The sequence below is a fragment of the Amphibalanus amphitrite genome, unplaced genomic scaffold (genome assembly GCF_019059575.1).
Source record: "Amphibalanus amphitrite isolate SeventyFive unplaced genomic scaffold, NRLGWU_Aamphi_draft 001451F_arrow, whole genome shotgun sequence".
Lineage (NCBI taxonomy): Eukaryota > Metazoa > Arthropoda > Thecostraca > Balanomorpha > Balanidae > Amphibalanus > Amphibalanus amphitrite.
The window spans coordinates 2,297-145,127 of NW_024882944.1; the positions used below are offsets into that span (position 1 = coordinate 2,297).

The 142,831-nt window shown below is 47.6% G+C and overlaps 7 protein-coding genes, 2 long non-coding RNA genes and 1 pseudogene across 18 annotated transcripts; 7 read left to right on the forward strand and 3 right to left on the reverse strand.

Moving 5' to 3' along the window:
• Positions 1 to 3,375: 3,375 nt before the first annotated feature.
• On the forward strand, positions 3,376 to 41,550 carry LOC122373154 (the record flags this gene model as incomplete). Its single annotated transcript, XM_043350975.1, has 26 exons — positions 3,376 to 3,559; positions 4,462 to 5,409; positions 19,202 to 19,387; positions 23,158 to 23,247; positions 23,861 to 24,028; positions 26,122 to 26,313; positions 27,093 to 27,224; positions 27,691 to 27,814; positions 28,184 to 28,302; positions 28,594 to 28,683; positions 29,159 to 29,265; positions 29,638 to 29,733; positions 30,300 to 30,474; positions 30,893 to 31,039; positions 31,403 to 31,593; positions 32,081 to 32,164; positions 32,543 to 32,655; positions 34,250 to 34,412; positions 34,792 to 34,906; positions 35,268 to 35,351; positions 35,763 to 35,886; positions 36,193 to 36,290; positions 37,520 to 37,666; positions 39,146 to 39,237; positions 39,585 to 39,704; positions 40,070 to 41,550. Coding segments are annotated over 26 exons (4,320 nt in total), but the record flags the coding sequence as incomplete, so codon positions are not given.
• Positions 41,551 to 52,257: 10,707 nt separating this feature from the next.
• On the forward strand, positions 52,258 to 59,088 carry LOC122373164. 3 transcript variants are annotated; one of them, XM_043350990.1, is made up of 2 exons: positions 52,258 to 52,281; positions 55,785 to 59,088. In XM_043350990.1, the coding sequence occupies exon 2, from the start codon at positions 55,891 to 55,893 to the stop codon at positions 57,358 to 57,360; it is 1,470 nt and encodes a 489-aa protein (XP_043206925.1). In that variant the 5' UTR covers positions 52,258 to 52,281; positions 55,785 to 55,890; the 3' UTR covers positions 57,361 to 59,088. The 3 variants fall into 3 exon arrangements, 1 of the variants encoding a protein (XP_043206925.1); XR_006254988.1 differs by lacking the exon at positions 52,258 to 52,281 and adding an exon at positions 52,304 to 52,354; XR_006254987.1 differs by lacking the exon at positions 52,258 to 52,281 and adding an exon at positions 52,324 to 52,485.
• Positions 59,089 to 60,346: 1,258 nt separating this feature from the next.
• LOC122373163 (protein rolling stone-like) lies at positions 60,347 to 79,187 on the forward strand. Its single transcript, XM_043350989.1, has 5 exons — positions 60,347 to 60,584; positions 74,469 to 74,629; positions 75,029 to 75,248; positions 77,075 to 77,197; positions 77,731 to 79,187. The coding sequence occupies exons 2-5, from the start codon at positions 74,552 to 74,554 to the stop codon at positions 78,336 to 78,338; spliced, it is 1,029 nt and encodes a 342-aa protein (XP_043206924.1). The 5' UTR covers positions 60,347 to 60,584; positions 74,469 to 74,551; the 3' UTR covers positions 78,339 to 79,187.
• On the forward strand, positions 68,031 to 68,896 carry LOC122373161 (early nodulin-like protein 2). The gene is made up of 2 exons (XM_043350987.1): positions 68,031 to 68,404; positions 68,599 to 68,896. Exons 1-2 carry the CDS (start codon positions 68,031 to 68,033, stop codon positions 68,894 to 68,896), a joined length of 672 nt encoding a protein of 223 aa, XP_043206922.1.
• A 929-nt stretch (positions 79,188 to 80,116) lies between the features above and the next one.
• On the forward strand, positions 80,117 to 85,082 carry LOC122373153 (protein rolling stone-like). The gene is made up of 5 exons (XM_043350974.1): positions 80,117 to 80,152; positions 80,703 to 80,818; positions 81,153 to 81,375; positions 81,874 to 81,996; positions 83,218 to 85,082. The coding sequence occupies exons 2-5, from the start codon at positions 80,741 to 80,743 to the stop codon at positions 83,859 to 83,861; spliced, it is 1,068 nt and encodes a 355-aa protein (XP_043206909.1). The 5' UTR covers positions 80,117 to 80,152; positions 80,703 to 80,740; the 3' UTR covers positions 83,862 to 85,082.
• An 8,642-nt stretch (positions 85,083 to 93,724) lies between these two features.
• Positions 93,725 to 95,800, reverse strand: LOC122373162. The gene is made up of 2 exons (XR_006254986.1): positions 95,512 to 95,800; positions 93,725 to 95,310 (listed from the first exon to the last, which is right to left on the reverse strand). It is a non-coding gene; the product is annotated as an uncharacterized LOC122373162 (long non-coding RNA).
• Positions 95,801 to 97,194: 1,394 nt separating this feature from the next.
• Positions 97,195 to 105,333, reverse strand: LOC122373158 (hydroxyacyl-coenzyme A dehydrogenase, mitochondrial-like). The gene is made up of 8 exons (XM_043350977.1): positions 105,090 to 105,333; positions 101,684 to 101,800; positions 101,012 to 101,170; positions 99,784 to 99,921; positions 99,216 to 99,378; positions 98,586 to 98,702; positions 97,949 to 98,097; positions 97,195 to 97,513 (listed from the first exon to the last, which is right to left on the reverse strand). The coding sequence occupies exons 1-7, from the start codon at positions 105,231 to 105,233 to the stop codon at positions 97,976 to 97,978; spliced, it is 960 nt and encodes a 319-aa protein (XP_043206912.1). The 5' UTR covers positions 105,234 to 105,333; the 3' UTR covers positions 97,195 to 97,513; positions 97,949 to 97,975.
• Positions 105,334 to 105,658: 325 nt separating this feature from the next.
• Positions 105,659 to 116,809, forward strand: LOC122373159 (protein lin-54 homolog). 8 transcript variants are annotated; one of them, XM_043350979.1, is made up of 12 exons: positions 105,659 to 105,817; positions 107,923 to 108,074; positions 108,705 to 108,907; positions 110,765 to 110,917; positions 111,320 to 111,403; positions 111,771 to 111,878; positions 112,122 to 112,415; positions 112,931 to 113,034; positions 113,248 to 113,482; positions 113,820 to 113,907; positions 114,562 to 114,849; positions 115,378 to 116,809. In XM_043350979.1, the coding sequence occupies exons 2-12, from the start codon at positions 107,948 to 107,950 to the stop codon at positions 115,410 to 115,412; spliced, it is 1,719 nt and encodes a 572-aa protein (XP_043206914.1). In that variant the 5' UTR covers positions 105,659 to 105,817; positions 107,923 to 107,947; the 3' UTR covers positions 115,413 to 116,809. The 8 variants fall into 8 exon arrangements, with proteins under 8 accessions (XP_043206914.1, XP_043206920.1, XP_043206919.1 ...); XM_043350985.1 differs by having other exon boundaries at positions 111,774 to 111,878; XM_043350984.1 differs by having other exon boundaries at positions 110,768 to 110,917.
• Positions 112,167 to 118,604, reverse strand: LOC122373160. Its single transcript, XR_006254985.1, has 3 exons — positions 118,288 to 118,604; positions 112,863 to 113,007; positions 112,167 to 112,272 (listed from the first exon to the last, which is right to left on the reverse strand). It is a non-coding gene; the product is annotated as an uncharacterized LOC122373160 (long non-coding RNA).
• A 7,095-nt stretch (positions 118,605 to 125,699) lies between these two features.
• The window catches only part of LOC122373155, a 28,113-nt pseudogene continuing 10,981 nt past the window's right edge, over positions 125,700 to 142,831 (forward strand).

Below are 142,831 nucleotides of genomic sequence, written 5' to 3' on the forward strand. Positions count from 1 at the left end.
CCGACCTCAGGCGGATTTCTGGACTGATATTCAACGGACACGGGTGAATATTTCACGGAGAGCTGGAAATATATGATAGGATAAGAGTAGAGGGCATACATATTTGAAAAATAGTGAAACAATCGGCATCGCAGTTATTGTCGATGATCCTTGGCAAAAACGAATTGTTCCTGAAAAGGTAAGCTAGGATTAGCTCCTCATTGCACAGGGATCATCATTACATGCTTTATTTACAAAGCAGCAAAGCAAAAGGACGTGCATTGTGCAATGTACATTACATATATTTTGCACACACTACATTTTACACTCAGAGGCTTCTGAGTGTAAAATGTACAATGTGCATGCATACGTCGCAAAACAATCAACACACTCAAAGAAACAAAGATTACCTGCACTTCACGGAATTGGAAAGTTCACTACGATTCAACACCGAACATTAACAACTTCCTTCTGGCCAAACAGTTTCATTTTCTGTCGGGCACCTCTTCCCTGGACAAACAGATTCTGTTGTTGCCGGTCCAGCGGCCGGTCCACTGGGGAAAACTTGCACAATTCCATACCTTGCCAGAAGCCGGCCTCACGTCCACTGGGGCCCATTAGTGCCTGATGTGAAACGTGCTGCTAGCAGCAAATCCAATAAACCGTTGAGCCACGTGACTGGGAATTTCAGCCCGGCACACGCTGAAGCCTCCTCAGGCTGGAGTTCTTCGCTCCAACGCACGTTTCAACTAGCAGAAGTGGACTGTTAGGTGTGCAATTTGCGCCGTTGCGAGACGGAGAGACATTTTTATTACGGTTGATCGTGAATGCAGCGGGTAAAAAGAACACCGGATTGAAGGTATCCGATCCGGTTTAGTTATTGCCGCGTGGTGATCGAAAAGAACTCGTGATTAAAGGTCAACGGGTGTAGGTATTGGTGTCAAACCGGGTATAGATCGCGCTGTAAAATCTCAGAAATATAGCCGGACACGTCATCCCATCTGTTAAACACTGTATTGGGCCTTAGCCGCTGTCAGCCTGGGGATGGGCTCTGATGAATTGGTGGATAGCCAACTGCTGACACATTGACACTGTCTGGAGATATATCGGATTGAGGTGATGTAGCGAAAAGTTCAGCGATTTTTTCCAACATGACAACTAATATGGACATTGGACAAGCTTATGATAACACACGTGTCGTATGATGGATTGAACTTCTTTGTTTATTTCTTTTCCAAAATGACTTCAAGCTGTGTTAGGCATTGCTGCTAATTTTTCTACGAACCAAGAACACCAATCAGTGGTGGGCAGGTTTTAAACATCAGACTTTCTCGGCCACTGAAGATTTGCCACTACATTCTTAGGCTCTCTGACGCCAATTTATTCGTTCGTTTCTTCTGGCTGACAAATATACTAAAAAATATGAGTTAGACCACGACGCCATAGCCACCGTCATAGTTCGTCCGTACGAAATGCTGCTATATTAAGACACCATCTCGATGCTTTCGGCTATGACTGTGCCCGGTGACGTTTTTACGGTCCGTTCCACCGACTTCACACTGCCTCAACATGTCTGCTAAGGAAACTAGTTGATGATGGGGCGACGAGGTGTCCAGCGTTCATTCATGAAGTATCGCAGTCTTGACTATTGCATAACGCATTGATATGGTGAGGACACCATTTAATTGTTATCACACTGTTCTTCTCTTGCTAAGTTCATTTGCGAACACCGGACTAAAGGAGTTCGTTACACTTTATGCGGATGAGCGAGTAACGAAAGTCATAATTTGTGCTTACCGAGAGGTATGTCTCAATATTGCCCTTGCGATTGCCTTTTTATACCATTGTGTGACTGTCTAACACCAAAATAGCTCAATTTCCCGAAAAGAAGACGCGAAAGGAATTGAAAATTCGCTCACGGGAAAACACCTATCCTGGCTTTTGTGCTCTCCGTGATATCGCGTTGGCATTCAGCTCCATTTTCTCGCTTATATCGCCGCATCGGCAGGCTATTTCGTCCCCTGGCCACCTCGCCGGACAGAATGGTAGTTGGATCGATGGTCTCCGAAGTGGAAGCGAACCGACTGAGAGAGACGGGCCACACGCTGTATTCAGCGGCGAATGCATACAGCGAGCTGAGAGGCGCCCACACGGCAAAATCACGTGGCGGAGTCTCTTTGAGAGCTCCGGGCAGCCTCTCAAATTGAGACGCGCCGAGTCGTTTTGAGATGTGTGCTCGAGATGTGTAGAGGCTCGTAGAAGCCTGTTGGGGTCTTGTTGAGTGCGGAGGATCGTTGAATGCAATGTGGGTAAATAGCCAGCCGGGCTACTTGAAGCAGAGTGCATATTGGGTTTTGGTGGGCACCGCATAAGGGTACCTATGCTGATGATGTTTTCGTATTTTTGGAGTAGCTAGTAAAAGTGGCGCGGGGTGGACACTGGACAATCGGGACGTTAGGAACGGAAAAAATTATATAGTTACGCACTGCAGCTTTGACATTTAACTACCGAGTTACCGAGTCTTTCCAGAATGGTGCACATGTCTGCGTCGTCGAGTCATAAAACTTATCAAGGCATTGCCACTATTGAAAATGTATAGTGATTTATTCAGCCATAAGAAAGTGATTGATATGTGTGCACTCTCATAAATGAGGCTCGGATATAACCAATTGTACGTAGATGCACGCTGTTTGGTTATTTCAATATGGGGTCGATCACTGTCGAAATATATTGAGCTATCTCTTTATTTGATACTCAGAATAGCAATGCTGGCAATCAACTACAAGTGCATCAAACGAGAGAAAATGCTCAGAATGTGATATTTTCAATTGGAACTGTGTCGTGAGGTACACACTTGATAAGAATTGTGGATGCTTTGCTATTTGCATACCAAAGGGAATGAAGAACCAAAGAAAATGCAGTTATTTACATTCAGGAGCGAATCAGTATTCCGTTCATCCTTCTCATTAGTAACTTCTTTTTACAACTCCTCGTCCAGCCTTAATGTATTTTCTCTAAGGTCTTCTTATCAGACTTAATGAGGATAATGCGATGCTCTAGCTGCTATTCGCAAATTGCAGCATCACATCACATTTACAAGAAGCATTGTTTGTGTTTGTGATGTTTGGCGATGATCAATGCAATGCAAAAAGCCTTGCTTTGTATAGGGCTTATAAAGCATGTCGGCTTTACTTAAGCTATATCAGACAACTTCATATTCCTAACGCAGTTTAGGCTTTCTTATATACATGCATATTATATTTAACATTCAAAATATACCACATTCTTGTCTTATCGTGGATTTTAGAAATAGCAACATACACACCAAATAGCGTATCGATCAGTGCAGTCATTTTTTATTATCCATCTATCGCCTGTTCTACCGTTTGTTTTTAGGGCGAAACGTCCACCAGCCGGGGGCACCTATCGGAGCTGCTGACAGAACTGTCCACCGGACCCGTCGGACCTCTGGTGGCGACCTCTGCCGACCTCGTCCGGGGTCACGTGACCGCCTGGCTCCACCAATCACCGAGCGAGGCGCAGATAAAACCAATCATCGTCACTGGCGCCCCGGGCTATGGTACGTCCGTGAAGCTATGTGGGATTTGAGAAGTTGGCGGAGAATCACAGGTTTTAAGAGCTTAAGTAATTTTAGCCCAGTGAGTGAGCCGTGCTTTTGGAAGTTTGTAATGAGAGACAGTGGATAATAAATTGGCTGAGCTTGGATTTTAGAAAGATTCGAGAATGTAATTGGCTGGTTTGGGATAAATCAATGCCATTAACGGGAAAGGGCCACCTTTAACATGGGGATTGAAACTGAGATAGCCATCTTGTAGCCCGTGTCCGAAAACCAGTCTGTCTACCTCCTTACGGCCGATTTCGGCCTCCATTCGTAGTTATCGGCAATTTTAAAAGAAAATACGCCAGGAATGCGTTCTTATCCGACAATACAGCCACCCGCAGCGAGGCTTTGGTTTTTTACCAATCAGCTCCAACCAGCTCAGCTTTAACCAATCAGCTTATCTGACACAATCCGACGAGTCTGTCTTCTGAACGCTGATTGGCTTGAGTGTGACGTCATCGCTATGCCATCATACAGTAGGTGCCGTAGAGAGTATCAACATAGTACCAATATGTTAAATAGTTTTAAATACTTTTTCGCGAATTGTGCACTTCTGGCACCAGTTTTAAAAAGAAAATGAAAAATAATAATGTCAAAATGAAAAACAACGACATCTTCATATTTCACGAAGGTGGCCCTTTTCCTTTAAGCATAGGTTACTATATCATGCCTACTTTCTTACCGATCGGTACGTTGTCGTACCTACGTCTGGGTTCTTTTTGACGTTTTCGATACATTGAATTTTGCGCTATTTCACCGTTTCGGTAAATCTCATTCCCAGTCATACTATCTCACTAAGATGTATTTACTCAGTCTATTTTACCACAAACGCTAGCCCACTAATCCCCGTGTGTTCCCAGGTAAGACGTGGGTTCTGGGCCGCGTGGCTCAGCAGCTCTCTCCCTCGCCGGTGGTGGTGTACCGATTCAGACCCAACGACGGCCTTCTGCAGCGACGTCAGCTAGTCCAGTCACTCGTGAAGGACGTCAAAGGCAGGCTGAGAAGCACAGCCGTCACGCACGGGGTGGCCGCTGGGACCTCTCCGAAGACGGCGGCAGCGGCTGCAGCGGCGGTGGCGGCGGCTACGGCTGCTGCAGGCGGCTGCAGTGCGGATGCGGTCCTGGAAGCTGAAGCGGGAAGGAGAGACAGCAGGCTGGTGGTGCTGCTGGACGATGTGGATGTCCTCCTGTCCCCCGGCGGTCAGGACTCGGAGATGGACATGTTTGAACTGGATGGTGGTGATCAGAAGGTGGACCTAGTGGGTGATGATTGGATGGCTGAACTGTCTCACCCAGGTGTGCTACTGATTGTGACAGCCACTGCACTCGATCACCTAACAGGCGATAGGTGGCGAGAGGAGGGAGACGCAAACGTGATCTCTCTTTCTCCTTGGTCAAAGGAGGAAGTCGAACTGGTTCTCGATTCCACCTTGAAAGCGAAAGGTCGAACTCTCACACCTCAACAGCGAGAGGCCGTTCTAGCGCGGTGTTTAGCTAACCCCACCCCTCTATTCGTGAGTCAAACAGTGAGCTCTGCTGTGCGGCTATACTCGTGGGACGCGGCAGACTCTTTGCCACAAAGCCTCGAGGAATTCTACGCGAAGGCGTTTGACTCTCTAGAGAGACGTTTTGGCACCGACGCGGTGGCTGCACTGTGTCGATACGTCAGCATTTCACAGCTCGGTCTGACGGAGACGGAGCTGTGTGACCTCTTGACGTCGTCCGATATTGCGATGCCCGGAGCGACGTCCCCGCAACTGGCTGGACACTGGCAACCCAGGGACTGGATCACGCTGAAAAACGCACTCAGTAAGTACTTCAACGAGCTTGTCCGCTATTAGTATCTGTGACCTGTTGAGTGCATGCTTAGTGGTGTTGGGACTTGGAGGTGGGTGGGTAGCTTTGCTGTTTATTGAGACCATCTTGTGGCTGGGTTATCTGTCAATAGCTTATCAAGATGCTTTTTATGTGACAGGATAATGCTGTTCCTTTTATGTTTTTAACTGACGACCGACCTTTCGCGATTCTATGTAGAGGATTTTTTATTCCATATTTACAGAGGTTCGTAGAGACTTCCGCTTATGACGCGTGCTCATTTGAAGATTTGTCGATGTGAGACTTTCAGCGATTCAAAGAAGGACTGAATTTCACAATTTTAATGATGTCATAATATGAAAGCATCGATGGACACATCCAGCGTTATGGGTATGTGTCTGACCATTGTGCTGACCATTGTGGACCATTTTTATACCGCCGTAAGAAATATCGGGGGTCATTGGTCAGGACTCAGGTACCTATTCAATTTGGCCTGACTCTTTATCATATTTGTGTCACTTTACATCCCCGCTACTGGCATAAATGATTCACGTCTCTCATCAGTTTTTTTTTTTTTGTCTGGGGTGCCCATTTTCAGCCAATCCAATTTGAATCCTCCCCCCTCAAAAAAAAACTTTCCACGAAGAACAGTGGTCTGGCGTCTAAAAGATCACAATGAAAAAGTAGCCCATCCCGTTGAAACACGAATCCCCACTACTACTCCCGTTTCAATCAGCGCTCTGTCCTCGCCAAAGTGCGGACTGTTATCGACTGGGCCCCCGAGCCGAGGTTTCCCGTGACATTTAGCACGTGACAGCGCGCCCGTCGGACGGCGACTGTTATGAATGACGGTAATTGTGGCGGCCGGGGAGTGCCGGGCCATGTGTGGGTGGGATGACATGGGAGAAATTGAAAGAATTCTCACTGGGGTAGCTGGGAATGAGTTCATTGAAATGTGTACCAGAAGGTAAACTCTAAACCGAAATGGCCGTGCTTCATTTAAAATGGCGATATCACATGTGTGGGATTAAACGACATAAGCATGAAATAAAATATCGCATTTAGAAATAGCACTACGTTCTGGTTCCAAAGGGCATCAGTTACAGCTACATATCTTGTCAACTTCTTTTTTTTTTTTGCTATACCATCACATCACTATCGCTATCACCCACCTCCACAAGCACGCACACAATGACGTACGCATCTCATACTCAAGTATATACGGGTTGACATTCTATCCGGCATTTCTGGTCGTTCTCCCAGCGTTGCATTAGTGAGCCTGTTTACACTTACATCACGCCGTGTGCCCCCAGTGATGGAGAGGCTTGCCACGACCCAATGGGTCCCGTTTACCGGTGCATTATCTTATGTACTTATGTGTTACCGTCAGGGGCGGATCCAAAGGGGGGGGTCACATGGGTCATGGCCCCCCCCCTTGAGGCCCGGGGGCCCAAAAACCTGCCAGGGGCACCACCGGCCTATCAGGGGTATCACAGTCCTGACAGGGGCACCACAGGACCGCCAGGGGCACCACAGGCCTAGCAGGGACACCACGGGCCTGGTGCCCCTGGGCCCTGACAGGACTGTAACGCCCCTGACAAGCCTGAAGTGTCCCCGGCAGGCACGTGGTGCCCCTGACAGGCCTGAGGCGCCCCTGCAAGGCCGGTGGTGCCCCTGGCAGGCCTGTGGTGTCCATGGCAGGCCTGTGGTGCCCTTGCTAGGCTTCTGGTGCCCCTGACAGGCTTGTAATGCCCCTGGAAGGACTGTGGTGCCCCTGGGCCCTGACAAGCCTGAGGTGCCCCTGACAGGCCAGTGGTGCCCTTGCTAGGCCTGTGGTGCCCCTGGCAGGCCTCTGGTGCCCCTGACAGGCTTGCGGTGCCCTTGGAAGGACTGTGGTGTCCCTGGGCCCTGACAAGCCTGAGGTGCCCCTGACAGGCCCGTGGTGCCCTTGTTAGGCCTGTGGTGCCCCTGGCAGGCCTCTGGTGCCCTTGCTAGGCCGCTGGTGCCCCTGGCAGGCCTCTGGTGCCCTTGCTAGGCCGCTGGTACCCCTGCGCCCGGAGAGGACTGGTGCCCCTGAAAAGTCTGAAGGGCCCCTCGGCAGGCCCGTGGTGCCCCTGACAGGCCCAAGGTGCCCCTGCGAGGCCGGTGGTGCCCCTGGCAGACCTCTGGTGCCCCTGGCAGGTCTGTGGTGCCCCTGGCAGGTCTGTGGCGCCCCTGGCAGACCTGTGTTGACTGGTGCCCCTGCTAGGTCGCTGGTGCCCCTCACAGACCTGTGGTGCCCCTGGGCCTTGACAAGCCTGAGATGCCTGGCTATGACAGGCTCGTGGTGCCCCTGATAGACCAGTGGTGCCCTTGCTAGGCCTGTAGTGCCCCTGGCAGGCCTCTGGTGCCCCTGCTACCCCTGCGCCCGGAGAGGACTATGGTGCCCCTGAAAAGCCTGAAGTGCCTCTCGATAGGCACGTGGTGCCCCTGGGCCCTGACAGGCCCAAGTTACCCCTGCGAGGTCGGTGGTGCTCCTGGCAGGCCTCTGGTGCCCCTGGCAGGTCTGTGGTGTCCCTGGCAGGCCTGTGTTGACTGGTGCCCCTGCTAGGCCGCTGGTGCCCCTCACAGACCTTCGGTGCCCCTGGAAGGACTGTGGTGCCCCTGCCCCTAGGGGTGCTCATGGGCCCAACAGGCCCGTTGTGCCCCTGACAGGCCTGTCGTGTATACTTGCTAGACCTGTGGTGCCCCTGCTTCCTGGCAGGCCTGTGGTGCCCCTGGCGGGCCTGTGGCGCCCCTACAAGGCCGTAGGTGCCCCTGACAGGTTTGTGGTGTCCCTGGAAGGACTTTGGTGCCCCTGACAAGCCTGAAGTGTCAAGGACAGACCCTTTAGACGCCAGGGTCAAGTTCGTCGGACTGACAACGATTTGCTTACCTGATAACGTTCCTGGTAAGTACTCACTACTCAGCGTCCACAACATACACAAAGCACCTTCATATATACTTGCTTACAATTGGTAAATGTGGTTGTGGCTAAGAGTTAAGATACTGACTAAAAATAAAAAAAAAACTGAAAATGGGGGCACCACCAAAATGAAGTGGACGAAATCCGTTGAGTTTTTAATTTTGGGTATAGGTAGGGGCACCACTTCGATTCATGACCCTCCCCTTGGAGTTTTCCTGGATCCGCCCCTGGTTACCGTTACCACGCCACGCACGAACGGTGTTTGGGTACAGGGAATGGCGGAGTTGGGATGATGGGATGCGAGGTCTCAGGACTGAAGCTCAAATGTTTTGGCTCAAGGAGTCCATGCATTCTAGTTACGGTCAAACTTGTCAATAACATATCGGGTTAAACAGATAGGCGGCGTGAATATGGCAGTCATATTCCGCTGGAGTAATCACAGTGTCGCTGTCGTAACCAGCCTGGTATTCATTGTTTCCTGTCTTTCTTATTTTTAGTGAATTAGTACAGGGTGTTCGCAAAAATATGTCATGATTTCGTTTCGCCATTATCGCCAGCTCAAATAAGCAAGGATCAAATGTCTTGCTGAAATGTGTTGCCCGGATCTTCAAGTTTTGTTATACACATGTATCAGTGCCTCATGTCAAACCGGGCGCACCCCACACGCTGTTTTCAATATGAACCCCTTTTCGGCGGATGCACGTATCACCTAGAGATTACACATAAGGGTTCATTCGCACGCACGTGTTATAAGTGAACACGGACGGCCTTTGCAATCACTATCATCAGCCGAGAAAGATTCTTGGCTGTCTTCCTGTAGTCCTTGGACTTCAGATATCCCACAGGTAACGGCCGATGGGGCCGACAGCAAGTGAATGGGTCGACCAGGGGGTAAGGGTCCTCCTGCTCAAGAAACGGGCCCTAGCATTTCGTTTAGGCACCGGAGTGCAATTTTCGAAGTGTGGACTTGAACCCATCCTACCCGTGCGCATGTCTGCAGCGTTTTGACCATTGTCTTGCCCCGAGTTGCCCCACATTTCTCGCTTAAACTTCTAGAGCACTCCCACGCAGCAGTTTTCAGCGGCAATGTTGGTGTTTCAATTTGAAGTCTTAAGAAGAAGGCCTCGCGGCACCATGAGCGTCTATCGCAAATCAAGCAATGACCTTCGGACTGTGGAGCTGGTGTTCTTACCTAGCCTTTGAGGGTGGCATATCTACCCAAACCGTTTGTTCTGGCCGTCGGCGCCTCCATGAAGGTGGATGTGTGCTTCACTGGTTGACCGGGCGTGGCCGGTGAGCGGTGCTCAGAAATGATTTGGGTTTTTATCCTCGAAGCAAAGTAAATTCTTAGCCCTTTTCTACCCTAAATAGCACCTATTGATTCCTGACCTTGTAGGGTATAATACCCATGTCATTATCAATAATATAATGAGACATGTTGGACCGCACCCCGCATCTTGCGCGAGCTCGCAGATGGTCAGGGAAGGCATCTCGTTGACCAAATGGCTGATCTCTTTGTAGTTTAAATGACTATAAATAATTCTTTTTCTCGGACTTTCAAGGGTTCATTCGATTTCTAACGATCACTTTGGTAGTAAGTTGCATGTGCAGTAAAAAAATCGCCTTACAAGGGGTGCAGCGGAGGCATCAAAGCATGCACCGAACTGTTGTAGCACGGAAACTACGGGCATCGAATCCAAGTGCTTTTTGGCGATATTTGTTTTTCGCTCTGTGCAAGGCAAGATTTTTAATATTATAAATTAAAATGCATATGAAAGAAAACTTGAAAATGTCCTCTGTCAAATGGGCATAAATACGTGCACGTGCGTTCAAGCAATTTTTCCTACAAAGCGATTAGAATCATGACATATTTTCGCGAACACCCTGTATATGACGTCTGTTTTTTGAATATTTATCACTACAGGGTGTAACGAAATTATCCGGACATCTATTTTTTCGCCATATCTGCTCGCAAAGTTTCTTTTTTAATGTTAGAAGCTGGAAAGTTGGATGAATGCATACCTCTGATAGCTGCTCTCAACTCAGCAGTGACCCTGACCTTGCGAAATGACTCTTGCTCTGAGTAAGAGTCGAGTCGCCGACGGGTTCATTTGATAGTTTTCGTTTAAGGCAATGGAGAGAAGGGAGTTCAGTCTCTCGTTTCGTAGTAAGGCTACGTGTTGGTGGCATGGTGTCATGAGCCAGAAGCTGGTCTGTCAGCAGCTGGACATCAGCAGCAGCCAGTAGCACATCTGCCTGAGACGTAATAAGCTTGGACTTGGTGGCAGACTCAGCCCGGCGTCGATCGCGAAGGGCGCCTTTGCCAAGTGGTGAGGAGAGTTGTCAGGATAGCGACAAGGAAACGGCACCAATTAATCTGCAAACTGACTCGAATTCTTACCAAGGCAGATAATAAGAGGTCCCACATCATGATTCACCGTTACCCGCCCTTTAGCTTGGTTTTACTGCTCTTCAAAGTGAAAAAGCCAATGAAATTGACGGGAAAACAACCAGTCCACTGTTCTGGTTTGGGCCTCGCCTGCCGGGCCGCCCCGTACCGGTTCGTACCGGCTCGATGTGACCGGGTGCTGGGTCACCCCACCCTGGTACGATGTGGGCGCCTGTCATTGGTCGGTGGCTGGGTGGCGTGATCAGGCCACACCACCCGAGTTATGTGTCAGTGTGTGATGGGTCGGCCGATATGTAGCGAGGTGATGTGTGTGCTGGATCGGAGAGAGAGGGCAGTCTGGTTTTGGTCAGTGATAGTGCAATACACCTCCACAGCTCAGCCGGCTTGTGAACTCTACATGGCGCAGCCGACATCTACGGACCTGCTGCAAGTAAGCTGAGGTGTTGCCACCGGTGCCTATCCAGCTGGCCCGCGACGCATGCCGTACAACTTACGCTCCAAGTGCAAGATGGACGGCTCCGACGACCAAGACAGCAGTTCGGCACCACCGTGGCTGGCTCAGCTCCAGCAGCAGCTACAACAGCAGCTTCAACAACAGCACGAACAACATCAGCAGGACATCGAGCTTCTCCGCAAGGAACTACAAGAACACCGTCTGACGGCAACAACGGCACCTGACAAGAAGCCAATAGCTGCAGCGGTAGATCCTGCGGCTCTCGCTGGACCGACAACGGACGGCGCTGTGGAATCGGCGAATCCTGTTACTTCACCACAGGCGGCTGGAGAGCTGGCAACGACACGACCGTCTACTGCAACCGGTGCTGTAGCATCTCTAGCTCCTGCTTCAGCTTCTGCGCCGCTTCATACAGACAGCGGGCCAAGCGGCCACCGGTATCTCCTCCAGTGAAGCTGTCGTCGTCTGCCACTCTCCGTGAGTTTCGCCTCTGGAGGTCATCCTGGAATGACTACTACCGCTTGGGGAGCATCTTTACTCTTAGTCAAGAGGACCAGCTCGCCTACCTGCGAGCGTGCTTCACTGAAGACATGCGTGCCGCCAGTCTGCACGCCGTCGGGATCTGCCCGCACTCGGACAACGTGAGCTCATCGCTGGACAAGATCGAGCAGTATCTGCGGCTTCAGCACAACGTCGCCATCGACCGGGTAAAGTTTGAAGAACGACACCAAGAAGAGGGAGAGTCATTCGACTCGTTCCTGATCGCGATCAAGGAGCTAGCAGCCGACGCCGAGCTGTGCTCCTCCTGCATGGACGACCGCATCACAACGCGCATCATGTCTGGGATACGCGACAAGGATACACGTCGAAAGCTGCTGTCACTCCGGCCATTCCCGTCGCTGCTGTGCGCAATCGACATCTGTCGATCGGAGGAGGCCTCTCAAGCCAACAACCAGCTTCTGCAGGACATCACTCAAGGCCATCAGTCGCATCAGAGCGTCTTCCGGGTGTCATCACGCCAGAATCAGCGGAGCCCATCACGAGAACGGCCATGTGAGGGCTGCGGCGGCACTGGCCATCCCAGGAGGTCATGTCCTGCTGCAAATCTCACCTGCTACTCCTGCGGCACCAAGGGCCATCTGGCGGCGGTATGCCGCAAACGGCAGCAGGCTCACCAGCCACCAGAGGCACAGCGATCTCGGAGCAGAAACCGGCACTCGAACCAAGTCTCCATTCCACAAGTCGTGGTCGGCAGTCTGCACAAGACTCAGCAGGCACCGAAGATTGCTGTTCAGCTTCGGCGTGCTGACGGCACCCTCCTTGGTACTGTCGATGCCACGCCTGACTCAGGCGCAGAGATCTCTGTGATGAGTGCTGAGCTGGCGCGCCAGCTCGGTGTGCGGCAGGAAGATCTGTCGCCACCGCCGAGTATCCAGATCTCCGCTGCCAACCTGCAACCCATGCGCTGCACTGGCACCTTCGAGGTCTTCATCAGCCTTCAAGACAGGCTGATCCGAGACACTGTGTACGTCTTCACGGAATCTCGCGGCATGCTGTTGGCCTGGTACACCGCCAAGTCTCTGGCCATCCTACCAGACCACTACCCCCAGCCTGGAAGTCAGCGACCTGCTATTGACAGCATCGTCACGACCGGTTCAGATGGAGAAGGGAGGACGTCGCCAACGGATCCGAAGTCTGCTGTTCGGCAGCATGGCAAGCTGCGACAAGAGCTTGTCAAGGAATACCGTGATGTCTTCACGGCGGACGGCAAGAACTCACTCCAACCGATGTCCGGTGAATCAATGGTCATCCACGTCACTGAGGAAGTCACGCCGTTTGCAGTCCGCACGGCTCGGCAGGTTCCCTTCGCCTGGAGGGACGAGGTCAAAACGCAGCTGGACCAGATGGTTCTGCAAGGCATCATAGCACCACTCGGCGCAGAACCTACAGATTGGTGTCATCCTCTCGTGCTGGTTGCCAAGGACACTGGTGTACGCATCTGCATAGACCTCACCAAGCTGAACAAGTTTGTCAAGCGGCCTCTACATCCCCTCATCACGCCTCGTGAAGCCATCTCACAGGTACCCACGGATGCGAGGTTCTTCTCAACACTGGACGCGAAGTCTGGATACTGGCAGCTGCCTCTGCATCCTGAGAGCCAACATCTGACGACCTTCATAACTCCCTGGGGCCGCTACAAGTTTCTCAGAGCTCCGATGGGCCTGATCTCGACTGGTGATGAGTATTGCCGACGGGGTGACATCGCTCTTCAGGGACTCAACAACTTCGTCAAAGTCGTCGACGACATCCTGGTGTATAGCAAGACCCTGGAAGAGCACGAGCGTCATCTCCGAGCTCTTCTCGACCGCTGTCGGGAGCACAGCATCACCCTCAATGAGAAGAAGTTCTTCTGCGCCGTGGAAGAGGTGTCTTTCTGCGGCTTCACGCTGTCACTTGCTGGGAAGCAAGTCCAGTCAGGCAAGGTCTCTGCCATCACCGAGTTCCCGCCGCCTACCAACATCACGGAGCTGCGATCCTTCATGGGCCTCGTCCAGCAGCTCGGCGACTTCTCCAAAGAGATCTCCTCGACAGCCGAGCCTCTGCGTGGTCTACTGAAGCCAAGCAACAGTTTCATCTGGACTCCAGACCATCAGGCCGCATTCGACGCGATGAAAGCGGCTCTGGCAGCGCCACCTGTGCTGGCGCACTTCGACCCATCTCTGCCTACGATGCTGCAGACAGATGCGGCAAGACGGAAAGGCCTCGGATACGCCCTGCTTCAGCGCCACGGTAACCACTGGCGTCTGGTGCAATGCGGATCTCGTTTCCTTTCGGACACGGAAACCCGATACGCCATGGTGGAGCTGGAGCTGCTGGCGATCGTCTGGGCGCTGAAGAAGTGTCACATCTTCTTACGCGGCCTCCCACACTTCGAAGTCCTCGTGGATCATCGGCCACTCCTGCCGATACTGAACGATTTCACTCTCGACACCATTGAGAACTCCCGCCTACAGAGACTGAAGGAGAAGACGTCGCTCTTCAACTTCACCGCCAAGTGGATCCGTGGGAAGGAGCACGTCATCCCAGACGCGCTCTCTCGCGCTCCTGTCGATGAGCCCACCGCTGACGACGATCAACTGGTCCAGGAGGTGGAATGTCATGTCCGCCGGGTATCAATCAGCACCATTCAAGAGATCACTGTTCTGCAAGGTGAAACTCACCTGCCTGACCCGCGTCTGGAGAAGCTCACTGAAGTCGCCAGTTCTGACAGCGAGTACCAACTCCTTCTGCGCGCTGTCACGGATGACTTCCCTGTCTCCAAGGAGCAGCTTCCTCAGCCTCTCCGTCCTTTCTGGAGTGTCCGTCATGAGTTATCCACACACAGTGGCCTTATCCTCAAGGGATGTCGCATCGTCATCCCTGCGGCTTCACGGAAGGCCACCCTGGAGGCTCTTCACGCTTCCCACCAAGGCGTCGATAGAACCAAACGCAGAGCTCGTCAAACCGTTTGGTGGCCAGGCATCAACAGCGACATCACCAACACGGTTGGAGCGTGCAACGCCTGCCAGGAGCGCCGACCGAGTCTACCACCGGAACCGATAGTGCTGGAACCACCACCATCAAGAATCTTCGAGGATCTGTCGTCCGACATCTTCACACTCTCTGGAAGAGACTTCCTGGTCTGTGTGGACAGACTCTCCAACTGGCCAGTGATCTTCCAGTTCCCACGAGGAGACACAACCAGTCGGCAGGTCATCCAAGCTCTGCGAGAGGTGTTCGTCACACTCGGCGTACCAGTACGGCTTCGCACAGACGGTGGCCCTCAATTCAAGAGCAGAGAAATCGCCGCCTTCCTCAAGCGGTGGGGCGTGGTCCACGTCTTCTCCACGCCATACTACGCCCAGTCTAACGGGCATGCTGAAGCTGCGGTGAAGACCATCAAGCACCTCATCGCCAAAACGACGACCAACGGCTCCGTCGACGATGAGCGGCTGCATCAGGGACTGTTGGAGCTGCGGAACACCCCTGGCGCCAGTGGCCGCTCTCCAGCACAGATCGTCTTTGGCCATCCAATCCGCTCCTGGGTTCCAGCTCATCGCAGTGCGTTCGCCCCGGAGTGGCAACTGCGCGCCGACGACTGCGATGCCAGGGCTGCGCGGGATCGTCTTCAACGCGAGCAGCACTACAACTCCTCGGCTCGCAGCCTTCCACCCCTCAAGATCGGAGCCGATGTCCGACTTCAGGATCCCATCAGCAAGCGATGGGATAAAGTTGGTGTCATCATCGGCGTGGGCTACAAGCGAGACTACCACGTCAAGCTCCCCAGCGGAAGAGTACTATGGAGGAACAGGCGTTTCCTCCGCTCTGCAGACAGGCCGTCTGCAACTGACAAGTCGTCACCCGAATCTACGGACCCTGACCCATCTGACGTTCCTGAACGTCGGGTCCGGTTCCAGCTGCCCCCTGCAAGGCTGAGGCGCAGCTCACGTCAACGACATCGTCCGGACAGGCTCGGCTACAGCGACTAGAACTTTTGCCTCAGGCCTTGGCGTTTGGCCTCAGGCCAGGGCGTGTCCACTGGTCGAAGGAAGACATGAATGAGCTGGCCTGGTCAGATGGGAAGCTGTTCGAGCTGCGATGTCCGTTGAACCGTCAAATCGGCCATGTGTGGGCTGCCAGCAGCTCAAACATGCCGGCCGTCGCCGGCGTCAAACATCCGGCCAAAATTCAGACCTGGAGCATGTTCAGCTGCTGTGCAATATTCAAGCTGTTCATGACGCCACAGAAAACCACTATCAGTGACGAGTATTACCGGTGCAACATCATGGCTAGCGATTGGTTGGAGCCACTGAACCAGACGGCACAGGAGGGCTCGGTTTCTGAACGCGTACTGATGCCTGATTCAAGTCGCGCAGTCTTCATGCGGGGCGGCGCACCACCTTCAAGTCCCTAGCAGTATGAGACGTGATGCCGAAAGGACCTATTGTTCTTCTGGGCTAACGGGCTATGGCTTGGAAATAGTTCCCATCCCAATTCCATCGATATCTTATGGACTATTGTCCAGCAGGAGATGAATGAGGGGACACCCGCCACCAGCGCCGCCCAGCTGTGGGCACAGGTTAGTAAGGCGCTGCTCTACATGAAACCCACTGTGCTGGAAAACCCAGTGGCTGGAATGCTCCAGAAATTTGTACCTGCGCTCTTATGAAAGGTGGCTACATAATCATTCAAAAGGGAAAATATCAGATTGTCTTGCTTCTTAATTACAGCGCGACGAAAGGTGTCCGGATAATTTCGTTACACCCTGTAGTCGTTCTGACACGCTGACAACGCTGACAAACAGTCATGGAGCATCTTTGCGACTAGAGAAATGCCTTACGAGTGGACACCACACAGCCGTTTTTCCTTGTGACAGCCTGATGATACCCCACACACCATTTACAGCGCGGTCGATCATAGCATTACGATCTGAATACTACACTGGAATGAGAGGGATGTCATTGGAAATGATGTGTCGCCGACCAGTGCGGTACCTAACGGGCGTGCCCAATGACCTGTGACGAGACAGCAACTATTGATTATCTGTAAAAGGATAACTAATGATAGTTGACATCTTACTAGATTGCAAACAATGATACCCTGAGCATGCAGGCGCTGAAGCAGTTTCATAGTACATTGTCGAGTGAGTTTTTTAAGTTGTTGTCAGCTACGTTGGCTATACAAATTTCAGATATGAACTATGATGCCATAAAATACCGGTCATCCCATCTCAATTAATTCATAGTGGACCCGGTTCGATACTCGTTGCCCCGGCTGGGCTATAAAGAACAGTTCTGTGGCACAAGTTCGACTTGGACTGAATCGAACATTGGATTAGATTGAAAATTACCTCACATATCCGTAAGGGGCTCGCTATTTTAGGCTTTTAATCGATTTCGTACCGATCGCTTTTGTAAAGCAAATTGTGAGACACCAATAGCTGCAGTTTCAGGCATCGCAAGCGTTGCATAGTTGTTTAGGGCAATGTGTACTGATGACAATGTAGATTGGACATCTACTTAGAACATGTAAAAATATCAACTAAGACAATGTTTTGAATCCCTTGTTTCATTGGGCATATGACAGATAAAGTCATAGACGCTTAAAACTGCCGGCGGAAAAGATAAAATGAATTTTGATCACTAATCATTGTCTGTCTTTTATCGTTATCTACATTACACCTAACCGTCAAACATATTTCATCTGGCATGTCTTCTTGACCGTACCCAATCCTGCTATGGTCGAACACCGCCCCAGCTCGACTACCTCCCCCCCCCCCCCCCCTCCACAAGAACAGCAGTCGCAGTTCATCTGTCCCCGTCGCTACTGTGTCGTCCGCTACCATAGACGACATTTCTCTGGTCCCCTGTCTGTGCGGCGAAACATTTTTCATCCGCGGATGTCCTCTGACGCCAGTCGCCGGTAACATTAGTCTGTGGCGCACCAGGGCTGATGGTGCATTTGTCACATCAACTCCCTGGTGTATGGGCCACCACCGCGCGGGTGTGTTTGTTACGGATTCCTCGGGGATGGGACGGTGGAAGAGGTGACATGTGTTCGGTGAGAGAGGTGAAGGGAAGAGAGAGAGAGAGAGAGAGAGAGAGAGAGAGAGAGAGAGAGAGAGAGAGAGAGAGAGAGAGAGAGAGGAGAGAGAGAGGAGAGAGAGAGGAGAGAGAGAGAGAGAGAGAGAGGAGAGAGAGAGGAGAGAGAGAGAGAGAGAGAGAGAGAGAGAGAGAGAGAGGGATAGGAGAGCGATTGAGAGAGGGGGAGGAGCGAGAGAGAGAAAAAAGTAAAGAGGTGCTTTGACAGTCAGACATGCCAATGATATTGATGACGAAGGGATGGAGCAGCGAAAACCTACATATACTTTTATTGGGACTCATAACACTGTGGTTCATGTCGAAAGTACTGAGCTCGTAAGCTATTGTTCAAATCCACACCCACTCAAGGTAAAAGAATCGACCACGCTTTAAAAATATCTTCTTGCACTGTGTCATTTCTTTGGGAATCAGTCACGCTGGATTGAGCAGGTGACATATTTTCCCAGTCATTCTATCTTCCAGCAATATCGTTGGCATCCGGATGATATCATTGCTGTGGGAACTGGGAAGCTGTGTGCTTTCACGGAACTTACGCTGAAGCTTTCAGTGCTCGTAACTCGATTTCAAGGTTGTGTAATTTGAATGACCTTGAAACACAAATACAGCACCTAAAATGTAAGTTATTATGGAAAAGTTGTTGCCTCACAGTGTAGGCATTATGATGTTCTGTACGATATAGCTTATTACGCCTTCGAGACAAAGTTCAGCCAGTTCGCACGCTATTTGTTTTGGAATTCTTAGTACACGCCGGTTTTCAAGCTTCTGCGATTCAAAAGAAATCAATGACCCTACCTCGCCTGGCACACGTCCATTTGCCAATTGTTTCCGTCAATTAGATGATTGGGTTAGTCCTGTTCTTGAAAAGACACTCGACATTTCGCCGATACTGCTGATTAGCCATTGTTATGTTTAGGTCTCAAGCCACTGCCAGTTTGAAGTGCTTAATGTTACAAAAGTTTCTTATGCTTCGTTCTCGATAGCAGCGATCTAGTCGTGTGGCTTCACTTTTGCACGATTGTAGAATTACATATTTCTCCGAGGAGGCAGATGGTAATAAGTATAGTGCAATGGTGCCTATCACCCTCAACCTTTGTTCAGTAAACTTTTGTTTTTATAGCAGCGTCTGTTCCGCCTTCCTAGAATGTCCGCTTCCCCTCACTTTCTAATTTAGCGTTGCAGAGTCCAAGTCTCATTTCCTTTTTGCCCGTCCCTTTTTGCATTTCCTCATTGCCCTTTTGCCCTTCTTTCCAACCCGCGTCGACGTTTCAATTAAGAAACCTTCTCACTCCCCGCAGCGCCCAGCCTCCCTTCTAACCCCGCTCTCCCACTCCCCGCAGTGCCGATCGCGTCTCGCCAGTGGCGTCATCACCGGCTGTCGCTTGGATGGCGTCATCGGACCACCGCCGACATTGTCCGCGTCCGATACCTGACCGGTGCAGAGGTGCGACTCAACGTACACACGGAGCTCAGCAACCTCCACCTGCTCGGTTTCCTCGTGGCTTCGGAGGACATGAGTGAGGAAGGTAGGTGGGTGGGAGGGAAGTGAGGACTGTTCGTGTGAGGACATGGGGAGTTTAGTTTAGTTTAGTTTATTACATAAACACTCACGGGATATGGTGGGCCCATTGACGAGTGAAGTACACATTTCAAACAACAAGTTAAAATGGGTTAAAAATACACATAATAAGATACATACACTAAAATGGATCAGCAATGCATTCGACAATATGCCACGACCAGTTTCTTCCACTGCAGGGCGCTCAGGTGCCAAACGTCTGCCTCACGCTGCTCGTTAAGAAATGTGTTGCACGTTCGCGGAATGCGACAAAATAGTCCCTGCTTAACAGTGGTCACCCGCGCGTACGGTACATGGAACAGGTTGCGCTGGCGCAATGAGCGAGGTGGTATACATAGAGGCATGCTGTTTAGCAGGTAAGCCGAATCGATGTCCTGTCTGTGAATATTCCGGATAAACATCAGGTCGTGCTGCTGCCGCCGTGCAGCCAGAGACATCAGATGAAAATGCTTCGAAAGGTTAGCAGAGTTAAGTTCCGCATCGGCAATACGACATCGACCACAAAGCCAAATAAGAAATTTCGTCTGTACACGTTCGAGGCGATTTAGATGGGTGGCCGCAGCTCCTCCCCAGATAACGCTGCCGTATTCCAAGATAGGCCTTACATTGGCACAATACGTGCGGATGATAGCTCTGTAATCACAACGATACAGCGATCTGCCATGCTTTCCTGTTTGGAAGGACCTGATTAGGAGCCCTAATGCTCTATTAGCTTGGCGAACAACACGATCGATCTCGCTGCCAAACGTCAGTTTTTCATCCAAGATAACACCCAAATCGCGCATTTCACTGACTCTTTCAAGTGCTGCGCCTCCTATGGTATATGCAAATGTTACTGGGTGACGTCGCAGAGAAAGAGTCAGGATCTTACATTTAGCAGGATTCAGTGTTAGGCCCCACTTCCGTGACCAGTAACATAGCTCATCTAACTGCCTCTGCAAGAATTCACAGTCGGTATGAGACGTAACCCTGTGATAAAGTTTTACATCATCGGCGAACATGAGGCAATTTGTGTTGACAGAATTCGGCAAATCATTGATGTAACATGAAAATAACAGCGGCGAAAGGAGGCTTCCTTCCGGGGTTCCCGACGGCACCGACATCCACGTTGAACATTTCCCATTGACAACCACTCTCTGCTCCCTATCGGTAAAGTAAGACTTAAGCCAGAGAAACGCCCGATCTGTCACTTTGAAAGAACATCGCAGCTTGTGTAACAGTAAGCTGTGGTTCACGCTTTGGAATGCGGCGCTGTAATCGGTATATATCACGTCAGTTTGCATCCCGTCAGAAATGTTGTCCCAAGCCTCGTGGAGCATAGTTGCTAAATTTGTCATACATGAGCGCCTCGGCATGAAGCCATGCTGCTCGCTGCGAAGCACGGGATTAACATGGTTAAACAACGAAACATAAACAACACGCTCGAGAACTTTGCTGAGTAACGGTAATAGCGATACAGATCGATAGTTGGCCGGATCACACTTATTACCCTTTTTGAATATCGGGATAATATTCGCTCGCTTCCAGGAACGGGGCACAGATCCCTGTTCCAACGACAGCCTGCAAATAATGGTGACTGGCACAGTGAGCTCTTCGTAGCACTCACGTATCACCCTCGCACTGATTCCGTCAGGGCCGCATGCCTTGTATGGACTGATGCTGAGCATGATGCTGCGGACAGTCTCTTCTGAGATTCTAAACTCGCTGAGCACGTCCAGATTGTAATCAGGTGGTGTAGGTAGCTGTTCCACGCGGTGTTTGGAGAATTTACGACTGAACGCACGATTAAGTAGCTCGGCTTTGTCAGTGTCCTTTGTTACTTTCCGACCACCTTCCATCAGATGTGGAATCGCACTGAATTTGCCTTTTATAGTTTTTAGGAAAGTCCAGTACCGCTTAGGGTTTGACTTTAAGTCCCCAATAAGACCCTTCAAAAACTCGTAGAACTTTTGGCTTGCTAGACTCTTGAAATTCCCTCGCTGCTGCCGGAACGCCTCCTCGGTGACCGGTGTCCGGTGTCGTTTGAGCCGTCGGTGGGCACCCTCCTTCTCTCTGAGGGCGGCCCGCAGCTCGCCGTCAAACCACGGCGGCTGACGTCGGCGGAGCGTCACCACCGGTATGTGGTCCCGGATGGCCGCGTCCAGCAGGTCGTAGAAGCGGTCGGCAGCCTCGTCCACTGGAAGACCGTCTAGTAGGATCCATGGTGTGCGGCTGAGAGACGTGCGGAGGCCTTCCCAGTCAGCACGCCGGTAGTTCAGCGCTGTCTGCCTCGTTACGAGTGGCACGGCTGCCCGCGCTATCTGCACGGTGCACGCAACCTCACGGTGATCGGATGGAAATACACCGTCCCGGACCTCTGCCTCGATCGGCAGCCCACTGGACATGACCAGGTCAAGGACATTGCCGCCACGAGTGGGCTGTCCGACGTATTGCTTCAGGCCGGCCAGGTGGCAGCCGTCCAGCAGCTGCTCGGCGCGCCGGGTGCGGCGCAGCACGGTGGGCGCCGCCCAGCCGGCCTCCGTCCGCGTCCAGCCGAGCTCGGGTACGTTGAAGTCTCCGGCTGCCAGCAGCGCTTTGTCGGGGTGAGCGGTCGCGATGTCGCCAATCGTCCTCATTGCCGCGGACAGCGATGTTGCATCATCAGGCGGACAATAGCATACTGCTAATAGTAATGTCGGCAGCGTCCGCAGCTCGACAACGAGCACCTCAGCGTCGCGCGGCTCTAGCGCCTCACGCCGCTCCGGGAGGAAGGTAGGTGGGATGGAGAGTGGGGATGGTACGTGAGGTTGTAATTGGGAGATGAATGAGATATGTGGCGGTGGTATTTGAGGACGTAGGTGGAAAATAAATGTGAGAATATGATAGGTGAAAGTATGTGAGGACGGGAGTGAGGATGGTATGTGAGGACAAATGGTGAGGGTATGATGACAAGATTGATAACACGAGGATACACGAGGACATGGTTATTATTCCATGTTGGCTTCAGTGAGGATCTACATATGTAGGTGAGAACTATTACTTGGGGACTTCTCATTCTCTTTGAGGCTACATGCAGGTATAAAGCTGTGGCACTCATTTCCATCCCCTCGAGATGCACTAGACTGAACAGAATGAATGCCCAGCAAGGCACAGTTAAGTAAATTTTCCTATCACAGTTATCGTGACTCGTCTCAATTCCTTTTCCAGTAGCGTGTCTTATCGAGTTCGGTCCTGATAAGGTTTATTACTTGTGTTTCGCTCCTGCGTATCTACGCAGAAAACATTTATTTTCTTGAACTGACACAAAGTAAACAATGATAAAACGTGATAAATGGGCTTTATGTCTGTGTGAATGTAAATCATGGAATTCTTGCACTGTTGATTTATGCAAGAGGCTAGGCAGTGACTACAATTTATATTATGTGTTTGTTCATCTACCTGTAACCTCGTTGGGCCCAAGTGGCCTGCTGTTACATGGAATACATGTTATGTTATGTTATGTTATTATGAAGCTTGTTTTACAGACCGTCAATAGCGAACTTTGCACTGTTGAAGGCATCCACTGGAATTTAGCGTTTGTGTGAGTAGTTGCTTGGAAGCACACTGCATAGTTATAAAGGCTAACATAGAAGGAAACCAAGCCAACAGTACACGATACCTGTAAGTAATCAAGCTTGCTTACATTTTTGCAATGACCTTGTATGGCCGCACTGTGACTCGACACATTCCCGTTTTCAGATCACACAGGTCTTGAGGACTGCTCGTATCACAAGGTCCTGCAGGCTCTTCGCCTGGCTGATGGTCTCTGGTATCATCTCATGTGTTCAGGTCAGTAAAACCGCCTTAGCTCTGCTCAGTGTTTACCTGATGTGTACAGGAAACGTAATTTCTTCGTATTGTTTCCTTGGTGCATGCATACGCTTGCACTGTTCGCCCATGCTTGTATCATTTCCCGTTGGTAACATTGGTGCCTACTGTCGTCCTTACTGAACAATGTCTAGATGGAATATGTGAACATGACTTTTGGTCTAGGTATTCTGTATGTTTGTGAAATGCTCGTTATCGATATAATAGAAGCATCATTCCTTTCTCTATAGTAAAACTAATGAGGTATTAGTTCCTTACGGAATAAAGCATGTATAACCCCAAGTGTCGGTAAAGTGGCAACATTACCTCTATTGTCTAGAGCAGTAGTAAATGTCGCAATGCCATCAATTCCCATTGTACTTGTTACGACCAGTCTGATTCATGTGACATTTGGAAATGTGCCTGGATCTATACATTCGATTGTTGACACTGAAAACAGGGATTAAATAATAAATAGACCCGAGTCCCGATGCATTGTTGCGGTTCTCTCCCAGTGAGTCTAAACTGACTCAGTCTGCATTCTACCCTTCTCACTCCCAAACTAACCCCTCTCGCTCCCTCTATGCCCCACCAGGTGACCTGGAGCGGTTGAAGCTGATTCTCCTGTGCAACTTTCGCTACATGTGGCAGTCGGCGCGGCTGCGCGGCGCCCGACACCTTCAGAGGGTGGTGTCCGCCACCCGGCACCGCTTCCTGGACTGGGAGACGGAGCTGGTCCACCACGCCCTGCAGAAAACCATAGGTATGGTGTGAAACAGGTGTCAAGGGGCCGGGAAATTTCAATGAAGCGAGCATGAGGCGATGGTGTATAATGTATATCTACTTGTTCATGACGAAATTGTAAGCTGGTATGAATAAGCATAGTTCTCAAACATAATATCTGTTTTTGTGTACTTACAGGAGGACGACGTGCAATGCGATAGATTGAGAGGGTGATGACAAAGCCATGACAATATTTTTCTCATCTATTATGACGAAACTGAAACCTTGTATAATCACAAGTATCGCATATCATGTGTCATGAGAACCTATAAGATCACAAATATCCTCCGTTGATAACTGAGGTTAGCACTCGCGACCTTCATTCAAAGTTTTCCAGCCACATGACACTGAATGGCCACAAATGCCAAACTTCCTGGCGGTGATAGCGGTGGGGGAAGTGATTTAAAGTTTCGTACCAGTCTGATTGGATGTCTGAGATACAGTCTTCTGGGAGATTGTCTCAGCAGATTTTGTCCGTCATGGAGCTTAAACTATTTAAAGTAAGAGTATTGCATTACCATGTTCGACGAATTTAAGCATTTCATTACCCTTCGATCAGCGGTTAACCTTCGCCCCAGTGGGGGGGGGGCATATGTTACCACCCTGTCGCGTTTTTTGCGTGTAAATAAAAAACCGCGGCGCGTAGCGCCGCGCCGCTTGGGGTAGCTTTTGGTACATCAATTTTGGACAATGTGTGAAATTTTTGACCCCAGGTCATGTCAGGTCAGGTCACCAGGTCAAGTTAACTGACCAAGCCTAAAAAAAAGTTTGCAATCATGTCCAGCCAGCAGTGTTTGTCGGAAAGGTTTAAAACTTGGTGGATTGGATGATGTTATGGGCGCCTACAATTTGTATATCTCGGATTTTTTATATCCGTGACCTAAGGTCAGGTCAGTGGCGTGACCTTTCCATTACAAGTCAATGGAGAAAAATGAAAATGCCTCTAGATCCGTGTGTACGCATAGGAACAGTCCAAATATTTCAGAATCACAATGATTTGGACCACCCGTGATGACCAAGGTGTCATTTTTGCTGATAGCCTCTAGAAAGGTCATCCGAGGTCATTTGAGGCTACAAACAGTTTTTTGCCAATAACTCAAGATTGGAAAGAGATAGAACGCTGGGGATGGTCTCATTGTGTTTGTCTTGCCGAGACGCATCGACTGATATGCAACATGACCTTTTCCGGTCAGGTCATGACCTTGACCTGAGGTCAAATTTTCAAGTTGTTCTTTCAAGGTCAAATTATAGTTCATTCGACGCGTCTCGGTGAGAGGAACACGATTCTGGCAATAGAAATGTCGTGGCTTTTTGTAGTCGAAAGTTATTGTCGAAAAACACTTTTCGTAAAAACAGCTATTTTTGGAGTTTTTGCCCTCTGGAGGCTAAACCGTTGACCTGAGGTCAATTTTGATAATGACCTTATCAAAAGAAGAGTTCAAAAGCTATCGATTGCTGTTCCATGCGTTTTTCTAGCTAACATAGTTCCTGAGATAACCGCATGTTTTCTGAAAAAATATAATGACCATTAGCAAATTTTGACCTTTGATGACCTCTGGTGACCCCAATATTGCTCTAAGATGAAATATGACCGAAATACTTTCAAACGTACGCATTGAGAGCTATCGACTGCTTTTTACCGCGTCTTTCTATCCCTCTTAGTTTTTGAGTTAGAGGTGGGTGGTAACATATGCCCCCCCTCACTAGGGCGAAGTTGGCTGAGACCGCCACTGGGGCGCGGGTTAACCCACTGAGACGAGCATAAGGCTGCTCTTATATATCTTACTTAGATTTCTTATTTATACTCTTATTTAGCAAATTCAAGCGTTGTGCTTGTATAAAAAGTGTTATTCTGATACCTACATTCACTTCGTATGGAGCATCGCATCTTGTATCTGTTTCAGCGTGTTGCGTAATGTAACATAATCACCGCTCCAAACCTAACCCGTGATTAATCAACGTAACCCGTGAGCGATCAGCTGGATCCTCTTGTGACGTCACCATCCTTTCCAGGCCTGAGCGGCGATTGGCGCGATCAGCTTGACCCCCTTGTGACGTCACCGTTCCTTCCAGGCCTGAGCAGCGATTGGCGCCATCAGCTGGCGCCGCAGCTGCTGGTGTGGCTCCACCACTGTTCTGGCTCGGTCGGGTCCCCTCTGAGTCACCTGCTGGGCTCTGTGGTCGACTGGTGCGTGAGACAGACCAGGCCACTACTGGTGCCGGCCACTGTCTGGATACGCACCAGTCTGCCCGACACAGTCTGGGGTAGGTGACAGGAGTCTGGCTGTGTCAGTCTGAGGTAGGAGGCATTTAGATAGCCTGGCAGTCTGCCTGACTCAGTGTAGGTGACAGTGTAGGTAGGTGACATTAGTTGCGTAGTCCGTGCGATGAAGTCTGGAGCAGGCAGCAACCAGCTGCCTGATTTAGTCACTAGACTGCGCTACACAGTCTGGAGTATTCGGCTAGTCTGTTGGACAGACTGCGTCGGTTGGCGACACAGCCGAGCTTAGCGACCTCCGCCGATGCTGCCTTGAAAAGCTATTCGGACGAGCCTGCGCCCGCGGCCGAGAGATGTCGCTAGTGGTCGACGCCTGCAGTGGTATGCTGTGCCGCATTACGCGTAGCGTTGAAAATTGACGGTAGATGGCAGTAGGGGTCAGCGCCTGGAGGTAGGCTGTGCCGCAAGACATCTGTTTATAGCGATTCGGTAGATTGGACGGGAAACAAGTGGTATGATTATAGCTTTCGATTCGTTTCATATTTTCTTGATTATGAATATTATAAAAAGAATGAAATAGTGGCTATCGCGTTGCATTTAAGTGTACTATAAACGTGGGTATTCGCAATCAGTTTTCGCTACTTCGACCCTTTCAGCTCTTGAGCTTGGTGTGAATTGTTGAAGCCGAAACTCTACACATACGCCATCCCTCTACTGTTTCCATTTTCACCACATTTTTTCCCGCAGTTTCATATCTCGTTCCATCGTGTTCCCGTATCTGTACGCCGCCGGTGTACCAGTTAACATCTGTACCCGTGTGATACAGATCTGCCACTGCCAGAAGCTGTACAGCTGTACTCCCCGGCACCGGACGGGGTACACGTGTACGTGGCCTGTGGCGGTCGCTGCTTTCACCTCTGGCGACTGCTGACTTCAAAACTGGTACACACGTACAGAGGTGGGTGGGATGCTTAAAAACGGCACATGACTGTAATACGAACTATTGTCTCTTGCATAACGAAGCTTATTGCATCGGGTGCTGTTTTTCTTCTTCTTAGTACGAGTATATTTCCTCTTGTGCTTGCTCGGTTGAGAGCATTCCCGAAACATTATGCTCGTAGATGTGTATTTTTATAAAATATTGTAAATGTGAGTATAGCGGGTAGCATGGTAGCAAGTGCATTCTATACAAACACTTATTTTGGTAAAACCGTGAAATGTGAACGCTTTTTCGTGACATTTAAGGCGTCACTTGATAAAGCTAATCGAATGCATAGATAATGCATCTCAACTTGCATTGAGAGTAACGCCTAACAAGAGTTCCAACTTACAAAGCTATTTTCACTCCACCGCGTTCACTACACCTACCACACCTCCCAGTCCCTTCATCTCTGACCCCCCCCCCCCCTTCCCTCTCCGGTCAGGTCACACGGGTGACGTGACCTGCGTATACCCGTCCCCGGACGGACGATACGTGGTCTCTGGTGCCGAGGACTGTCTGGTGATGGTGTGGAGCGCCACCAGTCACCAGCCGCTCATCACCATCGAGTGAGTGGTGATCTCGATTCGACTGACGTTTGTAGAGATAGATCGACGTTAGTGGTTGCCTAGTGGGATGCTGCTATCAACTTATGGACACTTATGCAGCTTACAGCGGAGAATTTAACTTTCAATGATAGTAACTATCACATATGCACTGCAGAGGTGATCAGGGGTTTGGTCTGTAGTGAATTGTGCATGCGAGCCAATTAAACATTTTATGGATTTTTACTCATCATATCAACAACTTCTAAATATTTTTTTTTTACAGTTAAGTACAGTGACTTACGTCAGCCATAGATATTATAAGAAGCTCCGTTTTGTGCTGTGGCTTGTTGTAAACATGTTGACAAACAACTCCTCGTGCGCCGCTTTCAGCCGCCACATCGCCTGCGTGCTGTGCGTGGCCGTGACATCACTGGCCCGACACGGTGACGTAGTGGTGAGCGGCGGAGAGGACAGCTGTCTGTACGTCACCCGGCTGCCGGGCGCCGAAGGTACGTAATACGTCACTGGATCGGAACAGATTGGTGGTATGCGTTTTATGAGCAGTGGGAAATGGGGAACGAGGATCGTAACGATGAGGATCGGTGAAGATCATCGCTCCAACATTATGGCTTTATTGACGTTGAAATATGAGACGATCGCTTTGCTACAAACCGTTCGTAGTTATGTGCACGGACGTGTGAATATGGCAATTAATCTGTAAGCAGTTCTTATTATACCTGGATTACCAAATAAGCATAACCCGGGCTGATTTATGATCAATTGTTTTTCCTGTCCGCCAGGTGGCAGCAGTGAGCCCCGCCAGCTGTCGCAGCACAGAGGACCGGTCACCTGTCTTCAGGTCAACGCCGAGGCAGAGGTCCTGGCCTCAGGTCAGTACCGAGACGCGACACTGGAGATAAAAGCGATGTACATTTTCACAAACATGCTTATTATCAGAGCATGCTGATACCTTTTCGTCAAATGCAGCAACAGATGTTGTAAACTGCAAACACCTTTTCCACCTCTTCTTACAATGGTTCAGAAGATAAGAGTTAAGACATTTGTATCTCTTTTTCTCAAGGTCCCACGATAAGACAGTGATTCTGTTGTCTGTTTCACTGGATCAGACGATAGTCGCTGCCTTGCCTTTATCTGTTTCAGGCTCCCACGACAAGACAGTGATCCTGCTGTATTTCTGCGTTTCAGGCTCCCACGACCAAACTGTGATCGTTTCTGTATGCCGCTCCATATTCAATGCTAGTCTAGCCTTTCTGTGTTACTCAGGCTCCCACGACAAGACAGTGACCCTGTCTGTTTGTCTCTTTTCGTTCCTATGATAGCCTGTTATCTCTCTGTGTTTCTCAGGTTCCCACGACAAGACAGTGATCCTGTGGTCGCTGGAGTCTCTAACCGTGCTGAATGAGATCATCATGCCGTCGGCAGTCAGCCATATGTCTGTCTCTGGAGGAGCGGTAAGAACAAGACACAAAATGAAAGCAGGGACACCGTACGTTGACAGGGGATAACTGTAAGGTGCATGTAGATTGTAGTGGCATACGGAACTTTTGGCAAGAAGTTACGTCTTATTTCACCTGTTGATTTTTTTTCTTAGTAGCAATGGTTATCACAGTTATCAACGTATTACAGCTAGGATCAGGGTGCCAAAATGCTTTTGGAGTTATGTGAAAATTGAAGCGCCATGGATAGGACCAGCTTTTTGTTATTTAGAGCGCTCACCTGTTTTTATATATTTTTCTGACCTGTGTTATGCGCATGAACTCACGTCACTCCTTGAAAACGAATGTTTGTGTATAATTGGGCTGACCAGAGTTTCATGTTTTCAGACGTTTCTGCTCACCGCCTGTCTGGACATGACGGTCTATGTGCACAGCTTTACCACTGGGAGCCCGTTACATACGCTGAAAAACCACCAGAGTCAGGTCGGTATCCGTGCGGAGTCTAGCCAGTAAATCACAGCAGTCAGCCCAGTTCATCAGCAGTAATCGCCACGCACTTTGAGAATGTGGATCGCTCATGATTGTTCAATACAATACAATCAGTTAGCTGACTCGGTATTGATCTTGCTGTCAGTGATAGCTCAGTAAATTTTTCGACGAGTGTTCATCCGTTTTCGATTAGCTTGTAAGAAAATACTGGCTTATGTTGAATTTAAATGGTGTGGCCGTTTACGCCTATGACAGATGTAAACCGAAAAAGTGATTGCCCGTTATTGGCTTCGCCACTCTTTGACTTGTTGTCTACCATCTGACGTAAGCCGTCTCGTAAAAACCGTCAACAGTGATTGGCTTATCTACAGGCACCCTGATATATGATTGGCTGATCGGCACGTGACCTTAGTGGTGTCACAACAAAACCCTAACGCTGATTGGCTGATCTCGAATAGCACTCTCGCTGATTGGCTGTTGGGCAGGTGACCTCTGTGACCCCATCTAAGAACAGTACGCTGATTGGCTGATCCCACCAAACACCCTCTCTGATTGGTCAGGTGACCTCGGTGACGTCTTCGGAGGACGGTAACCTGTGCGTGGTCGGCTGCCGCGACTCCAAGGTGTACGTGTACGACATACCGTCCTCCAAGCTGCTGAAGACGCTCACCAAACACGGCAGTCCGGTACTGGCTGCTCTGTTCACATCGCACGGCAGGCTGCTCATCACGGCAGGTGGGTGGAATCGGTGGGCATCTACCAAACAAGTGGGGTTGTTTCGGAGTATGCGATACGATGTTGATTTTGTAGCATCGTATACGGTGGAGCACTTAACTCAGTGTGAGGAAATGACAGGTATACGGAAATATGGATGTGTTTTTGAGTTACACGTTGTATCAACTATCGAGTACCCGAGTGGGCTCCTGATATTCCATACCTATGTGGCAGCCATTGAACCATTCCTTGTTGTAAAATCGGTGCAGCTTTGATATGTTTGATAATCAAATATCAATCATGGCAGTGGAGACCGGTACTGAAAGCATTTTTGACAAAACCACTGATAATAAAAAGTTATTTATTATCGATATTGCAATTTTGATTTTGACTTTTTAACGGCTTTGAATCATTTTCATTAATCTCTCCCTCTCTTCAGGCGACCGCCGGGTACTGGTAACCCACGTCCAGCCGCTGACCGTGAAGCCGAGGGTGTACCTGTCCGACCGGAAAAAGATACCCGTGGAACATACCGCCGACGTCACCTGTCTGGATATATCGGCCGACCAGAGCATGGTCGTCACGGGTAAGTGTTGGAAATTAGACTGTTTGAGCCGGATGACAGACGAGGAGAAGCTTGTGAAAATAGGAGCTGGCTTAGAGTCACACATTTGGGCGGAGAAAATGACATTTATTACGGTTACTTGCATTTTTGTTCTGCCTTAGGGGCTTCTGTACTCTGACAGCCCAAATCAGTGTGATCTGCTTCATATTCGAGTTGTGTTTTGAAACATTTCAACGATGGCTTATCTTATACGTTTTCAGGCGTAATTGCATTCACTTCTAACCTTTCTTAGGTGCTCCGTGAATGCCTTTCTTACCCTGAATGTCAAAAATAAACGAACAATATCTAATAAATTTACCGCCCCTCTTCCTCCCCCACCCCCAGGCTCCAGCGACTCGCACCTCAAGGTGTGGCTGGTGCCCTCTGGTGACCTGCACGCTACCCTAGAGGGTCACACAGGAGCCGTGACCTGTGTCCAGTTCGCCCCGAACGGACTTTATGCAGTCAGCGGCTCACGAGATAGCTCCATACGAGTCTGGGGACTGACTCTGAACATGGTGGTATCCGCGTTCACGGTGAGTGGTGGATGGGGCTGTGACGTCATCGATGGGCGGGTGACGTCATCAGGGGGATGTCCAAATGGTGAAAATGATATGTGGTAATTCTATGAAGTAATTTTATGAAGTAATTAAAAGTAAAACTTTGTGAAGCAATGCAGGTATGGATCTAAGAATTTAAAATAAAATATAAAGTATTACGTAAATAAGATCTCGCGGATGAGGTAACATAAGTTCCCATGGGTTACTGTCATGTTTTTCTTTATTCAATAAGGAGTAATGGAGAAGAGAAATGTGTCATTATGCGAACTCCCCATTATCAGATGAATCGGATCGAGGAACGTCATAAGATGTAATTGTATTGCTTGTTTACAAATAAATGTTGATTTGTTATTTGCAATACAGTTTTTACGTATGGCGTTCATGAGCCCATGCATTGCTACGCGTTATTGATGGTGTCATGTTCTTGCAATGTTATTTACGGCCGTGTGCTGTTTTTCGACAGGACCACCAGGCTCCGGTGGTGTGTCTCAGTGTCTTATCGGACAGCAAACAGACACTGTCTGCGGACAGCGACGGCGTACTCATGGTAAGGCATGGGCCACACATGTGCGAGGGTTTGCTCAGTTGTCATTAAAGTCTAAGCATGATGTAAGATCAGCATATTGGTGAACTATATACCTACTGGGGTAAATGAGGGCAGTACTGATGAGCGTAACGCCGATTTGTGAACGAGAGAGCGCAGCGAGCGAACGAGTTTATTTGTGGTTGTCTGAGGCACATTGTGATCTGTGACAGATTAATACCGGTATCGTCCTGCTGACCTGTGTCAATGTGTCAGTGTCAGTATCACTGACCTCTGCCCCGTATACCAGCTGTGGCAGGTGGAGATGGGTATTGTGCTGCTGACCTGTCAGTATGTCAGTGTCAGTGTGTCAGTGTCAGTGACCTCTGCCCCCTTTATCAGCTGTGGCAGGTGGAGACGGGTATCGTCCTACTGACCTGTCACGGTCCGGGTCATATGATCCGAGTCACTCCGGACCGCAGTCACGCCGTCTCCGGCAGCAGCGAGGGCAGCCAGTGAGTCAGCACCACATAATAAAACAGTGAAAATCGTCCCCATATTTCCAAATTATAATGAGACGCACTGTTGTTATTCTTACGGGTGAGAGGTCCTCAGGTATTCTCAAAGAACTGTACGTGGCTACGTTAGGTAGATAATTGAGAGATCTTCTGCTTAGTGGCACTGTTATGAAATATGAATGGTTCGATGAGAGGTTGTGAAGCGAACATTTTTTGTCACATTAACCCGCGCCCGGCTGGGGGTCCTGGATTTCCACGCCCTGCTGGGGGGGGGGTGTTTGAACACCCCCCCCCCCTTCTAACTCGGCTCCTGGGCCACGTAGCGATACGCGGAAGGCGGCGTTCGAAAGAGCGTCAAAAATAATGAGGAAATCACTTCGGTCAATTTTTTGGTCAGGTCAAAGGTCAGGTCACCAGAGGTCATTGAAGGCAAAATTTCGCCGATTTCCAGGTCGAATGTCGACAATTTCCAAGAAGCCAGCGCATAACTCGGGAACCAATAGAGCTACAGCGCCGCGGAAAAGCGCATTCGATAGCCCTATTAACGCCCTTTCTGAGTAATTTTCTCAGATTTGACCTAACGTCAACGGTTTTGCCTGCAGGGGGCAAAAACTGCAAAAATAGCCGATTTTTTCGGAAACAGTTTTTCTGCAATAACTTTTGACCCAGACCTTGTACGAGCTTACTTTTACCGGCATCGTGTTCCTCTCGTCAAGACGCATCGAATGAACCATAACTTGACCTTTAAAGGTCAACTTGAAAATTTGACCTCAGGTCAACTGGTCATGACCTGACCGGAAAGGGTCATGTTGCATATCAGTCGATCCGTATCGTCGAGCTGAACACATCTTAGGCGTTTTCATCGCTCTAGCATGCCCCTATCAAAAGTTATTTGCAAAAAATTGTTAGATACCATTCGTGACCTAAGATGACCTCAGGGCATAAACAGGGGTCACGGACACCATTTTCATGTTCAGTGTGTCTAAACCACTTGTAATTCAGTGTTTGGGAGTGTTTATAATGTCTTTCGTCCAAAAGAGGCGCATTTCAATTTTCTCCCATTGACTTATAATGGGGAGGTCGCAAAATTGACCTGACCTTAGGTCATCGATATCAAAATTCTGAGATATACATTTTGTACATGCTATTGCTCTTAGCAATCGCTGAAAGTTTCAAAGCGATCGGTCACTCGGTGTAGCTATGACGGACATTGAAACTTTTTATGAGGTGAGGTCACTTCAAGTGACCTGGTGACCTGACCTTGAATGACCTTGGTCTGAAATTTTCACAACATGTGTAGAATTGATGTATGATAAGGTGTACCAAAAACGGCGGCGCTCCGCGCCGCCGTTTTTGAGATATTCGCGAAAAACCACAAGGGGGGTGTTCAAACACCCCCCCCAGCAGGGCGCGGGTTAACACAGCTTGTATTTTGTTCCCGATCATACGAATCAAAAGGTTACCTCTGCCCGTCCTAAAGCAACATTTGCATCTTGCATCTTGCATCTTTGCAATAAAATAAAATTTGTTAGAAGCATCTGTGTTCCAAGTGCCCACCCATCTTGAAACGAACCTCACATTTGACTTCCAGGCTCTATGTGTGGACGCTGAGCAAGGAGCACACCAAATACACCATTAGCCACAATGACGCCATACGCTGTTTTGACGTCAGCAGTGACAGTCTGCACGTCATCACGGGCTCCAATGACGCCTCGCTGAAGGTGTGGACCATCGCAGAGGGACGGCTCACCCAGGTCAGTCAGAGTGGCGTCAGAATGACGTCATAAATTCGTCTGGTTGTACTGTTCATCGTAACGAGACTGACCTGAATTGAGCCACCATTTAGGATCAGACACATCAAGATACATGTGTTTACGAATTTCGTACAAACTAGTGACCATCCATATCAAATATGGTAAATTAAGAATCATATTGCCAGTAATTATCATGTTTATAACTGAATACGCGACGTGAATCAGTTGTGCATCATGCCTTATGTAGCATGCAGTGCGGTGCAGCTGCCTATTGTAGCAGTCAGTGTCAATATATAGACCTCTGTACACCGAGGTCTAGAGGTCTATGGTCAATACTATAAACTGACTGTGTCATGCCCCGACTGGCTGACTGCCACAGGTTCTGGTGGGCCACGAGGCAGCGGTGACCTGCGTTGCCTACCCTGCCTATGTTAGTCACACGGCTGCGTCAGGCGGAGACGACTGCCTAGTCATGGCCTGGGACGTAGGCACAGGTAACTGGCCGCTAATGAACTCGCGTTGGGGGTGGGGTGGTGGTGTTTGCAATACCGAGGATAATCTGATTATCTCTGTTATTTTTGGGGCTTAGTTGGAAAATAATCCCGATTGCTGAGTATATGTTGTCCAATTTCAGTCACCTGACCTGTCACCTTACCATGGGACCTGACCTATGACCTGACCTGTGACCTGACCTATGATCTGACCTGTGACCTCACTCAGTGACCTCTCTCGGTGACCTGACCTTTGATTCTACCCTGTGATTCTGACCTGTGACCTGACCTGTGACCTGACCTGTGACGTGACTTGTGACCTTATTATGTGACCTCACTCAGTGACCTGACCTGTGGCCGTCAGGTCAGACCCGTCAGGTGATTCGGGACCACACGGCACCAGTGACAGCGGTCAGCATGACGGCGGACGCCGGAATGATCATATCAGGTATGTGGGGGCGTGGGCCAACCGTGGTGACCCCCAATTCTATTGAACTTTGCATCATTTCCAGCCTTATATTCCTCGGGATTGGTATATTGATATTGAAATGCCCCAAACACAAATAATAATAATAAAATATTCATATTGACTAGTGGTCAACTTGACGTCCTTTACAAATATTAAAATCGTGTGTGTAAACGTTTGCCTTTAGACGCAATGCCGGCTTAATTGATATTTTCCTTGATCTCTCCCGTATCTCGATGTGTTTTTGGACAGGCTCAGTAGCTTACTTGGCCTAAGTGTATATCTCCCAACAAGCTTAGTCATGGCGTATGTTTTTTTCGGGCAGGTTCAGTGACCGGCTGGGTGTATATTTCTCAAGTTTGGTGACGACTAAGGTATTCTGTTTTCGGGCAGGTTCAGTGACGGGCTGGGTGTACGTCCACAAGACGATCTCTGGTCACTGCGTGACGTCCATCGCTCTGCACAAGGCGGTGGCGGGCCTCTGTATCTCCGCAGACGCCGGCAAAATTGTCGCAAGGTCCGTGGGTCAGAGTTTTGGTTATGTGGCGGTATGAACATGTATGCAGGTAATATTTATGAGTGATAGTTTGTGAATAACTTTATAATTACTTGAATCACTTTTTTTTAGAACTGTGCCATTTGCGTTTATTTTTGTGCAGTTCGTGATTTTGTGTCGTAGAGAGATCGTTTCCCATGCTAAGAACGTAGATAATGATGATCTGGAAGTATTTATTTTAAAAACTGGTAGCAAGTTCTGGGAAGTGGAACTTATGATTTAGCGTGTAAAACATTAGTGACCACCGTTTTCTAATTTCGTTTCCAGGTTACAGAACAGCATGTACTTTGCCCTGCTGAGTTTCCTCAACGTACCGCCGCTGGCTCCGCGGGCCCGGCCAAGAGCCGTGGTTCAGCCAATCACAGGTGAGAATACAGCTGGCAGTCCAGCCTATCACATGCCAGGGTGCAAACGGCTCAGCTTCCCTATCGTTGGCAATTTCCCAGCTATTTCCCAAACAGTCTGTGGATAAAAAACTTATGTTTCTTAACCCTATTAGTGGCAGGGGGGGGGGTTGTTTTTATCCACCCCTCAGGTTTTTCGAGAATATCTCCGAAACCGCTGAAGCTACGAAGCTGAAATTTTCTGACTTTTCCTAAAACTAAATTGGACACATTCCCTGAAAATTTCAAGTTCATAACTTTACCAGGGGCGGCTCCAGAGCACTGGGAATTGGGGGGTCCTATTCGTGAAGCGAGTCATTTGGGCGAAGATCACGATGCTGCACCAGTTTTACGAACAGTGAATGAAAGGTATCATGTGATAACATATAAAGTTATTGTGCATCCTCTTTTGACACGTTTTTGCTATAATAGGCGGATCCAGGCGTCCAAAAAGGGGGGTTATGTTTTACCTCCCAACATAGGTGCCCTGACACCGCCTATGCATGACCAATACAATTGTAGTCGTTCTCTCATAAAAAATTGTAACATATCAAGACCATTACCAGCCCTTTTTAGAAACAGTACCAACAAAAACCTTATTTACTATACTTTTTGTGTACCCCCAATCTCAATGATCTGTATCCGCCTATGATTTTTGAAAATGCATATTTTTAGGATCCATGTGAATTCCTGGTTCATTCTCTATCGATCGGCAAAAGTTGCGTTAAGATTGGTTCAGAAACCTGGCCGTGATAAACAGTCTAAAATGTATCTGCAATTTGCCCGTTTTTACCCCCCTCTACCCCCCCCCTATTGACATTTTTTAATTTTTATTTTTTAGAAATGTAGATCACGTTGAGCGAAATCGAATGCCGTTTGAATTTTGAAAATCGGCCCGTTAGATCTCGAGATATCAAGGGGGGGGGTCGTAAACAGCCCCCCCCCCCTGCCACTAATAGGGGTAGCCAGGAGCCTGCCACTAATAGGGTTAAACAATTCAGTATTACAAACAAGATTCATCCTACAAATGCTGTTTCGCTAGCATTCGTCCGAATAAAGCCTCCCCTTATTAAATGTTGCAAATTATGTTTTATTCTTACCCTCTCTAACGCTAGTCCTTTCAGAGACTGTTCCACCCATTTCTCCCTATGCACTGAGCCGATTATTTCATTGTTCTACAGTACTAACCCCTGCCCCATCTCTGACCTCAGAGGGCCGACGGGGCGCCGAGGCCGCCGCTTCCCCGGCCGCCAGCCGCCGGCCGCCGCCGCACCGGCGCGCACTCAAAAAGGGCATCTCCCTGGACACTTACACCTGGCAGAGAAAGTACGGCGGACTGCTCAGCAAAATGGCGCCACGTGAGTTAACCAGAGTGACTGTCAGCTCGTAATGAGCTTGTAAACATACTTCTAGCAACTAGAATTTAGTATGCACTATTCTTGGATATCGAAGCTTTTGCACGTTGCGAAATTTATCAAAGATACACGAGCAATGGGATTGCATAAACAGATTACAACTGCTTAGCTAAATGCAAAAGCCAAATATTATGCATATTTGTTTGCTCATGTGTCTGCAGTTATCGTCTTGCACCAGTAAAGGCTTATTATATTCTTCCCACCCAATGCTGTATATAAACGCTTGTACTTTCCCGTTCTGCCGATGATATTATTTATCCGTGTAGGGTAAGGTGCCTAATTAGCGACCCTTTCCGATTTGCGACCTACCTCCCTACAGAAAAACTGGCGGGAGAAAACAGGGTAAAAACATCGTCAAAAGGTTAGCCATACTTTGGTTATCAAATTTAATTACTTTACGGTTGTCGATGTTTCTGGTGGGACGTTTCAGGTGAGTTTAAATGAAAATGACGAGTTTCTTATCCAAAACGTGTGTGTTTGGGCCCTCTATGATGAAAAGCGATGCACATTAGGATGATGCACCTTTTTTATTCTGAATCGACATTCCTTTTTCAATTGATTGCCGTTTTCCCATAGTGAATCGCTTAACTGTGCACAGCATGGCGGTTAAAAATGTGTCGCAACTCATATTTCCTATTTGCGCCTGACATGGTCGCAAATAGCTCAAGAAGGGAAAGAAAGGGGAAAAGAGAGAAATGAAAATGAGGTGTTGCTGAAGCTTGCAATGTGTGGCAGGGGATGTCAAATGTCGTCACCGACTGCAGGGGTGCCGAATTCAGCGCGGACCTCGAATATCATACGAGAGAGCCCGCAAAATCTGGGTTTCCGCCTTCTTTTCGCCTTCAGTGTATCACGTGATCAGTTTTTACTTACATAAATGTGTTGGATAAACGTTCCTGTTCGAGTGATTGAGTGCTTTGCGTATAGGTTACCTTTTTTGGATAATATTTCATCTTTTCAGGCGTCGCATTTTTTGCCATTTTTAATATGGGAAAACCCATAGACTTATTAGCGACCCTCCCCGGTCGCTAATCGGGAAGAGTTCCCTATTAGCGTTTTTTTTTGCAATGGTTTGCTAAAATGCTCACTACAAATAAATTAGTGAATATTGGGGCAGAAAATGACTATATTTTAAAAGAAAAATGAACGACCTCTCCGAAAATCAAGCCAGTAATACAGTGGCACCCACAGAGCGTGAGCAATGACGGTTCAAATTAAGGGGGTCGCTAATTAGGCACCTTACCCTACCACCATGCTTTGTATGCTTGACTTAGCTTTATCTTCACGCCTTGTATTCACATTGCACAATGCACATGCTGTACATATTTTCACGCATCCTCGCATGCATTTTATCTGCGTTTCATTGTCCAATCGGCCAGATTCTGACGCTCGTCAGGGCAGCTGTTCTTACTTGTGTTTCAGTGTCTCCGGTGAATGGGGAGAAACCCAGGAGGAAAATTGGGGAGGAGGAGATACGAATGTGTCCCGAAGGAGGCACCATTCACCCCAGTCAGGTGAGGTTCAGTTTCGGGCTACCGAGAGGCCGGCTGATAATTACTTGCTCATGTCGCTACGTGGTTTTCTTGCATCGTAGTCGTCTATGCAGGTGGTCATATTCTGAGGATACTTAGTATGATCGTTAGAGACGGTTTCAATGTTGTTCTAAGAGTTTTATGACTTGACGTAAGGTGAGCGATGCCAGGTAATCGATGTGATACGTCAAAACACATACCACTCATTTAGTCGTCCAATTATGGTGCCAGATGCCGGCAGCACTGGCGCACTTCTTTGGAATAGAATTGGAAAAAGTGTGTGTCGTATGGACCGTCTCCTATTGACGTTCTCCCTCCACCCCCTACAGATGCCCGCCGGTGTGTCCCGTCGGACCGACTCCCGTGAGCAGCTGGCGGCGCCCCCAGCACCGGAGAACGGCTCGTCCCGCGTGGCGCCGCCGCCGCCGCCCGTATCAACGCCCAAAAAGGTACGGCGAGGCAGTTTATTGAGGCTGGCGAATGGTGTATGAAAAACCGTCTCAAAAGGGATTGGTAAACTGAACTACACCACGCATCTCGTTGCAGCCACTCAGTGTAGTTGTTTAAACTAATAAAAGTATTAACGCTGCGGCCCGTATTGCGCTGTATGTCAGCTTCTTGGTTAAATTTGTCGTGCCTTTTCAAAGCAGGGAGGAGTTACTTGCCGCTATCCCCTCCGGTTTTTCACCGTCTTTACAGAGCTCTGACGTCCCGTCCAATAACGAAACAGACTCTTTTTGGGATGAGCCGAACTGCATAATACGGTCCTGGTACCTAACAATACTGACCCATCTCTAATTCCATATCTTTCTAGCGGGAGCTGAACCGCACCAGTACCGCTCTGGTTCTCACAATGCCCCGTCGCGCCGAGGAGCCGGCCGGCGGCGCGGGGCCCTCCTCGGCCGTGCCCGAGTCTCTACTGCGACTGCGGAGATCCACCGCAGGCTGTGGGCCCACAGCTGACGCCCTCCGTGACCTGATGCAGCTTCTGCAGAGGCCCGGAGGCCAGCAGGGCAGCACGTCCAAGTTCTGCAGCATCCTGTGACAGCGACTGGAGCAGCGAGGAGTGGCGGAGGAGGAGCTGAGGGAAGCGGAGGAGATTGAAGAGGAGTAGCAATAGTGGATGGGTGTGGGGAGTTGTGGTGAGCCGTGAGGTAGCGCGGGACTAGTGCCTGAATCCCACGCCGGCTAATGGGGCAGAGAGAGGTGTGTTTTGGTGGGTTGGGTGTTGCGATTTCTGCGGAAAGGGAACTAATAACACTGGAGAATTTGCGTGTCGGTATTTGAGGAAGAACACTCTGTTCTTTTCACAGCTATAGTTTGACAGTCGCCGCTGCTGTCAAAGTTTGGAATTGATTCTAGTCAAATGATACACATAACTTACGATGAAAAATCTTACGTGAGCCATATTGATGAAAACACAAAACTAGCTCGTCAACTATGTCTGCGTGATGCGTCGTTACTTTTATTTGAACTTAGTTGCTCCTTGACTGCGTATGCCATCGTTTTATTGTGACATGTTTTACAAAGCTAAGTAGCTCTCTTACGTCGTGCAATAATATCAATGTGTAATGTTGTAATTGATATTAGCAGTCATTTTCGGAGCTGCTTTGTGCTATGAGTTTTTTATCATTTCTTACTTCCTTTTAGTTTTGAGTATGTTTTCTCTTTTTAGTTCTTCTTTACGTGTAAACAGTTCATTTAAACACGTAACCGAATGCTAGTTAGTTTACGTGCGCCGGAAACAAAACAACGGTTACAATTTTGCCGTCACCACACGTATGCCAAAGCTGATAATGAGGGGATCCTATACTCTACAGAGCTAGTGTCACTGAACCTAGTTACGATTCAAATGCGACTGTTATTGACCCTGGACACTGCGCTGCAGCCCTCCCTGCCTTTCAGTGGTGTGTTCCTCATTCTAGGTATATGTCTGTAGAGTGGATGGATCTCATTGTTGCCTAATGTTACCATCAGCCAAGGATTGTGTCAGTTAGCATCACTATAAAATACCGCTAGATTATGTGTTACCTGTGTAACATGTCACCAATCGGTGGTGCTACCGATTTCACACTCGTATGGGTGTAGACTGTAGATGTTTCCAATTTAATGTCACCACTGGTGTTACGAGCTGGCTTTTGGCGCGTGCTTGATTCCTTTCAGCGAGCACTACAATAAAAGCTCGGCACCGCGTAGTGCAAGAAGAGGATGGAAGATGTGTGTACTGTCGACTTAAGAGTGTCGAACCTTCTGTGATATGCTCCCTGTAGCTTTACATATATTGGTGTGAAGGGTGATTGTGTGTGAGTGAAATGAATTGCCTAGATATTTGCAGCTTGATATGCTGCAAGGACAGTTACGTGAGCACTATTTCCACGAATTTTAAAACGGTAAAATGAGTTATGATCGAGCACAAATGTCTTTTATCATGCATTGGCACGGCACAATTTATTCTCCTGGCATAACTCGAAAAAGCAATATCGATATTAAATGTCGAAAGACTAAATGTCTAGATGAAGTCCCGCTGTGTCCCGAATGTCCCATTACTTGTACCGCTATTAGTTTCGAAAACTGTTCTTTGATGTAATTGAAGTAAGTCATGCGCGTTGTGGAGCCTGCAATGTCTGATAACTAATACCTTTGCCTATAGTCGCCCCCGACTAGTGTAAACGGGGCAACACCATGTGAGTCTGAATCCTGAATGTGTCGATAGGTTGATGTCAAATGTCGATAGCTTGGTGTCCAATGTTTCCTAACAAGTGCCCACCGACTATGTGTTCGTGTCACCTTTCACTGACCGTGCGCTGTTTGTGTTCGTGTCACCTTTCACTGACCGTGCGCTGTTTGTGTGCGTGTCTGTGTGTATATGTCTCAATAAGAGGTGTAAGGTTGAGCCAGAAACCGTCACCGTTATTGAAATAACTTTAGCAACGTGGTAGTCATACAACATTCTGGCGTAAAATGATATTTTATTAGAATTGGTGCGGCAAATATCATACCCAGGACGTATTGCGGAAGACATATTTTCTCTCCAACTAATCTCAAACCTATCTGGCCAAATTTCGCAGCCGGACAGCTGAACACAAGCTGTCGTCTTACCGCTGAATGCAGAGACAGCGTTTGCGCCTGTGTGCATGTCTCGCTTGGGGTCCATACGCTTAGGGAGATGTCTCGTGCAGCACCCTTAGCGTGCACCTGCGGTGTTACCGATTACTGTGAGAGTGATAAACTATAAATGAGCGATGAAACTCGTGGGATGGAGGCCGAGACCAATGATATCTTCTTAACCCGCGAGTTGCTGGGGGGGGGGGGGGGGGGCGTTAAACGCCCCCACTTTTTTCGCCGGGCCATAGCATAAAAATGGCGCGCCAAATTTTGGGTACCTGTAGGGAATTGATTGAAGTTTATTTTGACAAAGTTTCAAAAAAATCGGTCGGAAAATTTTTGAGATATCGAGGTTTTAGTGACGTCATGATTTCTGAGTTTTCGACCAAAAACGGCATATGTTCCAAAAATCATATAAAATCACAGAATAGACATACAGACATGCCGTAAACGCCATTAGACTGCCAATACCATGAACAATCAAATGGTTATCTTCGATTATTGATTATCGTTCCGCATTTTCCAGAATCTTGAACTGAATCTTGGTAATTTTTCGTGACTACTTCACGACCATGATACATGCATTTCTTAAATTGAACTTTTTGAGCCAAACACGTACACATATGATAAAATGAATGTCACCATCGTGTTCTACGCCCCAAATTACCTATAAAACATGTGTCACAGGCTGCGTATATCAGCTTTGATTTTCGGGGATATGTGCCTACCCGGTTGACCTGACCTTGACCCTGACCTATGCTTGACTGACCCCTACATGGAGCTGACACTCCTGTAGGCCTTATATGATGGATTGTGCACCGTTTTGACAGAGTTACTGACGAGAGGCGCCAATTGCGAAGTCCTGAAGTCCATGCTACTGAAAGCCCGATTTTAGGTGTTTGACCTGACCTTGACCCGACCTGTGACCTCAAAATTCAACTTTAAAGTACTCATCTGAAGCGTCTCGTCGCGTTCTTTCGTTTGCCGCCTCGTGCGTTTCGCTGCGCCTATTGGTTCTCGAGTTATCGGCTGGGGGCGTTTAACGCCCCCCCCCCCCCCAGCAAACGGTGGGTGGCGAAATACCCCAGCAACTGCCGGGTTAAATCATTTTGAAAAATATGGACTAGATTTACGGTACGGTTGTTTTTCCTCCGTTTTGCAGTGTCCGTTTTTCACGCTTGCATTACCTTGGGTCGTATACTATCGCTTCTGTATCTGTTACATTAAAACTACGTCACAAATCCCAAACTATGTAAATCGTTGGCTCTTTTGAGTTGTAGCAGTTGGACATCTGCGACAAGCCGGACCATTTTGTTCCCATTAATGTAACAATCGCTGTCCCATCTGTCCTCATTTCTGTTTAACACAGGGGTCAAGGTATTCTCATACCGAAAGCTTTGTGTGTTTAAATATACATTTGACCTGTTATTGTTACAATTTAATCGACCAAACCGTGTAGCGTATGTATAACCTCGGTGGGCCGCGCAATGAATGTAGAGATGAGATGTTCCTTGTCCATAAAACTCCTTGTGTGAACCATTCGTTTCTGAGCGTCTGTATGACCTGAACACCTGCTTTGAGTGTATAACACTGCGAGAAGTGATTGTATGTGTAGATGTTCTGAGCCTGTTGCCTGCTGATGCCCACGTAATAATGTAATCGGTGACTGAGAAACCCTTTTACAAATAAAAACAATTGATGGCGGCCACTTGTCTCGTGTCTCTCGAAAGTGATTGCTAATTTTCATTCATTTTTTCGGTAAGCATAGCGGCATATTACCTAATACTGAGAACTGATTTAACCCGCACCCCATCCAGCGTAAGGCTGTAAGCCGCGTACTTGGAGTGGTTTTGTAATGCAGTGTTTTCTTATCCTGAGCCTGCTTACTCATTGAACTGTTACTGCTGTTCGTGAGGGAGGGTGGCTAAAAAGTGGTTTTAGTAGTATTATGGTATATGTGCCGGGTATGGAGAGACAAAAAAAGACGGTACATGGCACATGCCTATTGTGCAGCATTCAAGGATCAATATTTTCCTGCCATATGACACATTCCGAATTGCGCCCACACAAAATGCGCCATGGCATGGGCGCATTTAGGGCTATGTCAAGATATCGAGGCTTTCAATGTTATTGTATACCTAATGTTATAAAAAGTGGTTTTTCAATAATTCGTGTTAGAAGCCGGAGTTTGACCCCAGAAGGTCTGAGGGGCCCGTACCTACACTGACGAAAAAAGACATTCAGGGGAACATTATCGCCCTTGCCAGTAAAAGGGCTAACTTTGCATAGTTCTCCGCGCCCCGCTGGGGGGGGGGGGGGCAGAATCTGTCCCCCTCCCGTTTTTCGCCAATAACTTCTAAACGCGTTACGCCAGCGACGTCAAACTTTCAGTACCTTATCATACATCAATTTGACACGTTCCCTGAAAACTTGAGCGAAATCCGTCGGAAATTTTTTTGAGAAATTGACGTTTTAGTGACGTCATGTTCGCCATTTTCGCCTCAAAAATGGCAAAATTTCAAACGCCGCTAACATCTTCATTTTTAAAGGAATCAAGACGTAACAAAAAAGGTTATACGTGATTCTACTTTGTCTATCAAATGGCTATCTCGGTTTTTTAAAATTTTGGATTTTGGCCCACATTAAAAAAAAAACTGATTTTTTGGGGAAAATATTTATAAAATCCAAAATTTTGAGTGTATCAAAAAACCGGAATATATGTCAAAGAAGTGGTCTATGTGCACCTACATACCAATTTTTAGAAGAATCGGTTCAAAAATGTGGAAGTTATTCAAAATTTTATGACGTAACGACAGACAAAAATTTTGAAAAATGATTTTTTTTTTAGTTCTAGACCTCGTACGGAAACAAAAATAGCACCATTCGATTCGCCGTGACAAACTGCATCAGATAGACACCTTTTTAGGCCTTAACAACCAACTTCAAAATTTGACCTCACTTGACCTGACCTTGACCTGACCTCGACCTGAAATTCATCCAGAGGTGGTCCATATCACTTATTGAGTGCGCCTATTGAATTATATGAGTAAAATGACCCATAAACCATGTGTCGCACGTGCCCTTTTCTATATTTTGTTTTTGGTGACCTGACATGACATGACCTGACCTGACCTGACCTTGACCTTGACCTTTGAATGACATTGTATGCAACGAATATTGTCTTGGTAGGTAGTCTGAGAACACATTTTGGGCAATCAGTCTCAGTCCATTCTTCGGCAACTACGGTGCAAGACCGATACTGTAGAAACTTGCATCTTGTACCCGATCCGCCTTGTTGAGAGCTTTCGATTGCCGTTTTCCCCGTCTTTCTACGACCATCGGTTCGGAAGTTAGACAGGGGGGGCAGAATCTGCCCCCTCCCCCCAGCAGGGCGCGTATGGCTGAATAGCCCAGCGGGGCGCGGGTTAATGCAATATTTCACGTGGCACAATAGGGCATGCTGTGCCTAAATACGCCTTTTGCAGGGGTTAGGAAAACCGCAATTTGTTCCAATAAAATGTGCTCTAAGTATAAGAGTGCAGGTAGATTTAAATAGAAAAATGTTCATCGATCGTTATTAACCCGCGCCCGGCTGGGGGTCCTGGATTTCCACGCCCTGCTGGGGGGGGGTGTTTGAACACCCCCCCCCCTTGTAACTCGGCTCCTGGGCCACGTAGCGATACGCGGAAGGCGGCGTTCGAAAGAGCGTCAAAAATAATGACGAAATCACATCGGTCAATTTTTGGTCAGGTCAAAGGTCAGGTCACCACTCACCAGAGGTCATTGAAGGCAAAATTTCGCCGATTTCCAGGTCGAATGTCGAAAATTTCCAAGAAGCCAGCGCATAAATCGGGAACCAATAGAGCTACAGCGCCGCGGAAAAGCGCATTCGATAGCCCTATTAACGCCCTTTCTGAGTAATTCTCTCAGATTTGACCTAACGTCAACGGTTTTGCCTGCAGGGGGCAAAAACTGCAAAAATAGCCGATTTTTTCGGAAACAGTTTTTCTACAATAACTTTTCACTCAAGCCTTGTACGAACCACTTGTAATTCGGTGTTTGGGAGTGTTTATAATGTCTTTCATCCAAAAGAGGCGCATTTCAATTTTCTCCCATTGACTTATAATGGGGAGGTCGCAAAATTGACCTGACCTTAGGTCATCGATATCAAAATTCTGAGATATACATTTTGTACATACTATTGCTCTTAGCAATCGCTGAAAGTTTCAAAGTGATCGGTCACTCGATGTAGCTATATGACAGACATTGAAACTTTTTATGAGGTGAGGTCACTTCAAGTGACCTGGTGACCTGACCTTGAATGACCTTGGTCTGAAATTTTCACAGCATGTGTCGAATTGATGTATGATAAGGTGTACCAAAAACGGCGGCGCTCCGCGCCGCCGTTTTTGAGATATTCGCGAAAAACCACAAGGGGGGGTGTTCAAAGTTCAAACAACCCCCCCAGCAGGGCGCGGGTTAAGCGGAGACCGCATTCACCCACATTGCTTAAGCACAGGAAGAGTTTCCGCTTAAGCGGTCGCATACTGGTAACTCTCTCCGCTACAACTCATGTTATCGAAAATCATCGATGGAGAAATGTTTAAAACATATTTTGCTAAATCAGGTCACTGATACAAGGTCAGGTCACGGAGGCCAGGTCACTGAGGGTCACAAGATGAACTAGACTCGTGTGATGCATGTTTTATGGTCCATTTTACACGGCACTAATGCGATTATCTGGTGGGTAAGGGTCAGGAGACCATAAGTAAGGGCCACCTATAGGTTGCGTTATTGTGGAGGTCAGGCCGAAAAGGTCAAATTTTAAAGTCAATTTTTTTTGCATAAAATGTGTACCTATTCCATGTAGCTCGTCACGGGGAATCTGATGCCTGGTCTAGTTGTTTTGCGTGACCAAAACATTGAGTTTGAAAATTGTACGTCATCAATTTTGAACAGATTGTTTGCCACACCTTGGCCAAAAAAGGAGATATCGAGCTCAAACTTGGTCTGTCGATGGAAGACCATAGGGGCTGTACTGTAACATATACCTATTTCGTTTTTTTTTTTAATATGTTATCAACTGACCGGAGGTCCGACCGAAGGCCGGACGGGTCAGCATTAACCCGCGAGTTGCTGGGGGGGGGGGGGCGTTAAACGCCCCCACTTTTTTCGCCGGGCCATAGCAATCATAGCATAAAAACGGCGCGCCGCAGGCGCGCCAAATTTTGGGTAGGTACCTGTAGGGAATTGATTGAAGTGAATTGTGACAAAGTTTCAAAAAAAATCGGTCGGAAAATTTTTTGAGATATCGAGGTTTTAGTGACGTCATGATTTCTGAGTTTTCGACCAAAAACGGCATATGTTCAAAAAATCATATAAAATCACAGAATAGACATACAGACAGCCGTAAACGCCATTAGACTGCCAATACCATGATGAATCAAATGGCTATCTTCGATTATTGATTATCGTTCCGCATTTTCCAAAATCTTGAACTGAATCTTGACAATTTCTCGTGACTACTTCACGACCATGATACATGTATTTCTTAAATTGAACTTTTTGATCCAAACACGTACACATATGATAAAATGAATGTCACCATCGTGTTCTACGCCCCAAATTACCCATAAAACATGTGTCACAGGATGCGAATATCAGTTTTGATTTTCGGGGATATTTGCCTACCCGGTTGACCTGACCTTGACAGTCGGTGACACACCAGGGAAATAAGCTATTTATTTATTTATTAAGAGCGCTCTATTTATTGCTCCCGCTACTTCACCGTCTCCCATAGGGTCCTGTGTTGAGCTGGTGTCGAGGCTCTAAAAATGACGCCGATTTTTGCACCCTTCTCACGAAAACCGCTCGGACCGCCTGGAAACCAATTGTTCCGCTCTAAAAATTTCATGATCGACGGGAAAATAAATGAGGAAAAGATTGGTCCTGAAATAATTCTGAACTCCCTGTAGAACATATCGAAATATGGCTGCAAACTAGGAGCATGTCAAAATCGACATAACAATACAAATAAACTTACCGGGATTTTTTTATTTTCCATGCATCTGTATATGAAATCAGTCGGTTTTTCGGAAAGATCATCTTCTGTTTAATAAATAATTCCACAATTGCAATCGAGAAAAAAAAACATTTCCGCTGTGACAGCAGTTTTGGCATTGTGCCTTGATTGTGCCAGTAGTGTGGCGTGCGCGGTGCAGCGTGGTCGTCGGGACGGAGTTGTGAGTATTTTCGGTATTTTAAATGGTTGCTGGCCATTTGAACCAGCTTCATATTATTTCCTACAAATTTTTGCATCAAATTATTGCTTTGAAAGACCATTGAAACCCCTTATCTCTTCATGAAACACGATCATATTCATCGTCGACGAAAATGGCGCGGGACTCCATGTGCATTCCGATCGAAATAAATCGTAAATTAAATAATATTCGATGATAAGTATCATATTCTAGTGACACATTTTCATAAAATAAGGCATAAACTTTGCAAGAAAGTCAACATTGGATAATTGGATTCTTATTTTGCTCACATATCCAGTATCCTTGTAGTAGTCAAATGGCTCAATTGTTAGATAGATGTAAGTATATGTTTTGGCTTGATGTTTGCTGTGAAACCACCCAGCCACTTGCTGGTTGAGTGGTTTTCTGATAATTACCTGATAATCATTTCTCCTTTTCCTTAAAAGAAACTAAAATTCCTTTCAAAGTAATCCATTTTAAGGAAAGGCGGCTTGCTCATTGGCATTTCATGTTCTTGTTTTGTTATTGCTGGCAGTATTTTGATACAATAATGCAATATGAATTTTGTGCAATAATAAAACCTAAGACAAACTTAGTTAATGCGTCAATCAAACACCCAACAGAAAGATTGTGAGTCCTTGTGACGTGAAGTAGAATATTCTACGAATGTGTTGTATAGAATATGCCAAATATTAAATTAATTATTATTTGATACTGATAGCTGAGCAGGTGAATTATGCCACAATATAATTTCATTTTCTGGTTTTGAAATAGCCGACAGTATTTTACTTCAACAAATGTAATATACATGGAATACATGTTGTTATGTTACCTATGTTAAAAGTTTAAAAACAGCCAACAGAAGGAGCTGTTTCAGCAGATAATGTTTGTACCTTATGCATTACCTTTCTTTTCTGCAGGACCATGCTTCCGCTGGGTGGTGGACATTTGCCTCCTGAAGAAGTTGAGCAACATGAAGACCACCAGATGAGGTGTCTGCAGTTCATGTGGAACTCTGCAGACTACAAGTGTTATGCCAACCACAACCAAAGTGCTGTGATCATGGAGGCATGAACCTCATGACAACACTTCAGATTTGCAGTTGAACCAAAGTGTGATTCAAACGACCTGTGGCATCTCACTCAATGTGTGAACAGTGTGATTATTGTGCAGTGTTCAGCTGCAACTAAGACATTTATTAGTGACTTGTTTTGCAATTAGCCACCAAAAGCATTTTTTGGGCTGGCTGCCTGTAATTTGTTGTGCACTGCGCAATAGTGGTAGTGTTTTGTCACTTGTCAAGTTGTCAGTTGTGCATGTTGCATGTTTCTCTTCCCTCGGCCCTCATTATCTGAATTGGCATCACTCAGTCTCCCCAGATCTCCATTGACTGTCTGTCAACCACCTAACTTGAGATGGTATTTGCTAATAGTGTCAGAAAAGAAGTGATTGTAGACATTTTTAGGAATATGAGCTCCGTTTCATGCGTGTTCCAGTGGTCATTTTGTCACATGTCCCATAGTGTAATAAATGGAAACTGTTGTTCCCTTTTGAAGGTACTCGCGGATGCAGAAAGCGTTGGGCCTAATTATTAAACGCACCCTCCTATCAGCGACGCACGAAATCGACAAATATCATCCTTTTTAGAACAGGAGGAAACGAAAACTTGTGAACATAGCTGTACCTACAACAGTGCATAAGGAATTGAAATTCTGGGAGTTTTTGAAATTCGGAGAAACTCAAGTTGTCGACAGGTATGCCCCCTTGCACGTCAAAGACCGCCTAAAAAACAAACGTCTACAAATGGAGGCAGTATTCGTATGTTCGTTGTAATTGCAGCAGCCTAGCAACATGTATTGCGGTCCGATGGCGAATTACACTCGTGCTCAAAAACTATGCCGGTAACTGCCAATGCACTTAGGTCATAGGTGAGGAGAGGAAGGGTTTTGTCATATGTCAACATCATAGAAATGGCTTCATCTGAGCTGTGCCTAATTGTACATAATTCAACCAATCTATGCATTTCGTTTCTTGCAATCTACTCATGCTTTCACTCCAGCTTCAGAGTAATCATCCCATATTGTACGTCTTAAGATATTGATTTCTATGGCGGTTTGCAATTACTAGCCACGTCTCACCTCAGTTTGGTGGCCCCGCATCGGCCCACTCGGCCGCTCTAAAATTGACTTACGGAGGAGGATGGTGGCTTTTATTTTAGCTTCTCCGCCGACTGCGGGGAGCGCCGTCGCCGAGGTAGGAGCAATAATTAGCTTATATTTGAGACTAATTTCCACGCTTAATTAACATTTTAATGTTATTTTAATTAATTCATGTTAATCTTTGACGCATTCTCTTTCTATTGATACCATCCACCGGTCTGAGAATTACTGCCTTGCTGCGTAAGGGCCGATAAAAGATCACGCTTTTAGGGGTATCTCTTCAACATGGGGCAGGAGCAATAAATAGAGCGCTCTAATTTTAGCTTATTTCCCTGGTATGTCACCAACTGTTGACCCTGACCTATGCTTGACTGACCCCTACATGGAGCTGACACTCTTGTAGGCCTTATATGATGGATTGTGCATCGTTTTGACAGAGTTTAATTTTATGACGAGAGGCGCCCCCATTGCAAAGTCCTGAAGTCCATGCTACTGAAAGCCCGATTTCAGGTGTTTGACCTGACCTTGACCCGACCTGTGACCTCAAAATTCACCTATAAAGTACTCATCTGAAGCGTCTCGTAGCGTTCTTTCGTTTGCCGCCTCGTGCGTTTCGCTGCGCCGATTGGTTCTCGAGTTATCGGCTGGGGGCGTTTAACGCCCCCCCCCCCCCCCCCCAGCAAACGGTGGGTGGCGAAATACCCCAGCAACTGCCGGGTTAAAGGGACCCTCCCACCTTCAAAAAAGTTTATGAATTGGCATGAAAGTGATGTCGCTCGGTTCAGAGAGAGCGAAAACGAATATCTACCAAATTTCACCGAAAAATATTCGCCAGTTTTCAAGATATTAGACTTTTATTTTTGTTTACTTTTTTGGGATCTCCGCTGTTTCTAGCGACTTTATTTTAGAAGTGCGGCGTTTGCGGCAGCTGTTGCGCGCAAATAGCATATACCACCGCGTGCTACAAAACGTTTTAGTCAAACATTTAAAAATCGTTAGACATCTGCGCTGACGTCACACATTCAGAGGGGTATTCCTAAGCATTAGCCCCTCTGAATCAAAATGCTGCAATTTTGAAATTCAATATTTCTGACTTAAGGCATTTCTCGATGTTGTGAGTGCCGAAACCGGTAATTGTGAGCCAGGGACCCCGTTTTGGCTATCTCAACTCAAATCTAATGTTAATGTGGGAGGGTCCCTTTAATGCGGTTTCAGCTTGGGTTTCAGTGATGGTCAATTAAATTCAAAAGCAGTTTGTCTCGTTTTCTTGCTTGGTGCGGAGAAGAAAAAAGGTAAAAAGAACTAAGGCAATCTTGTGCTTTGAACAGTAGGAGAGCTATTATAATTTAGTGGTTTAAGAATTAAAAGGCATAGTATATACTGTTCAGTATTCATTTTCTTTATCAGCTTGCTGTCGGTCAGTTTGCATTTTTCGTCCTTTCATTGGCGTACAGTACGTAAGCAGTACTATAAACCAATGAGAGGCCAAGATACGCTAGCAAGTAAGTTCTCATGGATATCCTCAAACAGCTTGCGTTCCAAACACTGGAAGTGGACGAATGTTGGATTGGGGAGGTAAATAAAACACTCAGATTTAATCAGTAAGACATGGCTAATTTTGATAGGAGATAGCGAATTCGCCAATGAATCGTCTTTGAAGTTTTGATAGGGGCTTCAGTCAACACTCAACTCTACCGTTTGAATAGGTACTTGAGTCAAAGACCGTGAGCCAACCTGAAACTTCACATGTGGCAAATGTTAATTGATAATTTTAATATCAAATAAAATATATCCTTACAATGTAACATTTACATGACTTTACCCTAACCTCTTCTTCTACCCTAACACTGGGCCCTGTTTCAAGGCCTGAAGCTGCAACACGCTGCGCTACGGCCTACACTGCTGTGTCGGTGCAGTGTTTGAGCCAAATTTGCCTTGGCCCTCCAGTGTTGCAAGTATTCAAGTTGAAGTTTGCTAATTTTTCATGGAAGCCCAATACATGGCTACAGCTTGCTGTAGCGTTGTGCCTTGAAACAGGGTACTGGCTTACCAGTTACCACCTAAGCTTTAGTTTGATCCAAGTCACTGATATAATGTCTTATACTGATACAGACTGTGTGCATGTTGGTGCTCAGTTCATTCTCCCATCAAAATTGAAATACCTACATTATATCACATACGAGACAGATTTATTGTTAACAACTAAGCTTGTCCTTGTGAGTTCTGAGCAAAGAATCCAAGATATTTCGGTAAAAGTATACATTAAGTCCGAGTGCCTGTTAAAAGATAAAGTTTTCATATTCTTACATAATTTGACATCCTGAATCCAAAAATGATACTTATATGTCCTGGAAATAAAAGAAAACATAATCAAACCTGACCTAACCTTACCTATTTACCTACAACCTACCAACCTACAACCTACAACCTACACAAACCTACAACCTAACCTAACCTAACCTACAAACCTACCACCCTAAAACCTAAAACCTACAAACCTACAACCTAACCTAACCTAAAACCTAATTTTTTTGCTGTTACATATTTGTATCAACAGCGTCACAATTGTCCACTCGGACCTAATATATACTAATACCGATATTTCTATGGGAGGAATGAGACATGGGCGGTGTTTCACGGGACGCTGCTATCAAATTGCGCGAGCTGACGTCACACTTGTGGTAGTGTTGGAGCAATGGGCCTGTTGATGTTTCCATGGAAACACGGAATTTGACACGTGTAAAAGCAGCGTGCTGCTATCACCGGTGAAACAGGGCCATTACTAATTGCACATCTGAGGGCTGTGTTTTAGCCCTAAAGCTTTCCATGAAGTCGAAAAAACAAAGATTTGTTTCCAATAAATCATAAAAATGTTTAGAGCATTGTTTAGTTGCTCTAATGAGCTTTGGCACAATTATGCATCCAATGCAAAGGTGCGATAGTGTTTAATGTTTTAAGTAGGTATGTAGCAAATTATATTACAAAGAACATCCAATAAAACCATTGAATGGGTTTAGTTGACCATGATGGGAATTTGCCGTAGAAGACTGTTTCAGCTTGCAGTGCAGCACTGATGGCCAGTCAGCATCAGATGGATCAGTGTCCTCTATCTTTGTGCACCTGCTTGAGCTGAATGTTTGAAAGGGTCAGAGGCTTCAGTTCAGTGAACAAAAGCTCAAATTCAAAGGCTACTCATGCCATGCCTCCTCTGACTTTCTGTCTGTTTGCCACTGTTCATTTCACTTTGACACTCATCTTACGTACCTGTATTTATTTCAGTTTGCATGGATGCTTGAAATGGGAAATTCTAAAGGTCACAGAGTAATTCATCCACTTATTGTCGTTTTTCTAATTGCCAATGACCTTAGTGGGTAGTGTTAAAGCATTCAGTGTTTAAATGGCCCTGAATGGCCTGAAATCACCATCTCATCTATAAAATCAGTTAGCCCTCAACCATCTGTACTCTGTAGTATGGTCATCCAGAGTTCACCAACTGGTCATCCGACACCACACAACTTGAAACTTTTAACCCCACAGGGCCAGTATAAAGTAGGGCCCTACACCATTGCTTTTACCTCAGAGAGCAAATAATTATTGAAATTGAAATGTCAATGTTAAATCATTTTTAGCTCCAGGATGTCATATTTTAGCATTGGAACAGATCCAAATGTTGAATTTTATCCCAGAGAAAGGCTCTACTGAATTTATGAGAGCTTGGGAACATTCAGATCTTCTGGTTTGAGTTGACCCTGCATTGATCAAACCATCACACTTTGGCGCTTATGAGAAATGTGCCTAATAAAATACCCAATGAAGTATTATCCACAAGCCAGTTGACCTCAGAGCTCATTCTATCTTGAATAAAAGAAAACATTTAGCCACCACAGAATAGCGCACAATTTCCAGTTTTCTCTCCAGCCTTGCCACGTAGAATCCAGTTACTGATTCCCGAAGCTATTCTCTGTTTTGTCGAGAGTTACCCCAGAGAGCACAACAAAAACGGCTTGAATAATTTGTACCTCGGTTTGCCTCAAGAATCGGGCTCAGGTATTTCAACTGCAATTTTAGGCCAGGATTTCATTTCAGTCTGTAGTACCTAGTGCTTTGGTAATATTTGATCAATGTATATTTATTCTGTTTACACTTTTACATACTGACAGGTTGGCTTCATAAACAACCTAATGAATCCTACATTAAGTTCACTGTTTGTTGAACCCATTGCATCAGTTTTAATGAAAATGATACACTGATTGTCATTATCACTTTTTCGTCGTATGTTTCTGAGTTCTTTTTTTTGTGTCCCTTTCCTTCACCCTCACTTTCACCCTCATCCCTTCTCATTCTTTTCACACGAGCACACACACATCGCACAGCCCAGATTCCCTGGTCACAGACCACAGGTGTCTCATTACACCGCACCTTTGGTGAGGTGCAGCGACGCAGTGCGTGAGTCTCAGTTTCGTGCCGAGTGTGCTGAGAGTGGTGCGATTGAAGCCGTTCCCGTGCTTGAGAACACATATGGTTGATGGCTGTGATGAGCATTGTTAGTATTATAGTTGTAGTGATGATAAAATAGCCTTTGCTCATACTTAATCGAAAAATGACGAAAAAACAAAATATAGATAAAGAAGCCACAAGGGCGAAATATCAGTCTCTTTATATATATTTTGTTTTTTTCGTCATTTTTCGATTAAGTATGAGCAAAGGCTATTTCATCATCACTACAACCATTCCCGTGCTGTTTGACGCATGTTGTAGTGGCTTATTTTAGGTAGAGCTTGAAAAAGTGATGTTTGTTGAAGTCAGACCGTGTGTGTCATATTTTGCGGTTGTGGCCTTATTGTGTCTTATTGTCTTTGTGTCTTATTGGGTGGCTGTGACCTTTTTGTGGTTGGTCATGGTGTGAGTTGTATTGCTTGTGTGTATCCATGTGAGTTTGTAGGTGCCATCATACTTCTGATACCAAAACCAAACATTAACCGTATGCTTTTCTGTTTGCTTTCAGCTCTATGCTCCACTACTGCTTGCCATGACATTGGTCAAACGTGACCCAGCCGTAATCACCGCTCCTGGACGGTGACCTGACCTGGGTCACGCTAGTTGACCCAGTTATGGCCGAACCAATCACCGAACCATACACCGCTGCCACCTCCAGCAGTTTCATCACAGTGGCGGCAGAGGCAGCCACCGACTCCGCCGACCTCCTCGAATACAGGTCCAGTGGTGACGTCAGACACTGGCGAGGTGATGACGTCATCAGTTGGTCTGATGAAGAAAACGGCGGGGCAGTGTCTGGTGAAAGTGACGTCACACAAGTCAGTGAGAAGCGCGGTGGGTTAGATGACAAAACTGAGCAGAAAAATGATAGATACGTTACCGATTCTCAGGACAGCAGCGATGACGCTAAGCACGGCAGTGAATCCACGTCACAAAGTCGCCACAAGGTCTCAGAAAGTATTAACCAGGTTTCTTCTGAATCTCGCCTCAGCTCGACTTGGCAGATACCAAGTGAAAGTCCAAGGCTAGCAACAAGCAACCCTACTATTGAACTCCTCCTAACCGCCAAGCCTTTAGAGTTAGAAACTGTGGAAGGTGACGGTAGTCTGGAGACTGGCAGTGGACTATCCACAGTGGACGAGGTGGACGCTGTCCACCCCCGCCTCTCCTCCGGCAGCGCTCGTCGCCGGCCCTCCCATCCTGCCTTCGTTTGTGACACGTGTTCCCGCGATACGGCAGGCTGGCAGGACTGTGTGGACCACGCCTATCGCTCCGGACATGGCCTGGCCGCGCGCTGTGCCCTCTGCCGTCTACCAGCCGTGCGATGTCGCAGAAAGGGTCGGCCTGGAGTTTGGCATCGCTGTGTGGTGACCGACACAGTTCGGAAGATGGGCGTGGGCAATGTGGCTGCCTTGATGGCTGGGTCGCATCTGACTGCGCCAAGACCGTGGAGGTTGAGCTGTGGCGAATGTGGCGCAGCGTTTGCGGCGAAGACGGCGCGACTGGTGCGTCACGTTATAGAGCGAGGACATTCAGTGGAGAGGCATTGCGAGAAGTGTTTGTTTCCCGTGTTTGTGTTTGCGCTCAATGATGAACGCAGGGAGATGCATGTTTGTGTGGGGAACTCTGCCTGGCTGAGGAAGGAGGAAGAGGCTCTGCTCGCCACAGCAGGGGACGATGCGCGGTACCTGACGCACTTCAGCGAGAACGGCGAGGAGAGAGGGCAGGGACAAAGGCAGAACGGAGGAACACCAACCCATCACCATCGTCACCACCACCGCCACAGTCACACGGGACTCGATCACCATCACGAGCACCAAAACGGCGGCATCTGCCGTCGTTCTCAAGGCACTACTTCCAGTTACCATCAGAGTAGTCCGACCAAGACTTCCAACGGTAGTCCGTCATCTCACAACCATCAAACCAGCATCATCACCGACAACGGCGGCAGTGGTGACGGCGGGATGGGTGGCGTGGGACACTCTAGTGTTCCCCTCTCTGGCGGGAAGCTCGTGGTACCTCTCACGGCCGGTACGGATCGCCGCTGGCCTGAGGAGCGAACGGCATCCTGTGTGGCGATTTGAACCCGAAAAGTCGTCTCGTAATATTTAGCGAGGTGAGTTTGGGGTGACGGGGTCGAAATGGGCCTGGGGAGGCTCCGTGCTGAAGGGCGATACCCTGCATCCCTCGGGGTGACATCTACATTCTACAGGGTGAAGTTGAAGACACTGTTCGAGATGTGTTTCCAAGGCAGCTATCCCCGTAGCAAATTACTGTCACAAACTCCCAGCCGCGTCTTCCTATAGTGCAACCCTGCATATCACCCGTATAAGGTCCAGTTTAGAGCGTGAATACGGTCACAGAGTGTGTTGGATGAAGGGTTTTTGCTTTTGTTGTAGGTATCAGGGAAATGTCACGATCAGGTTATGTCATGGTCAGATTTTTGGTGCGTGTGTCGAGATGTTTTTGGGAAACGTGTCGGAGTTGTTTGGTGCAATAGCGAGGCGAGGGTAGTTAGTCAACACATGCATCAGTTTTAATTCGCCATCTTATACCAATTTCTACAAGCTCATTTGGTCATTTTGCTAAAGCTATTTTTGAAACGCAATGTCAATTGTCAAACATTCTTGTTGAAAAAAGTAATTACGAATCTACCAACAGCTTTACTTCTTAGTTGTTCGGTATTCACTGCTGAATATGGTATAAAGTTACCATTATGGACGGTGGTGAAGTTACTTGCTCTCATGGGTACTTAACTGTTAATTTTGTTCTTGGTTAGGGTTCTGGGCTTTGTCAGTTGCACCAAATGTTAAAGAGCCATCTCTTTGATGCTGCCGGACTTGTTTCAAATTATTAACATTACCCCAACCAACAGCCAAATGTAGCAATTTAGTTCACAATGTAATCGATGTCTCAAAGCTGTACCCTGTTATTTGTACCGCTAGCTCCGTCTACACACGTCAATGGCTGCGGTAGTAAATAAAAATATATGCAAGCTGCGTACCTGTTGACATCCCAAATATCGGGCTGCTCTCAAGAAGCGTGTATGAATATTGTAATAGGATGTGCGTAGTGCCAAGTATGTAGTTGTTCTATTTGTAGCTATTTATCGGACAAGGGCTTTCTTCCTAGCTTCTAGTAGTCGGCATGAATGTAGTGATAGTGCTAGAGCATATGCTTGCCAGAATTGCAAATGCACATTGTTACGGCACGTATGTCGCTTATGTCAGGAAAGTTTCTGTTATTGGTTCTGGGAAGTGTTTTTGGGCCAGTGAGACATAAGTTGCTTTAGGTGACTGTTTCTGAAATCATGGAGTGTTTTCGTTTCTGAAATTTGTATAACTCTTGTACCTGGTTTGGTGGGCTATTTTGATTTGCTCAATGTTAATTGTTGGCCTATTTTTCGTGTGCTTATCGTTATCGGTTTGTTTTATAACCTACACAACAGCGTGCCAGTTAATAACGAAATGACACGTAAGCCTTGGTGGAACTGTATCTATGCAAACATATCGCACTTGCGCTCTTCGGACTGTTGAGCACCTGTTGTCTTCCCGCCAGTTATCACGAAATGTTGGAACTATGCGATACGTTTTCGCCTTTCCCATGCTTCTTTTTACTCATGCCGCACATCTTTTCAGTCACTTCTGTCCGTTCATCTTCTGAACTTATTTATTGCTTCACATCCATCGTAATGATTGGTCCCTTCTTTCGAATGTAATAGACAATGGACATATTTGACAACTAATGTGTACACAGCATACGGATTAAACAACCACAAAGGTACACTGGTGGTAAATATACGTTGAAGGTTATCCTGTGTTTGGGTTTAGTGACCGCGAACGACTATGCGTCGCGTATGAATGGAAATCAGCTGGAAAAACAGTGTACTGTGTGTAGTGGAGCACTGCTGTGTTCGATTCGACGAATGCCCGTCGACCCACGTCAGTCTAGCTGATGAAACGGTGATTACGCTGAGTTTTGGGCACATCGATGACCTATGTTATCGACGCAACCACACCCCCTACCCTAACCCACTTAAAAAAGCGGTTCAGCTCATTACCTTATAACACGCTCCGTTTTTTCATACTTACATACACACTGCATTTGTCCTTGTATAGGACAAAATGACAACTATGCATAAATCCCGTAATGTATTGGTAGTAGTGGTGCCAATTTCATGAAATTTCAATTCCAATTCCGATCCAATTCCAAGAAATTGCCAAGTAGATTTCCAATTTTGTCCAAAGCGGGGGCTATTCCAATTTTTAACGATTTTTGCATTTTTTGCGTAAATTTTAAAAGTGTTTAAAAGCGTTTTAAAGGCCTCCGTTTTAAAATTTTAAATTTTAAAGGCCTTGTGTTCCGATTAATTTCCAAAAAATGTTAAGAATTCCGTCCAAATTCCAAATTGGAATTGGACAAAAATTGGAATTCCAAGAAAAGAAATTCCGATTGGCACCAATAATTGGTAGACCCTTTTGCTGGTGGTAGACGTATAGACAATATACATATAGACATACTGCCCGGAGCATAGGGCGGTGAGTTGCTCGCTTTTTCCGTTGGACGTCGGTAGACGTATAGGTATGACTCACAGCTCGGCACCTAGGACGGTGACTTACTCCCGTCTGCCCCTCAGCCCGTCATGCGTTATCGCTCTATGCCGACGACCTATGAGCGACTGATACGCGTTACCGTCAGTGCCTGCGGCGTGCCATGGGCGGCAGTTTTTAGTGCCATGGCTAGTTTTTAGTGTTCAGTGCTCCCTACATCGAACTACAAACCTGCTAGTCTTCTGTTTGTGCTAGCCTGCTACAGGCGTTCATGACGACTGGTTTTGTTGCTCCTCTGCCTGACCGCTTTAATTGCCCTTGCCAACGAACCGTCTACTCTGACCGACCAAATCGATTCCTTTCACTTCTTTCTTCCCATTGATGGCAGCATCATTCTTTTCTAGACTCGCCTGATTCGCTGGTCTAACTCCGTCCTTAAGCGATTTTCTATCGCTCTTCATTTGGCATCCCTCTCTCTTTCCCTCCCGTCTCCTTCCGGTTCCATCCCGGCGATTATCTCCACTTCCTGCCTGTGATACAGCGACCCTGAGGCCGTCCCGTGGCCTCCCCGGGTTCCCCGACCCCTTCTCCGGCGCTCACGGACGCTGGGCGTCCTTGGTGGGGGCGCCGGCGCCCCGGGCGCCCAGCTGAGCGGCTCCTGACGCCCAGTAGTCTCGCTGAGTTGGTGTGGCAGAACAGTTGAACGGAGTTCGGCGGTGACAGGCGTGCATAACGCTGGAGAGACGCGACTGATACAGGTGAGAGGAGGGAGGGAGGGGGAAGAGAGAGAGAGAGAGAGAGAGAGAGAGAGAGAGAGAGAGAGAGAGAGAGAGAGAGAGAGACTGGGAAGCCATGTAAATGTTTGAGATTGTTTCGTACTTACGACAGTTACGATTACGCTAGTACCTACGGTCCACGGATTGTCCGGGCACTTGCGGCTTTCGTTCTAATGGGAGCCGTTCCTCCTATTGACTCTTGATAAGGTCAGAAAATTTAACTTTTTCTGGTCATCGATATAAAATCCAAGATACCTATGCTTCATGCACTCCGCATAACGTTCATTCATGGCGTTTATAAAGTGGTCGTTTAATGTCCGTGTAACTAGCTATTTCCCTAATTATGGAGGATAGGGGAGGGTGGAGCTATTGTAAGGGCAAAATTGAGCGCGTCAGAGAGTGTGTGGAGCGGCGGGCCGGAGAACCAGAGTGCGCGTTAGGCCAGTCCGCCGTATGTTTGCCTCCGGCGGGAAAGGCGTGCCCGCCGGGTGAAAGGCAGCGGCTGGCCGGCACCTGGGACTCGCGGGCCCGTCTCTCGTGGCATTTGCCAGTGCGGTGTCGTCGGGGCAACACCTTTCGGTAAGCGAACTTTTCCCTCCCCCCCTAAATTAATGCCGCAGCGCCCAGGCGCTGCGGAAGTCCCCGACAAATGTCCTGGATTTCATTTGGCTTTCCGACCCGCCGCAAATAGCGGTGGGCACTGCCGTTTATATCCAGGACAGTCTCACCTAAATTATATTCGTCGGCGCGGCGCGTAGCGTGAATGAGTGTGCGTTTGGAGGTGTGATATGGGTAGTGTGCGTGAGCGTAAGTGTGTGAACCATAAATGCCCCTGGTCTAACGATACGAAAATACAGCGTAATGGAATGTGAGCAAAATATTTCATTGGGGGAATGGCAGATGCCGGGCTGATACACGGTGAACGTGAACGAACAATCATACGGGCCGCTTAGTTTAATACACCCGGGTGGCAGGCGGGCATTGTAGAGTAACTTTGGTTAACGTAATGTCTGTACATGGGGGGAACCAATAAAAGGTTGCAGGTTCCGATGCATGAAACCCCTACATAAAAAATGGTGCATCGGCCGGGAAGTCTTTCCCATCGGAGGTCCGGACGCCCGAAGTGCACCTCCCGCCGCAATCTGTGATGCTCGATGGTAATAATTCCGCTCCCGACATTGGTGTACATCGGCGCCCGGGTGGTAATTGCCGCCTCCGGGCTTTCATTGCCGGTGTTCAGCACAACGGAGGGCCTGGCTCCCCGGGGGAACCCGCCGCATCCCTCCTCCTTTGTCGTAGTGTAGGTCGATGGGAGGTCTGGACAATACCCGGTATTGCAGAGGCGCGCGGGGTCAAAGGGCAACGAGGTGGGCGGCTATTTCCGCTCCCTTGGAGGAGGTTACCGGTCGTGCTGTTCTTACTTTTGGCTTCAATATCTTGTGTAAATCATTGCTTCCGTACTTTTCGTCACGTTCACACGCGTGAATCAGTCCAATTAAGGGGGGCATGGGGGGACAATTTGCCACCGCAATAATGAGATGAGAGATGAGGGCAGTCGGTTCGCGCGAGACCGTCGGAGATCGGGGATGAGATCGACGAAGGTCGGCGGTGCGGAAGAGTTCGCTCGGGCGGAATGGAGTCCGCTTGTACGCGAGATGAGTGCAGTCGCGTCGCCGTCGGTCGCGCGCGAGCGTGCAGGTTCGCCCGGTCGGCGGAATCATAGAGTCCGGTGACGAGCCGTCACCGCTGGGAGTGATGGCGACGAGAAAGTCGTCACCGGTGAGTACCGAGGGCCGCGAAATACCCCGGTATTTCAGTGTTACAGGTGTGGGCGTATGATTGGATCGTTTGGTGTACAGGTATGTTACGGTTGGTGTGATTGAGTTAGTGCGAACAAGGTCATGTGTGGTCACGAAAAGATGCGGAAAATTGAATTTTACTTATTTGTCATCAATTTGCTTTCATGATTAGTAATCAATTTGCTTTCATGATTAGTAATCAATTTGCTTTCATTCATACACCTGATTTAACTATGTAGCAAATTGCTTCATGTGTCGCCTGTCATTCACGCCTCATAATGAGACCATAGAGGCTTTAGACATTTCCTGCAATTGCTTGAACAATCGTTTAGACCACAGGGCATTATATCTATAGTCTTAAGTGCAGTGCATCTTTGCTGTGCATATTAATTGTATCTTAAGATATTAATTGGAATGTCCATGGTTTTACGGGATATATAGGCATAATCGGTGCAGTGGATCGGGGAAATTATGGTTGGGTGTTTTTAAGCGGAGTTTTTAAGCGGGGATGACGATCCCTCCCGTAAAGCCGTGCACTCGGTGCACCTTGTGGCGCTGACGAGTTGCCATTAGGACGGCATCGAGGTTGTGCGTGTTTAAAGCGGGCAAGCTTAGCTCGGCAGCGAAGCCCTGATTAATTATTACCCCACGTTACACCAAGATGAGCCGCACATTCTGGCAGCTGCACCTTTTATATCCGGAACCCGATGTCAAGGTCTGGCGCAAGGCGGTGCACGCCGAGCACATTCTCCTCTTTTTTAATCCAGGGAATGGATTAACGCTTACGGTTCATTGCAATTTCTTCTGATGCAAACGTAAAATGTCTTGTCAAATCTTCAATGTTATGTTCAAAGTAGTTCATTCGTTCGTTCATTCCATGCATTTTTGCGTTGCAATTTTGCTCAAAATGTGGTAGCGATAACTCAACTAAGTTCAGTCACGAACCAGAAACAAGTTCTAAACAGCTTTGATTCCAGGTTTAATGGCAACATTTATTAACCAGAAATTCTTGAATGGAGCGCTGAGTGCTCATTTTAATGTGCCCGCATTTAAATTCCGATGCATTAGTTGGTTTGGTATTTCCAATGTTAAAATTACAGATTATAATTAAATTCATTTAGTAATAACGGAAGAACCCAGTGCCTCTGAACCATTTCATACCGATTCAGTGAGGCGGTATATCTTGAACTATTTTCGGTTTTGCATTGACAAATAATCCGAGGAAATTAATCTCTCAGGATTTTTCAATCCTCTGTAAAATCCTGTCACGCACAGATCATCACTTTGCCGTCAAGTGGAACCTAAATCATCGCTGAAGTAATTTAATTTGTTCTGTATAGAGACGAGCAAAACATGTGTTTATTGGCATTTGCGCTTCTCGAGAGAGGGCCTCTATGTAGTTGGATTTTAATGAGGATATTGGAAAGAGTACTTGAAAATGCACATTAGAGGCAAATACACTTGAATCTACGTGGCGCGGATTCTATCCGTCGCGACTGCACATGATATTTGAGTCTCCAACCGAAGCTGACGGCGATTTACGTTCGGTGGGGCCTGACGCATGATGAACGTTTTAATTCTTTCGGCAATTAGGGAATGTAACGGAGCCCCAGCTAAGGCAAGCTTAGAATTGTCCCGATCATTTTAGGACAGCAGGCGAGACGTGTAGCGGCGCGCGGTGACGCAAAGCCCTACATAGTTGCTGAGTCGACTCCGTTTGGACTGTCGCTCCAGCAAATTCAACAGCACGGGCCTATCCCGAGACTTTCCTGGACGGTTTTAGTCTTGGCGCCGTCGTGCGCTGCCACACCAGTAACGGGTGATTTCATATGATGTATAACATAGCATGTGCCACATTGTCACTTGCCAGTTCTCGCGTGTTGTACAGTGCATGTTGCTGTACAGCACGGGTTAATTTACTGTGAAGCACATGTTGTATTTCATATCATATCATATTCCTGAGCGGTGTGTGGGTGCCCGGTTTAGGCTTCACTATCATTGGCCCGAGGGCAAATCGGATCCGCCAGATTGCCGATATCCACCTGCTCAAGCAGACGGGTTGGATCCGACCCCCGTGCTCCCACACCACGCGCACCTGTCAGCGCCCGGGCCGGCGCCGGACCGAGCAATTATGGTCAAGCCGCCGCGCCGCCCGCGCAAGGGGTGGCAGGTCCGCGGCGGGGCCCTCCCCGACCGTCCCAGAGAAGGGACGCATTCCCATCGTGATGGGATCGCGCCGCCGGCCATGGGATCGAGCCGGTCGCCACGGGTAGGCCACCCACCCGACCGAAGGCGAGAGCCGCCACATGCACGGCCGATCCCAAACGCCTCGGGGCGGGACAACCCGCGCCCCGCAGAGCGAAGGTCCGCCAAGGAGCAGCGGCGAACCGGGCCGATCCGCAATAACAACACCGGAGTCATTGGACTCGCCCGTCGCTGGCCGCCTGCTGCCGAGCACTGCACACCCCAGACGACGGTGGCTTTGTGTTGCCGATTGATTCAAAACCAATGCGGTCATTTTGATGTCTGAACGCTCTTTGATATTGACTAGTACATCATCTTGCGGCCATGCTCCATGACATCCATAATTTTGGAAGATAAGACTTATCGTTCCGAAACGGACCAAAACGAAATAATTGAAACCAAAATCAGTCAATGCGTCACCGAAACCTTCTGATTAATCGATATACGGCGCCATGGCCGCCATCATCCTCCTGGAAAGTTGATAGCAAAAAGCGCCTCTTACGGCAACAATTAGCGTAGGTATAGAAAGGGACATTCTTCATACAAAATGTTCGGTTTCATATTCTCAATGAGTGTCCCGGCCATATTTAGCAAAGTGAGCGATACGCCAAAACGGGTGTCATTCTTATAAATTCGCATTCGAACTGCGTGTGGCGTTCTATAAGTTTTGAACATCGATTCGTAATGCACAATTTGCTCCAGGTTTTGTCAGAGAACTTATTTGTTTTAACGGCAGCATCAGAGCTGAGGCAAAAGAACTCAGTGCGGTACAATAAGTGTATCGTCTGCCAATCAAAATTTAGCATCAGCAGTTCTGGTGATGTTTCAGGAGAACGGTCATTAGTGTTCTCATTTACCCAGCATTAGTTCCTTGGGAATGACTCCAGGCCCGAGCGCAGTCACCTCGGTGTGGTGTCTCCGTCATGGAAAGGCTCAACAGCCCCCGCACCCACACCACAGGTGCCGCCGTCCTCAGTCGGTCGGCAGGATGGGCCGGCGTGCCGCGCCTCGGGCGGCGTCGCTGCGCCGTTCCCCATCACTCGGTGACTAGCCGAGTGAAGTGCGTGCCGCGCGGCGCCGCACTGTGCGTAATCACGGCCGGACCCTCCCTACCGCCACCGGTACCTGATCCGACTGGACTGGCCCCTGGGCCGATTGGACCGGATACCTGGGTCGGTCGGACCGTCAAGTTGGCCGACTGGGCTGCGCACCTGAGCGAGGGGCTAAGGGTGCTTTCACCGGCCTGTGGGAGTTCGGCCGGGTTACTGACCCTCCTGGCCCACCACCATCAAAACAAGTCCACCCTCCGCCGTTCGGCTGGCCAGCCGGTAGAGGGGAGATTTGAAGGCTGGACGGGCCACAGCCGGCTCGACCTATATTTGCGTACGTTTATTTAGGAGCGCTCTGCGACGCGAGCAAATGTATCATATAACCGTACACATTGGATGGAGATGACTAAAGCAATTTAACTGTTGGGGGAAAACGATTAGGGGAAGTTTTCGTTCAGATTGATAACTTTTGCCGGAGGAGTTTGACGCCCATTTGAATTTCAACCGCTCATTTATATTATTCCGATCTTTTCGCGCACGAACACGGGAGTGAATGGAGCCTCCGCGCGGCCTGGCCGTCTGGGATCCGGGTAGGTCCCTAACTCAGCCTGCCAGTGCCAAACAGCCCTCCCCTCCGCCGTCCGGCTGATCACCCGCCGGAGGGGTGGCCTCTAAGGTGCTGGGAGTGAGGGAGGCACCTCGCCCCAGATCTATGAGGCAGCGTGGCAGTGCTGCCATTGGCTATTCTCCCCGAGGGGAGGATGGCGCAATGGGACGCTGACTGCCGAGGAGTGAACAATATTGAGTGGTATGTTGAGTGCGAATCAATGGTAGTGGAAGTAGGGTGATGTGTTAGGTATGAATTCGATGTGTATCAATAGGTGTAGGCATGTGAATGTAGAATTAGAATGCGCCGCGCGCCGCGAGAGACAAAGAGGAACGTGCGATCAGGAATCGCGCGCTAGAGAGACGCGCGACGAGGGATCGCGCGCGAGAGAAAGAGAAAGAGAAGATAGGAGTCGCGCGACGAGGAGACGTGCGAAAGGCATCGCGCGGAAGGCGTCGCGTGAGCTAGGCAGAATGAGCGCGAAAGGAGGTAGGTACTCGCGCGGTAAGAGAATCGCGCAATGGAATTGCGCGGTCGACGAGCGTGGTCCGACGATGTGTCGTCGGAAAAAGAGAGGAGGAGAGAGGGGCGCGCCGGCGCATCGCGCCGGCGTTTCGGCCGCGACGTCCGAGGAGTGGGCGGCCGCCGCGCCGTGGGTCGTGGGGAGGGACGGGGCTGGGGAGGACAGGGCAGGTGTTTGATTGTGTTTGTCCGGGCACTGGGGAGGGATGGGTCTCGGGCTGGGGAGGGAATGTGTTTGCGCGGGTGTGGGACGGGGACAATGACCGGGGTTTGGGAGTATGACCGGGGGAGGACACTTAAATGACTAGGGAGAACCGACGAGCGGCGGACGCGTGGGAAGGAGGACGTGAGGGGAGCGAATGGACTGACGAGACCATGACTGGGGTGAATGAGCGTATGGGGATGGGGAGACATGATTGAGGTGAAGGAGCAATGGATTGTGAGTGAGTGAATGAATGGGGGAACATGGCCGAGGGAACGATAGAAGCGGATTGCCTGAGTGGAATAGAATAGAGAGATGTGTTGGGAAAACAGATGCAACAAAAGGGAAGGGACAAGGAGACATTGGCCTCGAATTCCTGAGCGAGCAAAGGCGTGTCGGGAGCGGACTTTCCAACCGCCCAACCTAGACATTTAACCTAATTACACGCATTTGCCCCGTACCCTCAGGTATTCCCGGTCAATGTCTTTGACGCATGGACGGGCATATGCATGAGAGTGGAGAGGCAAGGTGGAGGAGCAGGGAAGTGGAGGAGCAGAATGAGTGAATGAGTGAGATGGAGAGAGAGAGAGAGAGAGAGAGAGAGAGAGAGAGAGAGAGAGAGAGAGAGAGAGAGAGAGAGAGAGACCACCAATTAACATACCTAAGTGGTGGATAGTCGGGCATTGGGCCCGATTTGGGTTATGCCTGTTCTTTCGACTATGGGTAGATCAGTTCCTGGCGGACTGGTTCGAGGTTTCGCTATCACTAATAAAAAAACCCACATTCCATTCAAAATTTATCGGACGGTGATTAAGTTATGAAAGTTTCCCACAGTATCGTGATGTTTCGAGTATAAAAAGGTTAAATAATCATGTTTCATGAGCACCTGGGAGTTAAATTTGTCGATTATCGTAACCATGTGTGCTGCTGAGTGCCGCGATGTATGTGTGTGTATGCCGCGATGTATGTGTATTGTGTATGTATGTGTATCGTAAGGGCGGAATGATGAGGGGAGGGGAGGACCCTGCCCAGTGCCCGCCCACAGCCACGTCGCCCAATTCGCCAGCGCCCAGCCGCCAGCATGGAGCCACCGGCGAACAGCTGACCTCGGCGGTACGACCGGGTGGTGGTGCTCCGCTGTCCAGCTCGCCGCGCGGGCCATCAGCCACTCCGCCGCTCCCCGCGACGGCAAGTGCCGTGGCAAGTCGGGGGCGGTTGCGCTCGGTCGCCGCCCCGCCGTTCCAGCCGTCTGCCCAGCTGCCCGGACCCCGCGGCGTTCAAGAGCTGCGGCAGTACGGGCGGCTGCGCTCGGTCGCCGCTCCGCCGCTCCAGCCGTCTGCGCGGCTGCCCGGAAGCCGCGGCGCACAGGAGCCGCGGCGGTACGGGCGGCTGCGCTTGGCTGCCCACCCCGCCGCGCGCAGCATTCAAGAGCCGTGGCGGGAGGGACGACGCTCTACCGCCCATCTCGCTGCGCAAAATGCCCGCTGCCCCGCGCCGATCCCCGCGGCCACTACTGCCGCGCCAGCTCGGGGCGGCGGCACTCGCCCATGGACCTCCGCCCGCCCGCCTCCAGCGACGATAACGCCCGCGGCAGGACGGGAGCGGCGGCGCTCATACGGCCATCAGGCCGGGCTATCCGCCAGCCGTCCCGTCCAGCCCCCGGCAGTACGGCGGGCGGCGGAGCTCGGCCCGTCTCACCACGCGCCGGTCAGCAGCCTGCGGCCGCCCCACTGGAAACCGCGGCGCCAATGGCCGCGGCGGTACAGTGTGTGACGGCGGCCGGGCCGGTCGACCTGACGGCCCCGCCGGCTCTGCACGGGCTGGGATACAGCCGAACCACCTGTCGACAGCCGCCCGATCCAGCCAACTAGCGGCCCGGGTATCCGCGGCAGCATATGGTCGGGCGGCAGCTTCAGGTGCCGGCCGTGCAGAGGCGCCACATGACAGCTCCCGGGGGTCGACGCCCTCCACCGGTGGCGTACCCAGCTGGCGGCAGCGTGACAGGCGGCGGGCACGGCGCACCACCCGCGCACATGAACCGCCGCCGTCGCCGCCGCCACCGCCACCTGGTGGCGCGACCCCGGGACGCCTGGCGGGAGCCGTCCAACTCTGAGGCGGGCTTGGCAGAAGGAGACGGTCGCAACGACACCTAGCGGCGCGCGAGCACGCACCCTACAAGCGGGGGCACCGACTGCCGCCCAAGAAGCCCCGGATTGCGGCGGTGGTGCTGAGATAGAGTGCGGTCGCCCAGGGAGGCGGCCGCCCACCAAGGTGTCCACCGTCCGCGAACACCGGCTATGGGCGGTAGCGTGCGCTACCGGCTGAGCATCGCGCGCGTGTGCTACCAGTCCAGGCGACCTCCAACCAAGGACCAGTTCATGGCGAGGGGTCGAGGGCCAGAAGAGCGAGGCGATACGGGCGAGCGTGGGAAGGAAGAGCTGGCAACGGATCGGTGCTGCGAAAAATGCGGGCAGCAGGAGAAGGGCTTGGCAGGAGGGTGGCAGGCGGAATGAACAATGGGGCGATGAGCGGGAGCGTGGGCAGGGCGACCGTGCATGTAAGGCGTGGGGCGGGTGTCTGTAGAATGTATGTAAGATGTCTGTAGAATGTATGTAGGATGTCTGTAGAATGTATGTCGCATGTGTTGTGTAGCCTGTAGGTATAATGATTGTCAAGCGCGAATGAGATAGTGGAAAGGTTCTCACCCGGGGGAGTAAGGGGACCCTTTTTCACCGTCCGTGGGAGGGAGAATTATTATGTAAGGGCAAAATTGAGCGCGTCAGAGAGTGTGTGGAGCGGCGGGCCGGAGAACCAGAGTGCGCGTTAGGCCAGTCCGCCGTATGTTTGCCTCCGGCGGGAAAGGCGTGCCCGCCGGGTGAAAGGCAGCGGCTGGCCGGCACCTGGGACTCGCGGGCCCGTCTCTCGTGGCATTTGCCAGTGCGGTGTCGTCGGGGCAACACCTTTCGGTAAGCGAACTTTTCCCTCCCCCCCTAAATTAATGCCGCAGCGCCCAGGCGCTGCGGAAGTCCCCGACAAATGTCCTGGATTTCATTTGGCTTTCCGACCCGCCGCAAATAGCGGTGGGCACTGCCGTTTATATCCAGGACAGTCTCACCTAAATTATATTCGTCGGCGCGGCGCGTAGCGTGAATGAGTGTGCGTTTGGAGGTGTGATATGGGTAGTGTGCGTGAGCGTAAGTGTGTGAACCATAAATGCCCCTGGTCTAACGATACGAAAATACAGCGTAATGGAATGTGAGCAAAATATTTCATTGGGGGAATGGCAGATGCCGGGCTGATACACGGTGAACGTGAACGAACAATCATACGGGCCGCTTAGTTTAATACACCCGGGTGGCAGGCGGGCATTGTAGAGTAACTTTGGTTAACGTAATGTCTGTACATGGGGGGAACCAATAAAAGGTTGCAGGTATATCCAGGACAGTCTCACCTAAATTATATTCGTCGGCGCGGCGCGTAGCGTGAATGAGTGTGCGTTTGGAGGTGTGATATGGGTAGTGTGCGTGAGCGTAAGTGTGTGAACCATAAATGCCCCTGGTCTAACGATACGAAAATACAGCGTAATGGAATGTGAGCAAAATATTTCATTGGGGGAATGGCAGATGCCGGGCTGATACACGGTGAACGTGAACGAACAATCATACGGGCCGCTTAGTTTAATACACCCGGGTGGCAGGCGGGCATTGTAGAGTAACTTTGGTTAACGTAATGTCTGTACATGGGGGGAACCAATAAAAGGTTGCAGGTTCCGATGCATGAAACCCCTACACTATTAGTACTTTTTATTCTGCACTAAGTGTGCAAATTATGCAACGAAATTGTACCAAATTTAGTCACATGCTAGCTTGATTCATTTAGAAAGCACATGCAATTTATCGTTTATGTATGGCTGTTCACTTTTATGTGAAAGACAAACCATAGCAAAATTTTCGGGGTAAGTTGAAAATTGTAGGATAACCGGTACCTAAGCTGACGGATGATGTCGGGTAGCATGTCACACTTTCTTTTTCGCGGTCTCTTGATAATGTTAACGATAATTAACCATCTTATCGCAACCGATCGTCTAAGTCTCACTCTCCCTTGTGGTAAACACTAAACATGTTTTCCTTCTAGAACAATATCTAAAGCACAACCCCTTGCTGCACTTCACAGGCGTGAAAAGGCTCATCTACCATGGCTCAACCTCTTGGTACATTTATCTTTCCTGGAACGCTAGAGGCACCATGCATTGCCGAACTAACGTACTAGGGTCGGCGTTTGTGCATGAAATTCACGCCGAGGTTAAATGGTGCACGCTATATGTAAGCATGCTTGGGCGGTCATGTTTCAACATAGGTACCCGGCTCTGCGGTGGCCGACTGTCACACGGTTGAACTCAAATGTTTGGAAACATGAGAGAAGGCTAGCGCTTTTCACTTGACAATCCTCCAAAAGAAAATAACGTTTAATATTGTGAACATACTCGTACATTCAGCTTTCTAGCACGAATAGTGTTGCCGAAAGTCATCCCAAAGTATTGACCAACAAAAAATTATTTTGCAGTTATGAATTATCCCCAGTGCTCCTACATAGCGACTTAACCCTCGCCCATATAGGGGGGGTCGAACGGACCCCCCCCTCAGTTTTTGGCGAATAACTCGCGTAAAAAGCGGCCGATCGCGACGAAACTTTCAGTACCCTCGAGTTGATCGATTTTACACCTACCCTGAAAATTTCATGACCCTGACCCAAATGACCTTTGACCTGTGACCTACTTTTCGAGACAATGTTTGGCCGGAATCGCGGTTCGGCGTATGTCGGCTCGCATTAGCGGCGCGTTTGCAGTCTTTTCGTGGTTTCAAGCGTTCAAACATCTGAAATGATGTTGGTCCCATGCGTTAGGGTGGGTGTCAAGGTCACCTGAAGGTCAGGTCAGGTCATTGACCTTTGATTACCTCGGCTCACTTTTTCGAGTTTTACATGTTTCTCGGCCTGTTTTTTTTGGAGCTGAATTCGAATTAAACAACCATATGAACGTTTACGAAGTAGTTTTGGTGCCTTCGTAACATGTTACTAAGCTGTCAGAGGCGGTTGACACCTACTACGAATACCCGGCAGGACCCCTACTGGTTGACCTGACCTGACCTGACCTGACCCGACCTGACCTAAATGCATGAAGACATCATCTGTGATCAAAACTAACATGATATTTGTGATCAGCACCCCGAAAACCCTCATAGCAGCCACACCTTACGACATTCTAACAGGTCCCGATTTTCCCGACTTTTGGGTCATTGACCTGACCTGCAAGGTCAACCAATGGCCTAGGACCTTAAAATTGGGTATCTTTGGCTTCCTCTCGTCACGGGCAACACGCTCGTTTTTTTCCGCGAAGCTCTAGCTCGATCAGGGGCGAAACGGCAAGGGGGGGTCCAACGGGACCCCCCCCCCCCCTTATACGTTCGCGGCTGGAAAAACACCAATACGGGCGAGGGTTAACCTACCTATACCTACCGCTGTAACAGACCCCTGTGCCTACCCCTGTAACTACCCAAGCGATACCCCCGTAACAGACAGCCCTACTCTCCCTTACTCACTTTTTCTTGAAGTGAGATCGCTTGACCTGACCTGGTGACCTGATCTTGAATGATGAGTCTGAATCTCTCCAAACGCATAATGCGTAAAAATTGAAGTCGAAGGTCATTTAATGCCATGGGATAAATTAAATTCGGTGAGTCAGGAGACGGAGAGGTCACCATGAACTTCTCAAGGGCTGGCGAATCAAGTGATATGGAGGTAACACGACCATTTTTGGTCAACTTTCTAACCTGACTGGATTTTATCTTACTTTGACCCGAGATTTTCAATTAGAGGCGAATTGCAGACGTGAACGTCTTTCCTCTCGATACCTATGCAGAAAACCTCTTGGCCGGTGGACGGTGGTTACCCATCCTCATTCTAAATCAGTGATTACTGATAGGTCCCTGTTTGGAGTAATCGTTCACCTCACCAGACAACCGGGGGACAGTGGAGCTCCAACAGTAAAGATCCCTCCGAGTAGACCAATTTGAGCGCCTTGGCGACCTTCTGAGCGGCTACTTGGCGAGTTGAGCGGCTGGGCGATCGTTTGAGCAATTGGGTAACCCATCCCACCAAAAAGTTCGAGTCTTGCGACTACTGACGAATCTCAACGGGACAGCAAACATGAAACAGCCTTCAGGCCCTTGAGCTGCACGATATCGTCCGAGTGCGTCATGCATCATGAGAATTGAGAACATCCCGTCAGTGTTGATGCTGATATGACAATATCGAGTGCCGTTGAACTGAGCCGCATTATTGTGATAAGAGATAAATAAATATAGTTGATTTGCACAGATCACAACTCAGAGTTCGAACACAAAGTGGTATCATAACAGTCAATACTGGCTGCTGACTTAGCCTAACTAAGCCTGAAGGTTGAGCTGAGTCAGCTCTTAAATCGGTAAAAAATAAAACCGAACATTAGCTATGTTTTCAATATGGTCGATAATCGATGCCCACCTATTGCAAATGATACCTCACTTTTACAAGCACTGCTAAAATGACAACGGGCAAAATGCCAAAACGTCACACCAACCACTGTCCACTATCCTGAACGATCGCCGTAGTTGCTAAAATGCTAGATGTGATGCAAGCGGAATGTGGATTCTGATGACACTTGTTTGCAAACTTTCGAACGCCTTTTACCTCTTCTTGTCGCTAGATGACCCAGGGGCAGAGTTAACCCTCCCCCACCTCGTTGCGTTATGCTCTATCGGCAGCAATCCGCAGCTCAGTGTTATGTCGCCAATTGTAAAAACAAAGACAATGCACGATCAGGGATAGGACCTTCTGTCTTTCTACCCCATGTCTCATCCAGAGACTGAAGAAACAATACCGACTGATAGCAACCTACTTTGTCAACAAATTAATAGCGCGCTAATGTGCAAAACATTGCCGATTACAGAAGTGTGTCATGATGAGAACTAATCTGCGATAAAACCTTATCGCATGTCGCATATCTGATGTCTTATAAAACGGTAGCGAAGAAAACAAAGCATCAGACAAAGCCCTCTTAGAAATGACACAGTATGGGATTTTGTTATTCAACAAAGAAAAAGCTGAGATGATGCGAGTAATATCTCCTCGAACACTTATGCCTATGTAGTCGGCGGTTTGCCTAGCTTACCTCGCTATTTTGCTTGTATTATGCCTAGCAGCCCACATGTCTTATTTACCGGGATTCGGGATGCGCATATGGCATATTCTAACTAATGTTGATTGGTGACCTAACCGTTTTATCTTTTTATGTGCATTGCAATTATACCTACCTATGCTAAGCATTTAGCATTATTGAAGCAGGAATTGAATATTCGCCAAATTCAGGGTCATATACAGAACAAAAAATCACGTGATTTCTTTCAGGGTGTCATCGCGTCCGCTGATTGGTCGCCTCGCCGGCTGACCCGGTCAAGGTCGGCGGTGCACGGCCAGGTCACGTGATCACAATGCCGTCACAACTGCGACTGCGATGGAGCAAGTTCGGTCTCACCCACCACCGACCGGCCAGCTTCGGAACAGCCCAGGTAACCACCGTGAATAGCGTGAGCGTGTTAAATCACCGCCTATTTGTTTATAAATGCATGGGGGTATTTCGTAAATGGAGTGGGGTGAACTGTAAAAAGGACGTTTTTTATTGTTTTTAATTTCACGGGACATCGTCCATCGAAATATGAGTGAAAATTGTGTTAGGTAGGTATAGGTAAGTGTGTGTACCTATACCTACTTGAAGGATCTGTCTCAAAAATGCGACAGAGTTCTATGATTCTACATATGTAGGTTTACTGCTTCAAAGCTTGCCCTGAATAATGGTTAGATATCTGGGTTAGACTGTCATTCACTGATTGGGCCGTGGTGCTCACAATCCCAGCAGCAACCTGAACATCTGCCCTCCCCACCCGTCTAACCACAAATCTCCCCCACAGTGGCAGAAACGTGAGACGGTCAGCGTCCCGTACCTCCTCTACCGTCTTCTGGTCTTCTGCTTCTTCTGGGGCTTCTTCGTGGCTCTGATCGTGACGTCGACGCCCGACGTCAGGCCCTACCTCATGATCTACCTCACCGTGTGGACGTACATGACGGCCATGCTGGATGTGGCGCTTCAGCTGGCGGCCTCCTGTACCGTGGCCTTCAGACATCACTACGGTAGTAGAAAGGGAGTCACTAGGGTCGTTATAATTAGCGGTAGTAATCAGAATCTGAAGTGCCGTCAGTTTTGGTTTTATTTTTTAAACCTTTTTTCAACAATGAGCCGAGTAGTTATGAACTTCAAAACATCGGTTAATGAAATGCACGTCCCGGATGGTCAGGACTTTGTATTAGGACTATTGTGCTTACGCAGCGTGTGAATGGGATCAATCACTTCTTGTTACGGATAGGTAACCATCTGTGGTTATGATTTTATTAATAAACTAGAGGGACAGCATTACGCGCAGCGTAAAGAGGGACAGCATTACGTGCAGCGTAAAGAGGGACAGCATTACGTGCAGCGTAATAAATCAATTTTCATTAAAATCGGCCCAGTAGCGGCCGAGTTATGGCCAGAATAAATTTGGCGTCTCCTCCTGGCCGGCGGTGCCCTGTTCCGGTATTCATTGCCAAAGGTCAGTGACCTTCCGGCTCTGATTTTGCTCAGTTTTCGCAGCGAACAATCTGAGCCTACGGCGCGTGCCGTCTGCTCGAAACCGGCCGCGGCCCAAAATCCCACAAAGATGCGCCCGCCACGTGCAAACCACCGAACCCACCCCCTCCAAAATTTAATACAACAAACAGATGCACGCGTCCGACTAAAGTCGAAAATTTCACCCCCGTAGCCCGCACTGTTCCGGAGCAATAGCCCGCCAAGCGTGACTGACGCGTTACATACATACATACATACATACGTACAGACGTTTTGATTTTTATATATGTAACTAGATGGACAGCATTACGCGCAGCGTAAAGAGGGACAGCATTACGCGCAGCGTAATAAACTAAGTTTCATAAAAATCGGCCCAGTAGCGGCCGAGTTATGGCCAGAATAAATTTAGCGTCTCCTCCTGGCCGGCGGTGCTCTGTTCCGGTATTCATTGCCAAAGGTCAGTGACCTGCCGGCTCTGATTTCCCTCAGTTTTGCAGCGAAGAAACTGAGCCTAAGGCGCGTGCCGTCTGCTCGGCGCCGGCCGCGGCCCAAAATCCCGCAAAGATGCGCCCGCCACGTGCAAACCGGCGAGTGCACCCCCACCAAAATTTAATACGACAAACAGATGCACGCGTCCGACTTATGTCCAAAATTCCACCCCCGTAGCCCGCACCGTTCCGGAGCAATAGCCCGCCAAGCGTGACTGACGCGTTACATACATACATACATACATACATACATACGTACAGACGTTTTGATTTTTATATATGGGACTAGGTGTCCAGCGTTACGCGCAGCGTAATATATCAGTTTTCATTAAAATCGGCCCAGAAGCGGCCGAGTTATTGCCAGAATAAATTTGGCGTCTCCTCCTGGCCGGCGGTGCTCTGTTCCGGTATTCATTGCCAAAGGTCAGTGACCTGCCGGCTCTGATTTCCCTCAGTTTTGCAGCGAACAATCTGAGCCTAGGGCGCGTGCTCTCTGATCGGCGCCGGCCGCGGCCCAAAATCCCGCAAAGATGCGCCCGCCACGTGCAAACCGCCGAGCGCACCCCCTCCAAAATTTAATACAACAAACAGATGCACGTGTCCGACTTGCGCCCAAAATTTCACCCCCGTAGCCCGCACCGTTCCAGAGCAATAGCCCGCCAAGCGTGACTGACGCGTTACATACATACATACATACATACATACATACGTACAGACGTTTTGATTTTTATATATGTAATATACGATAAACCGTTCTAGGGGTGTGCCATAGACCCCTTTAAACAGGGGTCTGTTTAAAGGGGTCTATGGGTGTGCCAATTTTTTATCGATCTATGAGTGACTCAGCTGTTTGTGTGCTTTAGGAATAAAGCCCGTTTGTCCACCGCTGCTGTACAAGACCCACTGGGTGATTGTGAATATTTCCCACACAATGGAGCCGTTCGTCACTATTCTCTACTGGTCTACTGTGTTTCCCCAGCTCAGCGGTAGGTGGCACCACTGTCGTCGCTTGGTTCCTTGTCTCATGTATGTGTGAACTTTGATTCAGATGGTAACTTTGCACTCGTAAACTGGGGTGACCTTATTCACAGATTTCTCACTCATTGTGTAAAAAGTTTGTCGTTCGTTGTGTGCACACATATTCGTCACTGATAGCCAAGTGAAAATGTTGAAGTCTGAGTGGCATTCCTCGATGAACGGTTGGAACGGTAATTGAACGAAATAAGTCCTTTTTCTCACGTGTTTTGGATGGAAGCGATAGAACGATCGATTTTTACAATTAAATTCGGAAACTTTTTATTACTCGGATTATTCGCCATGACTGAGAATTGAATTGCTCAATATCTCTAAAAACATTTACCTAATGGCAAACTTCTATGTCACTTATTATTTCACGGTCGTTCTGCTCTTAATAATATTAGATTAATAATTCACCGTTAATGAATGAATCAGACTGCAGGTAAAAACGTTTTTCCACCGACTTATTTGACGCTCTTTCTCTCTCTCTCTCCTCCCACAGTCGCCGTCAACTACACCGATCTCCACCTTCACCTGTTCACAACCATCTACGCCATCATGGACTTGCTAATCCACGGCAGTCCTCGGCGCTACCATCACGTTCTCTACCCGCTCAGCTTCGCCTTGACCTACCTCTTCTTCACCATCATCTACTACTTTTGTGGAGGAGTTGGACCCGACGGCAGCACTGCCATCTACCCCATCCTGGACTGGGCGAAGCCGGGTCTGACGATAGGGGTAGCGGTTGGTGCGGTGTTGGTGATTTTTATCCTTCATGGTGTTACGTGGGGGTTGGTGAAGTTGCGACAGAAGATGCATGGAAGGTGGCATGGGGATAAGAGTGCAGAGGTGGTGATGGTTGAGAGTCCCGAGGTAACGCAAGATGGAGGAGAGAATGGAAACGGGATGAAGAGAGATGAGAGTGGAGAAGGAGTGGGAAAGGAAGAGGATAGTGGGAAGGGTGGTACGGATAGGACGGAGGGCGTCTTAGAGCAGGAAGAGGGTAACGTCCAGACGAGGGAAAATGATGCTGAGAAGGGACAGAGCGATGACGTGAAGAAGGCGAGAGAGGGCTTCGAGAACACAGGATGTGACGTTGACAACGAATAAGAAGAGAAGGGAACGAAAAAGAGAAGAAGAGAAGGTTAACGTTTTGCTCACAATGAGTCAGGTGGCGCTGTTTGAAAAGACAAAGACCTCGTTATTTGTGAAGCTCAGGAACTAAGAACAGGTGGCTTCGAGGATGAATTATTTAAACCTAAGCGACTCTTTGACCTTAGATTGTTGAGTGGCAGTCTGCAGGCCTACATTAGGTAATCAAAATATGGAACAGAAAGCCAAGTATGATGCTTCATCAAAGGCACACTGCCTCCGTTTGTATAGTAAGTGTTTTACGTCTATTCACCTTTATGACATGTCGTTTATATTATGACGTGTCAGGATTATTGGAATACTTTGGTGAAGTGATGACGTTGTGATCATTAGAATTTACATTGTGAACTTGGTTCGAATACTGGCAATTGTAATCGTATTCTCATAGGCGACGTATGTGTATGTCATAGCCAGCAGGTGACTTTCTTACGATAATTTTGTACACATGGGGCGGCTATTTAGCTACAGGCCACTTCCATACGGATGTTGTGTTTGCATGAGCTTGCATTGCATATTCCTTGGAGTTTTATCTTTCATCTAGGGAGTGTGACAACGTGTTTGGATATTTATATGTACGCTATAGTAGACATCGTTATATTCCGAGCTAGGTCCGAAACTGTATTTAGTTTAGTTAAGCCACTGTTTGTCTGTTTTGTCTGCAATCTACCTCACACAGTGCGACATTGAGGGACACATTGTCTATACAATTTCTGAATGTGTAGGTATGTAAGATATATCGTGTATGCCTCATGGGGATTTTCGTTATAATGCAATACATGACATTTAAGCGTTGTGTGGTTTTGAAACGGCTTCGTTCTGTGAGTCATAGCTTATCGACGGCGTTGACATGTCTTGTATAAAGACTAGATGTTGAGGCAGTGATTGTCGATATAAGGTTACATAAAGTGCAGTTTTTACATATCTTGACCAAAGTCATTTCTGTTATTAACAAATGTCAATTAAACACTCAAAATTGAGTTTGGGTATACCTGAGGATGACGTGAGATACAAGAAGAACCAAACGAGTCGGTCGAATGATGCTATAATTCTCGTGATCGTATTCTGTAACAGACGCAGTGACGACGAAAAAATAAACTTTGACTAAGGGTCGGTGAAATGAATGCAAGATAATGCTAGCACAGCAAATCAAACCTACCCTAAGCAATGGATGCATTGCACGATGAGCACTCATGTTCGATACGATAACACGCCCCCCCCCCACCCCCGCCCCCACCACCTCCCTCCATGGGAAAGCCGAGGGCGCCAGCACTTCAACATCGAGTTCAACATCGAGTGCCTCTGCCTATCCTATCACGCCTTCCACAATGCCGCCCTCTTTACCCATCCCCACCCCGTGCTACAAAGCGCTGTTGGTTAAGCTGATTGTTACCACCTTATCAGTTCGAACGTATGTGTACATTTACAAGAGTCTTAGTAACGATAGCACGACCACGGCAAACGTCATGCGGCTACGGCCGATCATGCTAGAGGTGCAAACTCAATGTTTATTCCACTCCAATAAGGAAAGGTTTATGAGGCATGTAGGCCATTTTACCCACTTAATGTGACAGTGGCAACTAATTTCGGTACAAAACGGCCCACTTTGCAGGACAGTCTAGATAAAAACACATGATAAAGCCTGTGTTACGTTATCAAGTGGGCCGTCGCATGGCGCAAAAGCCGCATCACTAGCATGAATAGAAGTGATAAAATCGATGCGTGGGTCGCCAGTGCCCGGGGCAGGCCACAGTGGGGCCGCATCGGTGGCAGAGGTAGGTGGCCAGGAGGGTGGCAAAGAAGGAGTGGGAAGAAGCGAGGAAAAGGAATAAGTGGAGACAGGGAGGGGCGAGTGAATGGTAATTGAGTATGGTTGAATAGAACGCGTCGAATGTGGTCCTCGGCATGCATGATATGATCAGGAACTATGCAATAAGTGGCTTACTCAGACCGGTAAATTCCATATGTCATTTTTTATTCCTTATGACCAACCCATCATTATTCCTAGCCCTTGATTACCCTTCCCAGTTCTAACAAGGTCACCCCGTACCTATGTAGTCGACCGGGGAAGGGTAACTCCAGTAGGAACACCATGCTATTTCTGTGGGGTGACCGTTTTAGCGGCTGGGTGACCTGTCCCACCAGGAAAATCCCGCCCCAATGGCATGGGTTTATCCGCTGCGTCGCACCAGTCGGTGGTCGACTCAGCCCCTAATGTCTTCCCTCTTGACATCCCATTGATCATGGTTTTGAGACAGTCTCAATGGACCAAGAAAGCTTCTCCCAAAAAAAATGTTACAGTTTCATCGTGTATTTAATCTGCAGAGTGACGTCATCGTGAAAAAGTGACGTCACCAGACGCGATGCGGTGTCGCTGGGAGCTGAAATGGCACAAATTCGGTCTGAGTCACCACCGACCGGCCTCCTTCGGAACTGCGCAGGTAAGGGAGAACATACCTATAAATAGTCACACTATGATCGTTCATTATATCGTTTAGGCGCGGCGGCATCGAGAAATGATCGAGAAAAAGAAATAACCGAGAAATCTTATGTTTCTGTATATAAAAGATCTAATGGTTGTCTGCCTCTTCGCCTATGCTTTCAAATAAAAGCACATAAATGAAACCATAAGCCACCTTCATTCGATTCTGCGCAGTACTTACCTTCGAATGTAAACACAAAGGGCATTTCAGCCCTTCAGATGATGGCACAGCCGATTCTGCACGCACCGTTAAGTGTTTGTGATTCACCCCGTCCCTGGCTCCTCGTTTACAGTGGCAGGATCCGGACAAAATCAGCATCGGCTATGTCATCTACCGCTTCGTCATATTCATCTACTTCTGGAGTTTCTTCATCTACGATCTGCTGAGTGACTATGACACCATTCAGATTAGTTATTATATGATTTATCTAACAAACTGGACGTATCTATCAGCCATTGTGGACATCGCGGTACAGTTTCTCTCTGCTCTGACTGCAGCCTTCAGAAGCCGGAACGGTGAGTGAGAGAACATGCATCCGTAGAGAGCGCCAGAGTTTTTAGTAATCAATCAATATTGGCAAACAGCTAAAGCGATACGAATGCACTCACTAGCTACTTTTATAATTGTTATATAATTGTGTTGCGTTCTCTGTGACAGATAGGCAGCTTAATCCAGCATGATTATGGGCTTGAAATGGCACCAAAATAACTGCGCCACATAGCAATCAATGATATTGCACTGCTATAAGCTTTACAGCAGTCTTATCGTAGCAATACCTGAGCAGCATCTGTTTGCCAAATAACTAAATCAGAGATAATACAAGCTAGAGAGAGCCAAACTTTGGAGTGCAGCCGGAATGATCTGCTAACTGCTTCAGTGCGAGGGTATGCGCCCACACCCAAAAATTGTGGTAAGCGGAGATGCGAACGAAAGGGAAGCAACAGAACACCCTAATGTTCAAAATGTGTTTCGTTCAACTGATCGTCTGACCGGTTGTGACCCGTTTTCTCCAGGTATAAAGCCACTGGTTCCCCACTGGCTGTACAAGACACACTGGGTGATAGTGAACATCTCCCACACGATAGCACCGCTGGTCACAATCATGTACTGGGGAGGAGTCTTCCCCTTCCTCGACTGTAAGTACATTCTGCGATTTAATCAATCTTATAATTGGTCGTCGAAGAGTTGTAGGCATACTTATCTTGCCATTGTCACAACTTCGTTGGAGAGTGTGGCGTGCTAGCAATTCAGCTGAGGATTAACAGATACCTGCACATTACGGATGTTTCCCTTCATATCCCGGCAGTTGCTGGGGTATTTCGCCACCCACCGTTTGCTGGGGGGGGGCGTTAAACGCCCCCAGCCGATAACTCGAGAACCAATAGGCGCAGCGAAACGCACGAGGCGGCAAACGAAAGAACGCGACGAGACGCTTCAGATGAGTACTTTGAAGTTGAATTTTGAGGTCACAGATCGGGTCAAGGTCAGGTCAAACACCTGAAATCGGGCTTTCAGTAGCATGGACTTCAGGACTTCGCAATGGGCGCCTCTCATCATAAACTCTGTCAAAACGGTGCACAATCCATCATATAAGGCCTACAAGAGTGTCAGCTCCATGTAGGGGTCAGTCCAGCATAGGTCAGGGTCAAGGTCAGGTCAACCGGGTAGGCACATATCCCCGAAAATCAAAACTGATATTCGCAGCCTGTGACACATGTTTTATGGGTAATTTGGGGCGTAGAACACGATGGTGACATTTATTTTATCATATGTGTACGCGTTTGGCTCAAAAAGTTAAATTTAAGAAATGCATGTATCATGTCGTGAGGTAGTCACGAGAAATTGCCAAGATTCAGTTCAAGATTTTGGAAAATGCGGAGCGATAATCAATAATCGAAGATAGCCATTTGATTGTTCATGGTATTGGCAGTTAAATGGCGTTTACGGCATGTCTGTATGTCTATTCTGTGATTTTATATGGTTTTTAGAACATATGCCGTTTTTGGTCGAAAACTCAGAAATCATGACGTCACTAAAACCTCGATATCTAAAAAAATTTCCGACCGATTTTTTTGAAACTTTGTCACAATAAACTTTAGTAAGCTCCCTACAGGTCCTTAAAATTTATGGCCCGGCGAAAAAAGTGGGGGCGTTTAACGCCCCCCCCCCAGCAACTCGCGGGATATAGCATAAACGATGGTAATGTGACTTTCTATGTTACCGATGATTTCAAATTAATCATATCTCATGTTAAATGCATAATGTATTGATAAGGCTCGGGCCCTACTAAGGTTATATAAAACAAACGCCATCATGATCGCTATAACCCACCCCTCCCCCTGCTCCCCCTCTATCAGATCCGGTGACGTACGCCGACCTGCACCTGCACCTGCTGACCACGCTCTACACTATGGCCGACCTCTTCATCCACGGCACCCCCCGGCGCTACCACCACGTCGTCTACCCGCTGGCCTTCGGCATCACCTACCTCCTCTTCAGCATCATCTACTACCTCTGCGGGGGCGTGGACGGCAGCGGCAACACCGGGATATATCCCATCCTGGACTGGGCTAAGCCGGGACTATCGACAGGAACAGCCGTGGCGGCGTTGTTGTTGGTCCTAGGACTTCACGCAGCTACATGGGGTGCGGTAAAGTTGAGGCTGAAGCTACATGGAAAGTGGAGAGGAAAGAAGGTGACTGTTGAGGCAGGATTTGATGCCAATGGTGGAGAAGGCGGTGGAGGATCAGCTGAGGGTTCTTCCGGAGCGGTGACGAGTTCTGGTGACGTCACAAGTTCTGGTGACGTCACAAACGGCGAGCGGGACGCATACATCAGTGTGGATATAGGAGACTCTTCAGGGCGAGCGGGGCAGAGTGAGAACCAGAAGGGTGAACAGGATGCTGGCAAGGGTAAGGCGTTTGATAATGCTGGACTAGAGGTGGAGGATGATGGTGCTGTGAATTCACCAAAGAGTGGAGACAGGACTCAAATAGTGTAACCAGGGTTTGGTAAGGGTCATGCAGGCTTCAACCGAGTATATATTCCCATAAATGTCTCAGTTTAAGTGAGATGTAGCTACCATGAGCTACTTATGCGAGACTTACAAGAAATGACTGGTGATGATTTATAAGGAATGACGCAATATGAGGAATAATCCAGGGTATTTAATGCGAAGGCCCCATGCAAGGTCTTCGCTTACAGGGTGCTCCAACGATGTATCGGGATGATGATAGTCACTGGCTTACTCAGAAAGATGTAATGGGCAAATAGTCAGCCAAAAAGCGTTATTACAGACTTATCTCTTTAAAAATGTTTGAGAGTAACAAATTATCTTGACTTAAGTATTCCTTCGGTCAGGAATCGTCATAGTGATTGGATTAGGGAAATTTTCATTTGCCAAATTATGTAACAATGAATGCGACTGTTAATTGAGCGATTGTTATTTTACGATAATCCTTAGCTGCAGCCTTTTCCGCAATACCTATTCATCAAACACCAAACATACCACCACTCTCCGTTGGTCGATTTGATGCCGGTTGTATAATACCAACTGGTATTATACACACTGGTGTGTGAACTGAGTGGAAGGTTTCCACTCGCTGTTATATCATCGCCTCAAGTCGTGGACATGACTTGTCGCATTGTCTTCGATCCCGCGCGAGTGTCATTGAACAACTGTGATACCTATTTCTGATTGACGCATGTGACTTTATCACAAGCCATCTTATGACGGGATCATTGTCGCCATCTCCTTCTTATCAGGGGCTGAAGTGGTCGCCAACCGCCGAAATTTGACAGATTTACGCCCCTAAAAGGTCACGATAGTCGTCAGGTAGAACCAGGGTGTGCCCTGATAATGTGGAAAGTGTACAAGAACTGTAACCGTGCCTCAGTTTTGTTCCTAAGCGCTGCGATGACTTGGTGTTCCTATCTTGTTGTGAACTGTCTGGTGCAAGTGGTTGCTGATGTTATGTTTGAAGATAACTACATATTCAAATTTCAAAATGTGATTTACTATGAATATAACTTATAAATATGTCGCGGAGCGCACATCCGTATAATGATAAGGGAAGAGCAAAAAGGTTATGAAATAGTTTCTTCGCTCTGGTGTCCATTCTTTCTCATCGTTCACTTTTGCCAGTATCTGTTTCTGCCGAATAATTGTCGTTTTCAAATGATATTTGATATTGCATCAATGAATATACGCCCATTACGCTTAGTCTTAATCCCATAACATTATGGATTTTCGCTTTGATCTACATAACATGGCAAATAGGACGCTAATGTAGGATAATTATGCTTGCGAAGATGAACAATAAACATGCTATCAGTCTAATCATTCTATCAGTCCAATTATGCTATCAGTCTATTCCCACGCAAACAAGAAATAACAAAAATATCAATTATGAAACTTTCTTATGGGCAACTGCTAAAATTAGAACTACGCAGGGCTCCCATTTCGCTTCGTCCTGTCTTTTGAATCTTTCTAGGAGCAAAGAGCTGGTGGCTGGAGCTAAAACAGAGTTAACCCGGCAGTTGCTGGGGTATTTCGCCACCCACCGTTTGCTGGGGGGGGGGGGCGTTAAACGCCCCCAGCCGATAACTCGAGAACCAATAGGCGCAGCGAAACGAACGAGGCGGCAAACGAAAGAAAGCGACGAGACGCTTCAGATGCGTACTTTAAAGTTGAATTTTGAGGTCACAGGTCGGGTCAAGGTCAGGTCAAACACCTGAAATCGGGCTTTCAGTAGCATGGACTTCAGGACTTCGCAATGGGCGCCTCTCGTCAGAAACTCTGTCAAAACGGTCAACATCCATCATATAAGGCCTACAAGCAGGCATCGGTAAAATCCTTTTTGAAAGGATTGCATTCCCAATCCACATTCCTAGTGCCGTAGTGGATTGCATTCCTACCCGCAATCCCCTTTTATCACTTGGATTGTGATCAAATCCGCAATCCTTTTTTGCAATCCTGTTGTATTATTATGTGCACTAGTGGGTGGATCTGGGGGGGGAGGGGGGCATAGGGCCGTGCCTCCATCCCCAAATCACCCATTTTTAGTACCTAGTCTTGCGAGTAATTTCTATCTAAGGCGCAGGTATTTTATGGGAAATATTTTTTGCCTCAGACACCCCCACATTTGAACCTCTACCCAACCAGTGTTTTATATTTTTAAAACTCGCCCTCAAATACCTAATTTTGCCCTTCCTATGTAGTTCATCAGCGTATATTATTTTGAGCGTTTAAATTAAAAGCGTTTAAATTATTTCAAGTTTCGATGTAAAGCCCTTGATAGCAAAGTACATTAAGCCGATGAAGCCGATCTCATAATTTTCAATCGTAACAAACCATTTCAAAGCACTAATCAAACACAATCCGGATTGGATTGCAAAAATTGGAAGTATGGTGCAATCCAATCCGCAATCAAATCCTGTTTTTTGGAATGGATTTCAAATCCAGGTGCAATCCACCAAAAAGGAATGCAATCAGGATTTTGCAATCCTGCAATCACAATCCTACCGATGCCTGCCTACAAGAGTGTCAGTTTCATGTAGGGGTCAGTCAAGCATAGGTCAGGGTCAAGGTCAGGTCAACCGGGTAGGCACTGTAGCGCGGAAGGCTGATAGAAAAGTGGAGAAAAGTGGAAAAGTGAAGTTGAAGTGTGAAATTCTAGTTAGAAATGAAGAAAACCGCCACCTTTCGTCAGTACTCCCTCGATAGACGGTCAAAGAGGAAAATGAAAAGATATAATAGAGGAAGAACAAAGATAGAGAAAAGATAGAAAGTGATGAAAGTCCTCCCTTGCAGACAATATTGCATCGGGTGATAGTCGATGCTTTATGTTATTTGAGGCTGGTCATTCTGGTACATTGAATCGGCTTCGCTAGGTTGAATGACAATGTTAATCTTAAATTGGATTCCCTCGGGTTTCATTTCGAAGGGTCACACCGACTGAGTTCGTCGCAACTCCCACTGGCCCTTAATCTAAGAATCATGTCTCATTCATACGTGCTTCAGTTTCTCTAGCAGATTCTCGCGTATCCCTTGTCGTTCTTTTGCGACGCCCCCAAAATCTCCCTCCAGTGGTGCCGGTGACCAAACGAGAGATTGACCCCCAGGTAGGATAAATGTCCATAAAAAACATACATTCTCACTAACAGGGTCTTAAGTGTCGTCTTCTGTCTGCACGTCTTATTTCGACCGAGAGTAGGGGCCGTAGCGTAGTGTCGTGAGGTAGTGACGTCGGTAGGTTTGTCAGTAGGTGGAAAGGTGGATTGAGTTGGAGTTGCAGGGTAAGCAAACGAAGTATTGAGAGGTATGTAGGTAGTTCGGATAATTTTGGTGGTCAAGGTAGTTGAGCCCCTGTAAAAGCTAGTGAGGCCGGTAAGTCGTAGCCAGCGGGGTACGCAGCGTTAAGTCCTCGGAGTCGACGGGCTCCCCCGTAAAAGTTAGGCCGAGATGTGGTGACGTCGAGTGACGTGGTACAGGGTATGTTGTTGTGTTAGTGGTAACTCGGCAGGCCGACGGGCCCTAAATTGAGGCAGGCCCGAGATGGGACAGCATGGTAGCCTCCGGTGAGTTTTTATTTAGCTTCTTTGTTAGATGGCGGATAGCAGACAGAAGACGACACTTAAGACCCTGTTAGCGTGAATGTATAATGCAGTTTATGGACATTTATCCCGCCTGGGGGTCAATCTTTCACTTGGTCACCGGCACTACTGGAGGGTATTTTGGGGGCGTCACAGCTAAAGTACGGGGAGAAAGCAAGTATTGGTATCAGGAGTGAAAGGGTGAGAGATGATGGATGAATCCTAGGATAAGGTCCAGTAGGAGTTGTGACGAACTCAGCCGGAACGATTATTTGAAATGACACTTGAGGGCATCAGGAATTTAAGCATTAAAATATCATTCAACCTCACAAAGCCGATTCAATGTACCAGAATGACCAGCCTCAAATAACATAAAGCATCGACTATCACCCGATGCAATATTGTCTGCAAGGGAGGACTTTCACCACTTTCTATCTTTTCACTTTCTTTTGTTCTTCCTCTATTATTTCTTCATATTTTCTTCTTGACCGTCTATCGAGGGAGTACTGACGAAAGGTGGCGGTTTTCTTCATTTCTAACTACAATTTCACACTTCAACTTCACTTTTCCACTTTCCCCACTTTTTTATCAGCCTTCCGCGCTACAGCACATATCCCCGAAAATCAAAACTGTTATTCGCAGCCTATGACACATGTTTTATGGGTAATTTGGGCCGTAAAACACGATGGTGACATTCATTTTATCATATGTGTACGTGTTTGGCTCAAAAAGTTCAATTTAAGAAATTCATGTATCATGGTCGTGAAGTAGTCACGAGAAATTGTCAAGGTTCAGTTCAAGATTTTGGAAAATGCGGAACGATAATCAATAATCGAAGGTAGCCATTTGATTGTTCATGGGATTGGCATTCTAATGGCGTTTACGGCATGTCTGTATGTCTATTCTGTGATTTTATATGATTTTTCGAACATATGCCGTTTTTGGTCGAAAACTCAGAAATCATGACGTCACTAAAACCTCAAAATCTCAAAAATTTTCCGACCGATTTTTTTGAAACTTTGTCACAATAAACTTCAATCAATTCCCTACAGGTACCCAAAATTTGGCGCGCCTGCGGCGCGCCATTTTTATGCTATGGCCCAGCGAAAAAAGTGGGGGCGTTTAACGCCCCCCCCCCCAGCAACTCGCGGGTTAAATGTCATCTGATTCGTTCTATCAAACATAAAAGTCAAAGTCTATAGTAAAATAGCTTTATATTTATCGTGGCATTATCTAAGAAATAGTAGTGCAGCATCCAAAGCTGCATTTTGCCTCTCAAACGACCATCGGTGCCCCAACATAGTGCACGTGTCCGATAAGCTTTAATTACTTTTAGCTTCAAGGGTGCACTTGATGCATCTGAAGATCCTTCTAAATCTGACGCTCACCCGGTATCACGATAAAACCCTTACGTTAGAAAGCCAAACCTGCTTGCTCGATCTATCGGAAGTTACCAGCCAGTTTTACTCTTGTACCGTTATAAAGTGTCACTCCGATATTATCAGGAGTGTCTATAAACGTGAACACCGGACACAATACATATGCCACCAGCCATACAGTCCTGCCTGTGCGTGCCTAGTAGGTGTGTTAGGCATGCCTAGGGTGAAGCTGAATCAACTGCATTAGGTAGTCAGTCATTCGACAGGGTGCTGGAATATTAGTATACCGTAGTTTCGTGCAGCTTTGGCCCACTTTTTTCGTGGGCCAAAGCTGAATTATTGAGAACCATACAAAACAGAATGAAGGGTTCTCAATAATTCAATCATCTGTTTATGTACAATTTTAAGCAACAGGACCTATAGACGCGACCCTTGACTTTTCGAAAATGACAAAATCGTGTGCTGCAACACTGCATACAAAATTTTTTCTTTGAAAATGCAAGTGGCCAATGTTGTATAATGTATGTTAGTATGGCAACTTTGGCCCAGCAAAGATATTCATGAAGAATTTATGGATTTTTGCTTTTTTTTGCTCACTTTTGCCGAGCGTATGACAGCATTAGCTACCTTAGCGAGTTTTTAACCCGCGCCCTGCTGGGGGAGGGGGTGTTTGAACACCCCCCCCCCCGTGGTTTTTCGCGAAGCCGTTTTTGGTACAGCCCACCGCTAAAGTAATGTAGGGTTTTACCAATCTCAACGGTTGGCTTTGACTGGCGATTGTTTAATGCGGAGTGATCGAAAAGAAGATGTCAATAGCTAAAGTTGCAGCTGCAAGGGTGACGATACATATAAGCTACATTCAAAGTTGCATTGTAGTCTGGCTAATCGTTCCTAAGCTTCAGAAGCAGAACATACCCATGACTGAAACCCCACATTACTTCTGCTGTGGACTGTACACCTTATCATACATCAATTCTACACATGTTGTGAAAATTTCAGACCAAGGTCATCGTTTGTTTATGTATTGTGCCTCCGCCCCTGTCTGTCGTTCAGTGTCCGTGATATCTATGTAAGCATAGTGTAGCCTTGTTCATGATGTCTAGAGCTGTAGAACTGTAGTTATACTTTAAAAAGTAGCAGGTACTTGTTGGCACGATTAACGTTTCGGGAAGGATCTTAACAACTCAAAAGCACGATGTAGGGGGGGAAGGGGTATGGCAATAGCGGCACGCTGACGCCTGTTATGTCCACTGTCCATATCGCTACTGCCCTACTATTCGTGGCATGCACGCATTTCTACATACAGCTCCCGATTTCAAAATGGGGAATTTATCTTTTATACGACACTTAAAAGCCAATAAAACAGTGCTTTATTAAGTGATAGCAAGTATGCAATTAGCCTAAAATTAGCCTAGCGTCTAAAAAGATGTTGGCGTTGATAAATTCACTCACGCACCGTCGCTATTACGAAAATAATAACAAGTATAAATTCACTATCGATACGTGAGCTGGCACAGTTTGTCGTTCGCTCCCCGAGCCCGAGTGGCGACCCATTCCCCCTCCACCCCCTCCCCTCCCCTCGGCCCGACCGCCGCGCTGTTCACCGCCTAGCAACAGCGGGTCAGTTCCGGGTCAGGCTACCTCCCAGGGGCACCGGTCAGCGCGGTGGGTCAGCCATTGGGTCAGCCTATCCCCCAGGGGCAGCCTGACAGCTAAAGGTTCTCCTACCCTGCTGACGTAGCATGTTGTGCTGATGTGATGTGAGTGTGCGTTGACCTTGATAGAGGTCACTTCAACCGACCCCGGGTCAGCTATCAGCTAGCTAACCGACCCCGGCGAGATGGTGCCCCCGGACACAGACGGGCGGCCAGCCCAGCCAATGCGATGCTGGCAGCCGGGAGTACGAATGGCCGACGATCCACAGCAGTTTGCACGGTTCGACATGACAAATACGGTTACAGCGAGGCACATTCCTAAATCACAGACGGATCCAGTGGGATAAGACGTTAGTCGGAGCTTGTGGGTTTTGGGAAGTTATGCGTAAGTTACTAAATCTGTGAAATTCTACCTTATTGTGATCATCTTAAAATTGGCAGTCTTCCCGAATGTTAAGTTGAAGATATGCAACGAAAATACTTTGCATTCATGCCCCTATCGTTTTAGTTTCCGTGGATACAATGTATTTAAATCTCGATTAAAACCAAAACAGATCAAGATGTTCAAGATGTTCAGCCGCTGAAGAATTGAAAATGGACGTAAATTCGTCCGTGACAGATATTTCTCACAAACACGCATCGCATCATTTTCTGCAAGCAATTTCAAAAGTAACAGAAAGCAAAACCCGCCTGGATCCGCCGTGAGGGACGCCGGTGAAAACAGGGCGCCGGAGGGCATATTAGTCACGTGCCATTTGGAACTTCTCCCGCTCCATGGGCCTTCTATATGCCAAACGTCACGTGTAAATTTCACGAACCTTGATCAAATCGCCCCAGGCGCCCTGTTTTCACCGTCGTCCGCCGTGAGCCACACAAAACAACACACGATAGAAAATGAAATCACCGCTCCAGTCTGGAACTGAAACGGACTGACCATTCCGGATCCGAAGCGCCAGTTCCCTCGTAGAATATTCCAGAGACGAGCCGCGTGTCGACTCCCGTCCTGCGTCCAATCCCCTCCTTCTCACCCATCATCATCATAGCTCACCACAGCTCACTCTTATAACTCACACTCACTCTCCCAACTCATTCAGCTCACTCAATGACAGATCGATAACTCACCGCTTGGTCTAGCAAACGTCAGTCCGAACACGTGAAGTCGAAAATCCGCGCAAAAATATCACTTATTGCTGTCCGCCGTCCCGTTCTGTGATGTTCCAGTTTCCACTTTCCACAACCACACAAAACACATTCCACTCACGAAATAGCACCAATGGGCACCAAAACTCGAAACCTGTCATGACCTGACCGCGACACCTCACTCACACCATTCCAGTCACAACTGGGTCGAGTTTCCTGCCCGCAGCTCCCACGTGCTTGGCTCGCCAGCTGATTGCCGAGGCACTGCGTGAGCGCGTATATTGAAATACCGTAAAAATGATCCAGTGAAAAATGTCAAAAATGGTTAGATAGGATTTAGTAAGGTTAGGCCAGCCGAAAGGTCAGGCTTGGTTGTTCTATTTTTAGGACCTTGCTCTTTTCATGCTTTATTAAAGGGACCCTCCCACCTTAACATTAGATTTGAGTTGAGATAGCCAAAATGGGGTCCCTGACTCACAATTACCGGTTTCGGCACTCACAACATCGAGAAATGCCTTAAATCGGAAATATTGAATTTCAAAATTGCAGCATTTTGATTCAGAGGGGCTAATGCATAGGAATACCCCTCTGAATGTGTGACGTCAGCGCAGATATCTAATGACGATTTTTAAATGTTTGACTAAAACGTTTTGTAGCACGCGGTGGTATATGCTGCTTTGCGCGCAACAAGTGCCGCACTTTCAGCTGCCAAACTATTGCTTCCAAATAAAGTCGCTAGGAACAGCGGAGATTCCAAAAAGTAAACAAAAGTAAAAGTCTAATATCTTGAAAACCGGTGAATATTTTTCGGTGAAATTTGGTAGATATTCGTTTTCGCTCTTTCTGAACCGAGCGACATCACTTTCATGCCAATTCATAAACTTTTTTGAAGGTGGGAGGGTCCCTTTAATCAAGTATGAAGTAGCCGAGGGGATAATGTATGGATAGCTTTGCCCCGCTGGAATCACTGAATGGTGTACGGGCCGGATCCCTTTCACTGCCATAGCGCTAGCAGGAATCATTAAGATGACAGGGTACCTCCCCACTGTCACTGTCAGAATGTCACCTGTCAACATATGGTTTTTTACATCAGTTCCATATTTCTTTGCACAATGCACACAAAACTTCTTCAACAGGCTTTCGAATAATGGCAGGACAATCAAGTCTGTGTGCTCTCATTTAGCCAAAAGTCGCTTTAAATTTGCCACTTTTGTGAACATTTCTAAATATATTATTGCTTGAACTTTCACAGCTGTCAATCCTTTCCATCATACATAGTACACATACCCACCAGCCGATAATTTGCAGGCAAAGGGAAAAGACGGACTCGCAACTCCCAAGTCGCAAGAGAAATCGACTATCTTCGCGCTTATACTTTTTATGCAGAGCATCATGCCTCTTACCTCGAAAAAACAAGCGATAGAGACAACAGGAACGAAACAAAATTCTTAACATTTCGTAAAATGTGAATTCGTCAACTGTAAAATGTTATTTCGTTGACAGCGATCTAAATCACCAAAAAATAGGATCTAACAAAACAGCCTTACAAGTTATAAGTGCTGAAGTTATTACCTTCATGACGACAGTTCTCGCATAACATGTTGACATGTTATAGTAGGTATAGTGAAAACAGCTCGTCTATTTAATGCTAGAAATGTTTTGGTATGATTATAAAATATCTGACAGCATCCATCCCGTCACCGTTAAAAACCGGTAAATGCCGTTCAAAAAGACAGGTAAGTAATTCGCTTGTATCACACCAGCGCCACCAGAATTTGTTAATGTGTTGGTCACTAAGTTCTGAGGGTGACCGGTATGAATGCCTCACTCCCCCTACAGTTCTAGAAAAGAACATTTCATGTCAGGCAGCTTTCGCAAAATTGTTCGGAAGTTTAAGTTTTTTTTGTATACAAACAATTTGTACCTACTATCTACTTTTCTGCGCATTGTACCTAAAGTCAATTTTCGAACTGAAGAATGAATGTTTCCGAAATATTTTCACTCATTTGGGCTAATTTTGGACTGTTTGAAGATAGTGAGCATACGGTTAATCAAAGACGATATTTGTTTTTTTTTTTAATAGAAAAACACAATGCTGACGAAAAGTGTTTTATTCAATGAACACAGACCGCCGGTTGCAAAGCACATCTCGGCACGAAAACGTGGCCGGTACAGGGGCGTCACTTTCCGAAAATTATTGGTACGGCTGTTTATTAATTTCAGGATACCAAGGTAATCCTCACCATGCCATGTCATTGCGCTCATGTTTAAATGCAGAAAATGTCGATAGGCCTCCATCCCTATACCTATATGGCCTTGCCTCCATCCCTACAGACCCATATACATAAAACGAGACAGACAGTCGGTGTGTCTTCCACTGCCGTTCTGGGGAGAAGCCCCATCGGCCGCGTCAGGCATGTGCGCGTTATGTGTTACTTGGTGGGCGATATTTAATTTACAACATTTGGCGAATGTCAATGAAGGTATCGATAAAAAATCGATTGTATTGACTGTTCTAGAGGGCAAAAAGACATATATTTACCGTTAAACATTTACTTCATATCAATAGAAATTTGACGTGGCGCCATCAAGAGCGACATGCTCACTTCATTATACAGGGTGTTTCACAATAAACGTTACTTTTGATAAGCTTTTAAAATGACCTCAGCTATTCGTATGCCCATAAATTCCAGATTCATTTTGTTGCAAATTCTTTCGGGTTTTTTATCCTTACAAAAACTATGACGAATCATCAACTGCATTCTTTATGTACGTGCAATGTCCACACCATCAAAACAGGTCAATTCGCTGTTAAGCTTCAGGGTCCTTCACAATGAATGTTGCTTTTCAAACGACGATGTTTCAGTGGCATGTATTACAATATGGCTAATGAGTATTACCTCATGAGACAGCAGAACAGTAGGACTGATGAACATAAAACTTTCAGTTCAGCACCCTTCACGGGTTCTCCACTATGCCACCCTTCCGTCTGACTTTTTCAACCAGATTCTCTGGGATCGCCGTCCGGCCAGGAGTCGGGGCTGGTCTCGTGTTTCCAGTCTTCTGGAACCTTTCTACTACCCGTTTGAAAGACATTTTTGACGGAATATCCTTCCTCCTTTTAAATGGCTACCGAAACTCCGTCGCACTGCGGTCAGACTCCGCAAAGCGCCGTAATGCATGACCACCCATACCGCCTCATCATCTGTACACGGCGAATTGACCCGTTTTGACGGTGTTGGCATTGCACGTCCATACTGATGGAACCGTTGACGGTTTGTAAAAAAAAAAAAATGTAAGGACTAAAAACCGCTACAAATTTGTAGCAAAATGCATATAAAATTTACGCGCTTACGAACAAGTAAGATCTTCATTTAAGCTATTCAAAAGTAACATTTATTGTGAAACACCCTGTATCATTCCAACATCATCAAACGACAGCTGAAGCGACAAGCATTTTCAGCAGGCTTTAAAGACAACAGCTAAGCCATTATTATTTGTGGGAGTCTCCTTTGTGCGCAAGCTCAGTCTGCATGTTGAACCCTGGACTGGAAGAAACTTGGATCCGATGCCCCATCGGCTCCGTTGTCCGCCGGTCGACTGAACGGTGCCTGCGAGTTTTGCTAGCACTGCAGTCGTCTGGCTAAGTCTTGTCCCGCTATTTACGACCACCGCCAAGGTTCTGTGGACAGAACAAACCATAGTAGATTAAGTGAAAATGTCAGGTGACCTGTATTTCAGGGATTTCTAATGCAACTTTCTAGGCCTCGAAATATTTTCATCAAGATACTGGCGATGCTAAGCTATCAAAATTTGTGCCAAAACTGAATGAAAATGACTAAATGAGCAATCATAGTCCTTCTGCCCACCACCAGTCACTGACCGGGGTTGTAGTTCCCGGGGTCTCCGTGCTTGTACAGCCAGCCACCACGTCATCCCAGCTCTCGCTGTCATCACAATCAGAATCCTGTCCCTGAGAATGACCGCCGACAACCGTCACCTGCAGCAGCAGACAAGCCGCCAGCATCACCATCAGCAGCGTGGACAGCTTCATCTTCGACCGGTTCGACGTCGCAGAGATCGTGACGTTGAAGGAGGCGTACTTGAAGGGATATTGATGCCGACTGGAGACTCAGTGCTGAAGAGGTGGTGTATGTACACCTACTGGCTGACACCTGGTAGTACAATGACGGCCCGTCAGCGATGCAGTTTGCCTGGTGGTCTCATCTGTCCCCTCGGCAGTAGGCCCCTCTGTGACGTCACAAAGGGTGCAGCTGATCTGCGCGCTGATTGGCTGTGACATTGAACTGATTCACTCGGGGTATTGTGATGTGGCGACATTTGTGAGCCACAGAGGCCCTCTATAGAGGACATCGAGGACATCGATACCAGCAACAGGTGATAAACACAAACCATACATATAGGCAAAAGAGCGACATCAGCGACAGGGGTGCAAAGTCGGAGTCGGACGAACTCGACAGGCCTGCCCGGAGTAGGAATTTGTTTTTGGAAGCCGGAGACGGAGTCGAAGTCACCGAATATCCACTCCACAGCACTGATCAATGGTATCCTCACTATACCTTATTACCATCTGATCTATTGTACCCTTTTTGACCGTCCATTTTAGTGGTAGCCTTATCACCATTATTTATTCGTGAAAGGTAAAGATATCATGTCAATAATGCATCGATTCCCGCCATTTGCTTCGAAAACTTTTGGCTTTCAAAATCATTCAACTCTGTCATTCATAATTCGCAGGCGCCTAGCTGTTGTCTGGCTAAATCGATTGTGCAATCACCCCACATCATCCCCTCTCTCGCTAAAACAGTAGCTCCATTGCGATTCAGGGATGTTCCCACTCCCCAGTTGCGCCGCAAAAACAACGCAACTGAAAACGTAGCTTGACGCATCACAGTTCGCAAATAAACCGTAAACATCATTCAGCCATTTATCGATACAGTTTGAATATGGACTCGTGTGACTGTGCTATGTAAGTGAGTTTCCGGCCCAAGTCCGCTAATAAAAGCTGCTATAAAAGGCAGGTAAAAAACATCCGCTGGCTGGCTCTCGGCACGATGATGGGTTGTGAAAGGAGAGTGGCAAACACAGTTGTGAAGGGAGAGCGGCAAACAGGAACTGATGAAAAGCTGCACATCGGGAGGTAAGCCAAAAGCATGCGATGTCACATCAACATTGCAACAATTCAATGCAGCGTGCGCCGTGCTAATGACGAGACGAGAGTGAGCGTGCGGAAAAAGAGCGAAGAGAAAGAGTGTGGAGAGAAAGACCGTGAGAGAAAGGACGTGGGGATATAGAGTGAATGCGGAGCCCGGCTGCTGTTCAGGGGCGAAAAAGTGATGACAACGTAATTTGACCAATTTGACCAAACGTGTAGTATTTTCTCTCGGATATCTCTTTCTGAAATGGTGAGCCTGTAGTGCGCCTATTTCGGGAATGAGCCACAATATCAATGCATGATCACATGATTATCCGTATAATCATACAGAGCTGCATGTAGTAATTAGATCATCGATATGAAGTTTAACACCGTGGAGAAACGCAATCATTAGGCGTATACCTAGTTTATTCAATTACCGCTACAGCCCTCAAAATTCAATAAATCTGTATCATATATGACATGTAAATCCAGTTCACTGCTCCTTGATAATCTTCCACAAACAAATTGTACCATCCTCGGCAAAAATACGTCACGTCAAAAATTCACATACAGAGTACGCCACTTTCATCCCAGCCACAATTGCATTGTTTAATCCAGTGATCGACTGCTGGTACGATGCGTCGTTATTTTCTTGCTGCCGATCGCATCCCAGTGACGTCACGACGGCCTCCATATTACGTCATTGGGGCCGAAATGTTGATGATCCCTGAAGGAGCACAAAGAAAAGGTTAGTGGCACAGCAACGGAATGTTGCGGATTATTTTAATAATTGCTGTGTCAGCATTTCGATGAGCAGGTTATCAGGAGCGGATAGAATGATTCAAAAGACCACTTTGCTCACAAATGTATGGGAACGCGTGCGATGCATTACTACGCAGTTATTGTACGATTAGAAGCTTACAACTTACGTGAATATTGCAGCTTATCGACGCATTATTGCATGCACAAAAATATAGACCGGTTAGGTCAACCATGCATTGTATCGCAATTGCCATTTGGCAAAGATAGATGATATTGCGATAATAATTGTAAACCTGAACATCTGACTGCTCATGTGACCCTTCATCTAACATCCAGCGTTGGACCGGCCCGACTGTTTCTGAAATTATCTCATCCCGCATTTCCCGACTCTCACACTCACCCGCCCTGGCGAAAGTCCGTCGCCCTCCTACTTCTTGTACTGGTAGAATCCCTCGCCGGTCTTGCGGCCCAGCTTGCCCTCGGACACCAGCTTGTTGAGCAGCGGGCTTGGAGCGAACAGAGGGTTCTCAGGGTAGGACTCGTGCCAGCCTGGGGGAAAGGGGAGGGAGGATAATGTAAGAAATCACGGTAGATGGACACTAAGAACGCAGAGGTCTGATTCGCGTGAAAATTTTGCTTAAATATTTGTGTTATACCCGATGTATATATTACGTGGATACCTGACTGTTCAGCTGAACAAGACATGACTGAAGTACACATCAATTCAGTGGCATGTCTGACGCATTACGTAACCTGTAACGTGCACATTTTATATCACGTTTTCAAGTCAAGTGCAGCTTTGCTATCGTTTTACGACGAGCAATCACATCACGTAAGATAAAAAGAGCAAGCAGTGACTGTCACACGAAGTTTCCATGCACAAGTTCCTTTCTAAATTATTCCTATTCTGTTCCTCATTCCTATTCTGTCCCAATCCGGCGACATGCCAACGTTACACAACGAATAGTGTTTTGTCAATAAAACAACAACCTGCGGTCACACGTCCCCGCCGCCCCGTCGACTGTCGCGCCACCTACCGTCGATGATGAACTTGGTGGTGTCGAGACCGACGTAATCCGCCAGCTCGAACGGACCCATGGGGTAGGAGGCGCCCAGCTTCATGGCCGTGTCGATGTCACGCGCCGTGGCGTCACCTGGAGATAAACCGAGGGAGCGGGGGAGGGGGTAGAATGAGTGGGTACGCTAGGAGACGATTGTCGAATATATATCAACTATAGCAAGGAGACGTCAAAAAGATTAATCATCAAGAGGCATGGGCTCCGAGCAACAGGGGTGAAGGTCAGGGTCCACGTCCTTTGTATCAATGCTAGTCGGACGGCACAGAGGAAGGACCTACTATTAATTAGCTCGCACATCCAATTCATCGGGTCTTGGCGTAGGACATGTCAGAATGGCGACCCTTTTAGGATGAAAAAAAAGATGAGCATTGAGCACCTAACATGCCGCTGGAGATTTATGTACGGTGAAAAAGCAGCACGTACCACCTGTCAAATAACCTGATTCGCATAATCTCTCAACACCTCCCTCTCTAACTCCTAACCAACCGAATTATCACAACTCACACCCCACCACCAACCTCTTCCTCAACCTCCTAGCAAAGTATCGTCACTTATCGTACCCCACCAGCCACCGGGCCACTACCTCACCTCGCTCCAGCATGCGGATAGCCTCCAGCAGATTGGGCACGAGGAGCCGGTTCACCACAAAACCAGGCGTATCCTTGCACCGAACGGTGGTTTTTCCCATTGCGGCACCAAACTCGAGCATCCGGTTGAAGGTCTCCTCTGAGGTTTGCTGGATTGAAATCACCTGGGGGAGGTATGTGGGGTTAAGTGTGAGGTGTCGTCGCGGGTCTGTGTGGTTTGGGTCCTAACCAGTTACAGTACTACATGCAAGGAATATATCACACATTGAAGGTAGATAGAGCTCAACAGAATGTTCAAATTTGTATGCCCTACATCATGCACACACCGCTACCGTATTTGTTCAGCTAATTTTTGCTTGGTTCAGTATAACTTTCAGCAATAATAACATATTCAAAAACAATATCCACAAACGAAATAAAACTTCAGCTAATTTGCTGTTTGCTGTCACTCCCCTTTCCCTCATTTTTTTTCATGCCATGCCTCTGTTAGTTCGCAGAATGTAGCTTCCTCGGCTGATGCTCTCGTTTCGGGTAGACACGTACCACACCAGTCGGATCGTACCACTCACCTCCAGCAGTTTCATGACTGGCACCGGATTGAAGAAGTGCAGACCACCAAACCGGTCTTTGCGCGAGGTCGGCTCTGCGATCTGGGTGATCGGGATCGAGGACGTGTTGGACGTGAAGATGGTCTTCTGCGGCGCGACCTGCGGATGTGAAAGACGTGAGATATCCTGTTAGTGCTTGGAATTGGATATACAGACTCTTTTTACAGAATGCTATGTTAAATACAGTAAGAGCGAGCCAGCAAAAAAATGACGAGAATGCGATAACTCATAGAATATGAGGTGATTTGATTTCGCGAGCCGTCAACGCTTACCGTCAATAACACTTATAACGTTCTGTCGCACAACTACGATAGATGAAACCAATTGGTTGACATCATTTCACGAAGTTTATCAGTAGATAGGGTCATCGGTTACGTTTACGTGTTTTTCCATTTTCGTGTTTTATTTTAAAGCCCATACTTGTCGGACTTGTGAGTTGTGTAACGGCACGGACACCGGTTGATAGAGATTAACAACATATCGATCGATACCGACCACTACTTAAATGCAAGAGCTGCACGTTAGGCACGAAGTACCCAGCTCCGACTGAGAAAAAATTAGCGCAAACACACAATCGGACAAGGCTTTGTTTCCATATCCTCGTCAAGGGCCATTACTCCCAAATGTATCCAAAGGTGCGAAGTTCGCCGCCGTCAAACGCCAGCGATAAACAAAGGGGCGTCATTGACACAAAACACGCTCGACGTGCCCCTGGATGGGTACAGAATGTGCACAGTCATACGCGCCACCGTCGCCCGGTTCAAGGCCACAAGGCCTGCTGCCGGGACTCTGCTATTCTCTGCTGGAATTACTCCACTTGAAACCGCACTAATCAATATGGGGAAAAAGCTGAACGAGAAACAGGGATTGACGGAAAACGAAAAAAAACGGTATTTCAGACACTATTTGGATTTGGACCTATGGGAATTCAATTTTTAACCTTTCTTTCCTTTCATTTTTCTGGTTTCATTTTTCTGGAGACGTGGTCGGTCGAACATTCTACGTGTGAACATGGCATTGAAAAATTTCCGTTGACTAATTTTTCTCTCCCGTCGCACGAAAAGTTTTTTTTCACTGAAATACAGCCCATGTATTTTACGGGTATTCTACGACCTACGTCTCCGATCACGCATCCGATTCCGATATATATCGTATATTGATCGTATCCGATCGATACATGCCAGCTCACCTCGTCGATGGCTTTGAAGAGTTTCTGCTTGACGCCCAGGTTCTCGACGATGGCCTCGATGACGAGATCAGTGTCGCGGACGGCCTCCAGCGTGTCCGTTGTCATGGTGATACGAGCCAGCGACTCCGAGATGAACTTCCCGGCTGCGTCGGCATCCTCCTGATTCGATGGAAAAAAACAAAAAATTGATCAGGCATTTGTTTGTTTATTGGGGCTTTAGAGCACTCCAACAACAATGGCCATTTTGCACCCAAAAGTAATTGGGCAGGGGTGTTAGGAAAGTCAATGAAGACATATATGTTGGCATTGGTAAATGAAAATAGGTATAAATTAATAGCCTTCAGAGCAGGAAGCTTTTCAGGTAGGTACCTTTATGCAAAATCCTAAATGGTAACTTTTGCTAATCTGTGTGTTACCATTCTATCAAGTGAAAAGTTGGGTACAACCTATTCATAGGCTGATTGGTAAATCGTGAAATGTTCTTAGAAAAAAAAAACATCAAAATTAAAGCTGTCAGTAAAGAAAAAATGAAAGTTTATTTTAGCCACACATACCTATTGCATTCTACATTTTATTCCTGTAGCCTCTAAGTGAAATAAAACTAACCTCAAAGCTCTTATTCATCCTCATGAGCCATGTAATGACCAATCATCTGAGACAAATGTTTCATACCTTAAACATCTTCTTTGCCACCCTCTTGATGCTGCCTTCAATGTTGGCTTTGGACTTTTCCAAGAACTCATCCTTGACATCCACCAGGGTGACTTTGTGACCTGTCTGGGCTGCAACCTGTCAGAGCAAACACATCACAATGTGTCAACAGACCAATACAGTGGGGTGTGTTCCAACAAGATGACTGTTTTACAAAGACATGAAACAAACACGCATTCATAACTACCTTTGATGAAACTGGCAAGTAGCATACCAATACATAACTATTTACTCAAGATCATGTATTCAATTATTTCCTTCTTATGTAAATTATCGGAAAGCTATGGGAGTAATTAAAGTACCAGAAAGATTGATGGTTGTTAACCCGCGCGGGGCTGGGGGGTGGTTGGGGATGGTTGTTAACCCGCGCGGCCTCGCGAATTTTTGCGATATCTCAAAAACGGCGGCGCGCAGCGCCGCCAAACTTTCTGTACCTTTTCTTACATCAATTTGACACGTTTCCTGAAAATTTGAGCGAAATCCGTCGGAAATTTTTTGAGAAATTGACGTTTTAGTGACGTCATGTTCGCCATTTTCGCCTCAAAAACGGCAAAAGTTCAAACGCCGCTAACATCTTCATTTTTAAAGGAATCAAGACGTAACAAAAAAGGTTATACGTAATTTTACTTTGTCTATCAAATGGCTATCTCGGTTTTTTAAAAATTTTGGATTTTGGCCTAAATTTTTTCAAAAAACTGACTTTTTTGGGAAAATCATTATAAAATCCAAAATTTTGAGTCTATCGAAAAAACCGGAATATATGTCAGAGAAGTGGTCTATGTGCACCTGCATACCAAATTTTAGAAGAATCGGTTCAAAAATGTGGGAGTTATTCAAAATTTTATGACGTCACGACACACAAATTTTTTGAAAAATGACCTTTTTGGAAGCTCTAGACCTCGTACGAAAACAAAAATAGCACCATTCGATTCGCCGTGAAAAACTGCATCAGATAGACACCTTTTTAGGCCTTAACAACCAACTTCAAAATTTGACCTCACTTGACCTGACCTTGACCTGACCTCGACCTGAAATTCATCCAGAGGTGGTCCATATCACTTATTGAGTGTGCCTATTGAATTCTATGAGTAAAATGACCCATAAAACATGTGTCGCACATGCCCTTTTCTATATTTTGTTTTTTGGTGACCTGACCTGACCTTGACCTTGACCTCTGAATGATATTGTATGCAACGAATATTGTCTTGGTAGCCTAAGAACACGTTTTGGGCGATCAGTCTCAGTTCATGACTCCATTCTTCGGCAACTACGGTGCAAGGCCGATACTGTAGAAACTTGCAAATTGTACCCTTGATCTGACCTTGACCTTGACCTCAAACTTTAAATTAAGTACATGTTTTTAGTAGTTCGTGATGAGAGCTTTCGATTGGCGTTTGAATTATCCAAATCGGACCATTAGTTCGGGACAGGGGGGTAAAATTTACCCCCCCCCCCCCAGCCCCGCGCGTTCGGCTGGAGACCCCAGCCCCGCGCGGGTTAATGTCCAATGAACTCTCCTAAATCACAATATAACTAATTAATGCCCTCTTTAAGCAGGTATTTTCTTTCAAAGCTTTGAAACAGCAGCAAAATAAGAATTGATCTAAAACAGCAATAAGCGAGCCCTTTCAGGAATGTCTTGTATTGTATTGTAATCTATTGAGCAATCATGAGCACTCCACGTTATCAAATTTTATGGCGGTTACTTTGAGAGCCATTGCAGTCGGGCACACTGTGGTACTTCCGATCCATTTATGGGAACGTTTCCATTTTTGGAACAATGTTCCAAAAATGGATACGCCGTTTCCAAAAATAGAAACGGTCTGTTCCATAAATGGAGACGCGGTGTGCATCGCTACCTTTAAAGCAAACTGGGCATTGATTGGTGCAATTTGGCATGCGCAGGATGCCACCAATCGACAGCCAGCATTCTAGTTTATGTTCCTGTTCTCCGACTTTCCGATCAGAAAATCGAAAGTTGACGAACGAGGCGATGCTTATAACATGTCGACGTGATAAAAAATTCACACGTTTTTCTAATCGAAAATAATAACATTTATGAATGATTTGTACAAAAAATAACGTTTTTTACAGACTACTGAAGGACTGGCCGATTGATTGGAACAACCACATCACCGGGAACTTCAGTTTTTCATTCATTTTCACGCTGCATTTTCCGGTGTACCAGCGGCCTGGTGGTCGTCAATCTTTGATTAAATCGCATGAAAGTTGTTGCAAAGCCCTATTTGGAGACTTAAGTGGGCATTTTATGATATTTCAAATGTGCTGAATATGATCGTAGGCTCGGATCAACGTAAATCTCCGTGCAAATACGTAAAAAGCAGGATGGAAATAAGGTCTGCACCGTCGTCACACCAAATACCGTTTTATTCTGACGATGAATTTATTCATTCTAGCTCATGTGTAACATTGATATTAATTTTATATATTGAAATGATATCTACGCTTTATGTATTGCCCACTTTGGACCGCATCTGTCCAGTAGTTTCTGGGAAATCTTAGTTTTAGTTGACTTTTGAATGTGCTCAAGTTGCGGCACGTAATGTATTATTATCGAACCCGACGTCCAAGCTAACTGCCGAGAGCCGAGATGCTAAACCAGTCCCAAAACATCAAATTTTTAGTTGCATGTGAATTTTAAAAACACATTTAAGCTAAGTTTGCACACATTTGAACTTCAGCGTTTCTATTTTTGGAACATCGGCGTTTCCATTTTTGGAAACTAAGTCTCCATAAATGGATACGATTCAGGAGGATTTTAAAGACGTGAATTTGAATGCATACGACAGCTTTCCATGCAAGAAGACAAGTGCTTTTGGTGTATCTGAGCTTGTTTTACGCGAAACAGTTGTTATACATCAAATCCAGCCACCCTTGGCAAGAAAATATGTGCGGAGATGTTAGCGTTTCTATTTATGGAACGAGCGTTTCCATTTTTGGAACAGAAGAGTAGTCAAAATTGGAAACGTTTCCAATAATAGAAACGTCTCCATAAATGAATCGGAGATACCACAGTGCGCCCGACTGATTGGTATCGAGAATACAAACAATGGTCAAATTAGAAGTGACTTCCACAAATCTGCCATCGATTGAAAGACATTCTAAGCTTCAGAGTATCATACAAAAAGGAAATAGCATTTGGCCAAGACAGCCTAATTTGCAGCTAGGTTCAGCGTAACCAGTGCTCAGCATGTTACGTGAATGAGCGTCATTGAGTGAAAAATGGTGGTGTCCTTACTAGTCACTTTAAAATTGATGAAGAACTGGCTCAGTTCTTATAACATACGTTCCATCTAAGGAGAAATTCATGTTCTTTGTTTATAAATTCAAAAGGTTATCCACTAACCTGCACAATGCCGGATCCCATCAAGCCACCTCCAATAACTGTAACCGTTTTGATTGCATCTTTCAAGGGAGCTGAGGCAGACAGACTTCGAAGGGGACCAATACCAGACACCGTACTGAAGCGAAGCAGCTTACTTGAAAGCATTTTGAGAAAATAAAGAAATACGAAGCCACAGAACAAAAGTTCTAAATATAAAAGCAATGGGCAGCGCTTCAAGCTTCAAGCTTACAAGGGCGGCACAAAAGAAAGAAGAACTTTAGTGGCGTCGGCAATAAATAAAAGTCGCAGAAAGTGAGATAAGATTTAAAAGTCGCTAGCTCCCTAGACTTATTCAAATATTCGCGGATTTTTCTTTCTTATTCTTTTAAAGAGAAAGGGTGAAATAAATGTTCCTTTGGAATTTATATTCAAAACGAATATATTTTTCCTCCCTGACGTTTTTTGTTCGGAAAATATTTTCAACAGTCACATTTTTCTTCGAATATTTGATGCATTTCTCTAGATCTTATAAATACCATCTGTAATAAAAAATATGCTGTTTGGCGGTTTTCGAATGCCGCGCCAGCGCCAGTATTGAACCGAAAATTCGTGCGCTGTTCCCGTGGACAGAGGCGCGCGGTCGATTTTCTTGATTACGAGCTAATTCTGTCAGTATTTCAAAAATAAACGCTAATAGTCAAGTCTGACTGATGCGTCGTTAAACAACCAAGAAATTTCAAAAATAAAAGGTACCGTTTGCTCCTTTGCAAAGGACAGAATCGTATGACGTTTTACTATCAGCTTTTTCACATTCTTATTGATGATAATATAGCCCCGGGACCTGTGCAACATTTGAGCACCCCAGCCAACCCCAGCATCGGCATAAATTTTTCAAGAAACATTCTAAAATTCCATGACTGCTTATGTGTAACAGCCCTCTTTTATGTAACCATTTGCACTCCCATTTTTATGCAAACTGCAAATTGCAATTATATCTACTGGTTCTGGTAAAAATTTACAATAAGATTCACTTTTCAAGCATAAATAGTTAGGTAGGTACTGCATATTTTTCAATGCTGCATTATTTATAAATACTGCATTATTTGTCATCCTGAATCCTTATATAGGTATAGGTATAGGTATATAGATAATGGACTTGGGGTAGCAGTATGCTATTTGTTGTCCATGTCATTGTTGGCAAGGAAACATGTCAGGGTACTCATTGAGGTTGGAGGTCACAGGTCACAGTTGGCTTTGAGCTGGAGGTGCTTATCTAGCTTAGCTTTAAATGTAGCAGTGGTGTCAGCAGACACAACATCATCTGGTAGCTTGTTCCAGTCATTAGCCACCCTCTGTGAGAAGAACCTTTGTCTGGCTTGATGGACTGACTGCTCCTTGTGTAATTTCATATGGTGACCTCTTGTGTTTGTCGTCCTCAGTTTGAAAAACTTCTCTCTCCTCACATTGAGCTTCCCTGACATGATTTTATACGTCTCAATCAAGTCGCCTCTTTTTATCCTGTCTTTAATAGCTACGGTCTTCAGGACTTTTAGTCTTTCTTGGTATGGCCTGTGCTTTAACCCCCTCACCAATCTTGTAGCTCTGCGCTGGACGTTTTCGAGGAGACTGATATCTTGAACAGCTTGGGGACCCACAGCTTGTATACAGTAGTCCAGGTGTGGTCTCACATATGAGTTGAAGAGGCTGGTGAAGTTTGTTGCTGTGATTTGGTCAAAGGACCTCTTTATCATTCGGAGAGCTACCATTGCTTTGCTCGCAGCTCTTTGACAGTGACGAGTAGGTCGAAGGTCGTTTGTTATAGTCACCCCCAGGTCTCGCTCCTTATCTGTGACTTCTAGTTTGACTCCTCTAATACTGTAAGATCTTTTTGGGTTTTGTGGTCCACAGTGCATCACTTTACACTTTTGGGGGTTGAATTCAAGAAGCCATTGTTCAGTCCATTGCGAGAGTCTATCTAGGTCTGCCTGAAGTTGTTCTGAGTCCTCTGAATTTCTGACCTTGCGATAAATCTTCATGTCATCTGCAAACAGTTTTGCGTCGCACTGGACCAATGTGGGCAATTCGTTGACATATATCACAAACAGGATGGGTCCCAATACTGAGCCCTGCGGAACTCCGCTGGTCACAGCCTCTTCTCTAGATTCTTGGTCATGAACTACTACCTTCTGAGTCCTGTCCTGAAGAAAGTTTGTGATCCATTGAAGCACTCCTGCTTTGACACCATAGGCAGCCAGCTTCTTAACAAGTCTTCGGTGGGGCACAGAATCAAAGGCCTTTTTAAAGTCACAATAGATGATGTCCAGTCCAGTGCTGCTGTCCAGTATGTGTGTCCAATCCTCCAGAGCCTCTAGAAGATTGGTCAAACATGATTTTCTGGGTACAAAGCCATGCTGTTCTTTGCAGATGAGATCTTTCTCTAATAGATGGTTGAGCAGGTGCCTTTTGATAATTCTTTCCATGACCTTACATGCATGACTAGTCAGACTCACAGGCCTGTAGTTACTTGCCAGTTTTTTGGAGCCTCCCTTGAAGAGTGGTACCACTGCTGCTCTCTTCCAAGCTGATATGATATGATACATGTGGCACAAATGTAAGAAATAAGCTTAATCTGACCTGACCTAACCTTACCTACTAACCTACTAACTTGCCGACCTATATCAGCCTACAACCTATGTTACCTACCTAATCAACCTATAACCTACCTAGGCCCTAAAACACATGATACAACCTACAATTTCTGCCATTGCATATTCATAGCAACTGCACCACAATTGATGATCAGACCTATTGTTACAAATACCCTGGGTCTTACCTTCTTACTGTATTGTTTCAGATTTTCCATTTCAGATTTAGCAAACATGGAGGCCATGGATTTTGACCCAGAGACCCTTCTGACAAGCACCAGCTCAGACCCAATGCTGGGGAAGCCTGCCGATCCGCTGCCTGCTTCAGCCACCGACCAGCAGGGACAACCAGCCCCATCTGGTCAGTGCTTTATTTTATAGCAGTGCTTCATAACTTATGAACAAGGGGTAGTTGTGTGAGGTGTTCTGGCTAAAATAAAATTATCTGCATTTACAAAGATGTGATAACTTGGTAGGATGCTCAACCTTAGTTCTTCCATGGTCTGTAAACCCTGTGCCCTCTCTGTTCAATCCAAACTGCTTTTTACTATTGCTTTTGGCTGGTGTGTATTGGCCTTCTATATTTCAGCATTATCTGAAGTAGTGCCATGCTAGTTGCTGGCACTACAGCTCAGGACACTACTTGAATAACTACCTTGGTTGAAGGGCCATTGCACACCATTCATTCTGATTTCTGACTACATGAAATCGGAACACTCAGAATTAGTAGGAAGGTCCTGCACTGTCTAGATCCAACAAGCTGAGTCTCTTCCAGTTCTGACCATTTTTTAAAAACAATTATATCTGTAATGTTTGAATGAACTGCTTGACAGAGCCGGAGCCCGCGCTAAGCGGAGCTTATTACGTAGGTCTTGAGCTTGACCCCTTTAGCCCGGTTGGGAAACTGAGGATAAACTCTGAAACATTTGGATCCTTTGTTGTACTTGTGCACTGCATGGTACCTACATGAACCAACACTCTCTTTCCCCAGGCTCGTTTGTCGTGCTGCAGAGCGGCAACTCTCCTGGCGCCGGGCCGGGAGGTGTCACCCAGCTGGGCAATATCAGTGTCTCCAGCCTGGCTCCCGGACAGGGAGCTCGTGCCGCCGCCAGCCGGGTGACGGCGGTGATGGGACGTCGGGCGGCCGGAACGGCGCCGGGCAGTCTGACCAAGTATCTTATATCGCCTGGCCAGGTGAGTGAGAGGGCGATGTTTGGGGAGGCCGGAGGGGAAGTGATGCTTTGGGGAGGGACAGTGTGCTGTGTATGTGTGAGGGGGAGTGTGCTCTGTCCTGGTGGGCTGGGAGCGGGGGGTTGAGAGGGAGAGGCCAGTGTCTGTACTTTTGTGTGTTTGGAAGAGGATATGTGTTGATTCTAGTGCGATGTTTGTCATCTGATTCTTAAGACTCGCAGAATAGTGTGAATACTTTGGTCACTGAGCGTGAATATCAACCAACTGCTGACAAAACTGCTCGTTTGTCTATATTTAGCAATGTGCCGACATCGTTAAGAGCATGCACGAAGATAGATGGTACAGTACGCTGAATGGATGCATCATGCATCCTGAATGGATGCATCATGCATCCATTCAGCGTACTGTACTGCCCCTGCCAGGCCGTGTTATGAAAAATGCCCTGCCAGGGCGAGGGTTAAGAGGCACTGCATTGCAATGCTTTACAACGTCAAATTGGCGAGGCCGTTGGTGCCGGTGGCAGGCCTGTGGTGCCCCTGTTAGGCCTCTGGTGCTCTTGACACTGCCAGGGGCACCATAGGCCTGAGAGGCCTGTGGTGTCCCTGGGCCCTGACAAGCCTGAGGTGCCCCTGACAGGCTTGTGGAGCCCCTGACAGGCCTGCGGTGCCATTGCTAGGGCTGTGGTGCCCCTGGAGGCCTGTGGTGCCCCTGCTAGGCCGCTGGTGCCCATGGGTCCTGGCAGGACTGTGGTGCCCCTGACAAGCCTGAAGTGCTCCCAACAGGCCCGTGGAGCCCTTACAGGCCCAAGGTGCCCGTGCTAGGGTGGTGGTGCCCCTGTGAGGTCTCTGGTGCCCCTGGGAGGTCTCTGGTGCCCCTGGCAGGTCTGTGGTGCCCCCTGGCAGACCTGTGGTGCTCTTGCTAGGCCGATGGTGCTCCTTCAGGCCTGTGGTGCCCCTAACAAGCCTGTGGTACCCCTGACAGGCCCGTGGTGCCCCTCGGCCGGCCGAGTCGCCGGCCTGCCCCGCGTCACGGCCCCGGACAACCGGTCCGCTCATGATATCCCAACATCGCAACACTAGGCCTGTGGTGCCCCTGTCAGGCCTGTGGTGCCCCTGATAGGTCGGTGGTGCCCCCGGGCCCCAAGGGAGGTCATGAGTGACCCATATGACCCCCCTCCTTTGGATCCGCCACTGGGATCTGATCACAACCCCCAGAAATAAGTAACCGTATAATCATCAGTTGCTTCCCTTGTATTCAACATACGAGAAAATTGACAACACTATTGCCGGCTGGGTCATTTATGACCCAATGCTATTTATCGAGGAAAAAAAGTTATCCGATGGCGACAAGAAGGGCAAAAATATACATCATACCTTTTTCAGACAAATTTAAATGCCAGGTGGACGATCTTTCAACAGATAATAAGGTGCAAACATAATATAATATTACTTTTTGGGGCGGCGCGCCATTGCCAGTGACCGGCGACTGTGCAGTCCCGTCGTCTTTGGCTCCAGAAACTTCAGTGGACGAGCTCACACAAGTTTTATGCGGCTCCGACGCTCGCCACTGAACCCACAAATCCAACAAAACACACACACAAGTTCCTCAACGTGCCACTTGCCTCCATTGAGAAAAATCATTAAGGCTTTGGTTTTGGGTCATATATGACCCAAGCGGCATTAATGGGTTAAGGATTTAGGGATGCCTAGACAGCCATATCATCCTGCGTTCACTGTGCTGACCTAACCCTACCCCTATCACCCCCATTACCTACACCTTTACCTACCGCCTCTGCTTATCATGCTTCCACTGTGCTGAAGTAACCCTACCTATCTACCCTTTTACCCCCCCCCCCCCCAGCAGGCGGTCTCCACCTCCGCGCCGGTCCGTATGATGGGCTCCACGGCCACGGTTCGTGTCGCCGCGCCACCTCCGCTGCAGCTGGGGGCCTCCAACACTATCACACTGACTTCGGCTGAGGCGCAGCGACTGGGCATCTTCAGTCCCAAGAAGGTGCGTGGAATAGGGTGACGACTGTCTGACGCGAATGTTTTGCTACATCATACCTTTGGGCGTGTGCACAAAACTGATGGGCAGTAATCACCGCGACACGTGTGGATTGTCCATGATGGTAATACAGTACAATACAATACAATACAATACAATACAAGAGCTAGCTGGACATGTCAGCTTTAATTCTTGTCTTTCACAAACATACCCTTTGAATTGATTTCCTCATTCGAGTCTTAGTACGTCCTTAGACCCATAGCCAAGGCCTTGGAGCTTCATAGATATATATACTGCATGCCATTCCTAACACACAATGGGATTCAGTTTACACGTCTGTTCGAACACAGAAGGTACACATGTTCACTGCTCTCATTAATCCATGTGTTTCGTCTATCTTTTTCTCAGCTGACGACATTAGAGGGTGTCAAACAGATAGGCAGCCCCACAAAGCGGATCGTGGTGCGATCGTCGCCCGGCCAGCAGTCCAAGGTAAGCAAATAAATGAACATGCTTTTACCTGTGGTGGTCTTATCAAATGCTCATTAAATGTTTCTCACCCGGCTTGTCATGACTGTTTGACCGTCCTAATTTGAGGAGTTGTATGTATGTCTATTGAATTTCCAAACGATTTGTAGCTGTATTTACTGTTATGACCGTTGCATTACCAAACCAAGATGCGACCGCCTAACTTTTAGCAGAGGCTAGTCTTGCAACTTTTCATTTCATGTGCGAGTGATTACCGTTGTCTGTGTGTGTGTGTCTGCTTGTGGGGAAGGGGGGAGGGGGCATGGTGTTTCAAATGACCAACATAATGAAGTCACAGTCCCATATCTAACCTTTCAACCTTCCCTCTCAGCAGGGCGGCCTGGCAGCGGCGGCAGCGGCGGGAGCGCCGCCTCAGGTCCCGTTCAGAGTTCTCACCCAGTCGGGCCTGCCGCAGGCGGTGGGACGCAGTCAGTCACAGGTGAGTGTGTGAGAGAGGGAAGAGGCGACATTATCATGAGCGGGCTGTGTTGTGGGCTAGTGAGCCTTTTCTTCAATGTTTTATTGTTTAATAGTTTTTTCATTATAAACGACTGTATTTAATTGTATAAATGTCATTTATTTTCCAGTGACCAACCGACGATACCGCCACACTTCTGTCTGCAATGTTTATACGAACGCGCTCACCACGACGCCCGTGTGACACTCCATCTCCGTACCGCAGCCCGTGCAGTTTGTGCGCGTGGTCGGCTCGGCGGCCAACCAGCCCGTCTTCTCCGCTCCTCCGCCCGCCACGGCCGGCAGCTCTGTGAAGATCGCCATCGCGCCGGGAGGTCGTATAGCGCCTCCCCCTCCGACCCAGCGTCTGCTGCTGCCTGCGGCACCGGTAGTGGGGTCCTCCGCTCAGGGCGGCGCCATAGAGCAGATGATGACGGGAGCGGAGTATAACAGCAGACCCAGGCCCATGATGCACACACCGGCGAGGCTGAACAGACCCACGCCACCCAACAGAGTGCCGGTAAGGGATGGGGTGAGAGGGGCGGGATAGGTTAGTGAGAGTGGCTGGGGTTGTGGGAGAGAATCTGGTCAGCCTACAGTTTTAGCCAGGATCTACACTGCTCAGTGCTCATCATAGCTTATCCTCTGATTGCTTATTGTATTTTTAACTATTAATACTCTATCTATTCCTGCCATTTCTAGGATTTCGTGTAATCTATTTGACTTCTAGTACCTATTTATATTCATATAGGCAGGGCTGGACAATTGTGCCGAGTTGAGGTAGCACGGGGGCAGCAAATCCGCCGCCGCCCTAGCGGTGACCTTGACCTTCGCCGTTTGTCGCGGCTTCAAAGCCAAGCCGGCGTGGCATTGGGAAAGCTCGTGCTACCCCAACTCGGCACAAATCCACCACTACATATAGGTACCGCTCAATTAGCGTAGTTGTCCAAAAATTGTCTATACGTACCCGCTCTGTTGAGCTCCCCTGCTCTGACTCCGTCTCGCCGGTGCGACTGCGCGCCTGTCCCCTGACAGAAGCCGCCTTCGACGCACATGGCTCGAGCCGCCGCCCGCGGTAGCGATGTGCAGATCCGTCCACGCAAGCCCTGCAACTGCACCAAGAGCCAGTGCCTCAAACTGTGAGCGAAACGGCATGACTAAGGGAGGGGGAGGGGGCGTAAACCATGCAATATTAAGTTTGATCCATCCGCTTCAGATCAGTTTTTGTTCCTGTCCTCACCGTTTTTCATCTAGAAACCATTCTTATTAGGACATCCGCCTGTCAGCTATCTCTCTTGTTCTGTTCGTGAACCTGTATTGCGCCCTGACATCCCAATTCCTCTCGGCGTCAGGTACTGCGACTGTTTCGCCTCGGGCGAGTTCTGCAACAACTGCAACTGCACCAACTGCTTCAACTCGCTGGACCGAGAGGAGGAGCGGCAGCGGGCCATCCGAGCCTGTCTCGACAGAAACCCGTTCGCGTTCAAACCGAAAATCGGCAAATCGGATAATGAGACCCGTAAACACCAGAAGGGGTGCAACTGTAAGAAGAGCGGGTGTCTGAAGAACTACTGCGAGTGCTATGAGGTGGGTAACGTCATGGCCGTAGTGTTCACGACTCACGATAGCATGAGATGGGTGGCCAGCCAACTCATATATCGAAAGAATATCTAAAATATCTAGGAATATCCTTGATGTCGATTGGTTCGTAATTACTGCACACTTAATTTAAATTCTTTTTGTTTTCGGATTCGGCTTGTCGCATCTGCCTTATCGCTCACTTCATTTCACGTTCAGTTATTCGATTGATGTCGCATATTTATTGATATGTCATCAAGTGATCTCTGCCACCCATGTTCTTACATCATAAAAATTGTCATACCACTGGGCACTGACGCGTATTCGCCTCTGTCTGTCCCAACAGGCCAAGATCTTCTGTTCCACCCAGTGTAAATGCATGGGCTGTAAGAACTACGAGTCTGCCAACACGCGTCCACCACGGCCCGGCGCAGGTCAGTTATAGGGGTCACGGGACAGACGGCGGGTCACAGGGCAGGTCTGGTGTAGCTACTGTCACGCAGCTGAATTGGGGTTTCTTTGTTAGCTTTGTTGAAGGTGAGATGTGAGATGGCATTGCTGATAAGGTTATTGGATATAAATGACAAAGGTTTATGTCATGAAATCGCCAGACTGCCTTAGGCTCCGTGAAAGTCTGTAGTTTTCCATGCTCAGTTTGTTCATTCCATGAGAGGCATTGAAAGAGCGAGTGACCACACTATATAATGAGATGAATGTGTTCAGTTTCGCGACTTTCAGACTGCATCCTTCTCCCCTCAACCACAGGCACGCTCCGTGACCTGTCCTTCTACCTCCTCTCTACCTACTATCGCCCTCCTGCCCCTTGTCTGATCCTCTGATGCACCTCTGTCCTCTCCCAGACTGGCTCTCCTTTACTTGTCCCTCGATTAATCTTACTCGACCCTCCCGTGCTGACTTCCCCTCCCTCAATCAGACTAACCACTTCCCCCTTCTTCCTTGACTGAGTTTCTGTTACTTAACCTCCCCGCACTGACTCCCTCTTCACATGCTCCCTCCCCAAACCGACTCAATTTACCCATCTCCGTAGGTTGACTCCCCCCTCAAACTGACCCCCTCCCTCCCCACAGGATCGGGGGTGTCCGCGCTGGAGGACTCCCTATCCCTCCTCCCCACCGAGGCGGGTCCCTCCTCCGGCCGCGGCCCGCGGCGCACGGGCGGCCTCAAAGTGGCCACCTTCCCCGTAACCGAGAAAGCTCCGGCTGCCGTGCGGGTGACGCAGGACGTCATCAGCGCGACGCTGTCGTGTCTGATGACGGAGGCGGCGCTGGCGGGAGATACGGCGGAGGGGCAGCAGAGGGTGCTGAGGGAGTTTGGACGGTGTCTGTCCGAGATTATCGACTATGGCTCCAGGAGACGTGAGTGAGGAGGGAAAGGAAGGGCATGAGAGTGGGAGGACGGGTGTATGTGGGTCGAAGGATAAAGGAGTGGGTGCTTTCTTTTCAATTCAATTCAAGTGGTTGCTTTCAGTGTATCGTAGGGCGGATAATCGACGTAGTACGGGAGTAGATGCAATTATCAAACTGTCTATAATGTGAAATGAGATTTGAGTGTTCGAATTGATCTGTTCGAGTATTTCGACCAAAATATACGGCTTATACTTCGAGATGCTTAGAGCTGCATAAGACGTCATAGACAATGGCATAATATATCATTGGTTTCATGTCGTATCTCCCTCAAGATATTTAGAACCCTTGACTGTGTCACCATTACAGCCAAGAGCTTTCAGCTTATAAGCTCAGGGATAGAAGTTGAGCAGATCGAGGCTTTGACCAGTCAAGTGATCGCAGAAGCCATTCGCCAACTCCCATAGCGTTCATTGTGTTCTGACGAGCCCAGTGACTTCGTTTAGCTCTTCTGACTACCCCTCGTCTATGTATCGGCAGGTGGAGCCAGTGCCGCCGTACCGGGCGTAGTATGAGAAGGCACGGACCGGTCTCGAACTTCAGAAACAGCCAGAGATACTGCCACTTCCTCTGGGCCGCTCGACTACCGCGACACTTATAATGTGCGCCAGTGGTGTCACCTACAATGATGATCCATCAGTGGTGAGGTCTACTACACATGAATCACGCACTGAAGGGTCCTTAGGTCGGCGACTGGCGACATGAGATGAGACTTGAACTATCCAAAAACGCACTTTTGTGTGAGAGGAGATCATGTATGATTGTGACGGGAGCTGCTCCCTCCCAATGATAGTTGTGGCGGTGTATGAGTCATGGTGTACATAACTTCATTAGCGAGACTTCAGTGACCCTATCATCGGCGACAACACTTCAGAATGTTATGGTTGTGACGGCTTGTTGTCATGGTTGGATCATCGTGCATTTGACTGGGACCAAGAATGTAGAGCTCTTGAAACTGGAAGGTTAGCCACGCCACCTTACTAGCTAGACGAGGCTTCTGAAGGAAATGGACGCAACTTAAACATTTCCCTTCTATGGTTGAGTTGCGAACTGAGTGTTGGAAAACAGCTCACTTGGTCAAGTAACATACGAGCTGCCTCGTATAGCTATCTGCTTTATCGGACTTCAAATAAATGGGCATTGGGGACCACCTGGAATCGACCGATCGTTCAATTACTTCCTGCTTTTGGCGGCGATAGAAAAACAAACTTAAGTCGTAAATGTTCAGATTATTTCCGTATATATGAATATCTCGCCGGGATCGTCCGACTAATAGGGCTTTTCAGAATCATGACCAAAACCGAGCCGATTCTAGGAGACTTCGGATCAAACTGTGCATACCGTGGTTTGAAGCGAGGGTGGCCAAACCACTTGCCCTGTAGTATGGATAATTTAGGATATCCATTACTACACTAATTTCATCCATTACTCATAATTTCACTGTGTGTGCTTCATATTGTGCGATGCATGGTTTTGGATGTGTTTACTGTCTTCTCATACTAGGCGTTACGTAACTTGAAGAGGTCCCACACGTATGGACATTATGAAAACTTGTACGATGTTCGATTTATAACGCGGGACATTCAACTATTTCCTAAACTCCATATTTTCACCTTCATCCGTGACCAACAATGTGTGCCTTGCGCTCCGTTTCTTCAGACAACTTGTCGTTCGTCTCTTCTTAAATTTTCGTGTGTTTGTTGCTAATGTGCGCCATAATCACAAATAGCGATGCGTTTCAGCATTGTTACATTGTGCGGATGCACTATGTAGTGAGGTGTATGTTATGTAAATGAGAGTGAATAAGGATGGATGAATGGGTTACACGGTGTAAGAAAGAGGGAAGTGAGGATCATGAAATGTCTTCGAGCACGCTCTTGTTTCTGTTTTCTAATATAAACCTCGTCTTTTCTGCGCTGTTTGGCCTTTGGGTGTTCTGGGTCGTCCTTTGAAAGCACTGAATGTAAAAACCTTGAGTTTTCTAAGACTTGACCGGGAAATGAATCATTGGTGTGAGCAGTCAAAAACTGGGCGAAGCAAGGTGGGACCGCTGCACTGGGGCCCGTTCGACTGAAACATGGGAGGTGAAAAAAAAAACAATACCTTACGATGGTAGCTCGTGAGGCAGCGGAGTAGATGATTGGAGACTGAGGAAGAAGGTAACCGATATGGACACGGGGAGGAAACAAACGGGGGGGGGGGGATATAGCCAGATTAGTAAAATGCGCGTCATATGGAATGGTGGTCGGATACTGGATACTGCGGACGCAAGTATACGACGGAAATATAAGGAATTGCCATAGACGCTAGACAGGGGTCACAGGAAGATAGGGAGAAAACCGAAGACGAAGGATGCGTGGAGACGGGAGGATAGGGACTCAGGAATCATCTCTCGCTTGGAAGAAAGCCGGGGATGAGGGAGACGGAGAGACGGGAGGACAGGTGAAAGCCTGAGACAATCGGAGACGGTGAGACACGAGCAGACCGGCGCCGGTCGGCCTCCTGTCACCAGCTGACTCCACCCCCCTCCCCCCCCCCCCCGCCGCCGTCCGCCGGGCCGGTGACCGGTGCCAACATACCTTGGCCGGCGGTGCGCCCGGTGTATTCCGGTCTCGGGTGGCGGGCCGGCCCGTCGGTGCCGACACGACGGGACCGACGAGGCGGCGGCCAGGGACGGGACGACCTATATCCCCGGGAGGGGACCCGCGGGGTGGTGGGACGCCAGGGGTGATGTAAGGGACGTTATCAGAGGTGACATTAGGCACAAGGTGTTAGTGAATGGCGTCTGGCTCAGTCACCGAGTTAACTGATTATTATAGTGTAATGCTGGTTTTCCGAACTTTCAGGGATACTATCGAGTTACAAGGGATCAGCTGTCATCCGCAGTCCGCATTGTTCCCTCCCTCAATATTACGTTCTTCCGCCTCGTACCAATAAAAATTTCACATCAACGACACTTGTTTGGCTTATCAACATTCAAATTTCGGTCCGCTTTTTCAGTGATCAATCACAAGTTATCAGTAACGTGAACTTATGGCTTCTCAGGCGATGATATATCCACTGATGAGTACGCTCATTGCTCAATGCGTTATGTAATACGGTGAACCGATGCAGGAATCTGAAAACAAAGAAACGAACATCGAGTAGGAGAATCCTTCAAATTAAAAACGACCCAAAAGTTCCTTCAACTCCCCCCCCCCCACACACACACACACACCCAACACTCCACGAAAAATTCAGACCACAAGCACGGCGCGGTTCTAACAACGGACAACGTGCATTTATGCGCTCAAGCTCCTCTCAACCTTTTCTTCCTCGTTTGTTCTCGCGTCTCCCTCTCGAGTTTTTCACAATGTTGGCCCACACCACCCAGCATTCTCTCTCGTTTACCGCCGTCCGACATTCGCCGACCGCCAGCCCGTCATCTGGTCGCTGCATGGGCGCCGAATGTCAACGGCGGCCATATTTTTTAACGAGATACCCGGCGGAGGACCCTGAAGCAAAAAAACGGCATAGTGATGAGTCAGAGCGATGGAGGCCTTGTGGAGGTAGTGGTGTTCCGTTGACAAAAGGTATCCAGGATTTTAGGCAGCATATGAAGAAAAAATGAGATAATTAGGTAGGTTATTTTTGGAGAGAACGACTAGGGTCACGTTTATCTAGACTGAAGGTCATTAAAACAAACTAATTTATGATTTCATTTAAATTCACGCCAGTCTGTGCTACCTTGGGCAGTGGGCTCGTTTCCTAGTCATTCAAATAGGTAGGTACACCCAGTGGCGGCGGATTCGATTTTGGCGTGGGGGGGCAAGATCCCAGTCGAGATGATGTCATAAACGGATCCAGAAAGGCGTTTTCGACGTTGTAGGGGACATACCCCCCCCAAAAAAAAGTGTCCAAAATCCAAAAACTCCACGGATTTCGATTCCTTACTGCTGAACAGTATAAAAAAAAAATCCTGATAAAAATATTATTAGGAAACATAAGGTACGTTTTGTCTATTTCGGGCGATGTAGGGGCCAGGGGGAGGGGGAGTAAATATTTGCTTTAAATGCCCGCTCCCTGGATCCGCCAGTGGACGATGTAACGCATTTCGTATTGCTGTATTAGAAAAAAGCTCCAATGGGAAAAAATTGTGCCATAACCCGATCGCATATCAGATGTTGAAGAACGGTGCCAAACCTTTTGAAGTAGGCGAGCGCTACTCTTCAATGAGGTAACTCGTTACCATTTCCTCTGTTCATTTTACGTTGGATTTTCGTTTAACTTCCTTTAAAAAGTATTTCTGAGACAGAAATCAACTGAAACTAGCTCACAGCGGGAGGAGACCGCTCAAACATTCAGAGACAGTCGGTCGCATCTAAACCTATTGGGACAGCGATCCGCCAGAAACCCTCCCCAAGGCGGTAGTTCGCCAACTAAGCTCACCGAGACGGGCTGTCTCGATGGGTTTATCCTAAGTAAGCCCACAGCAAGGCTTAACTAAGGCCCAAACGCTCGTCAAGCTGGGAACGGAGGGCTGAGGTGAGGGAGTCGAGCAGCGGACTAGGGTGAAGGAATTCGGTGAACTGGATGCAGAAGCTCTGGGGGGGGGGGGCGTTTCTTTATTAGGACTTAAGGGTGCGCTGACTGCGGTTAAAGTCCAAATTATCACACCAAATTTTACCACGACATCTACCGGTTCAGGCACTCGAGAATCAGCGGCCAGTGATATCTGCAAAGACGAAGCATTTCCAACCCAGCTTCAGCCTAGTGTGGGCGCCTCAGGTGGCTTTAATTACAGTTGCACATACCAAACGACCTCAGTGCAGCCAGTCTGTCGCCGAAACCATTCGGAACAGACTTCAACGAAAAGTGAGACAAGGTTAGTGCTATCGTTAAGTGCCATTATAGACTTGGACCCCGTTGGCTTGACCCACTGGAAGGTGGTAGTTATCGGACGCTGCGGGGCATACTCATTTTTCCAAAATGCCTTAGATTTTGCTTTCGTGTTCGATGCTCTGTATTTTATAGCCAGCCTTTAGCCAGAGGGGGCCCCACTAATGATCAGTGCCCTAACCCTCAAAAGTTTCCAACGTTAATTTTAACTTATTTAATAGTGAATACTGAAATAAAGCGGATACTGAACTGTGAACATCCAGTTTTTACACTGGCCCCACACAAGCCTCCGAATGCCCAAAGCAGATATCTGATGACTGGCCTTTGGGTGCCATACCGTGCATTTGTCAATGTGGTCAATGTGTACGACCTCGGCGTTTACCATTTTACTCGCACTGGAAACTGTTGCGCTCGAAAAAATCAGGGGAGTGGCTTATTACGAGCGCTCATCAGTCCTAACTACCCGCAGGCGAATGGCTAGCCCTTCCGTCTCCGCTCGCTTGCGATTTGGCATTCATGTAGGTACAAAATAGCGACAAACGACCACTGAGGATGTGAGTTGCGTTTCTTGCACTTAAAATATCTCTAAATCGAATCTGAAAAGACAAAAAATGCTATAAATCGGAAATGGTTAGCATTTGCACATATTCAAAAGGTGCACCGTTGGACAAACTGTAGGAGTGCATAGCTGCAATATCAGGCTATGGAAATTTTCCTCATGTTTAGGGCACAAATTATGGAGGGGCAAGAATATACGTTTGTCCCTCCTCCAGAAGTTTCTTAGGGAACGATGCCTCTGCCACCCCGTATCCGTCGCCCCTGTAAGCGGTCCACTGAAGGCCTGGGTTGCCGCTGCGTCACGTTGACGCTTATAATGTCTCCAAAACTAGGGTAAAGAGAGGAAAACTTGAATTGAACGCGAACACTTGTCATTTAAGAAAGGCAACGTATGATAAAGTATATGGGCATCTGGTTACATCTTCAAATGATCGAACAGAATAATCAGGTATATGTTTCTTGTCTAAGTTTTGTCACAAATTATGGGGGGGGCAAAAAGATACTTTTGCCCCCCACGAGTTTGCCAGGGGGGGCAGCTGCCCCCCCCCTGCCCCCCCCCCCCCCGAATCCGCCGCCCCTGGGTACACCTCTCCAGCCTAAGAAGAATCTGCAGTGCAACGGCGGTGACCGGCGACCGCCACTTTGCGTCCCATACCGCGGGGCACCGGAGCACGCCACTGCGACAGAACAGTGCCAAGATAAACCCTGGTCCGGTCCACCCCTTGGCTGACTCACTGCTGGTCTGGGATCTGCGGCTCACCTGTTCTGAGTGAAGCTCTCTGCCACCGCGACGACCCTGGCCTGGCGGGATGGGACATGCGAAGAGTCTGCAAATAAGACATGCAAATGTCACCTTGAAAAATGGGAGTCGCGAATATGTATGGATATTTTCATGGACGGCTTCGTGAGCTCAGTCTGAGAGCTTTCGGTGTCACAGCTTCAGCGAATTCAAGACCACCGCGTGCTATCCCCAACAGTCCCAATCCCTTTCTTCTCAGTCCCCAAAGCCCAAGATCCTTTTCCGCCGCCTCCCGCCGCGGCGCCGCTAGCCTGCGGGGGTAGGCTGTACCGCCGCGCAGCTCTGTACGGCGGCACAGTCCACCGCACAGGCGGTCCGCTACAGTTACGGCTGGCAACAGCATGCAGATCGAGTGTGATGTTATGCAAAGAGAGATAACGCGACCAAAGATTTGTGAATTGTGACAGCTCATAAAAGCCCAGGCTGCAAAAATAGCAAGCCACCGATCCGAGACGAGGGGCCAGTGCCCGATCAGCGTTAGAAATCTACGTAGCTTGTCGTTTCGATTCTGCAGAGAAAAGAAATTAAAATTATCTCAGGGCATCTGTTCAAATACAATAGGTGAACATAGCCGAATTTGATAGTTGGTGGCTGTGCGTCTCCCGAAGTGTTGGGTGGCAGTGACCGGTGGGTGTCAGTACCGGTGTCGGTGCCAGTACCGGTGTCTGTGTCTGTGGTGGCGGCGGGGACCGGGCGGCCAGAATAGACCTGGGCGCGTCGCCAGACCGTCCCCGACAGCCGCCGCGGCCGTACCGGCCACCCGGACAAACCCGACGGCCAGATACAGGAATTCAGAAACTTCTAGTGAGCGAGTTTATGTAACATACCCGATAAGAGATAGTGTAGATCGAAATAGTATCGGTATCGGGTATAAAGGCGATGGTGTCAGAGAATCCGTTGTTTCAAGTGTCAACAGAACACGCAGGAATAAAACAGACACGACGACGTTTTATATTCAGCAGCATTTCGTGACAGCACCTGTGGACAATGAAGGAGAGATTTCGCCACCAACACCTGATGATATACTCGTATACCATTACTAAAATCATAAAAGCCTCACGGCAGTCGCAAATGGAAACGATGACGCACTGACGCTTCAAACGTAAAAAAAAAACATTTTCAAATACGAGTTGTCAGGACCAGTGTTCGCCTAGCGACGGGCCAGCCTACAGGACCATTGACTGGGCTGGGCTACGGGCTGGGCTGGGTCCTCAAATATGAAGGATCAAAGCCCATCGTGATGTGGATGGGCCGGCCCAAGAACTTTAAAATGGATTCAGATATTGCGCCGGAGATAAATGCCATAACTACATGACATATACGTAATGTAATTAGGGAAATGAATGGCATGAACTGAAATTAATTCCGCAACTAAATGACCTGTAAATAATGTTATGCCAATGAATTACATGGACTGATATTCAATCAATTTATTTATTTTTGAATCAACTTATTTTTGGCGGGCTGTGCCGGACCAGGCTTGGACATTTTTATCATGAACGAGTTCGGGCTGGGCCGGCCTGTGAACACACGGGCCTGGGTCGAACTGGCCTGGGATTGTGCATTGGCCTATGGCGAATACTGGTCAGGACTACAGCTGAAGAAAAAAAAATGTTTTGCTTCTTGACACTGATCAATAAGAATGAGTCAAACTTCCGAGCAATAAACCAATCTTTGGATTGTATGGCTGACTTTTGGGTATAACCTGCATCTAAATTAAAACAAAAGCATTTTAAATGAAGTATAAAGTATAAATATAAAGTGTGAAATGAAGATAAATATAAAATATAGAAATGAAGCATAAATGAAGCATAAGTTTAAAATAAATAAACACCCTTTCAGCGGGAAAACTACGCTCAATCACCTTGACTTAGGTACTCGCCGCTCCGTTAGGTCGTGCTGTTAGGTACACATCACAGAGCAGAGCATCACATATACCTCCGGTGCCTGCGTCTCCGCCTCCGTGCCTATGCTCCCCCCCCCCGGCCCCGGCGCCTTGCCTATGCCCGTCCGGTCGGCCGTCCGTTGGCAGTGGTTCGACATGCCTCCGCCGTCTCTGGCCGCCCTAACCGTCAGTGGCGGGCAGTGTGACGGAGCACCCATCACACCGACCGGTCCCTCCCCCCCCCCTAGCCGAGCCGCCCCTCTCCCCGTGACGCCCCCTCCAGACGCCTCCATGTGACGTCCCCCTGTGACGCTCCGCCCCCCCCCCTCCTGACACCTAGCTGTGACGCTCTCCCAGTGACGTCACAGTCTGTCTCTCCTTCCAAGTCGACGGCAGGGGCTGACGGTCGAGTAACAACCCTCCCCGTCCCCTATCTACCATCCCAGGCTGCTATCTGATTTGATACATGTACAATACGGTATATGCTAGAATAATCGTAGAGGGGAGCAAGAGATGAAGAAGATGAGAGACTTTTGAGGCCAAGCCAATGTCAGAAAATGAAAAGTTAAATAGGAATAGAATGCGAGCTGCAAGCTATTACAGTTATAAATATTAAATAAAAACTTGTGAAAAACACGAGATCAAAGCCAAGCACTTAAGCAATTTGACAGCGAAGATGGACTTTCCGGAAGTCTATTCTACTTTCAGCCGGCGGCGAGACGATCTCCCCTCCCCCTCTCGTGCGGTCCCTGGGTGAGCTTGAACTTCACAAAAATAAACAAAGCAAATTTCTTTCCATGAGAGGAAGCTAAGGCAATGGAATGAAAGTCTGTAGTTAACTGATGACTAATACGTCAGGTCCATGAACCAATGACTTTGAATGTTAGTGAATCACTTCCGAATAAATGGCAATATGTTAGTTGCGTTATCAAAAGCTTCAGATGGTCATACGCTTTTATTCAAATGATGATATTCAAGACATCTCAGGTGACTTTTGACAGCCACAAATGACTTAAGACACATGACGTCATAAAACATGCATTCGTAGGCCCTGATCATGAATATGTGCCCGAGCTCCAAAACTAAGCAACAATATGTATGGCTCAAATCTGACAAGCCCGTCCTCACGTTCTGGCGATGTTCTCGAAAAACCTTAAAGGGCTCGTATGCTGAAAACTGATCAGTGTTCATATTGTTACGCATTCTCAGCCCATGTTACCATATCGCGTAAGTTAGTCGTGCTGTTATAAAAGAAATATGATGTACAACACACCGTCCGCAATTTAACGTTCAGTGTTTAAAGGATTGGAACCAGTGTTTGTGAAATTGCAGCGGCATGCGTGTAAATCGATCAATGATTCAATCCGACATATTTTCGAACATGTAATGGAATGCTAGTTCAATATTGGCCCCTCCTTCACCTACCGAGATGTAAGTTTGCTTTCATAACATTGGACTAAGCTCTGGGTAAACGTTTTCTGTGAAATTGATCGAAACATGTTTGCATTGTTCAATCGACCACAAATCTCACTGAAATAAGAAATGTATACCTACACGCACCTGACCTACCCCAGCAGTTAATGTGCTCAAAGTCCCAACAAAAGTATTGTGCTTAACAATCGCGCTGCTTGTAAGTTACTCGTGTGAGTAAAAAAAAACATGTTCTAATCTAAAAGACAAAGGCTACTGGACTAGCTGTAAGCTGTTGTGTTGAAAGCGGTTATGTTTCAGTGATCGAGGAACGCTATAGTCTTGATAAATACTTGAGCTCCGATTGGTTGGCTTTTCGGAACAGCTTGAATTTTAAGCAGGTAGTTTGAGAGATAGGAAGATAAGACATGTAATTGAACCTTTTGACAAGATAACTTTTGACAAAAACACATGTTATTGATAAGAGCTTAGGACAAGTAGTATTGTAATGGGATTAACAATGGGAACTATTTTGAATTATATTCTTTTGAATTGGCTACACATGTCTTTCGACAAAATGTCTTTTTCAAGCCTTACACCCCGAATGATAACAATTCAAAACATTGGCCTAAATACACCTTATACAGGTGTATAATGTGTAATATGTAAGGTGTATAATGTATAATGTGTATATGTACCTGTATAATGTGCATTTAGGCCAATGTTTTGAATTGTTATCATTTAGGATGTACCTAAGGCTTGAAAAAGACATTTTGTCGAAAGACATGTGTAGCCAATTCAAAAGAATATAATTCAAAATAGTTCCCATTGTTTATCCCATTACAAACATGTTATGCAGCTTCTTACGCCATGCTCTCGGCGTGATTCCAGACCCCTGGAGCGCCTCGGCCGCGCCATTAAAGGTCACCGGGTGACCAGCTGAGCGGGTCCACTGACCGGTCACTCCTACTGACCCTAGGATGACCCGGGCGGTGCCGTTTCCCGGTGACGGAGCGAGAGGACCGTCTCCACACGGTCACCGATGGCCCAAATGCCGGTCATACCATCGGCTGTCAAACCTCCCCCACCTGCCTGACTCACCGCCCCGCAGAGACACGCGCGCCTATTGGTCCGCTTCAGCGTTAGCCAATGGTGGACGGCCGGCCGACGGACCAATCACCGCCCGCGAGACAACAGCTGTCGTCCGTCGGCTGGGTCGTGCCGGGTTTCGGATGTCCTGAGGCTATAAAGTCGCCGGTGACCCGGTCAGAAGTCACAGAACCGGTCCCCGAACGTAAGTGGAAGGCGCGAGCGCGTGCGAGATACCGTGGAGCTCACCGGCGGCTCGCCGACAGGAGCACAGTGTGACAGTGACGTATAGTAGTGGTGCAGTGACAGAGCCTTGCAGTACCCCTGCAGGAACCGTAGACCCTTGGCCTGCGTTTGGCATCGGTGATCCGCCGGGGCCTCATCCAAGTAGTTGTGTCGTCTCTCGGAGTATTTTGAGTGCTCGCGTGGTACGGTCGAGAATGCATGGACATTGAAACGAATCAGATGGTGTCGTGAACGCTGTAGAATAGATGTGATATAGTGTGTATATGATAAGTGGTAGATTTCAGACAACAGGAAGTGAATGATTGGAAACACACCACAGCCAGTGAATGATGTAGTATAAATAGTGTAACGCATGCCTGCAGGTCAAGTTGTGTGATAGTTACAATAGTAAACGTTTGTTGGTTTACATAGAAACCCGTCGGCAAGCCTGAAACTGTGATCGCATAGATGCAGCATGCCTAAACCAGACAAACACTATTGGTTCTATGACTTGCTTACTTAAATCGACATGTATCGGCGACATTACATCGCATTGAGCAGTTTTTTGTAGTGTATTTATAGGTGCATTGATAACAGCTATGTTGTTATATTACGCTACGTAGCCACGCTAAATTACGTTAATATGATAAAAGAGCTTGCAATGAAGCTCAAATTATTCGTGAGTGACTTCATACTGTTTTTAAGTAAAACGCGAAAAAACACTTTCATCTTATTGAAATTTCATATTAAGTTAACATTGACAAATTGAAAATGTATTCATATCTTAAAATAGTGATTCGTATCTGATAAATGTGCATAAAATCGGTCCCAAAACAATACGCTGGGTACTACACTTACCATGGTGGTGAAGCATGCTAAACAGATAAGTTGCGCACAACGATAAGTCCTTTGAGTTACTTTATCAACTTAGAGATTTACCAAACATGTCACGAATGTAGTAGTTTATTGTTACATGTTACCGTTGATTGCTCTGGTTTATCATCTTTCATGTATTCTCGTTTTTATTGTTCTCCAGTAACACTGTAACTAATGATTGCCAAAATGACCGAATGCGTGGTTTAAAAATTCACAGAAGGAAAAACGTTTTAACACCAAAGTCAAAGCAGATTTTACTACGGATTTTACAAAGCGGATTTAGATTTACTGAGCGGATTATCATTTAAATAATTTAACATATCGGTCTTTTGACGTTTTCGGAAATGTTTCGATTATTCATGCACGGGATGCTACATATACCTACATGAGGATATGTTTCATATGTTCAATAAATAAATGAATAAATAAATACCTAAAACATCTTAGGTATGCACTGTTTCGCCGTAATCAAGCTTAGCAAATGGACATTTAAGTTCCTTGTATAAGCAAGAGGTTTGAATATTTTACCATCAAACCAACTACTATGAAGAAGCTGTAAAACTATAAAACTGTTCTATGTTTATGCATAAACAAATTCAAAAATGCAAAAGCGGCAAAACAGCGTACATAGAAGTAAATGTTTTGAGTAAATTCAAGCTCAAACCCACACTGCCAGTATCTGTACGGTACGAGTATTCTATTCTCCATTTGCTATCTTTGGCTATTTCTCGCCGCTCCCTAACGGCGCTAGTTCCGGCCCAGTCCGCGAGGAATTTCGTGGCCGTCGCGCCCGTCGCCGGGCCTCGCTGGCAGCCGTTCAGCGGTGTGGCCCCGTCGACTGCGACGGAGGGTAAATTTAGCGGACCGGATCGGGTGACGCTGGTTACGGTGGACGAGATAGAGGTGGTCGGAGGGTCACGAGCGACTCTGTGCGCCCCAGAGAGAACTCTGTCCACCTCTACCCCGACGGTGGACTAGAAAGAGAAGGTGGCCGCGAGGGACGAGGGACACGAGGGACTCTGTGCGCCCCAGGGGGTTCGATAGGACGGTGGCCAGTGATAGACTGAAAAGGTTGAGAATTACTGAAGTTTGACAAGACGTTGTTTTGTGGGAGGTGATGTAAATTACGCAGAGAGGCAAAGCCGTTTAAAAAAAGATATAGATATGACCGATTTAGGTGATTGTAACATCTCACCAGAAGACATAAAAATTGAGCAAGAAACAACTCTTTGAAAATTAGCAAGCAGGACTGCAAGCTAACACTCAAAGTGCATGAAATCAGCACTCAGCAGCATTATCTTGTCTACCAACAGCTTCTCAACTGAAACTAACTCACAATCTGATAAAAAAAATAAAAAAATAAGATATTTGAGCGTTGTGAGGAATAACATTGTTATAATGAAAGAGAACAATGACCAATTATCCTCAACGTTAGAAAAATGTGAAATAGTAATGAAATAATAATACCTACTATTTCATTACTATTTCACATTTTTCTAACGTTGAGGATAATTGGTCAATGTTCTCTTTCATTATAAAAAATAAAAACAACAAACAAAATCGCCGCCAGCGGGATTTGAGCCGGCCCCGGCGGCATACTGACGTTTTGCACGTGTGTTTCCGCAGGGAGGTCTCCTAGCGTCGGGTCTGGTCTGAGTCGAAGCCGCCACCGACTCTTGTCGTCCGCCGAAAACAAGTCGCCGCCATGCCCGCCCCGCCGAAGAAGACCGACCCGGCTGACGACCCAGACCCCTCTCCCTACCTGTGAGTACCGCTCTGACCTGACCTGACCTGATCTGACCTGACCGGCAACCCGGACCCCTTTCCCTACCTGTGAGTACCGCTGACCTGACCCGACCAGGTCTCTCTCCGTGCCTGTGAGTACCGCTTTCACCTGACCTGATCTGATCCATCTCCGCGTCACTCTGAACAAACCCTAGTCCAGTCCCGGTATATAATAGTACCTACCGTTCTGACCTGATCTGACCCGTCTGCGTACCTTTGAACACCGCTCTGACCTAACAAAATTCCGCCATAGCGTTAAGTACGATCCCAGCCTGATCTCTTTCGAGCTGATTCGTTTCTTAATTAACATGCTAGACAGTCTTGGCCTGGCTCATCGCACTTTGATCTGTCTCCAAACCGATATCGATCCCAATGAATATGAACATGCATCCCACTGAATTGGTCTAGCATTATTCGGACCATTTCATGAATCCAATAGATCACTATACGCCAGGAGCGCGTGACTAATCCGAATTGCTCCCAGAACAGGTCACTCTCTTGGGATGTCTTTGGAACTAACGGGCATCACCAATGCCTCTGACATCAAGCACAGCCCCTTTTCTAAAAATGTCGTTCCCTTCACCCCTCCCATCTTATCAAGCAGATTATCTTTCAGCTCTTTAATATACCTAGTGTTAGAAATTGCCAGGCCTGATAGACTTTTACAATCAGGGAAGTGCCAAGTCTCCACTTCACTAAAAGAAACCTAAATTTAGACCTGAAACCGGTCGTTAATTCCAAGTTAATTCAATCCCCGCATTTCATGGCGAATCCCTTCAGTTTGTTCTTGTAATGTCTTTCTTCGTTCCTTGTGAAGCATTTACAACGTTCTTTTCCTACCAGACCAAATTGGACATCCCTTCAAAATCTCCCAATTTCTCAGCCTCGTCTGACCTGACCTTATCTGACCTGACCTGACCTCTCCTCCGCCAGGTATGTGTCGCTGGAGCAGAAGCGCATCGACCAGACGAAGCCGTTCGACGCCAAGACCTCGTGCTGGGTTCCTGACGAGCAGGAGGGCTTCGTCAATGGCAAGATCGTCGGCACCAAGGGAGACCTGGTCTCCGTGCAGCTGCCGAACGGAGAGGTGCGTGAAACAGCCAGGGGCAAGGCGGTTCAAAGGAGGGTCATGGCGGGGCGGCAACTATGATGAGGGTGTCTTTCTTGGTGAAGAGATGTCCATTGACGTGCTGCCTTCTGTGGGCACGTTAGCCATCGACAGTACTTATCTAACGCGGCTAGAAGGAAAGTCTGCTTGAGTCTTAGCGCTAGAATCTTGGAACTCTTGGAAACAAACTTCATGTGGAGATCGGTTTGCGTAGGAAAAAAGCCTTGTATGTAGTCGATGCAAAGCCCTGGCTTTCTAGCTAGATTTAATCACCTAGAGTTCTAAGGAAAACTCCAACGAAAGCAGATTTATATAAGAGGTCAACATTCAAACATTTCATACACCGTAAAGGCACGGAGTCTGACATCGAGCCACCACTGACATCTCTCCTGTCCTTTCCTCCCACAGGAGAAGAACTTCAAGAAGGATCAGGTGCAGCAGGTCAACCCGCCCAAGTACGAGAAATGCGAGGACATGTCCAACCTGACCTACCTCAACGACGCCTCCGTGCTGAACAACCTGAAGCAGCGCTACTTCATCAAGCTCATCTACACCTACTCCGGCCTGTTCTGTGTGGCCATCAACCCGTACAAGCGGTTCCCCATCTACACTAACCGCGCCATCAACATCTACAAGGGCCGCAGGCGCAATGAGGTGCCGCCCCACATCTTCGCCATCTCCGACGGCGCCTACACCGACATGATGACCAGTAAGTTGGAGAACATGTCGGCAGTGGAGAACATGGGTGGCTGGTGGGAGTTACCAATGAGTGAGCATAGGTTCGCGGAGTGGGAACATTAGGGAAAGTTGTCCCAGAAAACAATAATGCAAAGCTTCATACGAATTTTGTTATCAGTCGTACACGTATATCAGCTTTTATACGAATCTCCGCTCCCTTCCTCCACTGAAAAAATATTTTCACTTTGCACTTTAAAATGCTTTTCCCTTTATTGATAGATTGACAGACAACATTGCGAATTTCACACAAATTTTCATCCATGTCCAATTCAGTCATTTTCGCACATTCAGACATCACTTCCGGATTCGTTTGCGGTTTTCGACCCGACCCACCGTCGTCAGCTGCCGACCCAAATTTGGCGCGCGGCGCGGCTCGGCTTTCGCGCGCTATTTTTGGCGCGGCCGGGCGCGCGCGCGCGGCGTGTCACCGAGTCTGGGCGACTTGGCCGGCGCGCCGGACAGCCGTGCCATGTAGCCGGGGCTCCGCCATTGGGGACGAAACCACAGAGCCGCTACTTGGCAGCCAACCATTTGGTCCATCGCGAACACTTACCGCTGAGAAATTACCGCGGCTGCGGGACCGCGGTCAATGGTTGTATCACTGTATCAATGTTTTTAGGAGAAGGGTCTCCCGCGGACGGAAGTAATCAAACCACCCGTTTTGTTGGAAAATGAATTGAATCAATGCAAACACGATCACTTTCAGGTCTCCGATTTTCTACAAAGATCAATATTTGTTTAGGCGCTGAGGCTTGCTAACATTGCGAGGCAGCAACCTACCTCAACTGACTGTCACTGGCAACAATCGGTTGGAAAGCAGCGGATGCTATTGTCCATATGACACCTTCATAGGATAGAGGGAACAAAATCCGACATGTCAAGAGAGATTTAAACAAAAATGAAACTACTGCACACTGATCTTGCTCGCATTATGCATTATGCAAGTCCCGCAAGATCGGAATGGACAAAATGTCTGACGTATTTTTTCTTCATTTCAGACGCCGAGAACCAGTCTATGCTGATTACGTAAGTATCCAGCACACACTAAGATATCATCGCACACAAAAAATCACTGAAATGATTCATTGTGGCAACTGGCAACTATTGTTACCCGCCATCAAGCATTACAATGAATAATACGACTGCTTCTGAATGGATTTTAATCCAAGATGACCTTCAGGCTTTACAGTACAAAATGTCTAATTAACAAAGACAAAAAGCAGCGGCGCATGCCTAATCTATGTCTAACGATAAGTGCGAGAATCAAACATTCAGGCGCATGCAAAAGTGATCACATCATTCGGCTGAGTAGGAAGACCTATGTAAGTCATGCCTACCTCATTAGTCTCAGTCGACAGCACTAAATCCACAAAACTTCCCTCCACATCTCGTTCTCTCGCCAAGCATCTCGAACGTGCTCTCTTTTCAAATCGACGTTCCGAATTTCGACTACCTTCCTTTTTACGCTAAATTCACACCGAATACGTTTATTTGACGTGTAGACCTCCGCACTTTTCTCACGCAAACACATGTACTTTCTGAAAGACGTAGTCTCGCGTGAACCAAAAGTACCGACTCTCATCTCTCCACCCCCAGCGGTGAGTCCGGTGCCGGAAAGACTGAGAACACAAAGAAGGTAATCGCGTACTTCGCCAACGTCGGTGCCTCCGGCAAGAAGAAGGATGATGGCAAGGGCAACCTGGAGGACCAGGTCGTCCAGACCAACCCCGTCCTGGAGGCCTTCGGCAACGCCAAGACCACCCGTAACGACAACTCGTCTCGCTTCGTGAGTGGTCGGGGTCGGCAAACAAACAACAGCAAACGTGGACTGGGTTTTTAGGGTAGCTCAGCTACCCTAGCTGAAAAACAATATCAAATTCTTATCTGTATTCAATGTAAACGCATCTTATCTGTATTCAATGATGTTTACATTGAATACAGATAAGAATTTGATATTGTTTTTCATTAAAATACCCTAGCTGAGTTTGCTACCGTAGCTGAGCGGTGACTCTTCAATCAATTTGAGAGACACTGATCTTGATTTCTTGTACAAGCTAGATCAACATGAAAAGATTCGAAACTAGTCTTATCGAATTGAGTGTGTAATGCTGAACGCATTTTGACTTAACTTAGTTGAGTTCTCGATTCAGAAATAGTGAGATTCGGAAGCCTAACTCCCAAACTATCAAACACCTTCTAGCGAATCATCACCTCGCTCATCTAACCTTCTCTTTCTTCCACCCCAGGGAAAGTTCATCCGCATCCACTTCGGCACTGCCGGCAAGCTGGCCGGCGCCGACATCGAGACCTACCTGCTAGAGAAGGCGCGTGTCATCTCGCAGCAGCCGCTGGAGCGCTCCTACCATATCTTCTACCAGATGATGTCCGGAGCCATTCCCTCCATCAAGAGTGAGTTTCAATAGATGGCACGTGATGTCGAGGATGAGGAGTTCCATGGCTTCGAGATGTGTGGTTGGATAATGGATATGTAATGGATATCCAAAGATGGATATCCAAAGAATGGATATCCAATAATGGATATCCAAAGAAAACATTGTGAATGTTTGTGGTGGGTGATGTGTACATACAATCAGCAGAGGCATTAGATATAGGTATGCAATCCCGGTTGAAGCGGGTCAACCCATCACATTTTACAGGGTATAAGGTTGGCTGTTGGTAGATTTCAAGTTACTTCAGCATGGCCTGTAGAAGCTAGCATCGAGCTTATGTCCCATTGTAGTTACATAGATTAAAGACTGCAGCACTTGAAGATGTTCACGTCTCTGGAAGTGCAGAACAGGTCAACATCCTATCAAGGCTGGAAAGGGTTGGTCACGCCTCTCGGCCTCTCGCACATTTCCTGTAGCTTATTGTAGTTATAGCATGATAATCACGATTCGATGTAGTCGTGTTGTGACCTTGGTACCTCTCAGTTCGTACCAAAGCCGCCTCATAGCCGTTTCGTACCACCGGTAACTAGAATCGCCCCTTGTGCAGAGGACTGTCTTCTCAGCGACGACATCTACGACTACCACTTTGTCAGTCAGGGCAAGACCACCATTCCCAATGTTGACGACGCCGAGGAGTTGGTATTCACGGATGTGAGTGCGAAGAAGGAGCTCTGAGATACCCCTCCGGACTAATACCATCAGTTCCAGCCGGTGTATATGTGACTAACCAAGCTGATCGCTTCTAACAGACACTGGGTGATGGGCGATGGCGTCGACAATTGTCCTCTCAACTTGCTCACGCTTGTCTTGATCCGTGTCCCCTGCGCATCGTTCGCCGCTTTGATCTGTTGAAATGTGTCGCGCTTCAACGTAACACTTGCAATGCCTTTTCGCCCGACTACTCAACACAAATCTGCTTTCGCTAACTTGCTTCCCTCAGCTCATTGCACTTCAACTTCAAATTCGAAAGAAATAATACAAGTTAGCCCTTTGACGATCATGGCACAACAACTTCAAGTAGATTCAGGTTCCTCCTTTCCCGTTATCAACCGGCATCCGGCATGCGAAAAACATGCAAAATCTTGTCATAACACTCCAATAGCAAACGATTGACGAAGTCTCACAACAGCAAAACAATTACCTGTGTAACGCTCTACCTTTTTGGAAATTACGAACACATTTCAATTATTCTCCATTTTCATCATTCTTCCGATCCAGAAACAAAACACTAGTAAAAACTAGCAGAATGACCCTGAAACCAGAGGCGCTGATACATTTTACATCGCGCTAACGCCATTTTGTTTGCGATTCTGCAGAGGACTGTCTCCTTAGCGACGACATCCACGATTACCACTACGTGTCCCAGGGCAAAACTTTCATCCCGGGCGTTGACGACGGCGAGGAAATGACCTTTACCGATGTAAGCTGGTTTGGCAAGTGTATTTGAGCGTGGTAGAAAGAAGCAGTTGACGTGGTAGAAAGAAGGGTATTTCAGCCCGCCAGCGACTGTTCCTACAGATTAAGTCGTAGAAAATGGGTTGTATGACTCATCGCAGATCCTTGTCCAAGTATTAAAATTTTAGCATGTTAAGCCAATTGAAGAAAGGAAGACCCGTAGTTGGAATGGACGTAGTTTTCAGCACTGGTTGGAATGGGTATCCTCGTTAGTTTTAGACTTAAAAAAATACTGTGATCTGTAGTAGCCAGGAAGTATCTCAGTTCCTGTCGACAACAGCCGAATAGCGCAGCTTCACCAGTCACCACAACACTATGAGGCGTACCTATCTGTAGTTAGCAACAGCCTAAAAATGCCTTTCGTCCTATTAAAAACAAAACTTAAGCTTAGTTGCTTCCACTTTGCATGTACCTATTTAGTTACAATTATAAGTGCACTGAAAATATAATGTGTACATATTTTGCACATCTAAATACCTACGCATGAGACCCTCATACCAGGAGTCCCCGTGACCAGCGTTACTAAAAACATAACAATTTTTAACCCATAACCCATCACGGAATGTCCTTTGTGCGTTCAACCTATAGGTAAGCGATGTTTGGTCAAGTTTTTGAGTTGATAATATCCAAGCTCAGTACGAAATGACAGTTCAAGCCTCAATGTGTGTTCTTCACTTTACCTAAATGTTCGTATATCTATCACTGACTGATGACCTGTTTAACTTTATATGACAATCTAATATGATGACAACTTAATATCGCAACATCATCATCACACGGTTAGATGAAATACCCATCTACCAGCGATCTAAAAAAGATTCTTTATATCCTAGTCAACGAAGCACTATCTCAGTTCCTTGTGAATTTCTCATTATCTCATTTGAACTCCACAATTGTCATGACCTCTGACCTGACCTAACTGCCGGCGCAGACCGCCTTCGACGTGCTGAACTTCAGCCAGCAGGAGAAGAACGACATCTACAAGATCACCGCTGCCGTCATGCACATCGGCGAGATGAAGTTCAAGCAGAAGGGTCGCGAGGAGCAGGCGGAGGCTGACGGCACCGCTGTGAGTAGACAAAACATGGCCACGCCCACGGACTGCTCCAATATGGCCACCTCCAGGTGCTACTTCGAAATTTCCGCTTCTAGCTGTTATTAATGTGACCATCAATTGCAGCCAGTGTAAGCAGGGGTTTCTCCCGCTTTCACTGGGAGCTGCAGAACAGGCGATTATTAATGCCGAAACAGCATCATTTCAGATTCAGGAAAAAATTCGAACAGAACCCATGCCATCACCAAATCAGCAAAGACAGCCGCCGAGTTTCCCTCTCACCTTCTTGAGAAACGCTTTTCATCAGCATAAGTATTGCTTTCAGCTACTTCAAAAACAATACTCGAGCCTGCACTCGACGCACCCTAACACCCCGTCCCCCACTTCTTCCGTTCGCAGGAGGGTGAGCGCGTCGCCAAGCTGATCGGCGTCGACGGTCAGATGCTGTACACGAACCTGCTGAAGCCCAGGATCAAGGTCGGCAACGAGTTCGTCACCCAGGGCCGTAACAAGGACCAGGTGAGAGGTGCACTCTGAGAAACGCGAGCTGGAGCGGATCGAAAGCGCAACAGCTGTCAATGCACGTGTCTGCTTAGCATATCTATATATTTATCTTCTACAGGAAAGACTGACTTCTACGACGTTCACGTAAGCTTGGCCTCTATATGTCTTTAGGAATAAAACAGGAAATACTGGGAGTATCTACCAAGCTAAATCATTTAATGCTCGTTCATGCAACGAACTCGAGCGAACGCACAGCCATGATCTTACCCGTTCCTCTCAAACACTCAGGTGAACTACTCGATCGGTGCCATGGCCAAGGCGATGTTCGATCGTCTCTTCAAGTGGCTGGTCAAGAAGGTGAACCTGACTCTGGACACCAAGCAGAAGCGCGCTCACTTCATCGGTGTGCTCGACATTGCCGGCTTTGAGATCTTCGACGTGAGTTTGACTCGCAGCGTGATAGGAAATAAGTTTGGAAAGGATCGGATATCATATTCATGTAGTGCCTGCTTCCAGGTAGCTGGCTATAACTCCCTTCTTATTTCATGCCACACAGGCTTCAATCTTTAATTGTTCACATATAATAAGCCACTCTCGATGAGCTTCTTGATGAGCCACGCTCGGAATAGGTTTTTTCCATACCAAATTGCAAGCCATTCATCTTATAGGCCATCAATATGTTTGTAAAAGAAATAGGTACTAAAGACAGCGATACCATTTGTGCAATGAAATGTGTCGATTCCTTGTGCTCGAAACTCCAACCCGACCCAACACTGACAACTGTTCACAGGCCTAACCGTCGATCTTCAGCTACAAGATGACTCCCTCGTTTCAGCACTCTCTTTTCAGGAGTGACGCTGCTGAGTTCGTGATGCTCCAGACTTCCTTTTTCAGCCGTGCCAGAAGAACGCGGCACCATCCCTCCTCACTGTTCTGATGTAGTTGTGCCATCGTCATCTCCCGTGTTCATCGTGGTGCTAACTCTGACACGCGAAGCTCACAGCACCTTATCCTTCGACCTCATCATCCTAAGATCCTTCGGGTATATCTCCACTCCTCGATGACCATGTTTCTGACTCTGACAAACCACCACCCAGTACAACGGCTTCGAGCAGCTGTGCATCAACTTCACCAACGAGAAGCTGCAGCAATTCTTTAACCACCACATGTTCGTACTTGAACAAGAAGAGTACAAGAAGGAAGGCATTAACTGGGTGTTTGTCGATTTCGGAATGGACTTGCAAGCTTGCATTGAGTTGATGGAGAAGGTAATTACAGGTCCAGGTCATCGAGACGACATCGGAAGGGCATGCGGCGTAACCGGGCATGTTTGCTTGCATCGCAAAGTGGATGCCGACTTGCTGAATTGTAGTGTTGACATGGATGTTTAGCATCCATGTGCCTGGATGTTTAGCATCGTCTGACAGGATATAAAGCACACTACCATACCAAACGTTTGGATGGTGCATGTGGAATGTCGATAGCATAGTTGACTTTGGCAACCACGAGCCGACACCAGATGTGGAAATTTCGAGACGTCCTAACTTCAGGAACTCTTATTAGAGCGACATGCATGCAAAAACATAATCGTGTTGTGTCCACTCATGGATGCCAAAGAAGTTTAATCGTGAATGGTTTCCCCGTCTGCCTGTCTGGCATTTTAGTGTTCTCTTAGAATAGCACAGGAGAACCCGGCAAATGGACGCCAATTATGCATACGAGACGCTGGTTAAGTTGTGGTAACTAACACGCTCGTTGCGTCGCGTTTTAGTACAACGGCTTCGAACAACTCTGTATCAACTTCACCAACGAGAAACTGCAGCAGTTCTTCAACCACCACATGTTCGTGCTGGAGCAAGAGGAGTACAAGAAGGAAGGCATTGACTGGATCTTCGTAGACTTTGGCATGGATCTCGCGGCGTGTATTCACTTGATGGAGAAGGTGCGAACGCGTGAAGCTTACGTGTGAACCCCTCGCGTCCTGCTGTAAAATCCAAACGCACATTTTGTTTGCTTCCAGAGCGGCTCAGTCGTTCTTTGTGTGGACTTCCAGGTCCCAAGGGAGTCCTCATCTGCCTTTGAAACCACGTCTCCTCCTCCCAAACGCCTGCTAACATTCTGCATATCACTGTTGCATTTAAAAAAAAAATCCAGAAAACAGGCGCCTTTTGCTTTTTGCTACCTGCTGAAGTTTTCTTGTACTGCTTGTCACCCCGTTGTGGCTTGCATTTAAATCTCCATCATTCCGTTCCCTTCCCGTTTGGGTATCTGTCGCACGGCATGAAGAAGACAATAATGAAGACGAAGGAATTACTTCAAAAATCGCAACAACTGAAGCGAAGCATTGAAGGATTTGGACTATCGCAACAGTACTACAACAAAGCCCGCCAAAGGCCACCAGTTGTTTCGACAGCATGCGCTTATCTATGCTGAGCCCAAGAGTTCAACCTACCCTTTCACCCAATCAGAAAGAACCCTACCCGCAAGAGTGACTTCAGCCCACGTCAATCTTTGCATTCACTGCTACCACCAAAAACCTCACCCGCAAGTGACTTAGACCAACGCCCATCTTTTGCATTCACCGCTACCAGCAATTATCCACCTCTCCAGTTATGGCTCTCAATGTTCCCTGCCCTTTGAACGCCTCGCTACCGAAAAATACCTACCCCGAGTTGCCCAACGCAGGATGACTTCCCAGAATTCTGCACTCATCAACCCCAGCTTGCCCCTTTCTCATTGCCGTCACGCTATGAAGAACGTTTAGCAGTTCTTACCCTGTTTTGCAGCACCCTGACCCCACCGCTGGAGTGAGAATGCCCTCCAGTATCCACCAGCAACCCAAGCGGAACCCGACCAGGAGATGTTTAACACATTTCACCCTCCCAGAATATTGCCTTTCCCTAATATACTGCTTGGAACATCTCTGTGACCCTCAAGCACCCCACCCCAGTTTACTCTTACTCTTTTACAGAACCCCAGCAGGATCGGACACCAGTGCGGATCGTCTTGCTAGCTTATTCGCTTGCCCCCCCCCCCCTCCCCCTGCTGCCCGACTGCTCTTGACCCATCACAAGCTGTATCATGATGCCCTTGACGCCTCACCCCCACTCGCAGGAGTTGAAGTCCATCTCCCCCACCCGTTCCCGCTTGGCCCTCAAATTCACCCCGAATGTGCCCCCCCCCCCTTGCTGTTCCGGCAACCGGCTGCCAATATGTGCTCTGCAACCCGACCACCCCTACCCACCCGACTTCGCCCGGCAAGCTTGACCACAAAAGCATCATCTGTATTCTGTACGCCCTGGCCCTACTGTATTTCTTTTTACACCGCCGATTGCTTCCCTCGCCCCGAGTGCTGCCCACCCTCCCACAGTGTGTGCCACGCCCTGTTTTACCCCACCGCAAGCGGCAATCTTCCAGAACATCTTGCGACGTTTCGTCTCAACGATAATCGTTGTTTTCTAGTTCAACGGCTTTGAGCAGCTGTGCATCAACTTCACCAATGAGAAGCTGCAGCAGTTCTTCAACCACCACATGTTCGTACTTGAGCAAGAGGAGTACAAGCGTGAGGGTATTAACTGGACCTTTGTCGACTTCGGTATGGATCTCCAGGCTTGCATTGAGCTTATGGAGAAGGTGGGTGAACGAAAGGCCTTAATCCCAAGTGGCGATGACTTGGGGTGAGGCAGTGCATGCTAACTATTCATTGTCGTCCTTTTGAGGTCTACGACGCTCCGCCAAGAGTTGTGCAAGAAAAAAAGGTGGTCACTGGTCGTCCACGTTCTTTTTCGTCAGTAGTAGCGCGCTCTGCGTAGTTCAAAATACCGATATAAACACTTTCAGTCTTTGAGTTACGAGTCCGTCTTTGTTTATTAATCGTGGCATCTACCGTGTTTCCTCTTGGTGGCTTGCTAGTTTCTCTTTAACAAAATCAGGAGTAACTCTCTCAGGATAAGGTTTGGGATAAAATATCCAATGTCCATACAAGTACGGCACAATCGCCATGTAAATTTATTAAAATTGGTGCTGGGGACCAAAACATTTTCTTCTATAGTTTAGGGATCATATGGACTGCAAGACGTTTCACGTGCTAAACCTAAATGTATATGGTAGCTGATGATTTAATTGGAATCAATGTGCTCATCAATCATCCAGCGATACATGCTACTCTTTTAGCTCACGAGCAAGACGTTGAGGAAATGACGAATGCTCTCTAAGGAAAAGATGTCTTTGGGATTATGAGCCTTTACGAATGGCGCATATACTTATCGCATTTTACGATAATGTGCATGACTATTATCTTTATGTATGTCATCGTGCATGATTTACGGTGAACAATGCATGCAATAATTTGTCAAAAGACACATCGCCGGAAAATGTTAATTGTTAAGTGCAAAAGCACACGATTAGATTAGAAAATGTTGTTTTCAATTTGCTTTATAAGAGTAAAAGTTTGCAAAATGATTTATTGAAGTCATATCAAAGTTCACTCAGTATCACATTTCAACAAGATTAATGTAGCTTACTAGCATGCGCTTAGCTGAAAACGAGTCAAAATATTAAGACCAAAAGATAATTAAAGGCTCTAAAACTAAAGGCCTGGAGACCCTCGTGCAGCAAAGGACAGCGCTTTTCAAGCACGATTCGTGAAATATTGACTCATATCTCCGCCTCGGCTCTTTTGCCAGAAGCGCGACACAATATGTGCGCGGAGTGCGGATTAGCTCTGTCATCCGCAGAGGGTCCCCAGAGCATTCGGCCCGGCTGCTGTAACACCCCACCCCCAACCATTTCAGCCCATGGGTGTGCTCTCCATCCTTGAGGAGGAGAGTATGTTCCCCAAGGCCACCGACAAGTCGTTCGAGGAGAAGCTGAAGAACAACCACCTCGGCAAGTCGTCCTGCTTCATCAAGCCCAAGCCGCCCAAGCCGGGACAGAAGGAGGCTCACTTCGCCATTGTCCATTACGCTGGAACCGTGAGTGGCAACGCAGAACACCAACAATTGTCGTTCAACACATCAACAAAGATGTGATGGCAGCACTTTGATACGTATCGCTCCGCAAAGAATGGTCTTGGATGTTGCCTTCTTATGCGACTTATACAGAGATGCTTAGCTTAAAGACAAAACAGGAGTTTTAAGATGGTATCTCGATGGCCCGATGCCCTGCCATCGTTACTCTATTGAAGTCCAACCCGCTTCCACGACTACCCTCTAAGCTCCACATAAAGGAAACAAGCTCCTTCCCACATCCCACTTCCAACTATCACAGCTCGCTCTCTGCCGTCCCCAGGTGGCGTACAACCTCACCGGCTGGCTCGAGAAGAACAAGGACCCGCTGAACGACACGGTCGTTGACCAGTTTAAGAAGGGCTCCAACGCCCTGGCTGTGGAGATCTTCGCCGACCACCCGGGCCAGTCGGCCCCGGCCGATGCTGGCGGCAAGGGTACGCCGGTTACACACTGATAGGGGAATAAGGGATGGTAACACAGCAGAACACTGCCAGACAATAACTGCAGAAGAGGGGAGGTGGTTGTTGTCACAAAGATGGAGTTACACACTGATGGAGAGTAACTGCAAGGGAAAGAAAGTACCAAATGATCACAAACCAACACTAACTCACATGTTGTCATTTGGGTCAGGGGGATGACACCTTACCACAAAACAACTTCAAAACACTATACATAATAACAGGCGTTCGAAACATAGGAAGAGCAATACTGACTGTCCATGAGGCACTACATACTGCAGGAGTAGGGTGGGGGTAATACTGGTTATTCACAACGCACATGTTTGTAGTCGGTAGGAGTTGTCGGTGGGGTAATGAAAACTGACAATGGAGGATAACAACTCTGGCGGGCAAGAACGACATGGTCAGGGGGATGGTAGGTAACTAAGATACCGTGCACTGATAGCTAGGAAATGAATGCTTCTGTTGGTAGTCATGTTGGTACTGTAGGCATTGACGACGACCAGAAATGTGAAATGTTTCCGTAGGTAAGAGCAAGTTCTGGCGAGTGTTTTGCTTTTCATGATAAATAGCGAGTAACTCTTCGTGTTAACGTTAACATAAGAAACTTTCTTTGCGATTCGTTGCTGGCAATCAAAGCTGATTTCATAATGAAGCTGATGTTTAGATGAAGCTCTCTCAGATTGGCCTGACCACGCCACTGATATTACCTAACTGCAGGAGCCAAGCGTCAGAAGGGTTCCGGCTTCCAAACCGTGTCCGCCATGTACAGGGTAAATATCAACTCTTATGCGCCGCGATGCTCAGGACGACGTGCCTTGCTGCCGGCAGCGAAACAATCTTCTTCACTCGCCATTTAAGTGATATGTATCGCTTTTAATATCAAAGAGACAATTTTCCCGCTGCCAATGCGAGACACGTTCGCCCTCGAAGCGGGCGCCGGGTCGATCAGAAGTCATCATGCCTAGCTCTCTCGTCTCTAAGTAAGCCAAGCTGTTGTTGATGACTCGGCCTTCGTCCCGGCGGCCGCTTCAATAGTGTCTGTCTCCGCGCTTTGAGCACGGTCTGACGACGGCAAGACGCCGGTCTGGCCTTCGTCAGACCGTGTTTGCGCCTGTGTGCCACTCTGGTGCGTCCATTAACACCACGATGTTGTGTCCTTTCAAGGCGGTCGCAAGAAGGGCGCAGGCTTTGCCACCGTGTCTTCGGGTTACAAGGTTTGGCAAACGTGGATGAGTGTTACTGTCCCCCTCCCACCCTAGATGCACGTGCGCCCGGGCTGCGAGAGCACGAGCGCAGTTTCGGGCCGTCGTGCACGAACCGCAGTTCGAGAGGAACCAATGCACGATCTTCGTCCGGCAGCAGCAGCAGTCGTGCACAGAGATGAGGCCAGCGGTGTCCTCGGGGAGACCGCACCCTCCCGCCCCGACCCAGAGCTCCCTCCACCCACCCCTGTACAGAGGTCGTCGCAGCAGGCGCACTCGGAGGCCAGCAGATCTGCATCGGAGGAGACCGTGCCCACTCTCTTGCAACTCCCCCCACCCCACCGCCTCTCTCAGCCAGCAACCCCATGCAGTGGACTGGTCGACAAAAGCACACTTCACAGGAAGCCTGCAGTAATTCGCACACCTTGGTTGCTGTTGTTGTTGCTGT

Coding starts and splice junctions, on each gene's coding strand:
- LOC122373164 (XM_043350990.1), top strand. CDS start 55,891: ATGGCCGAACCAATCACCGAACCATACACCGCTGCCACCTCCAGCAGT.
- LOC122373161 (XM_043350987.1), top strand. CDS start 68,031: ATGAGGGGAGGGGAGGACCCTGCCCAGTGCCCGCCCACAGCCACGTCG. Junction 68,405..68,598: donor GGCGCACAGGAGCCGCGGCG/GTACGGGCGGCT, acceptor GCCCGCCTCCAG/CGACGATAACGCCCGCGGCA.
- LOC122373163 (XM_043350989.1), top strand. CDS start 74,552: ATGCCGTCACAACTGCGACTGCGATGGAGCAAGTTCGGTCTCACCCAC. Junction 74,630..75,028: donor CCAGCTTCGGAACAGCCCAG/GTAACCACCGTG, acceptor TCTCCCCCACAG/TGGCAGAAACGTGAGACGGT. Junction 77,198..77,730: donor TGTGTTTCCCCAGCTCAGCG/GTAGGTGGCACC, acceptor CTCCTCCCACAG/TCGCCGTCAACTACACCGAT.
- LOC122373153 (XM_043350974.1), top strand. CDS start 80,741: ATGCGGTGTCGCTGGGAGCTGAAATGGCACAAATTCGGTCTGAGTCAC. Junction 80,819..81,152: donor CCTCCTTCGGAACTGCGCAG/GTAAGGGAGAAC, acceptor CCTCGTTTACAG/TGGCAGGATCCGGACAAAAT. Junction 81,376..81,873: donor AGCCTTCAGAAGCCGGAACG/GTGAGTGAGAGA, acceptor CGTTTTCTCCAG/GTATAAAGCCACTGGTTCCC.
- LOC122373158 (XM_043350977.1), bottom strand. CDS start 105,233: ATGCTTTCAAGTAAGCTGCTTCGCTTCAGTACGGTGTCTGGTATTGGT. Junction 101,801..105,089: donor TGGGATCCGGCATTGTGCAG/GTTAGTGGATAA, acceptor TTGCTCTGACAG/GTTGCAGCCCAGACAGGTCA. Junction 101,171..101,683: donor TGGCAAAGAAGATGTTTAAG/GTATGAAACATT, acceptor CCATCGAATCAG/GAGGATGCCGACGCAGCCGG.
- LOC122373159 (XM_043350979.1), top strand. CDS start 107,948: ATGGAGGCCATGGATTTTGACCCAGAGACCCTTCTGACAAGCACCAGC. Junction 110,918..111,319: donor GCATCTTCAGTCCCAAGAAG/GTGCGTGGAATA, acceptor TCTTTTTCTCAG/CTGACGACATTAGAGGGTGT. Junction 111,879..112,121: donor TGGGACGCAGTCAGTCACAG/GTGAGTGTGTGA, acceptor TCCGTACCGCAG/CCCGTGCAGTTTGTGCGCGT.